Here is a 136,571-nt window from a genome sequence, read left to right as displayed (position 1 = left end):
GAGAAAGATGGAAAGATGATGATGAGAAGAATACTGCAGCAGTTGTGTTTCATGAGGATGTTTTGATGCTCTCTCTTGAAGAGCAAAAATGTAAGCATGTTGCTAAGAATGATGTTGAGTGGGTTGTTGATTCAGCAGCTTCCCACCATGTTATCCCTACAAAAAGGTTGTTCACCACATACAAAGCAGGCGACTTTGGTGTTGTGAAGATGGGTAACTCCAGTTATTCAAAAATTGTGGGAATTGGTGATGTATGCATCAAGACAAATGTTGGTTGCATGTTGATATTGAAGGATGTGCAGCATGTTCCAAATTTAAGGATGAATGTGTTGTCTACTTTGGCTTTGGATCGAGCGGGTTATAGTAACCATCTTGGCAATGGAAGATGGAAACTTTCTAAAGGATTATTGGTTATTGCAAGAGGACGTGCTTGTTGCGGTATATACAGGACTCATGTGAGGACTTGTAAGAAAAAGTCCAATGCAGCCAAAGTTTTTGAGAAAACTCAACAGTTGAGAGTTGATAGTAATGGTGTTGCAACCAAGAGCGTAAAATTCTCTCTACCTGAAAGTGATTTAAATGAGAAAGTGATATTTGATAAAAAAAAATATCATGATGCTAGGAAGAATGATGAAGTGAAAGATTGTGAAGGTCTTAAGCAGGGGGAGCCAAGAAATTGGATTAAGGATATCCAAGATGAAATAAATTATTTGATAATGAAAGGTATAAATTTTGATGAAATTTTCTCAGTGTTAATGAAGATAATGAAGAAGGTTGAGTCTAGTATTGACTTGGCCAGCATGGATTCTAACTGAAGAGTTGGATCGAAAATCTCCTCAATAAGTGGGCTGGAGGGGGAGATTGTTGGGTGCACTGCACCATGAGTCCAACCCACATGTTTTTTTGTCAAGAGCTCATTTAATGAGCATGTCTTTAATGTTTCTTATCTTTTCTTCATCATGTACAAAAGTCAGCATTAGTAATTGGGTTGGTTGGCTTAGGCGTGTCCAACATGCTGAAGGAAGAAAGAAAAGAAAGAAGCAAAAGCAAGAGTTATTCTACTATAGCAGAGCTGAAAGGAAAAAGGAAAGAAACAAGCAAGGCCATTCGGCCAATGAGAGCTAAAGAAAGAGATTTTGGTTGAAGCAAAGTCAAAGTAAGTGGCTTGCACTTATTGTGTCTTGATGTGAAGAGTGTGAAAGGAAGAAAAGAAGGAAAAGATGAAGAAATAAATAGAGAGGCCATTCGGCCAGTGCAGAGTGTGAAGAAAAGAAGTGAAGTCCCAAAGTGTGAGGACTAGTGTAGTCTTGAAGAGCTGCATGAGTGAGAGCAAGCAAAAGAGAAAAGAAAAATAGAGAGAGTAAGAGAAAATACACAGTGAGGAAGAGAGCAATGAGTGAAAAGAAAAAGAGATTTTTTTTTTTTTCTCAAGTTGTATCTCTACATGTTGTAATCTCTATTTAATATAGTGAAATTATTCGGAGTTTGTCCCGTGGTTTTTCCCTTCAAGGAGAAAGGGTTTCCATGTAAATCTTTGTGTTTTTTGTGTGGTTGTGCTTCCGCTGTGCTTGCTAAAATTTATTCACAGTAATATAAAATTTTTCCCAACATTAGTAATGACTCTCTTATCTTTTCTTTGGTTTCTTTCTTTCTTTCTTTCTTTCTTATCCTTATTGGGTCTCTTATATTACATTTCTTTGGTTAGTGATTTGAGATTTGAGATTAGCTAGGAAATGAAGAGATTAAGAGGAGATGGTAGATCTTCGTAGTCTGGTTCTTTGAGTGGAGACTCGTAAGTTTCTTTCTTTGTATGCTTTTCTCTCTTGTTGTTTTTAACATTTTTTTTTTTTTTTTTTGGGTAGAAATAGAATTGTTTGATTCCTTAAGTTTTGTTTGGTTCACTCAATAAAAAGTTCTGTATTTGGTTTGCTAAAAAATGTTTCTTAAACCTCTCTAATGCTTTTTGCTCGGTGATTTTTTGAACGATGGAATTTGCTGAATTTATACGGGTTATATTTCTGTACTATTGTTTGAATTTGAATCATGCACTTGGCTGGTTTTTTATTGGGTTCTGCTTGTTGTTGTTGGATTTTATTTTGAAGAAAGTTTACATGTCAGAATTTTTTGAAGTGAATTGTGACAAATGAAAGCTTGCCATTTTTTTTTTTTTCTTTTGTGGGATTTTTTTTTTTTTTTTTTTTATACAACGATGGGGGGAGGAATTCAAATCTTAGTTATCCAAGTAAAGGAGAGCAGACACTGCCACTGACGAGAAATTTGAACCCTGGGTATGAATATGTTGTGTTTATGGAATACTTGTGCTATGATGTGAATTGACTGGATCAATTGTTGTTATGCTAATCATATGTATATATATTGTTGATGTGAAGAGATAGGCAATCCCAAGTCTCAGCAAGTGGTCTTTGTGATACCTCTCGGGAACTAACAATAGATGATGGCAAAACCTTTCTCAAGGAAGTGGAAGAAACGTTTCAAGACCAAAGAGAGAAATATTACAAGTTTATTGAGGTCTTGATTGATTTCAAGCATAGAAGGTACAGCAATCGCATGTCTGAAGTTTTTGTCTTGGATTAAAGGACCATTGCATCTAAAACCTAACGGATTAGACCATTTTTTGTTCTCGCAGAATTAACACCACTGACGTCATTGCTAGAGTAAAGGAATTATTCGAAGGGCATAATAACTTGATTTCTGGGTTTAACATCTTCTTGCCAAAGGGGAAAGAAATACACATGAAAAATCAGAAGGAGAATTAGCTTCAAATGGACTCAAGATCATGTAATGTTTCATCATTTTATTCTTTAAATGGCTTCTTTCAGCAACCTATGGTTACTTCCCATGTTAAACCTTGGTCCATTTTGTATCGCACATCTAAATTTACTTGATTTTTTTTTTCAGAAGTAACAAGTTAAATGCCACATCTTATTTCATCAATGTCGGAATCATCTTAACCAAACTCACCTTGGTCCTATCCCACGTATATTGTTTATGGGGAATAAGGCACCCATGATCAGAAACGACCTTGTTGCCATCAATAATCCCAAAAGACCAAATACCACGCTAACAAGCAAAGAAACAGACTAAGAGAGGGCACCCCTGTTAAAAATCAATACTGCCTCTCTCTAGAAACTTCTAGAACTTCTCACACAATCTCTCTCTCTATAGAAATTTCTCTCTTGCTCTCTTTCCGAAATTCTCTCCAAGATAGTTCTCTAGAAGCTTCCTTACACTTGTGAATTTCAGCCACAAATTTATAAGGTATCTAGAAGGTTGGAGAAAGGCATTAATTTAATGCTAATAAAAAGGAAGAAGTTAGAAGCTTCAAGTTGGTTTCCTAACCAACATACATCTAGCATAAATAGATGTAGTGTGTGTGAAGTGAAGTGTGTCATAAAGCACCAAGTGAGAGATGTGTGAAGTTGTATGACAAGGTGAAGTGTGTGCCATAGGTAGCAAGTGTGTAGAGTGAAATAGAGTCAAGAGCTAGTGTGTGTAGGTGTCTAGAAGTGAGGTGTGTGCAAGTGTACTTAGTAAGGCAGTGTTGTGTGCAGTGAAAGAAAGGTGCTGCATATGCACTAGTGTTAGTGAGTCAAAGCATCAGAGCTTGTAAAGTATTGTAATTCAAAGAGTCAAGTTTTAAATAAAAACTCTTTGTTCAGTCTTTTGTTTAACAATTTAGTGTTAGAACTTCCATTAACTCAACAACCCCAAACGCATAACTACATAACCTTAAGAACTTGCACCTAATTTTTCCTTTAAAATAAAGGAAATTTTTCTCTTTAAATTCTATAGTTTAAGGGTAGTCCAAATTAAACGACATAGTCTTAATATAAAATGAAACTCTAAATTTTTGAAAGATAACAAATTAAACCCTGTCAATATTGTTGCAAAACCGGTTTAATTATCTGATAGTTAGGGGTAGAGGATTTAAATTTTAGATTACAAACACTCAAAAAGTATCAACTAGTTAAATTACCAACTCTTAGCTTGAGGCAATACTACTTAAGGGGCAAGGATATCCGTTGAGATGCGTAAACACGTGACAAGTGTTCCACACTTTTCCTCGTCCCATCCGGTCTAGTTCTGAACTGAGTACCCTTTTTTTTATATATATAGAATAAACGGCAGACCCGAGTCCTATTTAAATAGACGTTAAGTCGTTAACATCAAATTGAGAGGGAAAAAATAACAGAAAAAAGAACACTTCTGTAATCGCGAGAGACAGAGAGAGATACCCTTCACTGCTGACGCCTGTCGCCTCATTCCACTGCATCGGTGGCCGCCCCACCTGTACGTTTACTAATATGCAAGAAAAGCTGGTGTTCTTCAAATTGCAATAGCTGGTTTTCTTTTTGAATATTTTCTTTGGTTTCTTTCTTTCTTTTTTATCCTTCTTGGGCACACAAATTTGCTTTCACTGCTTACTATTGAAGACTCATGTCGAAAAACTGTTGCAATATCGTTCTTGGGGTGTCTCTGGTCTGATAAACTCTTTTTCTTTCATGGGAGATTTTTTTTTTTTTTTAGTTTTTATTATAAATTCTCAAATTCTTATTGGTCTCTTTTTTTTTTTTTTTTTTTTTTTTGGGGGTGGGGGGGGGGGGGGGGGGGTTAGTGATTTGAGATTTTCGGGGTGGATTAGTTCAGAAATGAAGAGATTAGGAGACGGTGGTAGCTCTTTGCAACTTAAGCGATCATGTGGTTCTTCGCTTGGAGACTTGTAAGCTAGAAAGCACGGACACGGCTGGGAGGGTGCCGCACCCGCGTTTGACGCTGCCCGATGCGGGACACGGCGTCTGACACGGTTGCCCACGCGTTGGTGCCGCGTCTAAGTTTTTTTTTTTTTTTTTTTCTTAGCTTCGGGCCGACTCGGCTTAATTCGCGCCGACGCAGCTCGATTCGCGCCAAATCGGCTTCGATTCACTCCGAATCGGGATGATTCGGCCAGAATCAGGCCGTATCGGCCATATCGAGTCGTATCGACCGGCGACCGATAAGGCCGATACGGTCGAAATATGCCGAAAAAGGCCGAAATCTGCCTTGAATCTGGCTGGAAAATCTGAAATTCTCAACTCAGAGGCATATTAATGTGTTTCTTGCCTTCTTCTTTCTTTGTTTTGTGAATCAAAGCATAGTAATGTGTTTTTTAAAAATATTTTAATAGTAAAAATATATAGAAAATATAAATAAATATATTTTTAATAATTTTTTAATCGCCGAGTTCCGCCGCACCCGTACCCTACTTTTTCAAAAATTGCCGAGTCCCGCACCCGCACCCAAGTCCCGAAACGCACCCGTGCTACATAGCTTGTAAGTTTCTTTCTCTGTACGCTTTTCTCTTTTGTTTTTTTTAAGGTAGGATTTTTTATTCCTTAAGCATTTTTTTGCATGATGGAATTTCCTGAATTTTTTTATTCATGCTCTTGGTTGGTTTTGTAACGGGTTCTGCTTTTTAATCATGCTTTCATGTGAGAATATTTTAAGTGACTTGTGACATATGAAAGCTTGGAATTTTTTCCTTCAATTTAATTTTAGTTGATAAATTGAAGATTACTTGGCTATTTGAATCTTAGTTCTCCGAGTAAAGGAGATCAGGCAATGCCACTGATGAGAAATTTGAATCCTGGGAATCAGTTTGCTTGTTAAAATTGACTGGGTATCAGCAAGTTATAAATTTTTGTACTCTCATAGAGATCACATAGATAATATGAATATGTTGTGTTTATGTTATACTAATTTTATATATATATATATTTGATGTGAAGTGATGGGCAATCCCAAGTCGCAGCGAGTGGTCTTGGTCGTACATGGCAGGGACAAACAGAAAATAATGCCTTAACCTATCTCAAGGAAGTGGAGAAAACGTTTCAAGACCAAAAAGATAAATATTACAAGTTTCTTAGGATCATGAATGATTTTAAGGCTAAAAGGTACAGTAATTGCATGTATGATTTTTTTGTCTTGGATTAATGGACATCGAATCTAAAACCTAACGGGTATGCCATTGTTTGTTCTTGCAGAACTAATGTTCCTGGCGTCATTCCCATTGTGAAGGAATTATTTAAAGGGCACAATAACTTGATTTCTGGGATTACAATCTTCTTGCCAAAGGGGTTGACAATGATGAGGCTCATCCACAGGAATTATTTAATGAAGCTTGGAGCTTTGTGACCAAGATAAAGGTGAAATTATTGTTTTGCTCTGTTGAATTTCAACTGCAAATGTTAGTTCCTATCATTTTAATGATGACCTTTGTTCCTACAGGAACGCTTTCAAAATGATATAAGTGTTTATCTAGCATTCTTAGACATTTTAAATGAGTTCCGGAAGGGGCGCAAGGACATAAATACAGTCCACAATCAGGTAAATAATATATGCTATGGTTCTGTTTATTTCACTGCTCTTGTTTTGGAAGGTTTTCTTGTGAATGTAAATTTCAGTATTCTTAGAGCCAGAGGTTTTTGTTTTACAATTTTCAGATTTCCAATCTTCTTGATGGTCATGCCAATTTAATTGATGAGTTCACTAGATTTCTTCCTCTGAAAGCTGAAACTGTTTCAGCAAAGAAATGGTAAGCCAATAAATCTATTTCTTTCAGCATTCTATCATTACTTCCCATGTTAATAATGTTGACTAGCCAGAGCTGGACAATGACAAAGCAATGAAAAATTCTCTGCTATATAATTTTGATATAATTGTTTTATGTTTGAACTTTGGTAATTTATTGAATACAGGTTTGGGTTAAACAAAAACTTTGTAGTTGCAAATCTTGTTCTCAAAAAGAGATTCAAAAAATCTATTAAGAATATTTGGGTTGTAGTTTTCTCTCTGGGTTTCTCACAGAACCATAGAGGTGAAAAAAGGGTTGCCTCCTGGCAAAACGTTCTCTCCGTTTTGACGGTGGAAAACAGTTCTCAAGCATCTCACTCTCTGTGAACGTCATGGATGAGATTGCAACGAAGTGTGCGGGCTTACAGTTGTCGGAAAAAGAAGAAAGCGAGGTGGACCTGATGCCACCGGTGACGGAAACAGGACACGTTTTGGTGGGCCGGTTTTGTATGAAACGCCGAGTTAGCCTTGAATCGGTGGCGCGAGTGGTACGGTCATTTTGGCGGACTGCGAAGAACTTCGAGGTCTGCGATTTGGGAGAAAACAAAGTCTTATTCCAGTTTGAGGATGAGAACGACCTTGACAGAGTGCTTTTGCTAAGTCCCTGGGCTTTTGACAAGTACCTGGTGCTCCTCCATAAACTCAATGCGGGTGAAGCGGTAAACAAAGTCCAGTTCAACCAGACGTCATTTTGGGTTCAGATTCACGGGCTTCCCACCATGAGCCAAACAAGGGAAGCCGGAATACGTATAGGGAGCATACTGGGTAAGGTTGAAAAAGTCGACGTGGATGAGAAAGGATTTTGTTTGGCAGGGTACGTACGCATCCGAGTAACAATAGATATCTCTCAACCATTATGTCGGGGAAGGATGGTTCGCATAGGAGGAGCATCACCGAAGTGGGTAGATTTTAGATATGAGCGGCTACCCATCTTCTGCTACTGGTGTGGGAAGGTTAATCACGACGAACGCGACTACACTCAATGGCTACGGAGCAAAGAATCTTTAAGGGCGGAAGATAAACAGTTCGGGGCTTGGTTGCGTGCATCACAGGATCGGCTTTAAAGACCACAGCTAGTTATTGCAGCAAAGCGGAGTGGTGAAGGTAAAGAGGGTCCAATCGGTGAAGATGGCTCCAGCGAGGGTGTTGCACGAACCGCCTATGTGACAGACCTGGGAGTGGCCGACTGTCAGACGCACGTGCAGGACGACGTGGACCCCACTAGGACTGAAACAGCAAGTCCAACTGTCAGTGCCTACGGGGGGAGGAGAGAATCCCAAGAAATCCGGTGTTCTTAAATTTCGAAGAAAAGCTAAAAGAAATTGACGTCGCAATCTCTGCACCTAATACAAAGCTGGCAGATTTACCATTATCAGATCATACACTGGATTGTGAGGAAAATAAGGAGATATTTTTGTAGTTTAAAAAATTAAATGTCAAGGAGGATGAGATGAAGAAGTCAGTGGACTATTGGGTTGGGCCCACGTCTAAAGTGGACAAGGCTTTTATGGATTTGGACCCAGCCTTACCCACCCCTAATAATACACCAATGGGCCAAGCTTTAAGTCAAGCCCAAGTCCTATTTAATATAGGACCTCATATTCCAAGCCCACCATGTGAAACAAAAAGAAAGAAGTTAAGGAGCCTGGCTCAGAAAAAGAATAAAAAAAAGAGCAATGTGACGGGGAAGGAGAATGCATGGAAGGGGGCTCGGGTTATGAACAAACGAGATGAGGAGCTCACTAATAAGGTGATGAGTTCTGAAGACAATGAAGTAGGACTGAAGCGAAAGATACGTGCTCCTCTAGAAGAGATCCCGATGGGAGAGGAAGCGGGGAAAAAACAGAAAATAGAAGGAGAGGTGCTAGCGCTTAGTAAAATAATGGCAACACAACTTGGATCGGCGGCGGTTGCTGGACAGCCCTGCCGGGAGCAATGAGTGCCATCTGTTGGAACTGCCAGGGGCTTGGGAACCCCTGTATAGTTAAAGCTCTCCAGAAGGTGGTTTTGGAGGAAGATCCCACTTTGGTCTTCATCATTGAGACCAAGTTAGTAGTGTCAGAAATGAAAGGTATCAAGAGCAAACTAGATCGGCAACAGGGTTTGGTAGTCCCTAGTATAAAGCGAGGTGGAGGTTTGGCACTCTTATGGAGAAGTTCTACGAAAGTGGACGTCCAAACTTTCTCGCCTCGTCATATAGATGCTATAGTTACTAAAGAACATGGTAACAGGACGTGGAGATTTACCGGTTTCTACGGCCACACAGAAACTAGCAAAAGAGAGGAGTCTTGGAGACTGTTGGAAGAGTTGGGTAAGAGAAGTGATCTTCCATGGATTTGCATGGGGGACTTCAATGAAATATTACATCTAAGAAAGAAGGTGGGAGGTAACTTAAGGCCTGATGGGCAGATGAGGAGCTTTAGGGAGACGGTAAATCAATGCAATCTCCGAGATATGGGGTATATAGGTTCTGACTTTACTTGGAGTAGGAGGCTGGGCGGACGAGGCTGGGTTAGAGAACGTTTGGATAGGGCCCTAGTATCATCATCCTGGGTGGCAATGTTCCCGGGTGTGAGATTACATCATGTGGCAGCATCAACGTCAGACCATTGCATGTTGGTACTCAAAGCTCCACAGACAAGGCGAGGATTGCGTCGGAGATCTAAAATGTTTAGGTTTGAATCAATGTGGTTTAAGGATGAACAATGTGAGGAAGTGGTGTCTGAAGCCTAGGAGAGAGGTAAAAGCATGGGTACTTAACACCTATTTACGCAATGCATGGAAGAATGTAGAAGGTCACTATCCTCTTGGAATAAAAATACTTTCGGTCACGTAGGTCGGAAGATATCAACACTCCAGAAAAAGCTTCAGTGGTTGGAAGGGAGACGAGATGGTCTGGTGAATATGGGGGAGGTTGAAGAAACAAGGGTGGAGCTGAATAGGATGCTGGCGGTGGAAGAAGATATGTGGCATCAACGATCTAGGCACTGTTGGCTGCAGTCTAGTGACCATAATACCTCTTTCTTTCATGCAAAAGCATCCAATCGACACCAAGGAAACACTATTCTGTGTATCAGGGATTCAGAAGATAATTGGCAAGAGGACGAGGAGATGATTGGCAGAACTTTTGTGGAATATTTCGAGAACCTGTTCACAACTTCTCAACCAGAGGTCAGTGTAGAATTGTTAGATGCCATCTAGACCAAAGTGACTGATAGAATGAATGCCAGATTGTTACAGGAATTTCAAGCCTCAGAGGTAGAGAAAGCTTTAAAACAGATGCATCCCATGAAGGCGCCCGAACCCGATGGTATGCCTCCTTTATTCTATCAACACTTTTGGCCTACTGTAAATTCTATTGTTACACATACTGTGTTGGATTTTCTTAACCATGGTGCAGCTCCTCCTAACTTTCATGAAACACATATTGTCCTTATCCCAAAGACTAAGAATCCAGAAAGAGTGACTGACTATAGGCCAATTAGTCTGTGCAATGTGGTATACAAGTTAGCATCCAAAGCGATGGCGAACAGGTTGAAGCTGGTGCTGCAGGATGTTATATGTGAAAACCAAAGTGCCTTCATTTCTGAAAGGCTCATCACTGATAATGTTCTAGTGGCGCATGAGATAATGAATCACATTAACAGGAAGAAGAAAGTAAAGTGTGGAGAGATGGCATTGAAGCTGGACATGAGCAAAGCCTACGATCGCGTGGAATGGGGCTGTTTGAAACAAATCATGGCCAAACTGGGATTTCATAAGAACTAGATCTGCCTGGTTATGAGATGTGTCTCCTCAGTCACTTATGCAGTACGGGTCAATGGAAATGCATGATGCATGTGGGAAGATTGTTCCTACGCGAGGGCTGTGCCAAGGAGATCCTTTGTCGCCGTATCTATTCTTGATTTGTGCTGAAGGACTGTCAACGCTGCTGCACAAGGTTGTTCGACATAAGGAGCTAAAAGGTGTTGCGGAATCGGCAAAGGGGCCTAGAATTTCACATTTATTTTTTGCTGATGATAGTTTGATTTTTGGGAGGGCAACTGTGAAGGAGTGCTCTGAAATCCAGTGGGTATTACAGGTCTATGAAGAGTCCTCCGGTCAATAATTGAATAGGAATAAGACCTCACTATTCTTTAGCCACAATACTGCCAATGAAGTGAAGGAGACAATAAAAGCTATGTTTGGAGCACAGGTCATAAAACCACATGAGTCTTATCTTGGGTTACCATCCTTGGTGGGCAAGTCGAAAAGAAACACTTTCGCTCAGCTGAAACAACGAGTGTCAAACAAGCTAGCAGGCTGGAAGGAAAAGTTGCTTTCAAGTGTAGGGAAGGAAGTACTGATAAAAGCGGTTACTCAAGCAGTCCCGTCGTATATGATGAGCTGTTTCAAGCTTCCTAATACTTTATGTGATGAGCTAACAGGGATGATAAGACAATTTTGGTGGGGACAGGTGAAGGATGAGAAGAAGCTAGCATGGATGAGTTGGGAGAAGATGTGTTTGCCAAAAGAAAAAGGCGGAATGGGTTTTAGAGACCTGAAGCTGTTCAATCTTGTCCTCTTGGTGAAGCAGGGGTGGAGATTGCAAACGAACTCATCCTCACTTTTCTACAGGGTATATAAAGCCAAGTACTTCCCAAGATGTGATTTTATTGAGGCTAGTTTGGGGAGCCAACCATCTTTTGCATGGAGAAGTATCTGGGCAGCCCAAGACGTTAAAAGGGGCATAAGATGGCAGGTGGGTGATGGAGAAAAGATTCAGGTGTGGAAGGATAAATGGCTCCAACAGCCAAGCATGTATAGGGTAGTAACACCTGCGAGCTCAAGTCAGCAAGTTGAGAGGGTTTGTGACCTGATTGATGGTGACCGAAAGGAATGGAAGGAAGACCTAATACGCCAATGTTTTCTTCCCCAAGATATTGAAGCCATCCTAAGTATTCCTCTTAGTGCTCATGGTGCGAGGGATAGGATGATATGGGCTGAAAATAAAAATGGAAAGTTTACAGTGAAAAGTGCATACAAACTGGCCCAAGACATACACTCTGAAGGAAACACGTCTGAGAGCTCTGATCTTGCTGCTTTAAAACAAATGTGGAGGCGCCTCTGGGATATGAATGTGCCCAACAAAATCAAACATTTCGCTTGGAAATCCTGTAAGTACATCTTAGCCACCAAAGAGAACTTAAAGAAGAGAAATATCATCAAGGACTGTACGTGTGACTCCTGTAGTAAAGCGGTTGAGTCCATCTGCGACTTATTTTGGCTTTGTGATAAGGCCAAAGAGACCTGGTCCTCAAGTAAGCTGGTCATCCCGTTTGAGATCAGCCCAACGTGGACGTTCATGGATGTGATGTGGCAGTTACAAAGGAGGTCGGAATCACACCCGGGTTTCGTGGAGCATGCTATTGCAATATGTTGGGGAATATGGAAGGATAGGAATACTGTCAGACATGGTGGTAAGCACAGAGAGGGAAAAGCTATTGTTAGGAGCTCGTTGAGGGTGTTGGATGAATTCCAACTGGCGAACGTGAGACAACTGGCTCCCACAAGACAACCTTCAAATGAGATAAAATGGAGACCTCCTCAACCGGGCCACTATAAAGTGAATGTTGATGGAGCCGTATTTTCCAAAAGGAAGCAAGTGGGTTTTGGAGTGATTATACGTGACTCGGGAGGTTTGGTGATTGCTGCGCTCAGCCGGAAGCTCGCTTGTCCGTTAGGAGCATTGGAGACAGAAGCAAAGGCAATGGAGGTCGGGGTTCAGTTCGCATTAGATGTTGGGATAAGGGATGTAACGCTTGAGGGCGACTCAATATGCATCTGTAATGCGCTTCAAGGACTGGGTGAGGCGTCGTCGTCTGTACAAAACATTGTTGCTGGAACGCTTCATCTCGCAAAAGGATTTAGAACTGTTTATTTTTCACATACTAAAAGGCTAGGAAATGTGCCGGCCCACTTGTTGGCCCAACATGCAGCTAATGTTGAAAATTACGTTGCATGGATTGAGGAATGTCCTAGCCACGTAGAGTTTGCATGTAATAATGATGTTTCCTCTTTCTTCAATTAATGAATAAAAGTCAAAGTCTTCTCATCAAAAAAAAAAAAAAAAAACTTTGTAGTTGCGTTTTGGGTCAATAATTTAATTGGTACCTCTCTTGCTGTTTCCAAAGAAAATGTTCATTGCTCAAATCCCCACCCCCATTTATTGAGTTATCAAAAGGAAAATGAAAGCGGTTTAACTTTAGAGAGAGAGGGGAGGGCGGAGGGGGAGTTGTGAGAAAGATCAAGGAAATTCATGGGAGATATATTTTTCTTATAATTTTTATTATAAATTCTCAAATTCTTATAGGTCTCTCTTTTTCTTTTTTCTTTTTTTGGGTTAGTGATTTGAGATTTTCAGAAATCAAGAGATTAAGAGATGATGGCTCTTCGCCGACCGGTTCTTTAAGTGGAGATTTGTAAGTTTCTTTCTCTGTACGCTTTTCTCTTTTGGTGTGTTTTTTTTTAGGTAGAATTTTTTATTCCGTAAGTTCTGCTTGGTTAGCTAGAAAATGTTTCGTAAGGTTAGTTTTTTGTGCATAGTTTTCTGTGCTTTTTCATTTAACATTTCTAATGCTTTTGCTTGATATTTTTTTGTATGGTGGAATTTGCTGAATTTTTTGAATTATGCTCTTGGCTGGGTTTTGTAGTGGGTTCTGCTTTTTGTAATTGAAATTTAATTTTTGGCAAGTTTTCATTTGAGGATTTTTTTTTTTATGTGACTTTGACATATGAAATGAAAGCTTGGAATTTTTTCCTTTGGTGGGATTTTTATTTTTTGGTTGATAATTTGAAGATTAAAACAATGGAGGGAGGGAGGGATTCGAATCACATTTCTCCAAAGTAAATGAGAGTAGACAATGCCACTGATTAGAAATGTGAACCCTGGGAATCAATTGCTGTTAAAATTGACTGAGTATAAGAAAGTTACAAACTTTTGTACTCTCATAGAGATCACATTGATAGTACGAATAGGTTTTGCTTATGGAAAAACTGTACTATAGATGTTAATAGTTTCGAAAGAATTTCAATTATGCTAATTATATATATATATATATATATCTACATATATATATATATATATATATATATTTGTGGATTTGAATTCTGAAGCTATGGGCAATCCCAAATCCCAGTAGATGGTGGTGGTGGTACTCCAAGGAATTATACACGGAATGGTGCCTGGACCTATCTCATGGAAGTGAAGGAAGCGTTTCAAGACCAAAGAGAGAAATATGACATGTTCCTCAAGGATCAAAGATTTTAAGGATCAAAGGTACACTCATTGCATTTATGCAGTTTTTGTCTTGGAATAATGGAACATTGCATCTAAAGCCTAATGGATTGTGCCATTGTTTCTACTTGCAGAATTGGCACTGTTGATGTCACAATCAGAGTGAAGAAATTATTTGAAGGGCATAATAAATGGATTTCTGGGTTTAACATCTTCTTGCCAAAGTGGTATGAAATAGCCCTTGAGGATGATGAGGCCGGTCCACAAACTAAGAAGGTTTAATTTGAAGAAGCTACCATTTGTGACCAAGATAAAGATCAAAATATTGTTTTGCTCTGTTAAATCTCAACTGCAAATGTTGGTTCCTTGTGGTTTAATGATGACCTTTGTTCCTACAGAGACGCTTTCAAAGTAACGAACATGTTTATATAAATGAGTTCCGAAAGGGGCTCAAGGACATAAATAAGGTTCGCAATGAGGTAAATATATGCTATGGTTCTATTTGTTTTACTGCTCTTGTTTTGGAATGTTTTCTTGTTAATGTTATTTTCAGTATTCTTGAAGGTTTTTGTTTTAAACAATTTCAGATTTCCTCTCTTTTTAATGGTCTTTCGGATTTGCTTGCTGAGTTCAAAGATTTCTTCTAGAAGCTGCATATCTTTAAACTAAATTGTTAGTTCCTGGTAGTAAACCTCGAATCCACGAGGGGTTCCTTGAATCCACAAGGTGATAGGTCTGGAATCCACCAGAGAACACAATAGACACAAGTCTAAATTTTTATTGATAATAAACTATGAAAAACGTTTACAGACTTAAGGGCCTATTTAAGAGCTCCTTAAAACTTGACAGACAAGAAAATTAATCTAAAATAACTCCTAATTGATACCTAACCATAATAGGAGCCAAATTTGACCTAAAAAGCATTAAATGCACCTAAAAACAAGGAAATAAATCACCTAAACCTAAAATAACGTTTTTTTACATAAAAATACCAAAAATAATAAATTACAATAATTAAATAGTAAATTGTGTCCTACATCAAACCCCTCCACTTGAAACAAACTCGTCCTCGAGTTCATCTTTGAAATTTGAAATCTCCCATGCCAAGAGAACAAATACTTTGAATACTTCATCTTCTTTGTCTTCTTGTCAAACTTGAAACTCATTAATTGGGCAACTTGAACTTCTTCTCCCTTGATCTTCATGTAATTGACAATATTCACCAAATAAGAGTCAATGATCAAATCGAATCTTTCCACCCCAATAAAATCAATAAACTTTGTTTCGGTGTCTCCCAATAAAATAATAGGAGTTTGAATGTTGCAATCATCTAACTTGATTTCATCGAGATCATTGACAACTTCCTCTATAATTTCTTCTTTAATGGTCTCTACTATCTCAACCTCAAGATCTTTCTCTATAAGAGGGTCTTCATTAATCTCCTCCACAATCTTGATTTCAGGTTCTTCTTCTATAACAAGGCCTTCATTAATTTCCTCAGAAATCTCTATATTTTCTTCAAGAACGATATTTTCCTTAACATGTAATTCTTCCCTTAACAATGGAATATTTGGCTCTTCAAAATAATTCAAGTATGAACTTCTTGGCCAATAATAATCTTGTATTGTATACGACAAGATTTCTTCACAATCCAAAGGATAAAATTTGATAGCAAGCATCTTTTTCATCCTTGGCCATGATCGAATTTTGTCTTTACCTTGTTAGATTCTATCAGATTGTACTTGTTCCCACCAACATAAGGCATACTTACTAAGTTTATACAAAGCAAGTCCAACTTTTCTCTCATAACAAATATTCTCATAGTCAAATAAATCCTCTAGATCAAGTAACCAATCAAGAAAATCTTCTTTTAAAAAATAACCATTAAAACTTGCAATTCTCTTATAAGGTCTATATGAAATTTGCTTACCAATAGGTTGCCCGTGAGTTATGTCTCCGTTGTAGTTATCCCTATTGTTTCCATTCTTCAACGGCGCCATCCTAGCATAGATATTTGTGAGTGTTTGTTGTACGCCACGTAATACTCGCTAAGTTATTCGTCATTGTTGTGGTGGTGGTTACCGTCTCACCAGTTAGCAATCAAACCAAGGTAAGTCAAGGCTCTGATACCAACTAATGTCGTGGAAGCCTAAAGAAAGCACACACGATACTCTCTTGATGGAACAGAAACTAAACTGTTAGTTTCTGGTAGTAAACCTCGAATCCACGAGGGTTTCCTTGAATCCACAAGTTGATAGGTCTGGAATCCATCAGAGAACACAATAGACACAAGTCTAAATTTTTATTGATAATAAACTATGAAAAACGTTTACAGACTTAGGGGCCTATTTAAGAGCTCCTTAAAACTTGACAGACAAGAAAATTAATCTAAAATAACTCCTAATTGATACCTACCATAATAGGAGCCAAATTTGACCTAAAAAGCATTAAATGCACCTAAAAACAAGGAAATAAATCACCTAAACCTAAAATAACGTTTTTTTACATAAAAATACCAAAAATAATAAATTACAATAATTAAATAGTAAATTGTGTCCTACATCAGAAATGTGAACAAGATAAAAAGGAAAACATATTTTTTCAGGATGAACTTCACATATATCAATAGAAAAAAAAAAAAAAAAATTTATGTGCTCAAGTGAATCATTTAAAAGTTTAAGAGAATCATGGTTATATCAATCTCTTAATTTCTATATGACTTAGAAATTGGTCTTCAAATTCAAATTATATCATATATCAAACACTTAAATTGTGTAATTCACTCAAAAAATAAACTACTAATATCAATTAAGGGAGAAAAAAAGAACATAAAGAAAGATAAAACCACAAATCATTAACTTAAATAATTATATATATATATATATATATTGTCATCTATATTATTTAATAAATTCAGATTTAGAATAGGTACTCTCAACCAAAACCTTTCTTTTTCCATTTAGGCTAATATAGTTGCTTTCTCTTAAATAAAAGTAGTCTTTTTCTTCAACAAAAAAAAAAAAGTAACCGCATTGAGATGGACCAAACTTGACCGAACAGACCAAATTGAAAGGAAATGGACTGAAGTGCACCAAAGTAGACCCAATGGACCGAATTGGACTGTACAGACCGAAATGGACCTAATTGGGTAAAATGGACCATTATGGACCAAAATTTACGGAGTGGACCGAATCATCGACCACATCACCATTCTTTTATTAATTTTTTTCTTCTAATTTTTTTATAATATTAAATATATTTACGTGTGAATGTGTAAAGTTAATAAGTTAATATATTTAATATTATCAAAAAAAAATAGAGGAACAAAATAATATATAAAAAAATGGTGAGGTACAATGATGTGACTCAACAGAAGCATGACAATACTAAATACTATGCTTAGACTTTTAGATATTATATTGATATAGATTTGATTTTTTTTTTTTCAGATTAAAGAAAAAAAAAATGAGCTCACATGTGTAATTATCGCCCACGCCCTATGATACATTGCCACTTGGACTTTTTGATAAGCCCATGGATGCCATCAATGAACAGTAGAGCTTGCCACAAATCGACCCCATTAACACAATTTCTACATATTAGGAATTATGGGTTAGTATTAGTACTCAAACCCACAACCTCTTGGCACTTAGTTCGAAGTGATGGGTCTTTCCAAGCACTTCCTATAAAGTTTGTTGTAGCATTTTAATATTTTAATTAAAAGTTAGAAAATTAATTGTAAAGATATGAAAGTTAATATAGAAGATAGTAAGTTGGCCAAATGTGAAATACCACATTGATAAGGAGAGAAACTCTATCGTAGTAGAAATTGAGCCAGATAAGGAAAGATAAAAGGAGTAGGCTCATTTTCCTATATTTGCAACAACTAAGCTCTTATACACTATATCTACCCGATGGTGCAAGTTTTTTGCTAACTCTTCATGATGGGCATTTTTTTAATATTTAATTTAAATATCTATTAAATATTATTAACTTTCTATATAATTCACGTAATGTTTCTAATGAGTAATGATAATTTTTATCATAAGAAAAAGAAAGAAGAAGAAGAAGAACCTCGTTAGAACAAACTCCAAAAGGTTGTGGGGACTAGAAATTGTACTTTTACTTCTTCCATTTAACAGATCCAACGCAGACACACCCACTCACGAGTAATCCTACTCTTTGCTTACTTAGCACATAAAAATGGGATTGTGAGTTGTGACCAGTTTAAGCCCAATGGACTTAATTTACCGAAAAAATAAAAATAAATTAATGATATAATTTGGCTACAAACTTGCTAGCATGGTTTTAAAAACCAAACCAGATCGACTGGTCTTGAACTGGGAACTGACTACTAGTCCGGTCTGAAAAAACACTAAAACCGAATAAAACCAAGAACCGGAGGCAAATTCGGTTTTACCTTGGTTCGGTTTTTAAAACCATGCTTGTTAGTAATTAATAGCTACAACCATGGTTTTTACTTTTTAGAACCAAACCAGTCAATGAACTGTTTTTGCACCTAGTTCCCTGTTTTTTCTGATTTTTGACCAGTTCTGGGTGGTTTTACTAGGCTAGATTAATACCTGGTTCCCAATTGAATTGGTTTCATCAGCTGGTCTGGTCTGATTTTTAAAGCTATGGCTACAACTCTCTTTAAAAATATATTAACATAACTATATAATTTTAAATTTTAAATTTTAAATGTTAGTTTACATATTTTTTATGTTCTTAACACACATGCAAGATTTCATACCAATTGTTATATACTATTTAATCCGTAAACTTATTTTTTTATGCCTAAATTTAGACACCAAAAAAAAAAGAAAAAAAATTTGAACTTTAAACATTTGATTGATGGCATAGATATTAATCTTTTCCTTCTTGAATATGTGTATCAGCCGGTTTAGACCCAAGTATATAAGCAGATGTTAACATCAAAATGGGAGGAAAAAAAAAAAAAAAAAAGCCGTGTGGACAGACAGCAAGAAAGAGAGATAGAGAAAGAGACACACTCCACCGCTGACGCCTCATTCCGCCGCATCCGGGTTTGCTTGATGAGTTCAGAAGATTTCTTCTGGAAGCTGCATATCTTTCAGCAGAGCATGTTGGTTTGTGAATTGTGAACAAGATAAAGGTGAATATACTGTTTTGCTCTGTTGAATTTCAACAGAAAATGCTGGTTTCTTGCAATTTAATGATGAATTTTGTTCCTACAGAAACACTATCATCAAAACGCTAGACATTATAAAGCATTCGTAGCCATTTTTAAAAATGTACAGGAAGGAGCACAAGGACAAAACCAAGGTCTACAATGAGGTAATAACCGTGCTAGATATATATTATGGCTCTGTTTGTTCAATGCTCTTGTTTTATTGGAAAGTTTGTTATTCAAGTAATTTTTTCAGTATTTTTAGTGGCCTTGATTTTTAGTTTTCTTAGTGGTTTTTGTTTACAATTTTTAGGTTGCCACTATTCTTTTCAGATCATCCGGATTTGCTTGATGAGTTCACTTTTCTACCAAAAGCAGCATCACTTTTAGCACATAATGCCCCATATCTACGAAACTGCTTTGAATATTTTAATGAGCGGAGCTCTAGCATGCCCACATACATGTCAAAATGGTTAGTATTAGGATCTTCTTCGTTTGAAATTGATCCATTTCCCAGTTTGACACTCAATCCGTTGTCAATTCAAGGGGAAAAAAGAAGCAAAATATAACCTGAAATGGACTTGGAGCCTATAACATTCCACATTTTATTCTTTTGAATGGATTTTTAGCCTTTGTTTAGGAGTTCATAAAGGAATGAAATGGAATGGTAAGCCAATAAATCTATTTCTTTTAGCATTCTATCATTAATTCCCTTGTTAATAGTGTTGCATTTTGGGTCAATAATTTAATTGAAAGAGACAATATACTTTACCGATAACTTTTTTTTTTTTTTTTTTTTGGGAATAGTTTATGCATTTAATTTGTTACTTTTGAAATAAATAAAAAATCAAATAAATTTAGATTTGAATTGGGGATGGGGAATTTAACGTATAAGACTCTTGAAAATTACTTTCGTTATAAAATATCGAATATCCATTACATCACAAGTTGCAAATGAGGCAGTAAAAACGTTGGGCTATGTCTAATGTATCCATTATATTTTATCTATAATTTAAAATAAATAAATAAAATCAGCTTTACATAGGTTTACTATTAACAATATTTTTGTTATGCATTAATCACAATAATCATTCAAAAAAATTCTAAAACAATATGTGCGTATATTAGACTCATCATACGGGCTCTGCACGTGCAAGAAGACTTTTATTTTTATTTTTTATTTTGAGTTTAGTGAAATAGAGATAGTGTCCTAAGTTTTAGAATTTTGATAAAAGTTTGAAAACCTAAAACTTAGGAACTCTTTTAAAAATAGTAAATTACTCTTTTAACCAGTATGTGTGTGTGTGTTTTTTTTTAATACAAAAGAAATATTCAACTAAAAGATATGTGTTTTTAAATTTAAAAATATTCAACTAAAAGATAGGGGTATTTTAGAGAGTTTAAGAATTTATGTGAAAATATTTTAGTATGCAAAATGATGAAACTCAAACACGAAATCCTATTATTAATAGTATAGATATTGTATTTCCAAAATCAAATAAATTTCTAAAACAAGGTACTCATAATACAACCTTGCCTCATCGTCATTCATAATCCCAAAAGACCAAACAGCGCATTACAATATACAAAGAAACTGACTATGAGAGGGTACCCCCAAAGGTTTCACATTTAAAGACTTATTTTCAATCCATTTGCCTAATTCAAATGAGATTTGTTTATTTCTCCGTTCATTCACTTGAAGGAAAGTTGAAAAAGGCTTATTATTTTTTTATTGTTATAATATATATACCTTTTAAATATTACATCCAAAAATATGAGTCCCTCCCCTACCCAAAATTTTTAAAAATAAATAAATAAATAATAAAATTGGTTGCCTACCCCAGTGGTTCCAAAATATGACCCCCGGCCTCTAAAAAATAAATTTTTTACCAAAACAAGCTTTTCCTTTTTTTAAAAGAAAAGAAAAAAAAAAAAAAAAAAAAAAAAAAGAATGATAGAGTGATGATAGAACAGAGTTTCTTATTTTTAGCTATTTCCTATTTTGTCTTGTGAGTTTTGCTTGTTACGTCTAAGTAGAGGGGTTTTAACTAAATAATTTCCTTTTGCTCATTTTTGTTTCAAATTATTCTTATTTCTTAACCTAAGGATTTTTTTTTTTTTTTTCCAGAATGTCTTAACCTAATGACTTGATTGAGTCCATCAGACTTTTCTTCTATTTTCTTTGACTTCTGAATCATAAATAAGAATTATAGGGGAATAATTTATGAAATTTCTCTGATTGAAGACATGCTCATTTGTTCATATCATTCCAAAGACCACCAATAATAGTCAGGATAGCTCATAAGTCATAACGTTAAATTTATTTTTTTGCTTAAAGAAATAGCTAAATATGAGAGATTTAAAGTTACAAATGATAGTACTCTAAAAAAAATATTAGATTAGATTTGTTAATTAATTTAATTTGGATTGTGAAAATATGTCTAAAATTAAAACTTAGCTCAATTGTATAAATTGGAGGAGGAACCGGGGAACATAAAGTGAAACACAAATAATGGGAGAAGAGATTTGGATTTGTTTTAAAAGTACAAAATTAAAAAATGAACTTTTTAAAGGTAGCAAATTAAATCCCATCAAAAACCGTTTTAATAATTTGATAGTTACAGCCTCTTGGCTTAGGGCAAGGATATCCGTTGAGATATGAACACATGTCAAATGGGTTTAGAGCATTTAAACTCAAGTGGGTCCAGGACTAGCCCTAGGTCTAGGCTTAGGCCATTGCCTATGGCCCCCTACTAGAGAAAGGCGCCAAATTTTGGGGCAAAATTTTATATATATATATATATATATTGGAGATATAGGAAAAAAAACTAGTTTTACATTTTTCCTTTACTTTTAAGAAGTTCTAAAGAATTGAGTAATACTAGAAATAATACAACTTTAAATACATGGATTTACAAATATGTGTACTAACTGCAAAAATTAATTCAGATAGCAAAATGCTAGAAATATTATTAATTTTACTTGAAAACCTTTACAAATTGATGTGACATTAATTAATATGATATGTGAATATCAACAACCTATTAAATGCCTTTTTGAATTATTTTTTGTTATTGTTGATACATCTTTGTTAGCCTCATGTTGTACTATTTATAATATCTCGAACATCATTAATTCAAATATTTGTTCATTATCTTCTTGATGTGTCACTAATCACATTCATGGCTACATCATTTGTAAGTATTTTTTTAGTATTTTTCCAAAAAAAAAAGGCATATTACAAAATAAGAAGAATGATTTTTGTTATAAAAAAATTATGATATTAAACAATATCATAATATACTATATAATAAAAGTAACAGTAACGTAGTACACTTAAAAAGGTCTTTTATAAAATTCTATTCAATTAACATTAGACTTTTTATTTATATCAATTTCTTCAATGTAAAGTGTATATATATCTCAAATAATTCACAATGAATACCCACAATATTGTTCTTTTTCTCTATTCTTCTCTTCTTCTACCTACAACCTTACAAGTATGTATTTGTTTACTTTAAATTTTTTTATCAATCATTGAATTTTCTATTAGAGAATTGTTACAGATTGCACGCTTTTATTTTTGTTTTTTTTGCATGTATTTAATTTTTTATTATTAAAATGTTAGTTTAATTGTAGAGAAAATATATAAGAAATTGACTAAAATTATGATTTGTCACAATAATTGGCTAAGATTATGGACCCTTTTGAAAGTTCTTCATGTTTAAAAACTTATAAATCATAATATAACATGCCCGATGATTTTAACGTATTTATTAAATTATATATACGTTAAATCAACTTAAAATGTCTATAATGTTTATAAATTTATAATCTTTTTCTATATATTATTATTATTATTATATATCTAAAAACTGAAGCATAGCATTTATTATTGCTACGCTCCAGTTGAGCCACATCAACTTCCACGTCATTATTTTTTTTCTTTCCAATTTTCCTATAATTGTTTTTAACATTTATTTTTTTTTTAATATTTACACTTTTTCAACCTTTCTCCCTCCTTTACTTTTTATCTCCCCACTACTTCTTCAACATTTTTCCCTCCCTTACATTTTTATCTTCTCACTACCCTCTAAATTAATATCATTCTTCCTCTTTCCCTTCATTTTCCTTTATTTTTGTCTTTTCTTATTCACACCCTCTTACTATAAATTTGTCACTATCTCTTCCATTCTATGTATAGTTTCCCTCACAAAAAAAAAAAAAAAAAAAAAAAGAGGTTCTCTCTCTCTCTCTCAATTTTTTGGTGGATTTTTTAATTTTTCTTGCATCTCTGCTTTAGGTTAATTATTTTTTATATTCTTTAAAACTCTACTTTGGGTTAATGCGATTTAGTTTTTTTTTTTTTTAATTGTTGTTGTTTTTATTTTTTTATTTTTTGTTGGTTCTCTTTGATTGTTAAATGTTATCCTATTGCATTCTAAAGATTTAAATATAGCATATAAAAATATAATATTATTCTATTACATAGCATGATTTCGATAATTTGGTATTTATTGTAATTTGGTATTTATTCTATTACATAGTATGATTTTTTATAGTGCTCAATTTAGATATTAAACTGTGAGACTTTACTAATTTTTGTTTATTTTTTAATCCTTTGTGTTGGATAAAGTACTCTTATTAGTTATATTAGAAATACTCTATAATGTCATTTATTTAGAGAAAAACAAAGGTTAGCCAAAAAAACGAAAATAATCAGATAGGTGACAAATTTTAGCTTTTGCAATTTTATTATTATTATTATTATAGCAATGCATGTATAGAAATTTAATTCTTAAATTTTGCTAATAATTTTTTATTTGATAATATGTTTAGGGTGGACAAAATTACAATTTCTGCAAAGAAAATAACCTTAGTAGATTATCAACAACAAATTTTTATCCTAATTGGTCCAATTAATAATTGTTAAGTTTTATTAATTTTTTTAGTTACATTTTTTGGTCTTTTGGATTGTAGACAAAAAAAAAATAAGGTTTGAGAAAGTTTGTTTAAAACTAAAAGTATAATTTCTAAATTTTATGTTCTTTTTAATGATTTACAAAATGTTATAAATAAATTTTATTAAAAAATGAATATTTTCGTCAACTTGCCTTTTGAATTTCTGAGAAAAATTGTATTATTTTCATTTTGGTACGACAAAAATTTATATTTTATGATTATTTCTATATTACATTTATGATTGTTCTTATAATAAATAAAAATATGATTACAAAATACATTACTCATTATTAAATTAGTAATATTAACAAAACCACCTTAAAAAAAATTATCACGTGCAACGCGCAAGTTTGCGGCTAGTAGAGCTAATTATTATAACATGCCCGATGATTTTGAATTATTTATAATTAAATTATAACTTATAATATCTATCTTTAGTTCATGTCTAATATTTTCTTTTCAAAAATTTCTCAAAGCTGAAAATTTTTAGATTTTTTAAAAAATAGATATTTTTTTATTTAATTTTGAAAGTTTTATCAAATTGCAGAAATTTTGTTAGATTTTTTTTTTTTTTTTTGTCTTTATCTTCTTCTCCTATAATTTCTAAATTGATAAAAATTTTAACTTGATTGCAATCTAAATTCTTTATCTAATCTTCTTATTATTAATTTGAGATTAAATTTTATAAGGACGTGGTGTAAAACCCATGTTTTACCCCTTCAATCCCAACATACCACATCATCTTATCACATATTTAAGAATAAACATAATCACACTCAATCAATTCTAATACTCATATATAAATCCAACTAAATTGAGAATCTATCGAGATGTTATTAAGTGTGGTAGAACGTATTGAATTTTAAGTAAAATACTGATGTGACAATCACTTATTAAATGATGTAAAACATGAGTTTTACACCCCATTCTTATAGAATTTAATCTCAATTAATTTATCTATTATTTCTAAAAAATTTAGAATACACATAAAGGTTTTTTTTTTTTTTTTTTTTGGTGAGAAACACTATAAGATAGTTAAAGTGAAAGAATAGTTAAATAAGGACTCTAGAGTTTAGAATGAGATAAATTTTAAAATAATAACACACGTATGCAATCTCGAGATAGTATTTGGAGGGGTTTGATTTATGTTTTTAAACAACAGTTTTCAATTTTTAAATAACATTATATATATTTTCACAACTTTTTTTAGTCACTTTTATATTTTCACAACAATAATATTTAGTTTTTAAACGCGGATGCGAAACCGGACTATATATGTTTGTATTTTTTAGGTTTCTTGGTTTCTATGTATTTTGGGTTAGCGATTTGAAAATTGAGAATAGAGAATTTCGTGGTGGATTGGTTCGGAGATGAAGAGATTAGGAGACGATGGAAGCTCTTCGCAATCTAATTTGCCGTCTGGTTCTTCGAGTGGAGACTCGTAAGTTTCTTTTTCTTCTCCGTACGCTTTTCTCTTTTGTTGTTTTTACAGCTTTGTTTGATCCTTTAAGTTCTGTACGAAAGTTGTTTTCTTTTTGCTTGGTAATTTTTTGTATAATGGAGTTTGCTGAATTTTTGTGAGGGAAGAGAGATATGGGTTATGTTTGAATTTGAATCATGATCTTGGCTGGTTTTGTTAATGGGTTCCGCTTATTGTAGTTTGATTTAAGTTTTAAGAAACTTATTGTGTGATAAGTTTTTAATTGAAAGCTTGGAATTTTTCCCTTTAGTGGGATTTTGTTTTTGTGGGGGAATTGGATTTTTTTTTTTTTTTTTTTTTTTTTTGAATCCTAGTTTTCCAAGTAAATGAGAGCAGGTAATGCCGCTGAGGAGAAATTTGAACTCTCGGAATCAGTGTGCTGTTAAATTAGAGATCACAGTGATAGTATGAGAATGTTGTGTTTATGGAATAGCTGTGCTATAGATGTTTATAGTTCGGGATGAATTGTGGTTATGCTAATTTTATATATATAATGTGAAGATGTGGGCAATCCCAAGTCCCAGCAAGTGGAGGTGGAGGAGGTAGTGATCTTGGTTGTACCACAGGGAAACCAACAACAGATGAATGCTTAAGCTATATGAAGGACGTGAAGGAAACGTTTCAAGACCAAAGAGAGAAATATGACATGTTCCTTGAGGTCTTAAAAGATTTTAAGGCTCAAAGGTACTGTAATTGCATTATGAAGTTTTTGTCTTGGATCAATGGAACATTGCATTTAAAACATAACGGTTTATGCATCGTTTGTTCTTGTAGAACTGATATTGTTGGTGCCAGTGCCAGAGTGAAGGAATTATTTGAAGGCCATAATAACTTGATTTCTAGGTTTAACATCTTCTTGCCAAAGGGGTGTGAAATAACCCTTGAGGTTGATGAGGCTGCTTTACAAAAGAAGGTTGAATTCAAAGGAGCTATCAAATTTGTGAACAAGATAAAGGTGAAAATACTGTTTTGCTCTGTTGAATTTTAACTGCAAATGTTGGTTCTTTGTGGTTTAATGGTGACCTTTGTTACTACAGAGACGCTTTCAAAATAATGAACATGTTTATAAAGCATTCTTAGACTGTTTGAATACGTACCGGAAGGAGCACAAAGACATAAATAAGGTCTACAATGAGGTAAATATTTGTTATGATTCTGTTTGTTTCACTGCTCTTGTTTTGGAAAGTTTTTTTTCGTTAATGTAATTGTCAGTATTCTTAGAGGTTTTTGTTTTACAATTTCAGGTTTCCATTCTTTTTGATGGTCATCCAGATTTGCTTGATGAGTTCACAACATTTATTCCGGAAGCAGCATCTGTTTCAGCAAAGAATCTTGGTTTGTGAATTGTGAACAAGATAAAGGTGAATATATTGTTTTTGCTTTGTGAATTGTGAACAAGATAGAGGTGAATATACTCTTTTGCTCTGTTGAATTTTAACAGAAAATGTTGGTTTCTTTGGTTTAATGATGAATTTTATTCCTACAGAAACACTTTCAAAAATGAGGTACTAACCGTGGTAAATATATGTTTGTTCACTCTTGTTTTACTGGATAAGTTTTCTTATTCATGTAATTTTCAGTATTTTTGTAGCCTTGATTTTTTGTTTTCCTAGTGTTATTGTTTAATATTTTTAGGTTGCCATTCTTTTCTATGGTTAACCTGATTTGCTTGATGAGCTCACAATAGTTCTACCAAAAGCAGCATCACTTTTAACGCAGAATGCCCCATATCTAAGAAACTAATTTTTAACATACATGTGGGAACAATTAGTCTTCGGATACTCTCCAATTATTAGTATCATTTTATTATCTATCATTAACAACTTGTTACTTCCATAGTTGTGAAAATTGTTTTGACTTAATAGTGTTTATTTTTTTAAATAGGTATGCTTTTTAATTTTGAAAAATTATAGGGACAAAACTTCTTTTTTATTAGAATGATATAGGGACACAACTTTGATGTGGTCCAAAGTGAGTGATGAAAAATAAGGGTCCATGTGTTAGTAATTGTCCACCACTCACAATCAACCACTTTAGTAAGTTGTGGTAAAAGTTATGATAGATGGTATAGTCATTGAAACACTTATTTATTTTTGGGTCAAATTACACTTAAACCTTCTGAACTATCAAAACACATGATTTACCTCATGAATTTATAATTATGTTTTAATGTCACCCTTATGCAAAGTGTAATAAGGACTGTATTTTAGGGTAGTAAAGTGTAACTTATCTTTTGTCTTTAAAGCATTGAGAAGATGGGCAATTAGGTTTTTTCTCGTGGTGTCATATTTTTCCATCCAAGTTAACAATAAACTTAACATCGGGGTGCAAAGTGTAAGAAGGGTCATAGTTTAGGGTACAAAAAGTGTATTTGAAAAGTTTAGGGTGCAAAGTGTAACATGAGGTATAATTTAGGGTAGTAAAGTGTAATTTTTCCTTTTTTTTTTTTTTTTTTCAATCACTTTTTTTAATGGATGGGACTAGATTTGAATTAACCTCTATGCTTTTGGTAACAAACATGTATTTCACATGCTGCCATGCATTGTGATATTGAAAGCTTTTAAATGGAATATATGTCTAAGCCAAACACATTGGAAATGGTACCAAATATTTCATGGGATGCCCACTGAGTCTCTCTTTGGTTAAGAAACTAATTAAGTATATATAAGACCACTTTATTGATTGGATTCATGCCTTTCATTTTAAAAAAAATCATGGAATCTTTAAATTGCCAATATTTTGGTATAGTTACTTAAATCATTTCCCCAATTAAATTTAATCATATAGTTAAATTATTCTATATAGTACAAAAAATGTATTATCCTCTCATAGAGACGTAGCTACTTGTGGACTGAGGAAGGCCACGGCCCCTGGCCCACAAGTAATTCCTCTATATGTATAGTTAAAAAGAAAGAAGAATATATAGAATTTAATGTGTATGCCCAGGAGCTTTTAGAAGTTACAAAGAAAGAGAATTTGGTCTTGAATTCTGCAGAAACTACAGCTTGTACATGGATGGTTCTCCTAGGAGCTGCATTAAACTAAATTTGGCTTTGAAATCTATTAAAGACACAAATCTAGTAGGTAGCTATGTAATTTGAAACTGTGGAGGTCATATATATATTAGTAGCCGCTAATAGTGCTCCTATAGTCCTATTCCTAAAGCAAGTGATTTACTACCGATTCTAGCCCAAATTGTGATCAATGACCTTCAGCTATGTTGTGATTTGGGTCTTCGCTCCCTACTGGTGGAATGTTCTAATTCCCAGTTGTTATCCTTGCATTGTTGTGATTTGGGTCTTGAAATTAAAGTTGTTAAAGATCATTCGGAATGTGGTTTCTTCTTTTGACACAATTTCTTTTCATGCAATTCCTAAACAATGTAAGAAGGTTACTAGTAGGGGTGGCAATTTTTATTAACATCCATGAACTCACCCATTACCTACTTAATTTGGATAAGTCTTAATCTAACCCATTTGAATATTTGGGTTAAATAAGTAAAGACTCGTTAGATTATTTAATTATATGGGTCTTAATGGATAAAACCATTAAAATCTATCTAAAATTTAAATAAATAATAAAAAAATCTAAATTTCTAGAAAATGACTGAAATATCCCCAAAACTTAGAAAACAACCAAAATACTCCATAAAACCTAAAAAATGACCAAAATACCCCGAAATCTTAAAATTACCAAAATAATAAATGTTGTGCAATTCCTAAACAAAATAAGAAGGTTACAATTTATTAAAGTTGTGCTGTGATTCCCCTATATTTTGCCCCCCGTCCCCCAAATAAAAGATCCCACTTACGTCCATGCACTCACAAGAATAATTATATATAGTTCACTGACCAATTAATCACACTCACACAATTAATTTAATTGAAGAACCTAAGAATTTTTTTAGTTGTGTAGAGATGCATTGATAGTGGAGACAATTTTAGCTAATTGTATGCGTCAATTGTATAGTCGTATAGATTATATCTTTCTATCAATTTTATGAGCAAACAAAAGAAAGCTCGTAGTATATTGAAATAAAGATAATTTAATGGTTTTATGAATTTTATTATAAAATAAAATAAATAAAAAATAAAAACTTACAAACTGCTACAATAGCTTATGATATTGTCTTCTTATTAATTAACAACATATTTTATTTAAAAAAATTATATTTTTCTTGGAAGAAATTTTACGTTTTTTGGAGATATATTAGAAACTAACAACAAACCATTCTATTATAAAACAACAAACCAGCAAAGAAGCCATCACATGATGGTGGATTATCAAAACCTACAAAGCCCTATAGTTTGCAAACATCCTCTCTTAGCTAAGGCATTAGCACACTGATTGGTTTCCTGGTAGATATGATCCATAGTTAGATTAGGGATTGTCTCAACTGGTTCCATCATGAGATTGTTGTGAGAGGAATTTTTGAGCATACAAAAAATGATTTCAGCATATAGTTCTACTATGAGGAACGTAATCCCTAAATGTTGGGCTAAGAATGTAGCAAATCCCAAGACCCAATTCGGCAATTCCCTTTCCACCTTCTTCTGCCTTAAGAAATAAGAATACATCCGTATTTAATTTACCTACCCAACCTGACATGGACTTACCCATCCTAGCTAGGAAGCTTTGCTACGGAATATGCAATAATGGCAAATAATTAAAATTCGTGCCTTTTGCAACAGACATTATCATTTCAGGCTGTGTGAACCCTTAGGGTCCGTTTAGTTAGAATGATGGAAAAGTGGGAGAATAAAAAATGATAAGAGGATGGAAAAATTGGAGGATAGAAAATGGTAAGAGGATGGAAAAGTAGGAGGACAAAAAATATTTTAATTTCTTTCATTTTTGTTTGATTGGGAGTGGAAAAGTGGAGGAATGGAAAAAATTAATTTGTATAAATTTATTTATACACCCTTGTTAAAAAATGATAGCCAATTAAAACAAAAAAGTGACAAAAAAAAAAAAGCAATCACCCAATTTATTAAAAAACAAAAATCATGTCCCAAAAAAAAATCATGTCTAGTTAAAAAAAAAAAAACAAAACAACTATCACACCCACAGCCCAAGAAAAAAAAAAAAGCAACGTCCAAGAAAAAAAAAAGGAACTGGATAGGGGCATTTTTGTCTATTAAGCAACCTCATTTTCTCCCTTCAATTTTCTCCCCATTTTGGGAAGAAAACTTTTTAGTAGGCTAGAGAAGAAAACACCCGGGCTCCACCATTTATTTTCCTTCCTCTTTACCCAACCAAACACACTCAAAAAAGTTTTTCTTCCATGTTCTCTCTAAAGTTTTCCATCCAGCCTATTTCACTTCCAAAGAAACACACCCTTAATGCAAAACATTTGTATGAGAAAAAAATTGTCACGCACAATGTAATTACCATTAAATCCAGATTCAACCATAAAATAACTTCAACTAACTAGTGAAGAATTATCAAGTAGGACGCATTACTGATCATCAACAGATGAGAAAAAATTAAGGCCAATCCATGAAAAAGCCTAATAAGTGTAAATGCAACTTTATGCTTGTTAACACGAAGTAAGATAATAAGGTTAACATCTTTAATTTCAATAGAATTAAATCTTTAAACATCCAAAAAATCTTGCATACATATAAGGTAAACCTTCTACTGGCCGGTTAATGGATTCTCAACCAAAAAAAGGATGGACAACAATAATTTAATGAGTCATTATTAAGAACCAATTAATTTCAATTTCATCAGAAAAAAATAATACTTTCTTTTCTAGATCTACTCTACATCATAAATTTAAGACGTGATATTTTTCCTCCTTTTCATAAATATAGATAATGATGCACAACTTATGCAAAAGGGAAAATTATTGTGTACTCCCAGAGTACCATAAATGTGTACTCCCTCCTCTCACATAAATGATGGGTTCCACTAATTAAATTCATGGTGAGACCCACCATTCATGTGAGAGAAAGAAGTACACATTTATGGTACTCCGGAAGTACCTAATAATTTTTCATGCAAAAGAATGAAAGTTTCTTGCAAACAGACACGAATTAATGGGAGGTGGAATTTGGGAGTATGTACAAAAGGCTCATTGTAGGGGTGGCAAAATTAAACACAACTCGCAAACTTGACACGACATGAAATTAGCAGGTTATGGGTTAAGTCTTAATGGGTTCATGTCATATTTAGGTTGACACGACTAACTCATTTAATAAATGGGTTGGGTTAGTGTTTAACATATGGAACCTGTTTAACCCATTTTACCAATATATCTTTCAAACCCTAGATATATAAACTTATTAGTTGTTGTGGTTTATGTTCTTTGACATATAGTAATTGATTATTTGTGATATTGAGATATACTTTAGTTTTGAATGATTATTTGTGATGCAATTACTCATTAGTTCTGAATTTTATATTAAAAATATTTTTTTGTTTTTTTTTCATAAATATTTTTTCTTTTCATTTTGAAAATGTTTAATAAACAGGTCGACATGACTGACCCATTTAATAAATGGGTCATGTTAGGGTTAAGGAATCTTGACCGTTAATAAACAGGTTGAGTTAGTGTTAACCTATATAATCGGATACTCATGAGTTGACACGACACAAACCTGACATGCGAACATGAATTGCCACCCCTAGCTCACTGTTATAAGGTCTACATGGTAGACAAGTGACATGGTCTATCATTCCACTAAAAGACTCATACCTGTTTAAAATTGCTGAGTTAGAAATTTTTTTTAAAAAAGAAACTGATTACTAACTCGACAATTTTAAACAAGTGAGAGTCTTTTAGTGTAATGGTGGACAGATGACATGGTCTATCAGAGGACTGTATAATTTCTCCACTGTTACATATTACTAATTGCCCCTCATTGTTATCAACATGATTTTTTATCAGGACAGAAATTTTTGTTGTAGAAAAATAAACTTGAACTAATTAAACAACAATATTGATTGTAGAAATAGTGAAAAATATTGGACACTGAAATAAATACCTCCCAATTGTCTATAAAAGGCCTACGTGAGACCTCATATTTGTTTCATTGTATTCCTGGTTCTCAACCCAAAAAAAAAAAAAAAAAATTGTTCATTGTATTCCCACTTGTGAAAATGAAATTTCTTTGTTTTCTTGTCACTTTTGGTCTTGGGGGATACCGCCTATCACTATGGCCGCACCACTGCATTATGATTACTTTTATCTAGTGCAGCAATGTCCGGAATCCTTCTACAATACTGGCAAGGTAACTTGTCTACCTAATAAGATCAAGCCCTACTTCACAATCCATGGATTGTGGTCATAGACAAACAACGGAGCAGCCATTATTTGCACCTCAAGTCACCATACTAAAATAAGTCTATTACACCAAATGTTAATATAGCTACATTAGTACAGTGATATTTTTCACAATATTGCATCTACAAATTAAAAATCGTTAAAACAGTAACTTAAAAGTGGTAAATTATCGTATTTACAATAATTAGTTGCAAGAACTTATAATTATCGGTACTATATTAGGAAAATTTGTTGCAATAACTTAAAATAAAGATACCGTTGCAATAACTTGATATCGATTATTTTTGCAATCTATTACAACAAAATTTTCAAAGTGATATTTATTGCAATAAATACATCATTGTAATAAATTGATACAAAACTATTTTACAATAAGAATACCTTCTGTCCGGAGCTGGCAGAAAATGGCTTGTTTACGCCACCAATTAGGAGATGCCACGTCAGATATTTAATGAGGAAGCAATACACTCTATAACATAAGATTATAACCCAAACCCATCTAAAATTATCAAACACGTATTCATAAGCAGACCTAGAGAATACCTTACCAACACCTAACCAAGCCGTCTCCTCTGACCACCGAAGCTCTACACCACCGCTGGAGCCACCGCAGCGTCGTTCTGAGTCAGCACCAACGCACCCAACCTCAAGGTTTGAGCTGATTTCTGTTTATTGTTTGAATAGTTTTTTCCGCAAAATTTAGGTTTCGAAATTTTGATGGGTTTGGGTTATTTTTTGGATATCAATCTGTTCATATTGGTGTGGGTTTTGTTGGTTTATATGGATTTTGCTTTTTCCTTTTTGGTATTTTCATGGGTTTTTATTTCCCCAAAGTTTTCTACAGAAACTTGGATGTGTCCCTAGATTTGTTGTGTGAGTTTGGGTTTGGAGTTACTTTAACAAGAGAGACATTAGTAATGTTACTCTCAATTAATTGAATAGTGGAAAGGTCCCTGAGCCCTGGCTAAGATGGTAAAGGTGAGCAATGGGGTCAGGGAAGATCTTAAAAAGCCACATTGCAAGTGAAATTTGTACTGGTGTCATCTCATCTCTATTCAATTCCAAACCTGCGTTTTACATGGTTTTGAGAAGAATGTTTTAGATGGGTTTGGGTTATAATCCTGTGTTATAGAGTGTACTGCTTCCTCATTAAATTTATGACGTGCCAGCTCTGGACAGAAGGTATTCTCTTTTACAATTTATTGCAATAACAAACATGAAACATATATATCATTGCAATAACTTGATATCAATTATTTTATAATTTATTGCAATAACAAATATAAAATAGTTATTTATTTATGACAAATATATTGTTGCGATAAATTTTTCATTGCAACAACATATATATCATTGCAATGATTTTGATGATTTTTTTTTTCTTGTAGTGAGTACTTCATGTGTCTTCAATGACAAAAAGGTATTCCATGTTTATCTCTCAAAAATCATATATATGTACATTATTGTTTTTATCAATATTTCTTTTATATGTTTTCCTTGTGTTTCTTTTGTAGATACTTCATTTGGACAACATGAAAAAATGCTAGTGCCGGCTGAACCTAGAGGCCATTTAGGCCACCGCCTAAGGCCCCCACTTGTAAAAGGGCCCCCAATAGTACTAATATATTATATAATGTTGCTTTCTCATCTGGAAAAAAAACAAAAAAAAAAAAAAAAAAAACAAAAAACAAAAAACAAAAAAAAAAAACAAAAACAAAAAAAAAACAAAAAAAAAAACAAAAAAACAAAAAAACAAAACAAAAACAAAAAAAAAACAAAAACAAAAAAAAAAAAAACAAAAAAAAAACGAAAAAAGCCCACCCAAATTATTTAAGCCCTTAATTGAAAATTGAGAACAACAAATTATTTCTAACAATTTCTCACAAAGCAAAAAAGGCTGAAATGACTTGAAATCCAATCAAATCACCAAATCTTTAGCTTTCTCAACCAAAAAAAAAAAAAAAAAAAAATCACCACATCCAAGTATCCCCTGGATCAAACTTTTGTACCACATTTCATTAAGAAAACCCATGTTTATTACTTGAAATGTAGAAAGGGAGAGAAAGAGAGACACTGATTTTCTCAATATACAAGTAACAAAATGCAGAAGAAAAGATAACAAAAGGCAGAAAAAATAAAGAAGAAAAAAAACACTCACTCTCTCCATCTTGATTCTAAAAAAAACACTTTTTTTAGTTGGCTTACTCATCAATTGGTGTTGACAATAGACTTGGTGAGTTCACAGATCTTCATTTTAGGTTCGTTTTTTTGTTTTCTCTTCTTTTGTTTCTTTCATCTTCTTCATGGCTTGCTACTGGGTTTTTATTCTCCTTTTTGGCTTAACTTTTGTTGTACTCTTTATTCTCTTTTGTTTGTACTCTTAAATTTGATTTCTTTAGTATTCTCTAGAAGGCTATGGAATGGACCCACTTAAAGTATTGATCCTAGTCCTACACTTTTTTTTTTTTAAGAAATTAGATTTAGTGGTATGGAGGGATGGTGGGCTGGTCTTAGTGGATTAAGTTTAGTATTTTCTAGAAGACCATGGAATGGAACCCACTTAAAGCATGGATCCTAGTCCTACACGGTTTGGGTTTTTTTTTTTTTTTTTTTTTTTTTTTTTTTTTTTTTTTTTTTTTAAAGTCAGATTAAGTGGTATGGATGGATAGTGGGCTGGTCTTAGTGGATCTAATCAAGTTTAGTCCTGCACATTTTGCTAAAAAAAAAAAGGTATACTGTGAGGGATTTCACAATTTGCTCCAATACCAATGGGCTTGGTCTGCGATCGAATGCTATAAAAGATATGTGTCCCCTCATCCTTCACCAATTGGTGGTTGGATGGATTGGTAAGGCACACGGTCCGACAAGTGGTATCAGAGCCAAGGTCATAGGTTCGAGTCGTTGGAGCCGCATTGTGAGGGAGGGATTGTGAGGGATTTCACAATTTGCTCCAATACCAATGGGCTTGGTCTGCGATCGAATGCTATAAAAGATATGTGTCCCCTCATCCTTCACCAATTGGTGGTTGGATGGATTGGTACACACGGTCCGACATATACTTCTACAATCCTACACAAAAAAGGAGTATTGATAACAAAATTATAAATTTAGAATAATTTATTTTGTATTAATATTAATTTTAATTTATTTGTGCAGGTTTAAAGTGTAAAGTGATCATATTAAGTAAAGATGCAATTGTGCTTTCGATAAACCAGGTTCTATTGTTTTATATATTAAATTTAAATTATTCTAGTTAAGTTGTAAATTTTTTATTATAGATTGTGTTTCATTTATTCATAAATATTTTTTAATTAAAAATGTCTACTAGAAAATATCCATTTGAATATGAAAAACTAAAAAAAAAAAAAAAAAAAAAAAGACAAAGAGAAGAACTAATTGAATCTCAAAAAGGAGCTTTGGACAAATTTATTATTAGTAAAAAAAAAAAATCTTGCAAAAAATGAACAAGAAATTCATCAAAAAGAGTTAGAAGATGATGAAAATATACAACAAAATGATAATAACGAAGGTGGTCATGATAATGTTCAAACATATAATGTCACCATTCTTGATAATGAAGCTCAAAATAATTTATAGGAGAGTGAAAATATTAATGATCAACCTAATTATATTCCTACAAATATTTTTGATCCAGGTCAATGGAAAACTATTGATATAAAATTAAGAGATTTGTTAGTAGTAGAAAATGGTCCAATAAGAGTTGATAGTCTAAACTTTCCTATAGATAAGAACTCTAGACATTTTTCTACTATGCATTATATTCAAAAATTACCAAATGGGGAGAAGCATGATAGAAAATGGTTAGTGTATTTGAAGGACCTAGATAAAGTATTTTGTTTTTATTGCAAGTTGTTTAATTCAAAATCTAATACAAATCAACTAACTAATAGAGGAACTAAGGATTGGAAAAATATTAGTTCTATTCTTAAAAATCATGAAACAACGAATGAGCATATTACTAATGTGAATACTTGGATTGATTTAGAACTAAGATTATTGAAGAATAAAACAATTGATAAAAATGTCCAAGAACAAATTAAGAAAGAGAAAGATCATTGGAAACAAGTTTTATTAAGAATAATAGCGGTGGTAAAAAATCTTGGTAAAAATAATTTGGCATTTTGAGGAAAAAATGAAAAGATCTATCAAGAAAATAATGGAAATTTTTTAAGTATAATTGAAATGATTGCAAAATTTGATCCAGTAATGCAAGAACATGTTCGATGTATTCAACATGGTGCAATCCATAATAATTATCTTGTACAAAATATACAAAATGAAGTGATACAATTATTAGCAAATGAAATTAAAAGTAAAATTTTAAAAAAGATTAAAGAAGCAAAATACTTTCCAATTATACTTTATTGTACCCCTGATGTAAGTCATCAAGAACAAACGACTCTCATACTAAGATGTGTGGATATTTCAATAAGTTTGATAAAAATAGATGAACATTTTGTGGAATTTTTAAAGGTAAATAATACTTCTGGAAAAAGTCTTTTCAATGAAATTATAAATGCAATAAAAAATCTTGAACTTGATATTAATGATGTACATGGACAAGGATATGATCATGGGTCTAATATGAAAGGGAAAAAACAAGGGGTACAAAAAAGAATTCTTGATATAAATCATAAAACATTTTACACACCATGTGGTTGTCATAATCTCAACCTTGTCCTATGTGATATGGCTAATTCTTGTCCTAAAGCTATATCTTTCTTTGGAGTAGTACAACGTATATACACACTATTTTCTTCTTCCACAAAGTGATGAAAAATTTTACAAGATAATGTGACAGGTTTAACTCTTAAGCCATTGTCACAAACATGTTGGGAAAGTCGAATTGAAAGTGTGAAAGTAATAAAATTTCAAGATCTAGAAATAAGAGATGCTTTGTTACAATTGGCAAAAACAAGTGAAGATCCCAAAACAAAAAGTGAAGCTAATTGTTTAGCAACATATGAGATTGAAAGTTTTGAGTTTTTGCTAGGTATGACTATTTGGTATGACATATTATTTGCTGTTAACTCTGTTGGTAAAAATTTACAATCGAAAGACATGCATATTGATGTTGCTATAGATCAATTAAAAGGTCTCATGTATTTTTTAAAAATATATATATAAAGAAGATGGGTTTACATCTGCTATGAATTCATCTAAAGAAATTGCAACAAAAATGGAAATAGAACTTTTATTTCGTGAAAAACGTATAATTCGTAGGAAGAAACAGTTTAATGAGAATGTCAATGATGAGACAACACAATCCGCTGCAAAATATTTTAGAATTAATTATTTTTTATATATAGTAGATCAAGTTACTTCTTCAATTGAAAGTAGGTTTGAACAATTTCAAATATATGAAAATATTTTTGGTTTTTTATTTAATTTTGAAAAACTAAAATCACTAGATGATGATAGTTTGAAGAAAAAAAATTGTCTTAATCTTGAATGTTTTCTTACACATAAAACTTATTCCGATATTGATGCCTTAGATTTATATCCAGAACCAAAAGTTTTAAAAGAAGTTTTGCAAATAAATGAAAACTCTCCAATTAATGTACTAAAATTATATAAAGAGGCTAGAATTTTTTCCAAATGTATGTATTGCTTTCAGAATATTACTAATTATACCTGTTACAGTTGCATTCGTAGAAAGAAGTTTTTCAAAATTAAAATTAATAAAATCCTATTTAAGATCAAGTATGTCACAAGAAAGATTAAGTGGATTAGTCATATTATCAATTGAAAAGAAAATGTTAGCGGAACTTGAATACAAAAATTTAATTAGTAATTTTGTCTCTCAAAAAGCAAGAAAAATAAATTTTAATTGAAAAAAATATATGAATTTATAATTAAATATAATAAAAAACCCCGTGAAAGCTCTAGGGCCCCAAATTCGTTGAGTCAGCCCTGAAAAATGCTGGCCGAGTCTAGTGAAACAAGATGGCAAAACTTTTTGGGAGCATGAGTATTTGAAGCATGGATGTTGCACTGCCATCACACAAAGCGATTACTTTAGTCTGCCTCTCCAAAAGGCCATGACAGATGGCAATGTCACGGAAATACATGAGGCAGCAGGTTCATATCCAAATTTTTGTAACTCTAATTAAGTCATATTATCTATGATGTTAATATATATATATATATACACACACTAACTTAGACTATATTTTCCCCTCATTTTTTGGTTCAAAGAGGGTATGGGCTCGTGTTCAATGCAATCAAGCCACAGATGGAACGCTTCAGCTCTTTTAAATCTACCTCTGTACGGATAAGATCATAGTAGACCTGAAGAATTGCAGCTTTAGCTCTTCAAGCTATGAGAACGGGAAGGGCTCCATGATGGTCAACCTTCCAAAACCCGTCTCCGCTAATCCCTCCAGTCCCAGTCCCAATTTGCCTACCAAAACAAATTTTCCTGTTGTAGTTCCTTAATCTCCTACCGGAATATATTTTAAAGTTACAATATTAAATAAAGCATGTTTTATGTATTACATGAATAATTTAAATAGTAAACTGAGTAGTTGAGTGAAGTTGAAGGAAACCAAGACTGTTTTACACTTGCCAATTGATTAGTGGTTTCTACCATTGAATCAATGTAAGTTCATATTGTTGTTGATGAATTTAACTATGAGCACCGTTGTGTGACTTGTGTCTATTTCCTATTCTTGACTTTGGCGATATTTTTTGTGCACTTTTTAATCACTTGCATTTACAACTTTGCAATTGTTAATCATGCAAATGCGATTAGAGGCACTCCTAAATTATATTATGATTATTGATTGAGTAATTTAATTTAATTATCTAAATTGTATTATAATTTTGGGATATCTGGAAGTCTCAAATGAAAAAACAAAACTCGAATTTTAGAATCAAGACAAAAAATTTAAATGGGAAAACGACTGGTTTAAGCCAAAAAAATTGTTATTTGGAAAAAGTTAATGATTAGTCAACGGAAAGTCAACAATAGTCAAAATACGATCTGGAGAGACAGAGAGAGAGATAGGTGTTACTATAAGGGGAGTTCTTTGTTGAAAAAAAAAAAAAGTGTACCGAATTAAATGGAGCATTACGCTCTATTTGTTTCAGCATTAACATTTTCTAGAAAATAGGTCATTTTTTAAAAGGTATTTTCTGAAAAACTATCTCATTAATTTTTCAATGTTTGGTAATAACCTTGAAAATAAGCTTGAGATTGTTTTTTGTTGTTTGGTATTTGGTATGCACAAATTTTTTATAACATTTCTTGTATAATATAAAACATATATATCATGTGTATTGTGCAAACCCAATTAATGTAATCAATATAAATAAAAAGCTGATTCTCAACAAAATCATATATATATATAAACACACGCACAAAAAAGAGAGAGATGTTACTTGGGTGGTCATAGAGCAAAGCCAACTTCACCATCTGCAGCCTATTCTGTTCAATGGCTCAAAAATACCTCATCATCTCGTCCTGTTACCAGAGGTGGTTATTGGCGTTCATCTAAAGCTGAAAAATTCCCTTCAGATTTAATCCCTACAACCTACTTCACTTATAAAATTTCATGCCAAACCTCTGGTTGCTCTTTAAGGAGTGGTGTGACAGTCTTATAAAGGAATCTTCTAATTCTAGAAGACTGGAACCAAAATATTTCGAAGTGCAATTGTTTATTTTGCACCCAAAATTTTCCCACCTAGTGATGATAAAGGTTACCCATTCAAAGCCAGCTATGATTACTATGGAAGCGAGGACGTTATAGCCATTGTTGAACAAGCTTTGCTCTATGACCAACCTAGTGTGAAATTAATTTTTGTTTCCTATGCACAAAAGAATAGAATTATTTATAGGATTGATGAAGTGCATGAGAGAGAGATTGTTTTCCGAAATTTTTTTCTGGAAAACAACCTATAGAAAATAAGCCTTATTTTTGTTAAGGTTTTCCATTGACTAAAGATAGTTTTCCATTGACCAATTATTTTTATGCTACCAAACACCAGAAAATGTGGAAAACTATCTTTACAGAAGGTTTTCCATCGAAACAGAGTATTTCTTGTGAGGTTTACCTAAGGCTAAAATAAAATAAAATAATATAATGTACATAGATATATGTAAAATTTACAAGGTTTATGCTTTTTTTTTTGGGTAAACTGGATAAATATATTAAAACTAAGTGGTAGCCACCATAGAATTACAAATACGATCTTGGGTCACGCCCAGCTTGTCCGAAAACAAAAGACTAGCAATTACAGAAGGAGGAGAAGCAAAAACAACAAAATCATCCTCCATATTAGATCCAAACTTGGCAAGAGCGTCTGCGCAACGGTTAGCTTCTCTAAAGCAATGTTTCAACCGGACCTGGGGGATGTTCCTCATGAGGTTCCTGCAATCATCAATGAGAGAGGAAAAATCACCATTAGTACGATTGGCTTGGGATAGCAGAGATACTGCTACCAAAGCATCACACTCCACTTCCACTGCCTCAAGCGCAAGCATGCAGCACAGTTGTAACCCATCTCGAATAGCCCAAAGCTCAGCAACTAAGCTTGAAGCAATGCCAATTGCCAACAAAACCCGAGATCCAGTTACCATGGCAGTCCCGAATGAGACCACCACCCCCTGCCAATCCCGGATTCCCCTGAGCCGAGCTATCCGTATTCAATTTTGACCAGTTCACTAATGGTTTAACCCAACTAGCGGCAACAGAGACACCTTTCCTAGGTTTTGCGTGATCAAGTACACAGTACCAATATTCATATACCTGTGACTCCACAATATTGCACAAATCCGGAGATATGTGGGTGGGTTGAAACAATCTCTTATTCCTACGGATCCAAAGGTAACAAATGCCAAAGAGGAAATATTGTGCCTAAGGATAGTTCTTACCCTTTGCAAGCACTATGCAACAAGCATTTACTTTAATCCACTCCGTAACTTCCATACCCAAGGAGTGTTGCATATTATCTAGCCAGTTTGATTTTGCCCAAAAATCCTATGCTACCTTACATTCCCGAAGCATGTGGCTAATTGTTTCAGGTTGATCACAGCAGATATCACAAGCTGGTGGTATTTGGATACCCCTATGTGCAAGTACAGTTTTAACAGGAATACTATTATGGTAACATTTCCACAAAAACATGTGAATTTTTGGCAAGATCTAACGCTTCCATATCCAAGCACCCCAAAAGCACTCTTCATTAGTGTTAGCTCCACAAGCAATAAGATAGGCACTTTTGGAGTCAAAATCCCCTGTAGTGCTAGAGATCTAAGACAAGTGATCCTCACTAGATGAAGCGATTCGAATCGGTGTAGCCTTAATGGATCGGCTAATGAAAGGAGTAAAAAAGAAGGACAGCTTATGCAACTCCCACATACCATTAGCATAGATGTCACATACCCGGATGTCATCCTCACCCCTTTGAAGTGGGCCTTCCATTCATTCTCTAAGCATACCCATATTAAGCCATTTATCATGCCAGAAAGACAGCTTACTATTGTTGCCGATGGACCATTTTGACCCCAGTTCACACACCGCTGCACCATGGAGCACTGCCTTCGAGGGTCTAGACTTCAACGCCGTGCTTGATATGGCCCTCCTTTTATATTTTTGTTTAAGGATTGTGGACCAGAGCTTACCACTTTCTTCCTTCATTCTCCAGCAAAGTTTTACTGCAAGTGTGGTATTTCTTTCCTTGGCTGCATGCAAACCCAGCCCCCCTCTGTTTTTTGGCTTTATAACTTTAGTCCAGCCAACCATATGGAGCTTTTTCTTTTCTTCCGTGGAACCCCATAAGAACTTTCTACTAATCTTGTCCAGATTGTTATGAATTCTACTGGGTAGAATGCATCCTTGCATCATGTAGGACGGGATGGCTGATAGCACTGCCTTAGTCAAGGTAAGTCTACATGCCATGGAGAGCATAGAAGCTTTCCAGCCTTGAAGCTTATTCTGAACTCGATCTAGAATGAAATCAAAGTCCCGAGAAGAGGAGTTTTTATGTTGAATAGGAAACTCGAGATACTTCCCCAGATTAGGAGTTGACTTAAAACCAAGGATGCTGCATAAGGAATCGCGGGTCTTCTCACCAATGTTTGGCGAGAAGAAAACCATTGACTTAGTCATATTCACTTTTTGACCTGAGAGCTCACAAAAGGTATCTAAAGTGTCTCGAATGCTATGACAGTTCTTTGCATCCGCTTTAGCAAAAAGAACCAGGTCATCCGCGAAAAAAAGATGTGAAAAGGAAGGCCCACTTTAGGATGATCTGAGCGGGTCCCAAAGTTTAGAGGAGCACTGATCTTCAATTAAAAACCCCAGTATCTCCATACACAGGATGAACAAATAGGGAGAGAGCGGGTCTCCTTGCCTGATCCCTCTTGAGGGAAAGAAAGAGTCCAACTTACCTCCATTAAAGGGGACTGAAATAGATGAACCCGATATACAACTCATGATAAGCTTAATAAGGCCTTGGGGAAGGTTGTAGAGCGTGAGAACATCTCGAATAAAATGCCACTCAAGTCTGTCATACGCATTTTCAAGATCAATTTTTATTGCCATGTAGCCTTGGTTACCCTTTTTGGAGCTCATCGTGTGTATCATCTCTTGCACAATAATTATATTATCAATCCCTTTTAGTCCCGGAACAAAAGCTGCCTGTAAAGGAGAAACCAACTTGTCCAAATGTGGTCTAAGTCTCTAAACTATAATTTTTGTCACGATCTTGTAAAGCGTGTTACACAGGCTGATTGTTTTGTATAAACCAAGGCTGTCTGCCCCTGTGCACTTCGGTATGAGGGTGATAAGTGTCTGATTGAGATGACGAGGCATGACCCCAGTGTTGAAAATAGAACATACTTCCCTCACAACCACATCTCCCACAACATTCTAGTTCCTCTGATAGAAACCCACATGCATTCCATCAGGGCCAGGGGCCTTGAAGGGCTTCATACTTCAGAGCCCATCTTTAACCTCCTGCTTTGTGACCTGACCGATTAACAACTCACCTTCTTCTCTAGACAAACTGTTTAACCAGCTCTTAAAATTCCAGATTGAGTTGGGGGCACTAACTTTGCTTGTTGTGAACAAGGAGATATAATCCTCTTGAAGCAATAATCTCCTCATTATGGGTCAGGTTCCCCATACTATCCATGAAGCAAGAGATCCTATTCCTTTTCCTTCTGACTAGAGCTGAAGTATGGAAAAACATTGTATTTTTATCTCCCTAAATCAGCCAGTTGTATCTAGATTTAACGGACCAAAACTCCTCCTCTTGCTAGTTTATTTCCCAATACTCTTCTCTCAACTGGCTCTCCAAAGCTAAAAGATGGGCATTTGGATCATTTGCTAGAGCTTTCTGAATACTAGCAAGCCGAGCCTCCACCCTTTTCTTCCTATGGAAAATATTCCCAAACACCTCCTTATTCCAAACTATAATTGCCTCAGTGAACTTGGAAAGGTTTGTGCTGTGGCTAAGGTCACTATCCCAGTTTTCTGTAAGCACATTTGTAAAAAAAGGGTGGGACATCCAGATTGGTTGAAACCTAAAAGGTCTGGTCAGCCTAAGAGATGGTGGCTTGTTAAGACAAAGCAAGATGGGACAGTGATCAGAATGCACCCTGGTGAGGTGAGTCACTAAAGCCTCCGGATACAAATTAAACCAGTCCTAGTTTGCAAAAGCCCGTCTAACCGTTCCTGAATGAAATGACCAATCTCCTGTTTGTTTATCCAGGTATATTTCGAACCCTGGAACCTAAGATCAATCAGACTGTGCTCATCCAAGCAGTCCTTAAAAATTTGTGCTTTTCTCATGTTAATAGGATTTCCCCCACATTTATTAGCACTAGATAAAATTTCATTAAAGTCACCTGGCACAGTCCAAGCTAAATTGTGCAGACCTAAGACTTTGCCTAAATTATCCCACAGTAACCTGCGTTCAGCAAATCTAGGACTAGCACATATACAAGAAAGTATCCAAGAGAGGTTCGAGGAAAGTACCTTCACGATGACATGAATTTCCTGTTTAGTCTTCGCCAATTGGGTGACTTCCATAACATCAGACTTCCAGAGTAACTAGAGCCCTCCCGCATACCCAATAGTGTTAGTGTGAATGGCTCCATCAAATGGGAGCCTATCTGTAATATCTTTTGCCCGCATTCCACCAATACGGGTCTCAATTATAAAGACAATGGAAGGATTATACTTGCTCACTAGGCTATCTAAGGTGGGTCAGAAGCAGGGATTTAGAGCCCCTCTACAATTCCAACATATGATATTCATAGATACTGGGAGGAGTATGGGCAGGTCCCTACTAATCTGAAACCAATTTCTTGCTAGATTTAGCAAGTTCCAACTCAGCTCCCTCAACCTGAACTTGGGAACCTCCTTGTTCGCCCAGATGCATATCGCATGCTCCATCATCCCCAACGGCTGCTCCCTCAAGTTGATCAGAAGACTTATTTGTGGATATCTCCCACATACCTGAATCATATTGATGACTTCTAAAGACCCCACTAAACTTGTTGCCGTTAGTCCTTCCGCCAAAATTTTCCTTGTTTGAACCTCCTCCAATAGGCTTGATTCCAGCAAAAGATGATCCAACGAAGCTAGCGAAAGTGCCCTCCAATTCAAAATCCTCCCTTCTGTTGCTGACGAAATGTCCATTGGAAATCTCCACCAGGGGTTGTCCCACTCTAGCCATGCCGGGTCTGTCAGCGGCAGGAAACCCCATATCTGGCTCTTTGGAGTTAATGGAAAAATGTGGCTCCATGCTTGAAGTTGCTCCTGATCGAACCACCCCCAGATCATGGTGGGAGATGCTCGAATCCGTTGGATGAACGATGTGGACAAAGTCATTATTTTTCCTTGAAGGCTTATTGCCCACAGTCTTTTGGGGCTACTCTCCATGACTTGCCTTTGCAAAACTAAGTTTCGGTTTCGTTTTGTTTTTCACCTTCGGAGAGGGTGTGGGTGAGTCAGACCTGGATGAGTTTGAATTAGGGGTAAAGTGGGCATTTGTGGGGTCATGTCTTCTCAAACCCGAGGGACAGTGGGTAGCCTTGGGCAGTTCACTATTGGGAGCAACATGAGCCATTGTCATATGGTTGATGGACCAGTTTGCACTTGTCAGGTTTGTGTAGTCAAATCCCCCTAATTTGCGATTTCCATCTGGTGAATTTGAAGGTGGGCACGTTGGTGGGGTAACTTCAGGAGACAGCCTTCTAAGCTGGCCCAAATCCTTGGCATTTAATGTGGAGATATGATCCGGGTTTGACATAAAGGATTTGGTGCGGGAAACCCGTGATTTTGAATCAAATTTCCTACGCCCCACGAGCATCTAAGGGCCATAATCGTCCCTTTCATCTCTCGCTTCAACTCCTTCAGGATTGGTGCTTTTTGCCACCTCATCATCCTTTCTCCCTACCTCACTCACACTGGCCTTGTCTTTCTCAACCGCCGGCTTATGGACCGTGTAAGGACAACTATTTTTCCAGTGCCCTAGTTTGCCACAAGAAAAACAGAGCGATCCAATGCCCTCGTAGAGAATATCTTGCTTAAATCTTCCTATGAGAATGCTTCTCGGAAGAGGTGCATCAAGGTCGACCTGGACACAAAGCCGAGCGTATCGACCTCTTGTGCCAGCAACAATGTTAGCATCAATCCGAAGTACAAGTCCAATAGCCTGCCCGATCTCTTTTAAAACTTCCGGCTCATACAGTTTGATGGGAAGCCCCGGAAGGCGAGCCCAAATAGCGACCTTGGAACAGGCAGCTACAGTGGGTTTGAAAAAAGGCTCCCATGCACGTATGGTGAGAAAATGTTCCCCAACAAACCATGGTCCCCCCTTCAAGACTTTCTCATAATCCTCAACCAAACCAAACTTAATAAGATAGAACTCATTTTCCAGGTTAATGCAATCTAATCTACCTGCAGGCTTCCAGAGATGCGTGATCCTAGAGTGAAGGAAGTGAAACCCGGCCAATAGATCTCCCAAAAACTTTCACAGTGAGGGAATGCGTCCACTTGGCCCTAATGTTTATCTTTGTCCGTTTGGACAGCTTGATGGCCACAAATCCTTCAGGGGGGTCATCGACCTCTTCATCGAAAAATGGCTCCTCTTCTTCTTCCGCCTGAAACTTGAAAGCCTGTGCATATGCACCGGGAAAGTCTCCAACAAGTGAGGCCTTGTATGATAACGTTGCATGAGCACCTGCCCCCTCCTCTCGGCCAACCTACTGAGAGCCACGGGCTTGATCCTCCTTCACCTTTTATGTACTGCGTTGCAACTCCGCATCTTCTTCCCCAGACCTCTCGCGTGATGCAAACTCACACTCCATCTTAAATTAAGGATACAATGTTTATGCTTGCATTCATTCAAATGGTATATGTTAATGTATCGACAACTAGCATATCCCTTAGCCTTGCGATACAGCATTTATTGCCAACGGTACTTAGTTTAAAATTTCTGCTTTAAAAAAAAAAAAAAAAAAAACCAAATTTGATGTTGACACGTGAGATCAAGTTTGGGGAAAAATTCTAAAATCCCTACAACTCTTTTTTTCATCAGATTTCATCTCCTTCTTTTCTGACTTAAGTAGGAATGTAGGATGGTTTTGCAGTGAGATTGGCAAAGCTGAAAGCTGAAAGCTAACAAAGTCTTCGAGACTCCTTGTGACACTTCAGTTTTGTATCCAACAACAGGGGAACATCCATGCTTTCACTGCCATAACACCAAATGCAGTGCAGCCGAAGCCGATGGAGCAGTCCGGGAGTCTTTGGCAGTTGTTTTGCCAGTTTGGGTCGCAGCGCCAGCAGTCTTCGATGGGGTTGCCGGAGAGGCATGCCGGTTGGTTGTCCTTTGCTTGGAGAGATAGCATTTGTCTTTGTGACAGAGAGAGAGAGAGAGAGCAATTGACACTACTACCAAAAAAAAAAAAAAAAAGAGCTAAGAAAAGGGAAAGGTGAGACAGAGAGGGAAAGGAATTAATACTCTGTTTTGTTTGTGAAAAATGTAGAAATGAGAGGAAAATGAGGGTTGTCCAGATGGGGTTTTTGTTGTTTTGGACTAAAATGTTTGAAATTTTGTGAAAACTCAACTTTGTAATGAGAACCTATTATTTTATAGTTTGGGATTAGTAATATTGGGGAAAAACCAGGTGGGGATGATTCATGTTTGAGACAAAAATCTTTGAAAATGAGGCAAACCCAGAATGTAATCGATGAAACAAGCAAAGGAGCAAAACCCATGTGGGGATTTAGTATTTGTGCCCGGTTATACTGTTTCATGTAGTTATAATAGGACTTACACAAAGGGATGTTTTCTTGGTGGGCAGTTTGTGGTGATCTCGAAAGCATTTTATCATTTGATATGAGCAATGAGGTATTCCTAACAACACTACTACCAGATGATAACAGTATGACAATATCTGATGATAATTGGACATGTTTTTTTGGGTTTAATGAATTGGTTTCTGTGGTTAATTTTATCAAAGGCAGAAAAAAGTTGGAGACTTGTTTTCATATCTGGTCATTGCTTGAATTTGCTGTTAGAGAGTCTTGGACTAAGCTATTTAGTATTGGACCTCTTATGGGAATCGACAAACCGCTAGGATTTTGGAAGAATGACAGCATGTTCTTGAGAAATGATGAGGGCCAGTTGGTCTTGTATGACCCGTCTACCCAAGAGATGACTAATCTTCAAATTGATGAGTACCGGAATCTCTGCAGATGATTACTTACATGGAGAGTTTAATTTCTGTCAAAAGAGAAAATAATCTTGGAGAAGAGGAAAATTCATAGAAACGGTTCAAGTCTCCTCTATATTTGTTGCAAGTGTGTCGACGACATACATGGATTTATTTTTCCATATTTTCTAATAAAATTTTAATAAGTGATGTATTTTATTTATTTAGTTATTATTTTAGGAAGTAATGTGGTCCTTGTATGTATTGGTGCAACAAATAACCATGAGCAAGGGTGGAGATAATTTTATGTTTAAGGAAGCATGCATGAAAAGGAGGGTTCTCGTGATAATCTTTTCTTAGACACTTTGACTTATGAATCGTAAATTAGAATTATAGGGGGTATAATTTATGGAATTTCTCTGATTGAAGGCATACTCATTTGTTCATGTATCATTCCAAGGACCACCGATAATGGTCAGGATAGCTCATAAGTCATAATGTTAAATTTATTTTTTTGCTTAAAGAAATAGCTAACTATGAGAGATTTAAAGTTACAAATGATATTGCAATAAAAAACTTTAGATTTGTCATTTAATTTATTTTGGATTGTGAAACTATGACTAAAATTGAAACTTAGCTCAATTGTGTAAATTGGAGGATGAATCGAGAAACATAAAGTGAAACACAAATAATGAGAGAAGAGATTTGTATTTGTTTTAAAAGTACAAGATTAAAACATGAACTTTTAAAAGGTGAAAAATTAAATCCCATCAAAATTGGGACAACACGTTTTAATAATTTGATAGTCCTCTTGGCTTAGGGGAAAGGCATTTTTTAAGATATGAATGAGTGTCATCATCCAAACAGGTTTATAAAGCATTTAAATCCAAGTGGGTCCCATATAAGTAGGGTTTTTTTTTTTTTTTTTTGAGAGAGAGAGAGTGTGTTTCAACATATGACGTCTACTCTTGATGATAGCTCTTTATCATCAAATCAAGACACCAATTGATTTTTGGTGTACACAAAGATTGACAAAAGTTGATTTTCAAATTGTTTTGTTCATTTATAAATTGTTTTGTTTTGGTGTTGGAGTGTGAGTGTATTCTATTATCTCATTTCCCTTCCCTTATACGTGTGTTTCTCAAATAAATAAATAAAATTAGACTCTCAAAAAAAATTATATATATAAAATAAAAACACATTTTTTTTATATATATTTTTTATTTTTTTACAAAATAGGACCGCTAAAAAATAAAAATAAAAACTCATCACATGCTACGATGAGGCTAGTAGATAATAACACACGTCTCTAGTATGTATATATATAAAAATATATATATATATATATATATATATTTTTTAGGTTTCTTGGTTTCTAATGTGTTTTTGGTTAGCGATTTGAAAACTGAGAATTAAGAATTTCGTGGTGGATTGGTTCGGAGATGAAGAGATTAGGAGACGATGGTAGCTCATCGCAATCTAAGTTGCCGTCTGGTTCTTCGAATGGAGACTCGTAAGTTTCTTTCTCTTCTCTGTAGGCTTTTCTCTTTTGTTGTTTTTACAGTTTTTTTATTTTTTTTTGCCTCTTGATTCTTTGAGTTCTATTTGATTTGCTAGGGAATGTTTAGTGTGAGGAAAGTCGTTTTCTTTTTGCTTGGTGATTTTTTGTATAATAGAGTTCGCTGAATCTTTGTGAGGGAAGAGAGATTTGGGTTATGTTTGAATTTGAATCATGATCTTGGCTGGTTTTGTTAATAGATTCTGCTTATTGTAATTGGATTTAATTTTTAAGCAACTTTTTGTGTGATAATTTTTTAATTGAAAGCTTGGAATTTTCCCTTTTGTGGGATATTGTTTTTGTTTTGGGGGGGGGGCAACAATGGGGGAATTGGATTATTTTTTTCTTTTCCCCTTTTGAATCCTAGTTTTCCAAGAAAATGAGAGCAGGCAATGCCACTGACGAGAAATTTGAACTCTGGGAATCAGTTTGCTGTTAAAATTGATTGGGTATCTGCAAGTTATAAAATTTTGTACTCTCATAGAGATCACATTGATAGTATGAATATGTTGTGTTTATGGAATAGCTGTGCTATAGATGTTTATAGTTCGGGATGAATTGTGGTTGTGCTAATTTTATATACATAATGCGAAGATATGGGCAATCCCAAGTTCCAGCAAGTGGAGGTGGAGGAGGTAGTGATCTTGGTTGTACTGCAGGGAAACTAACAATATACGAATGCTTAAGCTATATCAAGGATGTGAAGGAAACGTTTCAAGACCAAAGAGATAAATATGACATGTTCCTTGAGGTCTTAAAAGATTTTAAGGCACAAAGGTACAGTAATCGCATTTACGAAGTTTTTGTCTTGGATTAATGGGACATTGCATTTAAAACCTAACGGATTATGCCATCTTTTGGTCATGTAGAACTGATACTATTGGTGCCAGTGCCAGAGTGAAGGAATTATTTGAAGGCCATAATCACTTGATTTTTGGGTTTAACATCTTCTTGCCAAAGGGGTGTGAAATAACCCTTGAGGATGATGAGGCTGCTTTACAAAAGAAGGCTGAATTTGAAGGAGCTATCAACTTTGTGATCAAGATAAAGGTGAAAATACTGTTTTGCTCTGTTGAATTTTAACTGCAAATGTTGGTTCTTTGTGGTTTAATGGTTACCTTTGTTCCTACAGAGACGCTTTCAAAATGATGAACATGTTTATAAAGCATTCTTAGACTGTTTGAATACATACCGGAAGGAGCACAAAGACATAAATAAGGTCTACAATGAGGTAAATATATGCTATGGTTTCTGTTTGTTTCACTGCTCTTGTTTTGGGAAGTTTGTTTCGTTAATGTAACTGTCAGTATTCTTAGAGGTTTTTGTTTTACAATTTCAGATTTCCATTCTTTTTGATGGTCATCCAGATTTGCTTGATGAGTTCACAACATTTATTCCAGAAGCAGCATCTGTTTCCGCAAAGAATCTTGGTTTGTGAATTGTGAACAAGATAAAGGTGAATATAATGTTTTGCTTTGTGAATTGTGAACAAGATAGAGGTGAATATACTGTTTTGCTCTGTTGAATTTTAACAGAAAATGTTGGTTTCTTTGGTTTAATGATGAATTTTATTCCTACAGAAACACTTTCAAAATGAGGTACTGACTGGTAAATATATGTTTGTTCACTTCTCTTGTTTTACTGGATAAGTTTTCTTATTCATGTAATTTTCAGTATTTTTGTAGCCTTGATTTTTTGTTTTCCTAGTGTTGTTTTTTAATATTTTTAGGTTGCCATTCTTTTCTATGGTTACCCTGATTTGCTTGATGAGTTCACAACAGTTCTACCAAAAGCGGCATTGCTTTTAGCGCAGAATGCTCCATATCTAAGAAACTAATTTTTAACATACATGTGGAAACAATTAGGGCTTGTTTAGTTAAAAAAAATGGTCACTCATCACTCATCACTCAGTTTTCATCATCCATCACTCATCACTCAAACTCTATTTTTTCACTCACTCAAAATAAAACTTGTTTGGTTTCATTTCTTGTTCTATGTAACTCAAAATTTTGCAATAATGGTGGGAACCATTTACTGTACTGGGTCAAACGGATAGTTGCTACCCGCGTAAGTTCTCTCTCCTCTTTTTTTTCTTTTTTCCTCTCTTCACTTCTTTGCCTTTACTCTCCCCTAAGACCTAAAAATTTCGCCCCTCTTCTCCGCCCCTCTCCTCTCTTTCACTCACTGAATCCACCACTTCTCTCTCCCACATTCCTCAAATCAGAAGGAACAAAGAAACGAGAAAGAAGCTTGATTTTTCCTTAAGTTCTCCTCACCACAGCAATCAAACCCATAGGCTACAAATAGCAAACAAACCCGCAACAACCCACAAGAACTGAAGATCTGTTTTCAATCTTTCTCTCTCCCTAGACCGGCGACCTCGCGCTCTCTCGTTTAAGGGTTTGGTAAATTTCTTACTTCTGGGTTTTGTTTGTGTTGGGGGAAATTTTTTGTAGACTTATGCATCTGTGTTTGTGTTTAATTTGTGGGTTTATGTTTATGGGTCTGTGTTTGATCAGTACCGATGTGTTTTTGGGTAGATTTATGATGAACATGGTTGTGGGTTTGTGTTTAATTTGTGGGTTTATGTTTATGGGTCTGCGCTTTTGTGTTTGATTGGTACCGATGTGTTTCTGGGTAGATTTATGATGAACATGGTTATGGGTTTGTGATCTGTGTTTGATCAGTACCCATGTGTTTATGGGTTTGTGTTTTTGGGTTTGAGATGTCGGTACCCATGTAAATTTTGTATACTGTATGTGCAATTGGCTTTAGATTTGAGTTAAGTGTGTGTTATGTTTAGGTTCCCGAAAAAAGAAAGAAGCACTAGTTCAGAGAAAGAGATGTGAAGAAAGAAAGAAGAAGAAAGAAGAAGAAGAGAGAGAGAGAGAGAGAGAGAGAAAAAAAAAAAAAAAAAAAAAAAAAGAAGTTGGTGGAGTGGGTCTGACTTGATAGAAACAACTCAAGAGAATAGGTCCCACCAGATTGGTTTTTTTTTTTTTATAACTTTGCCCCTGTAACTCATATTCCATATTTTGAAAACACAACAAACCTGTTTTCAGTTTTCATCACACAAAATTTGAGTTTTGAGTGATGAAAACAAGATTAGAAAATCAAGCCAAACACTCACTCAGTTGTGGATCCCACGAAATTTGGATGATGGATGATGGAAACTGAGTGATATCACTCAGTTTCCATTTAATCCAAACAAGCTCTTAGTCTTCGGATACTCTCCATTTGGAATCCATCCATTTCATGGATGGATAACATGATTTAAATGACACTCGATACATTGTCAAATTCAAGGAGGAAAAAAAAGTAACCTGAAATGCACACAAGATCATGTTCCATTTCTTCATTTTATTCATAACTAGTCGTTGACTCATGCGTTCCGCATGATAATTTTTAGGTAAAATAATATTTTAGTCCTTAGACTTTGTAAAGATTTAAATATATATATATATATATATTTTTATCATATTTTTTATAATCTTGTTTATATCGTTTCTTACCATTATCATATATTTATTGGTTGATAATTTGCATAACATAAACATTAAATAAGAGGTAAAATTTTTCATTAGATTTTTTTAAGTCATGGTATATATAGAGAAGGTTTAATGAAATGTCAAAAAATGAGATTATAAAATTTTTCAACTTTATTTCAATATAATTTCTAAATTACCGAAAAACATCTCATTTTTAGTTATAATGAGAAATATAATTTCCCTAGTTAGAGTTTGATTAGTTTAAAGCTTAAATTTTGTATTATTATATTTAATTGTTGATTATTGATTTAATTAAGTGAATGTAGTGCTTGATTTTATTGCACTATAAAGTTTTCAATGTCCTCTGTATAGTCATTTCTTACTCCTCTTGGCCACTTTTTTATTTTCCAAATAATGGTTACTATTGACGTTTGATTTCATTTCATTTTTTCTTCCATCATTTATTTTTTATTACTTTTTATGTTCCCTTGCTAGTTGTAGTTTTTATGGTTATCAATAAGAAATTGATATCATGGATGACTTAATTAGTTATAAATATAGTTACGTTAATGGTATATCAAAGTTTTTTTTTTCTCCTTTCTGAATTTTCAAGGAAATATGAATGGCATTTCTCTAGTTTGGTCTCAATCAATTAAGACATCTATAATATTTTAACGAAAGTAATAATGAGCATTAATTTTTTTTTTTTTTTTAATGTATGATGCGGTTAAGTTAGTGGTATGTCAAAGTTAAAAAAAAAAAATAAATAAAATAAAAAAATTCCAAGGAAATGTAAATGGCCTTTTTTTGAAAAAAGAAATGGGAACTTTTTGAATTGTAGAAATATGATTGTTTTAATTACCTTGTTTATAGACTTCATTATTAAATTATAATCATCTAAATTATAGTAGACCACACAAGATAAACATGTATAGATGATTTTTTTTTTTTTTTTTTTTTGATTATTCATGAATCATTATTTCATTGTTACTTATAAATATCTAAATTAAAGTTTTTTTTTTAAAAATCTAAATTGAAATAGATGAATATGTAGAGGTAAAATTATATGAAAAATTAAAATTATTTAAGATGAACGTTTAACCACTGGTAGATATGTGTTTGTTGAAGACTAAAAGTTTGCTTGATTGCTTTACCTGGAATTATATAATTGTGCAAATATTGTAACAAATGGTTTCATCATTTGCAAATTATCAAGTTTGGTGGCCTTACATGAACTCATGTTTTGTGACAATCTTTCTTTTCTTTTCTTTTTTGCTAAACAACTTAAGAATATTAAAACTTAAGTTATCACATGTGATAACTGTAAAACACGTCAGTCATATGAAAAATAGAAAGGTTTAAATTTTTAAAAAGCATTTTTAGTAGACTGTAATATAAAACATTTTTTCTCAATATTTTATGTAACTTTTCCCATAAGATCAATATTGTTGCCATCCTTTAAAGATGATACATAATATTTTTGAGAAGAAGAAGAAGAAGCAAACATGATGCTAACACATGATATAAAAATTATTAAGTTTGTGTGATTTAAATTTGTGGCAAAAAAAATTAATATATCTATGATAAAGGTTTTTATCTAAATGATATATAGTAGTCCATATTTTTTTAGTCTTGATTCATAAAGTTCATTCTCAATAGCCTTATAAGACTACAAATTGCTCAATCTATAGACCTAGACACATTCAAAGAGTGCTATCTAAATTATAAATTATATGACCCTTTATCACACAAATATTTTGATTCTCCTAATGTATGGTAAATGAAGACAAGCATGTGTTTAGCCATTTTCTTAATTTGTGCTACATAAGTATGGAAGATGTGACTGAATTTAAATGTTGAATAAAATAAGATAAGAAGAAAAAAGAGTAAAAATAAAATATATAACAATAAATATCAAATTATCCAAGTCATTCTATATAATATAATAACATTATATTATTATATACCATATGTATAGTGCAGTAGGATATACATCACTGTAAGTTTCTTTAAGACCTTATCTCCTCTTCCCGTGTGTATGTATTAAAAAAAATGCAATAGGATAATATTTAATAATCAAAGAGAATATAAAAGATAACTTTAAACACAAAAATCGCATCAACCTAAAGTAAAACTCTAATTAACACATGTACGGCACCAACGTACCCAGATCCATTTGGGCCTTGAGTTCTGGCCCAGCAACGTGGCTCATAGCCATAATCTCTTTCTATCCAAAACCCCAGCCTGAACCGACACAAACTGCAGGCCCAAATTTTGCCACCTGACCCTTGCTCGGCAAATCATTCTCGAACACTAGAGAAAGAATAATGTCCAAACCCACCATTCATAGCATGCCCGGCAGTGCCCAGGAAATGTCATTGCTGGGCATGCCTGCTGGAGTTGGAACCAAGTTCCAAGGCCACTTTCATCACATTCCACTCCCACCTAACCATCAACTTACAACTGATGATATTGGACCTACAATTGCACTAACTATGGCAGTAATCATGATCTCTCCACTAATCCAAAGTTATAAATATGAGAAGTTGGGGAAAGGAAAAGGTTGTTGAAAGGTTCTCAAGAAAACAGAAAGTAGAGAAAAGAGTGATTCAGGAAGAGAGAGAGGAGCAACTTCGTTGAGTCTCTGTGCCGAGAACAACCCAAAGTAGGAAATCTTAAACCCACATTACAAATAAGTTGTGAGCCCAAGTGAGGCTAAGTCCAACAGTCTCATTTCTGGCGCGCACAATTGGCGCCCACCGTGGGGCTATCCTACGAAATTGTGGTTCGACTGAGACTCACGCATGGGAAAATGTCTGAAGGACGTTCGGGAGGTCACGTTGAGAACAAATCTGTAGGGTCTTCTCGGGAATCCACATGACGGGAGAGAAGACAAAAAAGACGCGAGGATAGGGAGAACGAGCGAAGAGAGGAAGAGTCTGGCCTTGGGAAGGGGTCAGACCAAACTCACCGAACAATGTCAAGCACTTCAGGGAACGAGCAATTTGACGAGAGGGACCAGGAGTTGGAGCGGTTGCGCGGACTGGTGAGGGATTTGGAGTTAGAGGCAAGAGGTTGGCGCCAGAGAAGGGACCGAGATAACCGAGAAACGAGGGATGGTGGCATGGGAAATCGAGGTGAGGAGGAATCCAGCCGGTTCGGTTCCTGTCAACGCCGGGATCGTTCCCTTTCTCGAGAATCGCACCTACGCAGGAACCGCTTACATTCTTGAGAGTCGCGTCAACGCCATGCCCGTTCACGTTCGCACGGATATGCTGATCGAGATTCGGATTCCCCGAAGGAGTGACAGCCCTACAACGCCGCTATGGATGCTATGAGCCGAGCCTTACGAAGAGCTGCTCGGTCGCCGTTCTTAAACGAAATTGAACGGGCCCCTATGCTGAGCAGATTTACACGGTCACCATTTAACTCCTACAATGGGAAAACAGACTCGGTAGAGCACGTCAGTCATTATATTCACATGATGTCTTTGCACACACAATGACGCGCTGACATGTAAGGTGTTTCCCTCAAGTCTCGGCCCCACGGCGTTGAGATAGTTTAATAGGTTGCAAAAAGGTTCCATTCATAGTTTTGCCGAGCTGATCTAGGAATTCGGTGCTCGGTTTATGACATGCAGTCAATGCCACAACTGGTGGACGCATTACTGTCTATAAAGATGAGGGTCAGCGAAACCCTTCGGAGTTATGCCGGTCGGTATTGGGAGCTATACAACGAAATTGGTGGGGGTAACGAGAAGATTGCAGCAAACACTTTCAAGATGGAGCTGCCCGAGGACTCTGAACTAAGGGAGTCGTTGACAAAAAGACCTCTAAAAAATATGAGACAACTTATGAGGCGTATTGAGGAGTATAAATGCCTCGAGGACGATCGGCTGCAGAATAAGGGCAAGGCCCCGTTGCTGAATCGTTCCCGACAGAGCATTTTTCCCCTAAGATCGAGGAAGGATTTCAGGATGCAAGAACTGGAAGCACGAATAGAGGGGGCTGTGAACGTGGCGTTCAAGGAGCCGGTACACAAGATCATAGACCGAATCAAGAACAAACTGTTCTTCAGGTGATCGAACAAGATGGGGGGCGACCTAACTCGGAGGAATCAAAATTTGTATGGCACATACCACAGGAATAAGGGGCACACCACCGAGCAGTACCAGTATTAAAAGATCACCTTGGGCAACTGGTGAAGGCAGGATATTTGAAAGAGTTCATAGTAGACTTCGGAAACCGGGATACTAGTCATGGTGCTCAGCAAAAAGGGAACCCTCTCCCGTTGCCATTAGGGGTGATTGAGGTCATCCATGCAGCCCCGAGGGGTGCGACTCTAACCAAAAGAGGGGTGTTAACAGTGGCACCCAAAGAAAATTGCTCGGAAGAACAATCCCCCGAAAAGAGGATAAAAGTTGGTCGGGTGCCTATCTCCTTCGACGAGAAAGATCTGGAGGGAACGATTCAACCGCACGATGACGCGTTGGTAGTAACGGCATGGATAAGCGGCTTCTTAGTGAAAAGGGTGATGATAGACCAAGGAAGCGAGGTCGACGTAATGTACCTAGACCTATTCGAAGGGCTTGGATTAAAAAACTAGGACCTAACGAAATATGATACGCCGTTGGTCTCGTTTGATGAAAGGGAGGTGATTCTCGAGGGGCAAATTTCCCTTCTTGTAAATATGGAAGGTAAGAAAGTGATGGTGACCTTCATAGTAATCAGATCATTCTCCCCATACGCGGTGATCCTGGGAAGGCCGTGGATTCATACAATAGGGGCTGTTCCGTCCACCTTGCAAGTGAAAGTTAAATTTCCTACCGAATAGGGTGTTGCTGTAGTACGAGGAAACCAGCAAGTGGCTAGGCAATGCCTAGTTGTCGCAGTCAGTTGGAAGGGCAAGCAGGCCGAACAGAAGGAAACCACCGAGGAGGCGTCTTTATAGTAATTACAAAATCCCTGAGAAGAAGTGGGGGCTAGTTGTACCGAGAAGCTGATGAAGATTAAAATCTTACCAGATACTGATAAGTATTTTCAAATAGGGATGAGCATGAAGAACCAGGATAAGGTAGAAATGTTGTTATTCCTTATGCGAAACATGGATGTTTTTGCATGGAGTCCGTACAAAGTAATTGGGGTGGACCTTGAATTCATTGTCCATAAGCTTAACGTGGACCCATCATTCCCCCCCCCCCCCCCCCCCCCAAGAAGCAGAAGCCAAGGAGAGCAGCCAAGGAATATGTTGACACGGTAAAGTTGGAAGTCCAAAGGTTGAAGGAAGCTGGGGTGATAAGGGAGATCTTCTTCCCGAAATGGCTAGCAAATACCGTGGTAGTGAAGAAGAAGAATGGCAAGTGGAGGGTTTGTGTGGATTTCACGGATTTAAATCGGGCATGCCCGAAAGATCCATTCCCTATGCCGAAGATTGACCAATTGGTAGATTCGACATACGGACACCCAAGGATGAGCTTCTTGGACGCCTTTCAGGGGTATCATCAGATTGCCCTGGCGCCTAAGGACCGAGAAAAGACAGCATTCATCTCCTCGAATGCCAACTATCATTATAATATGATGCCATTTGGGTTGAAGAACGCCGGAGTCACGTACCAACGGATGATGACGAGGATGTTTCGAGAAAAAATAGGGCATACGGTAGAAGTATGCATCGACGATATGGTAGTAAAGAGTAAACAGGAAGCACGATATGTAGAAGATCTTCGGGGAGTGTTTGAGGTACTTCGGCAACATAAATTGCGCCTAAATGCTGAGAAGTGCACTTTTGGTGTGGGGGCCGGTAAGTTCCTAGGATATCTAATCACTAATCAGGGAATAGAGGCCAACCCCGATCAGATCGAAGCCGTGAATCGCCTCAGGCTGCCGAGCAATCCAAAAGAAGTGTAAGTAATGACCGAGATGTTAGCCGCACTTAACCGGTTCATTTCCAAATTTGCTAATCGATGTAGACCATTCTATCAGCTTTTGAAGAAGTGGAAGGGATTTCAGTGGAATGAGGAGTGTGACAGAGCCTTTCGAGATTTGAAAGATTATCTAATGCAAGCACCCATGTTAACGGCCCCGGATTCTAGGGAGGATTTGTTCATGTACCTCTCAGTGTCCGATCATGTCGTGAGTGTCGTGTTGTTAAGAGACCGAGGAGTACAGCAACTAGTGTATTACATCAGCAAAACCCTGGTTGATGCCGAGACAAGATACCTACCCTTGGAAAAGCTGGTGTTAGCCTTAGTGCACGCTATGAGGAAGCTGCTGCATTATTTTCAGGCTCATACTGTATTCGTCCTGACCGAGTATCCTTTACAGTCATTGTTGAAGAGGTCAGACTTCACGGGTTGAATAGCTAAATGGGGGACCCGGTTAGGTTCCTTTGACATACGGTACAGGCCGCGAAGCTCAATAAAAGGCCAGGTCCTTGCGGATTTCGTTGCGGAGTTTTCTCTAAAAAACGAAGGGAAGATGATCTGTCACGTAGAGAATTGCCCATGGAGAGTGTTTGTGGACGGTGCTTCGAGTGCCATGGGGGCTGGTGCCAGAATCGTCATAATTACTCCGGAGGGAATACGGTTGGAGCATTCCTTTAGATTGGGATTTAAAGCCTCTAATAACAAGGCCGAGTATGAGGCTTTTCTTGCCAGATTGAGGTCCGTGTTATACATGGGTGCCCGGGACGTAGAAATCTACTCTGACTCTCGGCTGGTTGTTTACCAAGTCCAAGGTAGCTTTGAAGCTCAAGATTCTCGAATGAAAGCCTATATGCAGGCAGTAAAGCAAATCATTAACAAGTTCTGTATGGTGAAGGTGGCCCAAGTTGGCTGGGCGTAGAACAGACACGCTGACTCCCTATCCACATTAGCCTCGTCAATGACCGAGAAGGTGCCTTGGATTATCAAAGTAGAGCTTATAAAGGAACCAAGTATTAGTATGGCAGATGATGCCATTACGACCGGGGTCGACGTCGCCATGATTTCAGCAACCAAACCGTGTTGGATGGACCCGATCATTGACTTCTTGGCCAAAGATAGAGTTCGGATGATAAAAAAGAGGCCAAAAGGATCCGTTGAGTGGCTCCTCGATATTGGCTGTCAGCAGATCGCAAGTTATACTAGAGATCTTTTGGAGGACCATACCTTTCATGCTTACACCCCGAGAAAGTAAATGAGCTTCTATACGAATTGCATGACAAGGTGTGTGGCAATCATGTAAGGGGTGCTCATTAGCACACTGAGTGATGACCTAAGGATTTTGGTGGCCGCAGATGCAGAAAGATGCAGCCGAATATGTGCGTAAATGTGAGCAATGCCAAAAACACGCTCCCCTGATTCACCAGCCATCAGGTCATTTGAATCCCATCAGTAGTCTATGGCCGTTCGCGTAATGGGGGCTAGATATTCTCGATCCATTTCCCCGGGCAACAGGCAATCGCAGGTTCATGTTGGTGGCAGTTGATTACTTCACGAAATGGGCAGAAGCCGAGGCTTTAGCTAATATTCGGGATGTAGTCGTCAAGAACTTTGTGTGGAAAAACATAGTCACGAGATTTGGGGTGCCGGACTTGCTGATATCAGACAACGGGCTATAGTTTGACAGCAAAGCTTTTCGCGCCTTTTGTGGCAATCTCGGCATTAAGAACAGGTATTCCACTCCAGTGTATCTGCAAAGCAACGGCCAAGCTGAAATGACCAACAAGGCAATCGTGAACGGGTTGAAGAGAAGATTAGATGGGGCAAAGGGAAGGTGGGCTAAAGAGCTACCTAACATTTTGTGGGCTTCCCGTACAACCCCTAGAAGGTCCACAGGGGATACTCCGTTCTCCTTAACGTATGGAGCAGAAGTCGTGATACTGGCCGAGGTGAACTTATGCAGTGCACGAGTTGCAGGATTTGACCCCGTCCAAAACAATGAGTTAATGGTAGAATGCCTGGATTGGTTGGATGAGTGCAGAGAAGCAACAACTATATGACTGACAGAGTATCAGTAGAAACTTGCCCAACGATACAACCGAGATGTAAAGGCTAGGGAATTCAATGCAGGAGACTTGGTGCTGAGGAAAGCCGTGGGAAATATGCGAGATACAAATGCCAGGAAGTTAGCCCAAGCTTGGGAGTGACCATACAGAGTTACTGCCATTGTGAGCGCGAGAGCGTACTATTTAGAAGACCTTAACGAGAGGCCACTTCCCCAGCTATGGAATGTCCACAATTTTAAGAAGTTTTTTCACTGACTATCCGTGCATGGAAATGTAAGTTCGAATATGTACATCACGTTAGCTTATGTGATGATGAGGTTTCTCGTTGCAGTTGTATTCAATATTAGCATTACTTATTTAGTATTGCCAGATAATGTGTATAGGGGAAACTAAAAAAAAATCCTAAGGACAGAAGCCTGATTCCCGGTTTGATTACTATCACCGAGCAGGTGGAATTCTTTTATTAAAAAAAAATCCTAAGGACAGAAGTCTGATTCCCGGTTTAATTACTATCACCGAGCAGGTGAAATCCTTTTATTAAAAAAAAATTATAAGGACAAAAGCCTGATTCCAAACTCGATCACTATCACTGTACAGGTGGAATCCTTTTATTAAATAAAAAAAAAATTCTAAGGGCAGAAGTCTGATTTCTGGCTTTATCACTATCATCGAACAGGTGGAATCCTTTTATTAATATATATATATATATATAAAATAAAAAAATAAAATAAAAATCCTAAGGACAGAAGCCTAATTCCTGGTTCGATTACTATCATCAAGTAGGTGGAATCCTTTTATTAAAAAAAAAAAAAATCTAAGGACAGAAGCCTGATTCTTGGCTCGATCACTATCACTGAACAGGTGAAATCCTTTTATTAAAAAAAAATCCTAAAGACAGAAGCCTGATTCTCAGTTCGATTACTATCACCGAGCAGGTGGAAATCTTATATTAGAAAAATATCCTAAGGATAGAAACCTGATTCCCGGTTCGATTACTATCATCGAACAGGTGGAATCCTTTTATTAAAAAATCCTAAGGACAGAAGCCTGATTCCCAGTTCGAATACTATCACCGAGCAGGTGAAAACCTTACACTAAAAAATATCCTAATGATAGAAACTTGATTCTCGATTCAATCACTATCATCGAACATGTGAAATCCTTTTATTAAAAAATCATAAGGACAGAAGTCTGATTCTCGGTTCAAATACTATCACCGAGCAGGTGAAAACCTTACACTAAAAAATATCCTAAGGACAGAAACTTACTTCCCGGGAAGGTGGAAGCCTACCATACATCTTCCTAAGAAGGCAAACATGTGTTGAATAAGATTTCCAATATTTGAGAGCTTGATTTATTCCACCTTACAAACCATCCCCGACCATACATGCAAAAAGAAAAAGGGTAATAACAAAAAAAAAAAAAAAAAAAAAAAAAGAACAAAGCGGTAGCTAAGCATTCATGAGTATGATCGAAGCAAATATTCGGCAGATAAATCATTATTCCAACAAAGTCAACAAAAAAATAAAACCAATGTTTCATCACCAAACCCGATGACTCCATATAAGTTATATCCGGAAAACAAAGTAATTGTTTAGTCACCACAACCTGGTGACATAGGTAAATTAACTAAGAATGATAGAATATCAAAAGATAAGAAAAATAAATATAAGCAGTAAGGATTCGGTTCGGCAGTCAAGTCCTTGGGTCGGCAAGTTTTGTCGGGCAGCTGTCTCGGTCTGCTGCTGGTTGGTTACGAGAGAAAGCAGGTCCCCTCCGGGCTGATCACCAGCACAGGGGATATTGATGGCTTCCATGTCATCCAACTCCACATGAGCGTCAATTTGTTCCACCAATTCCTTCATGCTCGCCGTTTCTTCCTCGTCAATAAGCACCAGGGGGTTCTACACGGCTAGAGTTGAGCTTGGGAATGGTATTTGGCCGGGATCCCTTAGAGGAGAATCTTCAAGGACCCCCAAGGCTTGCAAAGCAGCAAACCAACTGGCCTAAAAACTCAACCTCCTAGCCTGATTCACAACCGGCTCCGTGGAATTCTCGGCATCTATGAATCCTTCGTTGTACCATATTTCCTTACAAGCCTCCAAAGCTGCTCTCAGGTCAGCAAGTTCCTTGGCTTGAGCAGTATTCAGACTTACTGTCTCAACTAACTTAAGATCCGTCTCATTTTGCTTCGCCAAGAGTTCCGCGGACCTTTTCTCCGCTAGCGCCCTAGCCTTCTCTGCGGCAGCAGCATTCTCCTTGGCAGTATCAGTAGCCTTTATTTTCTCCTCAGCTGTTTTAACAACCGTTTCCCTAGCAGCCTTCTCCCGGTCAGCATCCTCGGCAAGTTCCTTTACACGCCCATTAAAGATGTGGGCCAGTTGAGCAGCCTAATGAAACAACAAGAATTAGTACGACAATGAAGGGAAAAATAAATGAAAAATAACAAATACGTGTAAGGGTTAGTAAAGAATCAGTAAATGAAGGATTACCACAATAGTGTGCCACTGCAGCCTTCTCCCCATAGATTCCTCTGTCCCTTTTTCAAAAGCGTGCATGTCCTCAGGCAAAAGGAGGCCGTGCGCCAGACTTTGGGCAACACGACCCCCTTCACCTTTATCCCAAACCCATACACAAGCGCTCGCGGGGAGTGGCTTGTCGTCTAATTGAAACTTGAGCTGCCACGCCTGCGCTGCTTGTGAAAAGGACGCCATGCTCACCCCGACCTGGATTTGCAGCTCTTGAATGACAATACAGCCGGATGGCCGGGGGGGAGTCCGGGTCACTGTATCTCCCAAACCAGTAGAAGTATGCTCGGCAACGCGTAGGGCCGGCTGAACCTATAGGCGACTTAGGCGGCCGCCTAAGGCCCCCACTTGTAATAGGGCCCCCAAGTAGTAATAATATAGTATATAATATTGTGTTCTCATCTGAAAAAAAAAAAAAAAAAATATATATATATATATATATATAGTATATAATATTGTGTTCTCATCTGATGAAAAAAAAAAAAAAAAAAAAAAACATAGCATATAATATTGTGTTCTCATCTGAAGAAGAAAAAAAAAAAACCGTTTCTCACATTTAAGTCACCATATCTTTAGGTTGCAGAAGAAAAGAGGCCCGTTTCTCATTTGAGGAGGAAAAAAGAAAAAGGGGGTCGTTTCTCACTGAAGTGACAATGCAATCACCATATCTTTAGTTTGCAGAAGAAAAGATCACAAAACACCCGTTTCTTATCTTGAAAAAAAAAAAAAAATTGCCCGTTACTTACATTGAAGTGACATGAAATCCCATCATCAAATCTTTAACTTGCAGAAGAAAAGATTACAAAAAGCAATAATCTTTAGCTTGTAGAAGAAAATATTACAAAAGGCAGAAAGAAGAAAAAAATCGCCCACTCTCTGACTCTCTCTAGTCTCCATCTTGATTCAAAAAAACAAAAAACTCTTTTTTTTTTGTTGACTTACTCATCAATTGGTGTTGGCAATAGACTTGATGTGTTCACAGATCTTCATTTCAGGTTCATTTTTTGTTTTCTCCTCCTTTGCCTCTTTCATCTTCTTCATAGTTTGCTGGGTTTTTTTTTTTTTTTTGGTTGAAGAGGAGTTTGCTCAGCTCTGCTATTGCTCATTGTTGCTGAGTAAAGAGCACAAGCAGTTGCGGCAAGAGAACAAACACAGAGACTAAAGGATTTGCCTTTACAAAAAGTGAAAAAGAGAAATAGATTTCTCTATGATCCAGACCCTTAAGATATCTCTAGAAGCATCATCCGGACCCTTGATTTCACTTTACAAAAAGTGAAAAAGAGCTTTAGTGGCTGTGGCTTCTAGAGAAAGCCTTACACGTTTTGCCTTTTGCTTTTTGATTTTTGATTTTTTTTTTTTTTTTAAGAAATCAGATTTTTTTAGTGTGATGCCGTGATGAACTTTTAGTATTAGTGAATGAGTGAATCAAGTTGAGTTCTACATATTTTGTTAGTGAAGAGTATTGATAACAAAATTAAAAATTTAGAATAATTTATTTTGTATTAATATTAATTTTAATTTTTTTGTGCAGGTTTAAAGTGTAAAGTGATCATATTAAGTAAAGCTACAATTGTGCTTTTTATAAACCAGGTTCTATTGTTTTATACGTTAAATTTATATTATTCTAGTTAAATTGTAATTTTTTTTTATTATAGATTGTATTTCATTTATTCGTAAATATTTTTTAATTACAAATGTCTACTAGAAAATATCCATCCGGATATGAAAAACTAAAAAAGAAAAGACAAAGAGAAGAACTAATTGAATCTCAAAAAGGAGCTATGGACAAATTTATTACTAGTAAAAAACAAAATCTTGCAAAAAATTTGAGTGAAAGTTTCATAAATGAAGAAGAAATTCATCAAAAAGAGTTAGAAGATAATGAAAATATACAACAAAATGATAATAATGAAGGTGGTCATGATAATGTTCAAACATGTAATGTCACCATTCTTGATAATGAAGCTCAAAATAATTTAGAGGAGAGTGAAAATATTAATGATCAACCTAATTATATTCCTACAAATATTTTTGATCCAAGTCAATGGAAAACTATTGATATAAAATTAAGAGATTTGTTAGTAGAAAATGGTCCAATAAAAGTTGATGATCTAAACTTTCCTATAGATAAGAACTCTAGACATTTTTCTACTACGCATTATATTCGAAAATTACCAAATGGAGAGAAACATGATAGAAAATGGTTAGTGCATTCGAAAGACCTAGATAAAGTATTTTGTTTTTGTTGCAAGTTGTTTAATTCAAAATCTAATACAAATCAACTAGCTAATGGAGGAACTAAGGATTGGAAAAATATTAGTTCTATTCTTAAAAATCACGAAACAACTAATGAGCATATTACTAATATGAATACTTGGATTGATTTAGAACTAAGATTATTGAAGAATAAAACAATTGATAAAAATGTCCAAGAACAAATTAAGAAAGAGAAAGATCATTGGAAAAAAAGTGTTATTAAGAATAATAGCGGTGGTAAAAAATCTTGGTAAAAATAATTTGACATTCCGAGGAAAAAACGAAAAGATCTATCAAGAAAATAACGGAAATTTTTTAAGTATAATTGAAATGATTGCAGAATTTGATCCAATAATGCAAGAACATGTTCAACGTATTCAAAATGGTGCAATCCATAATCATTATCTTGGACATAATATACAAAATGAAGTGATACAATTATTAGCAAATGAAATTAAAAGTAAAATTATAAAAAAGATTAAAGAAGCAAAATACTTTTCAAGTATACTTGATTGTACCCCCGATGTAAGTCATCAAGAACAAATGACTCTCATACTAAGATGTGTGGATATTTCAATAAGTTCGATAAAAATAGAAGAACATTTTGTGGAATTTTTAAAGGTAGATGATACTTCTGGAAAAGGTCTTTTTAATGAAATTATAAATGCAATAAAAAATCTTGAACTTGATATTAATGATGTACGTGGACAAGGATATGATCATGGGTCTAATATGAAAGGGAAAAAACAAGGGGTACAAAAAAGAATTCTTGATATAAATCCTAAAGCATTTTACACACCATGTGGTTGTCATAATCTCAACCTTGTCCTATGTGATATGGCTAATTCTTGTCCTAAAGCTATTTCTTTTTTTGGAGTAGTACAACGAATATACACACTATTTTCTTCTTCCACAAAACAATGGAAAATTTTACAAGATAATGTGACAGGTTTAACTCTTAAGCCATTGTCACAAACACGTTGGGAAAGTCGAATTGAAAGTGTGAAAGCAATAAAATTTCAAGTTCTAGAAATAAGAGATGCTTTGTTACAATTGGCAAAAACAAGTGAAAATCCCAAAACAAAAAGTGAAGCTGATTGTTTAGCAACATATGAGATTGAAAGTTTTGAGTTTTTGCTATCTGTGACTATTTGGTATGATATATTATTTGCTGTTAATTCTGTTAGTAAAAATTTACAATCGAAAGACATGCATATTGATATTGCTATAGATCAATTAAAAGGTCTCATGTCTTTTTTTAAAAAATATAGAGAAGATGGATTTACATCTGCTATGAATTCATCTAAAGAAATTGCAAGCAAAATGGAAATAGAGCCTATATTTCGTGAAAAACATATAATTCGTAGGAAGAAACAATTTGATGAGAATGTCAATGATGAGACAACACAATCCGCCGAAGAATATTTTAGAATTAATTATTTTTTATATATAGTAGATCAAGCTATTTTTTCAATTGAAAGTAGGTTTGAACAATTTCAAATATATGAAAATATTTTTGGTTTTTTATTTAATTTTGAAAAACTAAAATCACTAGATAATGATAGTTTGAAAAAAAATTGTCCTAATCTTGAATGTTTTCTCACACATGAAACTTATTCTGATATTGATGGCTTAGATTTATATTCAGAACTAAAAGTTTTAAAAGAATTTTTGCAAATAAATGATAACTCTCCAATTAATGTACTAAATTATATAAAGAGGCTAGAATCTTTTCCAAATACATGTATTGCTTTCAGAATATTACTAACTATACCTATTACAGTTGCTTCCGCAGAAAGAAGTTTTTCAAAATTAAAATTAATAAAATCATATTTAAGATCAACTATGTCAGAGGAAAGATTAAGTGGATTAGCTATATTATCAATTGAAAATGAAATGTTAGCGGAACTTGAATGCAAAAATTTAATTAGTAATTTTGCCTCTCAAAAAGCAAGAAAAATAAATTTTAATTGAAAAAATATATATTAATTTATAATAAAAGGCCCCGTTTAAAACTTTCGCCTAGGGCCCCCAAATTCGTTGAGCCGACCCTGGCAATGCGTTGCCTCTTTCAAGTTCATCCGGTTTGGGGAGGAGGTAAGGGGGGAGGCATTTGACCTTGGCCTTGAGGCAGTTGCTGTTGTGGCCTGCCTCACGCCGGGCATGAAACGGTCTATGGTCATGGTTTTTCGGGTCACCATATCTTCACTACGATAAGGTTCGGTATCAGAAAGGTCAATAATATCAACGGCAAGTTGCTCGGTTTCCTTCGCGAGAGCCTCAGGTTCAGTGGGTTCTTCGGGTTGTGCGGGTTCCTCTTGGACGGGAGCTTCTTCTTGAACAAGTGCGTGAGCAAGTTCTTAGAGACGTCGGGACATGCGCTCAACCGACTCGTCCCGCAATGGTGCGAGTTCGTCCGAATAAGTATATCACCTACCCAGCTCCTGAGCTTCTCCCACTGTAAATTTCCGCGGAAGAAAATTTGCGTGCCGAACGTCAATGTATGATAAGAGGGGGCTGTCAACCAAAAGCGCTTGCTTGAAGGATTGCCAGGTAGAGTAGACAGGTTCAACTTCGAGAATTAGATGGGATGCTCGGAGCTACCCATCCCAATGAACATATATCTCGGATTGGAGTACAAAGTTCAGGTCCTCGACATGGACTACCCTGATGTCCGGGTTAAACACTTTACCGTCTACAAAAGAAATAAATCAATATATGTATAATAAGAAGAAGTACGGCGTCAGTATCCAGTTAAATAAAACAACCATAAATGAAAAAATGGTTAAGTTAGAAATCAATACAAACCCACTTCACGCTATGAGAAGGGGTAGGAGATTTCTCCGGCAAACCCATTGTCACGCACTCGGACGAACTCCTCAGTTGAATTCCTATTAGAATCATGTAGGCATGATATCAGCCGTACCCGTGTATCTTTAACCTTTAAGTAATAGTTTGTACTTTTATTCCCACGTAGACTGTACATGTGGTTTTTATCATGGTGGTTTAATTGCAAACCGAATGTATGGTTCAACCTACTGACACAACTAACTACCCGGTAAAAATTGGGGGGAAGTTGGTCGGGGCAAAGCCCGTAATACCTAAGTGTATCGAGTAAGAGAGGATCCACGGGAAACCTAACTCCACCCTCTAGAATTGCCATCAAGGGAAAGAAAGCAATATGTCCCCCTCTATGGAGAGCAATCTTGCTCTCGTGGCAATATGCCACTTCCACGTCATGAGGAATGTCAAACTTCTGCCTAAATGTGGCTAAAGATGCTGCAGTGTTTAAAAGTTGAAGTAAAAGGGAGAGGTAGAAAACTTACTTTGGGCTCTAAGGAAGAAGGAGGCTCTAGACTGATGAATAAGTGCACAGATGAATGCTCGGCAGAGAGAAAATTCAAAGAGTGGAGAGTGAAAAAGTGAAAAATGATTTGTGATGGGCTATTTATAGAGGCCGAAGGGGAACGAGCAAAGTCCAATCAACCATAATGGCGCACAATTAGCGAAGAAACTTTGCGGATGCCTATGCCAATTGACACACGCACTGCCTCGGTTCACGAATCGTCAGGCAATGATGACGGCCGAACCAAATGACCCGGAACAGCATGCCTTTTGAGAGTGCGTTAATGGATTTCTAAGACCGCCTATACTTCCACCTGCTAACCTACTCAAACATAAGTGCCTTTTGGATTCCTTGATTCTTCCCGGTAGCCGGGCATGAATTAAGGGGGGGGCTAATGTACGGCACCAAGGTACCCAGATCCATTTGGGCCTTGAGTTTTGGCCCAATAATGTGGCCCATAGCCATAATCTCTTTCTAACTAAAACTCTAGCATGAACCGACACAAACTGCAAGCCCAAATTTTGCCACTTGACCCTTGCTCGGCAAATCATTCCCGAACACTAGAGAAAGAATAATGTCCAAACCCACCATTCCTAGCATACCCGGCAGTGCCCAGGAAACGCCATTGTCGGGCATGCCTGTTGGATTTGGAACCAAGTTCTAAGACCACTTTCATCACATTCCACTCCCACCTAACCATCCACTTACAACTGATGATATTGGACTTACAATTGCACTAACTATGGCGTAATCATGATCTTTCTACTAATCTAGAGCTATAAATATGAGAAGTTGGGGAAAGGAAAAGGTTGTTGAAAGATTCTCAAGAAAACAGAGAGTAGAGAAAAGAGTGATTTAGGAGAGAGAGAGGAGCAGCTTTGTTGAGTCTTTGTGCCGAGAACAACCCAAAGTAGGAAATCCTAAACCCACATTACAAATAAGTTGTGAGGCTAAGCCCAACAGTTTCATTTCTAGCGCGCACAACACAAAAATTCATCAACTTATGTATGGATGCAATAAAAAAAATGAAAAACAAATTGAGAGAGAGAGAGAGAGAGAGAGAGAGAGAAGTAGCCTTTTTGTGTGAGAAAACTATGCATAAAATTAAGAAGAAAATGTCAAATTTATAGTAATATATTAAGAATAAGAAGAGTCAAAATAAAGGAAGATAAAAGGGTAGAGAATGAATGATATTAAGGTAAAAAGTAGTGGGGAGATGAAGAGGTAAAAGGGAGGGAGAGTTTTGGAAAATTAATAATAAAAATAATGATTAAAAGATATTTTAATTTTTAAATAATGGATTTTTTAAGTTACCTTATTAAATGAGAAAATGTTTTAAAAAATATATAGGAAAAATAAAAAAGGATAATAATGTGGCTGCCGAGGTAACTTAATCAGAGTGTAACAACAATAAATGCTATGCTTCAACTTTTAGATATATATAGAAGGTAAGTCAAAAAATCATTTTCTTTTAGCATCGTTACTTTCTGTTTTAATTGTGATCTTATTGTTGACCATCTTGAGCTGGATGATGACAAAGCAATGAAAAATTACCTGCAATCAAATTTCAATATAATTTTTCTATGTTTGAATTCTGGTACTTTATTGAATTTTTTTTCCTTAACTACTATGTTCCAATGCTCACCGGGGGCATGTTTGGGATAAACACAAACTTTTTGTTAGCATTTTGGGTCAATAACTTAATTGTTTGTGTTTTTGACTTTGGAAATACAATAAATCTAATGACATACATATTGTTTCATAAATAACTCTAAAAAGAACAATTTTTACAATATCTTTCACAAATGAGTTTCAACTTCTTACTGGTTTTTATCTTAGCCAATTATTAGTATCTTTTTATTATCTATCATTAACAACTTGTCACATCTATAGTTGTGAAAATTGTTGTTACTTAAAGAAGGTTTTTTCTTTTCTTTTTTATAAAATAGCTATGCTTTTAATTTTGAAAAGTTATAGGGACATAACTTTGACGTGGTCCAAAGTGAGTAGTGAAAAATAAGGGTCCATGTGTTAGTAATTGTCCACCACTCACAATCAACCACTTTAGCAAGTTGCGGTAAAAGTTATGACAAATGGTATAGCCATTGAAACACTTATTTATTTTTGGGGCAAATTACTCTTTCACTCTAATTTTTCACCCTAATTACACTTAACCTTCTGAACTATCAAAACACATGATTTACCCCATAAAATTATAATTATGTTTTAATGTCACCCTTATGCCTTTTTTTATATTATATATGAAGGAATTTAGCATTAAAATGCCAATTCACCCCTCTCAAAAATTAGTCTTCAATGCTAAATTCTATTAGACTTAACAAAAAAAAATAGTAAACTTAATGAATTTTATAAAGTGGTGTCTATTAAACACACTCTAGTATACTCATAGCATGCACAAGTTACAATTTACAAGGCAATCATGACTTGTGTATACTATGTGTACACTAATGTGTGTGCACTAGTAATTATCTTTTTTAACATGTGTGCTCCAATAATTATCCTTTTTAATATTGGAAAAATTAAAGGGTGTTCTAAAAGCATTTATTTAAGAAATTTTTTTAAAACTTTTTTATGGGAAAAGGAAAAAAAAAAACAATTGATATTTTTTACGGCTTTTTATGTTTCTTATGAAAGTGGTATTAAAATTTTTCTAAAATAGTCCATTAACAAATGTCCAGCCTTCTCAAAAAAAAAAACAAAACAAAACCCTAAAGGCGTCCATTGCAATGACATATGGGTCCCTTGCCAAAGAAACTACCGCACTTGTAGAGATCTGTTCAAATTTTTTTGATTCATTCATACTAAAGAACAGAGGCATCATGGTAGTAAATAGCTTATAAAGTAGTATAAACAAGTAGTACAGTTCTACAGAAGGAGGAACATTAAAACTACAAAAATACTCGGATTGTAGCTAACGCATTGACTCTTTTCGCAATCACCAAGTCAGACAGCATTCTATCAACAAAATTAATCATATAATTCATTGTAATAAGTTTATGGATCGAATAGTATAAACAAGTAGTACAGTTCTACAGAAGGAGGAACATTAAAACTACAAAAATACTCGGATTGTAGCTAACGCATTGACTCTTTTCGCAATCACCAAGTCAGACAGCATTCTATCAACAAAATTAATCATATAATTCATTGTAATAAGTTTATGGATCGAATAGTAATTAACATCTAATTAGCACGGAATTTGATATAGTTGTTAGTAACATAAAAAACATATTATCCAATAGTTAAATTTTCAAAATATGTAATCATATTAATTGTTAATAAACTATTTTAAAATGTTTTAACACCACTTTTATAGAAAATTTAAAAAAAAAAAAAAAAAACTATCATAAAAATTAATTGTTTTTTTTCCATAAAAAATTTCTAAAAATATTTTCTAAACCAATGTTCTTAAAGCATTCGTTAACTTTTCCCTATAATAGAAGAGAAACCCCCAAATTTAAATATCTTTTTTTTCTAACTAACCAATCTTTCTTTCTTTCTTTTTGAGAAAGTTCTAACTAACCAATCTAATCACTTAATAATGATTTCTTTTTTAAAACACTATATTGAATTAAACCTGTGGAGACTATTTTTGCCTCAGCTCGGCCAATAACTTGTTTGTAACCGATTTTGGCTTAGAATCCCACATCGAAATAAAACCCCTTCACTTGCTGCCTTATAAGCTGTGAAATTAAGAGAGTAGTGTACCATCAGTCTTGATCACAAGAAAGTTATTGGCCGAGCTGAGGCAAAAATAGTCTCCACAAAACCATTTATAGTTTCTAAAAAAAATCAACAAAACCATTTATAGTTTCTAAAAAAAATCAACAATTTATATCATTTGGCTTAATCTATGCTATATATAAGAGGATTTCCCTCTTTCTTAATCAACGATTTCTCTATTTCAATTAAACTTTTATATAGTTCAAAAATATCCTCATTAATGAAGGATAACTTCATTTAGAAATATGGTCATAAATGTTAAAAAACAAATTTCTTTTTGAATTCAAAAAGAGAACTCCTAAAATTTAGGATTTTTTTCCCTTCACGTTCAAAAAAGAAATTACAGTTACTGTTTATCTCTAAATTTTATCTTTTTTATTTGTTTGAAAAATAAAAATATATATTTTTAAATTATAATAAATGCAAATTATTAACCTTTACCTAAAAAAATAAAAGAAAATTTGAGTTCATGCATGAGTGCGTGCTCAAAGACTAATAATTGTCCTAAGTAAATAATATATATTATACGTGGCAAGTGTTGTCAGCGATAAGCATCCTAACGGGTCTAGACCCCAAGTGGGTTCATATAAGTAGACGTTAACATCAAAATGGGAGGAAAAAAAAAAAAACCGTGTGGAGAAGAGAGCAAGAAAGAGAGACAAAGAGAGAAGTGTTGGTGCAAACAAGAAGTAAAGCCTGTAAGTTTTGCTTCTTTTTCTGTTTGTTTCTCTAAATTTCCAACAGCAAGATTTCACTCCCAAAATCAATTTCCAGTGCTTACACTATAGTTTCTTGCATCACTTTTCTTTTCTTTCCTGATGTTCTGCAATTTGCAAGAGCTGGTTTTATTTGGTTTCTTCCTTTCTTTCTTTCTTTCTTATCCTTCTTGGGCAAACAAGTTTGCTTTAACTGCTTCTTACTGAAGAGACATGTCATTCAACTCTGCTACATCCCCTGAAACTCTTTTTTCTTTCATGGAAGATACATGCTTCTTGTAGTTCTTATTATGAATTCCCAAATTCTTATCGGGTCTCTTAATTTACGTTTCTCCGTTTCTTTTTTTCTTGGTTAGTGACTTGAGATTTGAGAATTTCGTGGAGGATTAGCTTGGAAATGAAGAGATTAAGAGACGATGGTAGCTCTTCGCAGTCTGGTTTTTCACGTGGAGACTCGTAAGTTTCTTTCTTTGTATGCTTTTCTCTTTTTTGTTTTTTTTTTTACATTTATTTTTTTAGGTAGAATTTTTTATTCCTTAAGTTCTGTTTGTAAGTTTAGTTTTTTGCCTTTTCGTTTAACCTTTGTAATGCTTTTGCTTGGTTTTGTAATGGGTTCTGTTTTCTGTAATTGGAATTTAAATTTTTGTAATGATATGAAAGCTTGGAAGTTTTTCCTTTTGTGGGTTTTTTTTTTTTTTTTTTTTGATAAATTAAAGATTACAACAATGGAGGGAGGGATTCGAATCTTATATCTCCAAGTAAAGGAGAGCAAGCAATGCCACTAATGAGAAATTTGAATCCGGGGAATCAGTTTGCTGTTAATATTGACTGGGCATCAGCAAGTTATAAACTTTTGTACTCTCATAGAGATCACATGTTTAGTATGAATATGTTATGTTTATGGAATATTTGTACTACAGATGTAGTGGAGGCAGAGGAGGCAGTGATCAAACAGAAAATGATGGCTTAACCTATCTCAAGGTAGTGAAGGAAACGCTTCAAGACCAAAGAGAGAAATATGAGATGTTCCTTATGGTCATGAAATTTTTTTTTGCTCGAAGGTACAGTAATTGCAAGTATGAAGATTTTGTCTTGGATTAATGGACATTGCATCTAAAACCTAACGGATTATGCCATTGTTTGTTCTTCCAGAACTGATGCTTCTAGAGTCATTGCCAAAGTGAAGAAATTATTTGAAGGGCATAATAACTTGATTTCTGGGTTTAACATCTTCTTGCCAAAGGCCCTTGACATTAGTGAATTTTGGAGAGCTATAATTATGATAAAGGTGAAATTATTGTTTTGCTCTGTTGAATTTCAACTGCAAATGTTTATTCCTAGCGTTTTAATGATGACTTTTGATCCTACAGGAACGCTTTCAAAATGATTTAACTGTTTGTATGATAATCTTAGACATTCTAAATGAGTTTCGGGAGGGGCACAAGGACATAAATACCGTCCACAATCAGGTAAATATATGCTATGATTCTGTTTGTTTCACTGCTCTTGTTTTGGAAGGTTTTCTTGTTTATGTAATTTTCAGTAATCTTAAGAGGTTTTCAATTTACAATTTTCAGATTTCCATTCTTCTTAATGGTCATGCTGATTTAATTGATGAGTTCACTAGATTTCTTCCTAAAACTGAACCTGTTTCAGCAGAGAAATGGTATGCCAATAAATCTATTTCTTTCAGCATTCTATCATTACTTCCAATGTTAATAGTGCTTACCAGCCAGAGCTGGACAATGACAAAGCAATAAAAAAATTCCAATGATCCGGGGGGAGGATTGGGTTAAACGCGAACTTTGTAATTATGTTTTGGGTCAATAATTTAATTGGCACCTCTTGATGTTAAAATGTTCATTGCTCAAATCCACACCCCTATTTATTGAGTTATCAAAAGGAAAATGAAAGCAGTTTAACTTTAGAGGGGGGGGGGGGGGGGGGGGGGGGAGAGAGAGTTGTGAGAAACTTTAGGGGTGTAATAAATAAAACCATGTTGTTTAAAGAGTAACAAATTAAATTCTAAAATTTTAAAAAGTAATAAATAAAATTAATCTCTGAGATCGTAACTAAGAAGTAACGAATTAAGCATCGGTCCTCTCTACATCACACATCTAAATTTATTTGATTTTTTATTTCAGAAGTAACTAATTAAATGCCACATCACTTAGTCACCCTTCTCATTTATTTTTCAATTTTACCTGAGTCTATTCCACACAAATTTTTCTTGTCCCAAAGAGGAGACGGGATAGGGATAAGGCACTTGTGTTCAAACGCTGCATCGTTGTCATCCCTAATCCCAAAAGACCAAATGCCACGTTAGAACAAACAAGGAAACAGAATATGAGAAGACACCCCCAAGGATTTCACATTTAAAGAATTATTTTGCAATGGCCAGTGTATTACTCTTTCTTCTCAGTAGGTCACACGCAAATCACTTCCCCAGTCCAACTAAATTAAATCAAACACAACTACATAACCTTAAGAAACTGTACCTAATTTTTCTGTTAAAATAAAGGGAGAAGTTCTCTTTAAATTCTATAGTTTAATGGTGGTCTAAATTAAACGATAGTCGTAAAAGTATATATAAAATGAAAACTTAAAACTTTTGGAAGATAACAAATTAAATCCTGTAAAAATTGTTGCAAAACCGTTTTGATAATTTGATAGTTAGGATGAGAGGGAAAACAATAATAGAAAACGGAACACTTCTGTATTGAGAGAGAGAGAGAGAGAATTTTTACTTACATGTTTATTTTTTGTTTCTAAATTTCGGGTTTTGATTTGGTTAGAAAAATGTTAACCAAAAACGAAAATGAATTTCCAAATGCAACATTTCACACTCAATTTTTTTTTTTTTTTTCCAGTGCTTACATCTCTTATCTAAATATATAATTAGTAGTGACTAATCTTCTCTCCTAATACTCCTATCCAAAAGAAAACAAGAAAAGCTGGTGTTCTCCAATTTTCAAGGGCCGGTTTTCTTTTTCAATATTTTCTTTGGTTTCTTTTTTTCTTATCCTTCTTTGCACACAAATTTGCTTTCACTGCTTATTATTCAAGAATCAAGACTCATGTTGATAAACTATTGCAATATCGTTCTTGTGGTATCTTTAGTCTGATAAAACTCTTCTTTTTTGTAAATTCTCAAATTCTTACTGGTCTTTTTTTTGGGGGGGATGGAGGGTGAGGGGGGTGTTTAGTGATTTGAGACTTTTGAGGTGGATTAGTTTGGAAATGAAGAGATTAGGAGACAGTGGTAGCTCTTCGCAATCTAAGCAGCTGTCTGCTTCTTCGCGTTGTGATTTGTAAGTTTCTTTCTCTGTACGCTTTTCTCTTTACATTTATTTGTTTTTTAAATAGAATTTTCAATTCCTTAAGTTCTGTTTGGTTTCCTAGAAAATCTTTCTGAGTAAGGTTTGTTTTTTGCTTTCTCAATTAACCTCTCTAATGCTTTTGCTTGATATTTTTCTGTATGATGGAATTTGCTGAATTTTTGGAATCATGCTCTTGACTGGCTTCATAATGGGTTCTGCTTTTTTTAATTGAAATTTAATTTTAGGCAAGTTTTAACGTGAGGATTTTTCAAGTGACTTTGACATATGAATGCTTGGAATTTTTTCCTTTTGTGGGATTTTTATTTTTTGGTTGATAATTTGAAGATTACAACAATTAATGGAGAGAGGGATTCGAATCTTAGTTCTCCAAGTAAAGGAGAGCAGGCAATGCCACTGATGAGAAATTTGAACACTGGGACTCAGTATGCTGTTAAAATTGACTGGGTATCAGCAAGTTATAAGCTGTACTCTCATAGAGATCACATTGATTGTATGAATATTCTGTGTTTATGGAAAAACTGTACTATAAATGTAATAGTTTGGGATGATGTGTAATTATATGTATATTTGTGGATTTGAAGCTATGCGCAATCCCAAGCCCCAGTAGATGGTGGTGGTACTCTGGGGAAAGTAACAGCAAATGACGGCTTGAACTATCTCAAGGAAGTGATGGAAACGTTTCGAGACCAAAGAGAGAAATATGACATGTTCTGTAAGGTCGTGAAAGATTTTAAGAATCAAAGGTACACTCATTGCATTTATGCAGCTTTTGTCCCGGAATTATGGAACATTACGTGAGCGTTTGGGCAGGGCTGAAAGTTGCGTTTCAGCCCTGCGTTTTCATGCCTTTTTTTTTTTTTTTTGCTCTGCAGTGAACAGTAAAATCACTGTGTAGGGGACAAAAAATACTGTTCACATACTGTTCATACACTGTTCATGGGTCCCACGACACTATTCACACATTTAAAAATTATTTTGCTACAGTGTTTTCAGTTTTCAGTTTTCAATTTCAACAACAATAAGCTCAATCCAAACGAACCCTACATCTAAAACCTAATGGATTGTGCCATTGTTTCTACTTGCAGAATTGGCATTGTTGATGTCACGATCAGAGTGATGGAATTATTTGAAGGGCATAATAACTTGATTTCTGGATTTAACATCTTCTTACCAAAGGGGTATGAAATAGCCCTTGAGGTTGATGAGGCTATCAACATTTTGACCAATATAGAGGTGAAAATATTGTTTTGCTCTGTTGAATTTCAACTGCAAATGTTGGTTCCTTGCGGTTTAATGATGACCTTTATTCCTACAGAAACGCTTTCAAAATGATGAACAAGTTTATGTAGCATTCTCAGACATTTTAAATGAGTTCTGGAAGGGGCGCAAGGACGTATATAAGGCCTACTATGAGGTAAATATATGCTATGGTTCTGTTTGTTTCACTGCTCTTGTTTTGGAAGTTTTTCTTGTTAAATGTAATTTTCAGTATTCTTAGAGGTTTTTTGTTTTACAATTTTCAGATTTCCATTCTTCTTAAGGGTCATGCGGATTTAATGGATGAGATCAATAGATTTCTTTTTTCCAAAAGCTGAACGAGTTTCAGCAAAGAATGTTGGTTTGTGAATTGTGAATATACTTTTTGGCTCTGTTGAATTTCAACAGCAAATGCTGGTTTCTTGCAATATAATGATGAATTTTGTTCCTACAGCAACACTATCATCAAAACGATAGACATTATAAAGCATTCGTAGACATTTAAAAGATGTACAGGAAGGAGCACAAGGACAAAACCAAGGTCTACAATGAGGTAATAACCGTAGTAGATATATGTTATGGCTCTGTTTGTTCAATGCTCTTGTTTTATTGGAAAGTTTCTTATTCAAGTAATTTTTTCACTATTTTTAGTGGCCTTGTTTTTTAGATTTCTTAGTGGTTTTTGTTGACAATTTTTCAGGTTGCCACTATTCTTTTTTATGATCATCCGGATTTTCTTGCTGAGTTCACCTTTCTACCACTAAGTAGCATCACTTGTAGCACATAATGCCCCATATCTACGAAACTGGTTTTAGTATTATGAAAAGAGCTCTGGCATGCCCACATACATGCGGAAATAGTTAGCGTTAGGATCCTTCCCATTTGAAATGGATCCATTTTACGGATTGACACTCAATGCACTTTCAAATTCAGAAAGTAAAAAGTAACCTGAAACGTACTCAGAGCCTGTAACATTCTTCATTTTATTCTTTTGAATGGAGTCATAATAGTAAGCCTATAAATCTATTTCTTTCAGCATTCTAACATTACTTCCCATGTCAATTAAATTATGTTTGAACTCTGGTAATTTATTGAATACTTTCCCTTAACTACTTGGCACCAATGCTCGCAGGGGGCAGGTTTACAGTGGTTTAGCATTTAATTTGTTACTTTTGAAATAAAAAATCAAATAAATTTATTTTTGAATTGGGGATGGGAGAACTGGAACTATGAATATTTACTTCAATATCAAGAGACGTCAATTGAACAATAAGGCTCTTCACAACTACTTTCATCACAAGTTGCTAATGAAGCGGAAAAACGTTGGGCTTTTGCCAAACCAACATTCTTTATCTGCTCTGTCTAACATCTACTATAGTTTAGCCACAACTTAAAACAGTATCATTTTTACTTAGGATTACTGTTAACAATATTTTTGTTATGTATTGATCACAACAATCATTTTAAAAATTCCAAAATAATATGTGCATCGTTAGATTTTAGGTGTTTCCAAAATCAAAAAAATTTCTAAAACAAGGTCCTCATAATCCAACCCCACCTCATTGTTATTCCTAATCCCAAAAGACCAAACACCACATTACAATATACAAAGAAACAAACTATGAGAGCGCACTCCCAAGGATTTCACGTTTAAAGATTTATTTAGCAGTCCACTTGCCTAATTCACATGAAAATTGTTTGTTGAGTCCGTTCATTCACTCGAAGGAAAGTTGAAAAAGGCTTGTCATTTTTTTTTATTGTGATAATGTATGTACCTTTTAAATATTACATCCAAAAATATGAGCTCCCCCCACAAAAAATCCAAAAAATTAATAAACGGTTATCTATCTAAGTAGTTCCAATATATGACCTCTAAAAAAAATATAAAAAATTTACCAAAACAAGATTTTCCTTTTTTTTTTTTTTAAGAAAAAAAGAGAGAGATAGAGCAATGGAAGAATAGTGTTTCTTATTTTTTAGCTCTTTCTTATTTTGTCTTGTGAGTTTTGCTTGTTGAGTCTAAGTAGAAGGGTTTTAATTAAAGTTGTGGGTACCTAAGGCATGCTTAGGCATGCTTGGCACCGTCCTAGGCATTCAAGCAACGTCCTTGGCCGTCCTCGGCATGCTTTGCAACATCCTCGACATGCTTGCAACGTCCTTGGTTGACCTCGGCATGCTTTGCAACCTAGGCGTCCCACATCGAAGGAAACCCCCCCACCCCCACTTTCTGCCTTATAAGCTGTGAAGCAAAGGGAGTAGTGTACCACCAAGCATCTTTGTGATCACAAGAGGCTTGGTGGTACACTACTCCCTTTACTTCACAACTTATAAGGTAGAAAGTGGGGGGGTTTTCCTTCGATGTGGGACGCCTAGGTTGCAAAGCATGCCGAGGTCAACCAAGGACGTTGCAAGCATGCCGAGGACGTTGCAAAGCATGCCGAGGACGGCCAAGGACGTTGCTTAAATGCCTAGGATGTTGCCAAGCATGCCTTAGGTACCCACAAAAGTAATTTCCTTTTGCTCTTTTTTTTTTTTTTTTCAAATCATTCTTATTTCTTAACCTAAGAACTTTTATTGTTTGTTGTGAATCTCTTAACCTAAGGACTTGATTCAGTCCATTAGAATTTTCTTATATTTTCTTTGACTTATGAATAATATATTAGTTTTATAGAGTACAATTTATTAAATTTTTGAATTTTTTTTTTTATTTGCAACAAGGTTTTGGTGTTTTTATTGTTAAGTTTTCATTTATTTGTAAATGCTTCATTTAGTCTCAAAATATTAAATTTATTTATTATAAGAAATAGCTAAATATGAGATATTAATGTTACAAATGATAGTACTTGAAATAATATATATTAGATTTATTTATTTATTTATTTTGGATTGTGAAAAAACTTATAAATTTATTGCTTTGATATATTTTGATATTTGAAACCTAGCTTTAATAAAATTAAAATATTAGGGTCAATTGTGTAACTTGCAATATTTTATTGAAAAATGAGATTAAATAATTGAATTAATTTTTATTAAGATTAGTGGAGGAGCATAAAATGGAATACAAATTATGGAACAAGAAATTTGTATTCATTTTAAAAGTATAAGATTAAAACATGAACTTTTGAAAAGTAACAAATTAAATCCTATTAAAATTGAGACAACACCATTCTAATAATTTCATAGTTAAGACCTTACAAGCAATAAATTTGAATCCTAGATGTAGATATCAAAACAGTATTAATCAGTTAAGTTACAAAACTCTTGACTTAAGGCAAAGGTATCCGTTGAGACGAGAACACATGTTTACATTTAAACGAGTTTAGAGCTTTTAGACCCTAGTGGTGCCATTACCATGTATAAGAAATTGTTAGCATCAAAATTGTTAAATGGGAGGGAAAAAAACTATAAAAAAAAATAATATTAAATAGATCTATAGGAATTCGTAAATTCTTTTTGTTTTTTAAGTTTCTTGGTTTCTTTTTTTTCTTGGTTAGTGATTTGAGATTTGAGAATTGAGAATTTGGTTAGGAAATGAAGGGAAAAAGAGACAATGATATAGCTATTGATTTTTAATTTTCTAAAAATTTTGCAAACATGAAGAATATAATAATAAAATGTAATCCTCTAATAGATTTGTCAAAATTCATATCTAATAAAGAGATATTGAGTAGAGTGATAGCCTAATACTACAACCAAGTTTGTTGCCAAACTTTGTCCATTTATTAATTACTAAATATTATATACACGTGGCAAGTGTTATCTGCAATTATATAAGTAGACGTTAACATGAAAATGGGAGGGAAAAAAGGAAAAAAGAAGCCGTGTGGATTGGCAAAAAGAGACCCTTCACATCTGTAAGTTTTACTTCTTTTTTCTGTTTGTTTCTCTAGATTTCAGATATTGATTTGGTTAGCTAGAAAAATGTAACCAAAACCCAAAATGAATTCTCAACTTCTGATTCCTATTTACAACAGCAAGATTTCACTCCCAAAATCACTTTCCAGTGTTCACACTTTACACTATATAGTTTGTTGCATCTCTTATCTAAATAATTCGTAATGGCTCTCTTATCTTTTCTTTCCTGATGTTCTGCAATTTGCAAGAACTGGTTTTCTTTTATTTTGTTTTCTTTGGTTTCTTGGGCAAACAAGTTTGCATTAACAGCTTCTTATTGAAGAGACATGTCATTCAACTCTGCTACATCCCCTGAAACTCTTTTTCTTTCATGGGAGATATATGCTTTTTGTAGTTCTTATTATGAGTTCTCAAATTCTTATAGGGTCTCTTCTTTTACATTTCTCTGTCTCTTTTTTTCTTGGTTAGTGATTTGAGAATTCCGTTCTTGGTTAGTGATTTGAGAATTTCGTGGAGGATTAGTTCGGAAATGAAGAGATTAAGAGACGATGGTAGCTCTTCAGTCTGTTTTTTTGAGTGGAGACTTGTAAGTTTCTTTCTTTGTACGCCTTTTTTTTTTTTTTTTTTTACAATTATTTTTTTTAGGTAGAATTTTTTTTTTTCCCTTAAGTTCTGTTTGGTTCGCTAGAAAATGCTTTGTGTAACAGTGTAAGTTTAGTTTTTTGCCTTTTCATTTAACCTTTGTAATGCTTTTTCTTGATAATTCTTGTATGATGGAATTTGCTGAATTCTTTGAACCATGCTCTTGGCTGGCTTTGTAATGAGTTCTGCTTTTTTGTAATTAGAATTTAATTTTGGGTGACTTGTGACATATAAAAGCTTGGATTTTTTTTTTTCCTTTTGTGGGATTTTTTTTTCTTTTTGTTGATAAATTGAAGATTACAACAATGGGATTCGAATCTTAGTTCTCCAAGTAAAGGAGAACAAGCAATGCCACTAATGAGAAATTTGAATCCGGGGAATCAGTTTGCTGTTAAAATTGACAGGGTATCAGCAAGTTATAAACTTTTGTACTCTCATAGAAATCACATTGATAGTATGAATATTTTGTGTTTATGGAATATTTGTAATATAGATGTAGTGGAGGCGGAGGAGATAGTGATCTTGGTCGTACAGAAACAAACAGAAAATGATGCCTAAACCTATCTCAAGGAAGGGAAGGAAACGCTTCAAGACCAAAGAGAGAAATATGACATGTTCCTTAAGATCATGAAAGATTTTAGGGCTCAAAGGTACCGTAATTGCATGTTTGAAGTTTATCTTTGTCTTTATTTATCAAAATAAAAATAAAACTTGCATCATGTATGAAGTTTTTGTCTTGGATTAATTGACATTGCATCTAAAACCTAACGGATTGTGCCATTGTTTGTTCTTGCAGAAGTGATGTGTCTGGAGCCATTGCCAAAGTGAAGGAATTATTCGAAGGGCATAATAAATTGATTTCTGGGTTTAACATCTTCTTGCCAAAGGGGTCTGAATTAGCCCTTGAGCATGATGAGGCTGCTCCACAAACTAAGAAGATTGATTTTGAAGAAGCTATCAACGTTGTGACCAAAATAAAGGTGAAATTATTGTTTTGCGCTGTTGAATTTCAACTGCAAATGTTGGTTCCTAGCGGTTTAATCATGACTTTTGTTCCTACAGAAACACTATCATCAAAACGATAGACATTATAAAGCATTCGTAGACATTTTAAAAATGTACAGGAAGGAGCACAAGGACAAAACCAAGGTCTACAATGAGGTAATAACTATGGTAGATATGTTATGGCTCTGTTTGTTCAATGCTCTTGTTTTATTGGAAAGTTTGTTATTCAAGTAATTCTTTCAGTATTTTTAGTGGCCTTGATTTTCAGTTTTCTTAGTAGTTTTTGTTTACAATTTTTAGGTTGCCACTCTTCTTTTCAGATCATCCGGATTTGCTTGATGAGTTCACTTTTCTACCAAAAGCAGCATCACTTTTAGCACATAATGCCCCATATCTAATCTATGAAACTGCTTTCAGTATTTTAATGAGGAGAGCTCTGGCATGCCCACATATATGTGGAAATGCTTAGGGCATTTGAAATGGATCCATTTCACGGATTTACATTCAATGCGCTGTCAAATTCAGGAAAATAAAATAAAATAAAAGTAAAAAGTAACCTGAAATGTACTCGGAGCATGTAACTTTCATTCTATTCTTTTGAATGGATTCATAACAGTAAGCCAATAAATCTATTTCTTTTAGCATTCTATCATTACTTCCCATGTCAATTAAAATATGTTAGAACTTTAGTAATTTATTGAATATTTTCCCTTAACTGATTGGCACCAATGCTCGCAGGCCAGGGGCAGTTTTCGGTTAAACACAAACTTTATAGTTGCATTTTGGGTCAATAATATAATTGAAAGAGACAACATTTTTCTTTTTCTTTTTCTTTTTTGTATGGAGTGTAACAGAGTCAAGTCTAGTTTAGCATTTAATTTTGAACTAAGTTTAGCTACAAAATTGGTTATAGCTTAAGGCTACAACCTTACTCAATATCTTTTTATTGGAGGTAAATTTTGACAAATCCACCATTGGATTACATATTTTTCTTATATTCTCTATGCTTGCAAAATTTCTAGAAAATTAAAGATTAATAACTATGTCATCAATAAATTATTTAAATTGTATGTTTTTGTAGTTTAAAATTATGCATAAAATATAAGTTTATAGATTATATAGTAAATAATATACGATTGAGATAAAATTTGACATGTGTATTAAGAGCATAAAGAACATGCAATTCAATAGTTAAAATTTTAAAATATATAGTGATATTTATTTTATTGAGTAAGGTTATAACCTTAGGCTACAACTAATTTTGTAGCTAAACTTTTTCCCTTGATTTTTTTACTTTTGAAATAAAAATCAAATAAATTTATATGTGAATTGGGGATGGAAGAATTTTAACCATGAATATTTACTTCAATACTAAGATATGTCAATTGAACTATAAGACTCTTGGCAACTAGTACTTTCATCACAAGTTGCAAATGAGGCCATAAAAATGACGGGCTTTTGCCAAACCAACATTATATTTTATCTACAAGTTAAAACAATATCACTTTTACATATGTTTACCATTAAAAATATTTTTGTTATGTATTAATCACAAATTTGGTGTTTTTGTTGTTAATTTTTCATTTATTTGTAAATGCTTGTTTAAGACTTAGCTTTAATAAAATTAAATATCAAGGTCAATTGTGTAAATTGCAATACTTTTTTTTTTTTTGAAAAATGAGCTTAATAATTTAATTAAGCTTTATTAGGATCACAAATTATGGAATAAGGAATTTGTATTCATTATAAAAATACAAAATTAAAACATTAACTTTTGAAAGGTAACAAATTAAATTCTATCAAAATTGAGACAACACCATTTTAATAATTTCATAGTTACGACCTTACACGTCAGGAATTGGAATCTCAAATATCTTTATTAAAAAAAGTGTTAATCAATTAGGTTACAAAACTTTTGACTATCCGCGTTGAGACATGTACACGTGCTTGCATTCGAGCCTTTAGACCCAAGTGGGTATATATTACCATATATATATATATATATATATATATAAAAAAGCAGTCGTTAACATCAAAATTGTTAAATGGGAGGGAAAAAGCCCAAAGAAAAAAAAGTAACCTTTAAGAAGTTTCTTGGTTTCTGTTTTTGTTAGTTGGTGATTGGAGAATTGAGAATTTGGTTCGGAAATGAAGAGAAAAGGAGACGATGGTAGCCCTACGCAGTCTAAGCGACCGTCTGGGTATTTTTTTTGGGGGGGGGGGAGGGAATTGGATGATTACAACAATGGGGGGAGGGATTTGAATCCTAGTTTTCCACTGAGGAGAAATTTGAATGCTGGATCGGTTTGCTGTTAAAATTGACTGGGTATCAGCAAGTTATAAACTTTTGTACTCACATAGCAATCACATTGATAGTATGAATATGTTGTGTTTAGTTCTGGATGAATTGTGGTTATGCTAATTTTATAAATATAATGTGAAGAAATGGGAAATCCCAAGTCCCAGCAAGTGGAGGCAGAGGAGGTAGTGATCTTGGTTGTACCGCCGGGAAATTAACAACAAATGATTCCTCAAGCTATCTCAAGGAAGTGAAGGAAACATTTCAAGATCAAAGAGAGAAATATGACATGTTCCTTGAGGTCTTAAAAGATTTGAAGGCTCAAAGGTACAGTATGAAGTTTTTATCTTGGATTAATGGAACATTGCGTTGAAAACCTAACGGATTATGCCATTGTTTGTTCTTGCAGAACTGATACTGTTGGTGCTAGTGCCAGAGTGAAGGAATTATTTGAAGGCCATAATAACTTGATTTCTGGGTTCAACGTCTTCCTGCAAAAGGGCTATGAAATAACCCTTGAGGATGATGAGGCTGCTCCACAAAGGGAGAAGGTTGAATTTGGAAGAGCTATCGACTTTGTGAACAAGATAATGGTGAAAATTTGTTTTGCTCTTTTGAATTTCAACTGAAATTGTTGGTTCCTTGCTGTTTAATGATGACCTTTTTTTCCTATAGATCCCCTTTCAAAATGATCTACGTGTTTATGAAGCATTCTTAGACATTATGAATACGTACAGGAAGGAGCACAATGACATAAATAAGGTCTACAATGAGGTAAATATATGCCATGGTTCTGTTTTTTTCACTGCTCCTTTTGGAAAGTTTTTCTTCTTTAATGTAATTTTCAGTATTTTTTAGAGGTTTTTGTTTTACAATTTCAGATTTCCACTCTTTTTGATGGTCATCCAGATTTGGTTGAGGAGTTCACAACATTTCTTCCAGAAGAAGCATCTGTTTCAGCAAAGAATCCTGGTTTGTGAATTGTGAACGAGATAAAGGCGAATATATTGTTTTGCTTTGTGAATTGTGAACAAGATAAAAAGTTAACATACTGTTTTGCTCCGTTGAATTTCAACAGAAAATGTTGGTTTCTTCGGTATAATGATGAATTTTATTTCTACAGAAACACTTTCAAAATGAGGTACTAACCATGGTAAATGTATGTTATGGCTCTGTTTTTTTTACTTGATAAGTTTTCTTATTCATGTAATTTTCAGTATTTTCGCCATTCTTTTCTATGGTTATCCTTATTTGCTTGATGAGTTCGCAATAGTTCTACCAAAAGCAGCATTGCTTTTGGTGCAGAATGCCCCATATCTAAGAAATTCATTTGAGCATTCCAATGGGCGGAACTCTGGCATTCCCACATACATGTGAAAACAATAGGAATTAGGATGCTCTCCATTTGAAATGGATCCATTTCATGGATGGCGAGATAATGAGATATAAATGACACTCAAAACACTGTCAAATCCAAGGGGGAAAAAAGTAACCTGAAATGGACTCAGGATCATGATGTTACGTTTCATCATTTTATTCTTTTAAATGGATTCATAATGGTAAGCCAATAAATCTTTTTCTTTTAGCATCGTATTAATTGTGATCTCAGTGTTGACCATCCAAAGCTGGACGATGAAAAAGCAATTTCTGCAATCAAATTTCAATGTAACTTTTTCTTGTTTGAATTTTGGTAATCTATCCAATGCTTGCTGGGGGAATGTTTGGGATAAACGCAAACTTTGTAGTTCCATTTTGGGTCCATAATTTAATTGAAAGAGACAACATAATTTACAGACTATACAATTTTTTTTTTTTTTTTTTGGGGGTATGGAAGTACAATAAATCTAATGACACATACTGTTTCAGAATTTTTCACAAGTGAGTTTACAAATTTTTATTGGTTTTTATGTTAGCCAATATTTTATTTTTTTTAATAGATAGTATCAACATATGGTGTACACTCCTGGATCTCTTATTTGAAAGACAAGAGACTTTACTAGTTGAGTAAGATCTTATCAATATCTTACCCAATTATTGATATTATTTTATTATCTACCATTAGCAACTTATCACCTCCATAGTTGTGAAAGTTGTGACTAAAAGAGGTTTTTATTTTTTAAATAGCTTTATAGTCAGTGGTGAAGAAAAATTAGGTTCCATGCGTTAGTGATTGTGGTAAAAATGATGACAAATGGTATAGTCATTGAAATACTCATTTAATTTTTTGGGCAAATTACACTTTTCCACTCTAATTACAATTAACTTTTTGAACTATCAAAACACATGATTGTTATTTTTTATGTTAGATATGAAGGAATTTAGTATTAAAAGACCAATTTATCCCTGATCTCTCAAGAATTGATCTTCAATACTAAATTTTGTTAGACTTAACAAAAAAAGAAATAATAAACATAACTAATTTTTATTAGAGTGGTGTCTATTAAACACTCTCTAGTGTAAACATAGTACACACGCCACTATTTACAACGCAATCATACTTGTGTATACTATGAGTACACTAGAGTGTGTGCACTAGTAATTATCATTTTTAATGTTCTATTCAATTGTGCATTTCGATCGCTCAAGGATTAAATGTAACTAGTTTGTAACCTCATGCATATGCATAGATATATTTAAAATATATATATTAAAATGCATAGTATAATTCTTACATATATAATTTAAATATTATTGATAGTCATTCGTAGTATTTTTTTTAACTCTTTAAAAAGTCTTGTGAGAATATTATTAGGTAGAAAATATAAATTGTCCCTTTTTAAATTTTTTTTTTCTATTCATTAATTCTAGGCTCTATTGAGGTCTAAAAGGATCACAGTGAGAGAAGCTCAAAGAAGTGAGCCAAGCCCAAAAGAAAAAGAGCCAAGTCCAAAGAAGCAGGTGCAAGGGGACCACGAAAGAAAAAAAAAGAAATGGCAAGCCCAAGAGACTTGAAGCCCAAAAGAAGAAACATCAAGAAGGAAAAGAAACCCACAGCAAGAGATTAAAGAAAATAGCCAAGATCCTCAACAACCACCAAGAGGCGCAGATCCTTCCAGGCGCACAGTCAAAGGAAGATTAAGACAGCTCAAAAGAAAAGGACAAGAAAAGAAAATAAGAAACAGAGTAGAAGTCACAAGCGCCAAAAGACCCAACAAAAAAAGAAAAAATAACCAGCGACCTTTCATGGCACAAGTGGGAAGCGTCTCGGGGAACCAGAACAGAGAAATACGAAAAGGGGAATGGCAACAGGCGACTTTCAAGTCGACAGAATGGGATTCCGCCCATATGGGAAAAGGAGCAAAAGGGGAACTGCCAAACGGTGAGATCGAGAAGGGCATACCTCAGCACATCCCGAAGTAGGTAACCAGCCATGGACTTTCAAAGGATTCAAAGCTGAAAGAGGGAAAGAATGAGAAAAATAGGAAATAGAACCTGCCGAGTGATGGGCACGGAACAGGCTCTGTTAACCATAAGACGAAATAGGGGAACCAATGGTTCTCTTGGGATGCTAGAATTTCACTATAAAATGAGGGGTAGGTTACGAAGAAAAGGCAGAGATTTTTGGAGAGAAAAAACTATCAGTAGAGTTTTGTAAAATAAGGGAAAACTGAGGGAAAGTTAATAATATTGCTTCCCGGTATCCTGTAAAAAGCCACTATTGCACGTACTCGGATTCAAAGAGAATCAAACTTTGCAAGTTTTGAAGGCTGAAATAGCCACTCAAGACTGTAATTTTTGAACTTGATTGAACCTTGTATCACGTCTTAGTGAGCATTCTGTAACCATAACAAAGAACATATTAATGAAATATGTCTCAGTGATTCAAAGATTCTTATAACATTATTTTGTGCTCCTTTGTTGATCCTGTTCTTTGAATTTACCTTGTTGTTTTGATATGTCTTTCAATACGAATATCCTTGCTTGTCATTTTACGTGTATTGTAGGAAGCATCCCCTGTACATCACTTGATTCTTAAACAGCCTGTTAGCTGCGGTGAGTCAAAGCCCGGTCCACCAAACCACTTATTAGGCCCGGGATCCTTGGGCCTAAGTGTCACAAAAAAAAGGAACCCTCACAGACTCTTTCCTTCTAAAAAATAAATAAATAAAAATTCTAGACTCTTTGATTTTTGTATGTAATAACTCACTTGAATGAATATTTATGATGTGGTCCCACATTTAACTTCAAAATTAAGAAATAAAACTCTCTCTAAAAATAAATAATTTAGGACACGTGGTGCAAAATTAGACTTCAATTGTAGAATCTAATTGAATTTTCTCTAAAAGCTTTGCATATATATATATATATGGGCTAATTACAACTTACCCATATGTGGTTTAGTCGAAATTTAAGTTGTCTACCTGTGGTTTGAAATTACCAATTTGTCCATCTAAAGTTAGCTCAGTTAGGGTTCCATAATTCATTTCTGTTAAAAATGAGCCTAAGTATGTATTTTTACTCTCTTTTATGTCTCTCTCCTCTCAAAACATAAAAGATTAAAAGAAAACAAGATCAAAAAGTTAGGGTTTTGTAAAAATTAAGAACAAACATTGCCAACACCATAGAAGACCTTTCCAATATTTTCTTCAACGTTTGGTTTAACGATGTCAACCACATAAATGATATCTTTAATTTATGACTAAACGTATAAGTTAGAACTCATTAATACATAATTCTTTTGGTCGATAATCTTGTTGTGGTGGTTGGATCTGGATGTTAAAATTTTCAATATAATTCGTAGTATTTTTTTTAACTCTTTAAAAAGTCTTGTGAGAATATTATTAGGTAGAAAATATAAATTATCCCTTTTTTAAAATTTTTTTTCTATTCATTAATTATAGACTCTTTCCTTCTCAAAAAAAAAAAAAAAAAAATTCTAGACTCTTTGATTTTTGTATGTAATAACTCACTTGAATGGATATTTATGACGTGGTCCCACATTTAACTTCAAAATTAAGAAATAAAACTCTCTCTAAAAATAAATAATTTAGAACACGTGGTGCAAAATTAGACTTCAATTGTATAATCTAATTGAATTTTCTCTAAAAGCCTTGCATATATATATATATATATATATATATACTAGTATTATGCCCGTGAGATGCACGGTTTAATAAAAAAAATCACATGTGAATTAAATGTCTTAGATAAAAAATCATATATATATTTTGATGTTAAATATAGATTATAAAAAATGAAAACTTATTTTAATTAGAATTGAATGTAAAAAAATGGGGTTTATTTATGAAATACTCTACTAATTAAGTAGTGAGAAACTTGAAACTCTAAATTAATTATCCTAATACATAATAAATATAGTGTGTTTGAATAAATTATATTGTACATCATTAGGTATCCACCACAACATGTGTGTATCTCTCTCTCTCTCTCTCTCTCTCTCTCTATATATATATATATATGAGAATTATTTATCAAAAGAGAATAACTCATGATTTAGAAAGTAAGCCAACATATGAATCTACATTTCTTAAAAGAGTTTAAAAATTTGTCCTTCCAAATTCATAAAATGCAAATTCTAGGTCTCTAGCTCATAATAAGAGTAAGACAACACAAAGTATAGAAAACAAAAGGTCCTATAAACAATATAAGACGCAATATATATGTATACACATACCAAAGACATACACCCATAGAAAATAACATTTATAGATTTACCAAAATGCTCTATTTATTATTATCATTGAATTTATTGCTCCTTACTCATGAATTAGAATGCAGCTTTTTGAAAAAAAAAATGGAAAAGAAAAGAAAAGAAATACATACTTTTGTAGCTAGAGGAAGAGGCGTTTCCTTGGGGATTCGGGATTCACAATTTGGCATGATTTTTATTTCACAAAGAAGAAGATATATTACAAAAGGAGAAGATAAGAATAAAGAAAAACCTAAAAAATTTCATATCTACAATTAAGCTTTTGTATTTATCTAAAAAATTAATAAAACAATAGAGAAAAAGTTGATAAGAATAACTATATAATTTTTTTTGAGAAAGTTGATAAAAATAATTAGGTTGTGTTGTTTCTATCTAAAAATATATATTTTTTTGATAATATAATCAAATATAATAAAAGAAATAGTAAAAATATTTTAAAAAGTTAAGTTGCATGGAAAATGTATATTATGTAACTTTTTTTTTTTTTTTTTTGCAAAAAAGATATTATGAAATATTTTTAAAAATTATGATAAGTTTTAAATTTCTAAAAGCTTTTGGGTAGTAAAATTCTAATTATATATATATATATATAGCACTTGAAAATATTTCCATTATACTTGCTAACATGTATGCATAGTAGCAGAAGTGCTAATCATATATAAATTTCTTGTATAAATGACCAAAAACAAATTCCATAAATTACAAAAATGTAAGTATTTAGATTGCAATGTAAATGTTTACCTATAAATTACCAGTTATAGCCATTTTAATGTGGCCATAAGTGAGGAAATAATCTGCCTAGTCAATTAAGAACACCAAACCAAAAAATTATATCAATAATCAAGTTGAATTGCATTATCTAAAATTTAAAAAAAAAATCATATAATTTAAGAAATTATTAAATAGATACTCAAAAAAAAAAAATGAAGATATATCTTCTCACATAAATCTCCTAATTTCATATGGTAAATGAGTTCCATCCCAAATAGATTCAATGAAAAAATTTTGAGCAAAATAAAAATTCCATAAATTAAAAGATATTCATCATTATTGATGCCAAGAGAGAGCATACTAGATGCTGCTTTCTGTGGAAGTACTGCAAATCTAAAAGAATCTAATATACATTACCATAAGACGATGACATACTCTCTAATGACAGCCAAAAATCAAGCTTCAACTCATTTACAAAAACACCTCCAGTACTATAGATGCGTGTGACTAAAGATTCCAAAAGTAAATACATCATCCATTGGGGCTTCCATTTAACAAATACAAATAATACTAATAATTAATTCTTAAATAGTAGAGTAGAGTAGACTTAGTAGAGTTTTAGTTTAACTCAATTTCTCTTGGATTCAAACTTAATTTGTGGAGGTATAAAAATAATCATGTTAACTCAATTAAATATCACGTTGCTGTTTTAGTTATTTATTTATTTATATATACGTGTAGCAATAGATGTAGTAATTTAAAAGAAAAAAAAAAAGGATTAGATGAAGATGAAGATTTTGGATTGTAATCAAATTAAAAGAAATAGAGATAAAGAAAAGAATTTGGATTGTAGTTAAATTAAGATTTTTATCAACTTAGAAATAATAGGAGAAAAAGATAAGGAAAAAAATCATATCCATTTAGTGGACTTAGAGTTTTAGCTTATCTCAATTTCTCTTGGATTCAACTTTTCAATATCACGTTTTTGTTTTTGTTTTTTTTTTTTTTTTTACGTGTAGCAAATAGGTGTAGTAATTTAAATGAAAAAAAAAAAAAAAAAAAAAAAAAAAAAAGGATTAGATGAAGATAAAGATTTTGGATTGTAATCAAATTGAGAAGCTTTTCAATATCACTTTTTTTTTTTTTTTTTTTACGTATAGCAATAGGTGTAGTAATTAAAAAAAAAAAAAAAAAAAAAGGATTAGATGAAGATGAAGATTTTGGATTGTAATCAAATTAAGAAGAAATAGATGAAGAAAAGAATTTGGTTTGTAATTAAATTAAGATTTTTATCAACTTAGAAATTTTAGAATAAGAAGATAAGAAAAAAAAATTATATCCATTTTTTCTTTTTAAAATCTAAAAATCTAACAAAATTTCTTCAGTTTGGTGCTGTCACTTGGTACAACCACGGCGTCTAAGTCCAACTTTTATTATATATGATATGATGTATATATATGGGCTAATTACAACTTACCCATATGTGGTTTAGTCGAAATTTAAGTTGTCTACCTGTGATTTGAAATTGTCAATTTGCCCATCTAAAGTTAGCTCAGTTAGGGTTCCATAATTCATTTCTGTTAAAAATGAGCCTAATTATGTATTTTTACTCTCTTTTATGTCTCTCTCCTCTCAAAACATAAAAGATTAAAAGAAAACAAAATCAAAAAGTTAGGGATTTGTAAAAATTAAGAACAAACATTACCAACACCATAGAAGACCTTTCCAATATTTTCTTCAGCGTTTGGTTTAACAATGTCAACCACATAAATGATATCTTTAATTTATGACTGAACGTATAAGTTAGAACTCATTAATACATAATTTTTTTGGCCGATAATCTTGTTGTGGTGGTTGGATCTGGATGTTAAAATTTTCAATATAATCCTGTTTATTTGAATTTATTTACCCAATTCATTGTGAAGTCTATAATCCTCCAGAAGAACGTAATATATAATAATAATTCAAAGGTAAACCAAAAAATCCAAAAAAAAATACCCATCAATAAGTTCAGACTTCAAATTTGTTGCACCTCCATAGCTCATATGAGAAGAAACAAAACGAAGCTGTGCGGTGAGCACAAAGCGAACTATTCTTTCGCCTTTTACTAAAGAGAAGAAACAGAAGATGGCTGGGTTTGTAATTGGCTTTTGGGGTTCGTTAAAGGTGGGTCTGGGTGAGAAGTTTTGACTGAAGGAAGACTTAGGCAGTTTGGCGCAGTTGGATTTGTACTTATATATAGTCATGGAACTTGGCAAAAACACAATACTGATCAACTTTAGATTTTTGCCGTAAGGCCCGTAATCATGGGATGATGCCCAAGTCTGTTGACATTAGCATTGTAGAGCCTAAGATTGCAAGAAAAATAGTTCTTGACAACAATAATTAGACTAATTGAGTTCCAGTATTTTCAATATAGATACTAAAATTTAAAAGAACAAAGGTAAGAAAAATTAAAATTAAACAATAGTGGTAGATGATTGATCTTGACAGAAGCTTCTATGGTGTTGGTAATGTTTATTCTTAATTTTTACAAAATCCTAACTTTTTGATCTTGTTTTCTCTTAATTATTTTATTATTATTATTATTATTATTATTAATGTTTTGAGACAAGAAAGGCATAAAAGAGAGTAAAAATACATATTTAGTCTTATTTTTAACAGAGGTGGATTATGAAACCCTAATTGAGTTAAAAGAGAGCAAAAATACATATTTAGCCTCATTTTTAACAGAAGTGGATTATGAAACCTTAACTGAGCTAACTTTAGGTGAGCAAAGTGCCAAAATTCAAACTACGAATAAGCAACTTAAATTTCGACTAAATCACGAGTGGGTAAATTTTAATTAGATATATATCTCCCCTTTTTTAAATTTTTTACATAATAATCTTGCAATGACCTCAGTCCCTTGCCAAAGAACCCGCCGCAACTGTAGAGATCTATTCAAATTTTTTTAATCCATTCATGCTAGATAAATAATACTAGTAGCAAATAGCCTATAAACAAGGATTACAATTCTACAGAAGGAGGAGCATTCCAAACTACAAAAGTCCTCGGATTGTAGCATTCTATCAACAAAACTAATCATATAATTCATCGTAAACGGTAATCCAAAGTCCTCTTAACTCATCCAAATTTAAAACTATTTTATCTCAATCAACACAACATATATTCATATCATTAATGTTTATCAAAAACTAATTAAAATAAATTAGGCTCGAAACAGTGTCTCATTATAGGTCTTTTTCGTTCTTTTTGTCGGTGAGTTGTGATTTTCGTGGTGGATCAGTTCAGAGATGAAGAGATTAGGAGACAGCGTTTATGATAGCTCTTCGCAATTCAAGAGACGCTTTGGTTCTTCTCCTGAAGACTCGTAAGTTTCTTTCTCTGTAACCTTTTTTTTTTTTTTTTTCAAAATTTTTGGTTTAACCTCTCTTATGTGTTTTGCTTGGTGAGTTTTTGTATGATGGTATTTGCTGAATTTATATGGGGTTTTGTGAGGGAAAGAGATATGGGTTATGTAATATTTCTGCACTATTGTTTGAGTTTGAATTGTGCCCTTGGTATATGTGTTTGTGGATTTGAAGCCATGGGCAATCCCAAGTCCCAGATGGTGGAGAAGGAGGTAGTGTTACCTGGCGGAAACCGAAAATGACTGACGCCATAACCTATGTCAAGGCGGTGAAGGACACGTTTCAAGACCAAAAGGAAAAATATGACATGTTCATTGAGGTCCTGAAAGATTTTAAGGCTCAAAGGTACACTCGTTGCATCAATGAAGTTTTTGTCTTGGATTAATGGAACATTGCATCTAAATGTTAACAGATTTTTCCATTGTTTGTTCTTGCAGAACTGACAACGTTGGCGTCATTGACAGAGTGAAGGAATTATTTAAAGGGCATAATTACTTGATTTTTGGGTTTAACGCCTTCTTGCCAGAGGGGTATGAAATAACCCTTGATGATGATAAGGCTGCTCCACAAAAGAAGGCGACTGAATATCTAGAAGCTATAAGCTTTGTGAACAAAATAAAGGTGAAATTATTTTTTTTGTCATGTTGAATTTCAGTTGCAAATGTTGGTCCTTGACACTCCTTGTGGTTTAATGATGACCTTTGTTCCTACAGAAACGCTTTCAAAATGATGAACATGTTTATAAATCATTCTTAGACATTTTGAGTATGTACCGGAAGGAGCACAAGAAAATAAATGAGGTCTACAGTGAGGTAAATATATGTTGTGGCTCTGTTTGTTTCTCTGCTCTTGTTTAATTGGAAAGTTTTCTTGTTAATGTAATTTTCAGTATTCTTAGTGGTTTATGTTTTTCAATTTCAGGTTTCCACTCTTTTTGATGGTCATCTAGATTTGCTTGATGAGTTCACAAAATTTGTTCCGGGAGCAGAATCTGTTTTAGCACAGAACTCATTTCAGTCTGCCACTCCTGCATTGCGGAAAAAGCATGTGGAAAAGGTTATTTTTTTAATACCTTCTTTGTACATTTCATCTTTTTATTCTTTTCAGTAGATTCTTAATAGTGAGCAAATAAATCTATTTCTTTCAGAATCCTATCCGGCGGGATAGGAGCATTACAAATGCTGATCGTGATCTTAGTGTTGAACACCTTGAGTTAAACGAAGGCAAAAGAAAATCTGCCAGGAAAGTCGAAGGTTTTGGAGTGAATGCAAATTTGGCTTCTTATGATGACAAAGATACCTTAAAGAGTCAGTCAACAGTTGAATTTCTAGGTCCTCCACAAAATAAGGTTGAATTTCAAGAAGCTATCAGCTTTGTGAACAAGATAAAGGTGAAGATATTGTTTTGCTTTGTTGAATTTCAACTGCAAATGCTGGTTCCTTGCAGTTTAATGTTGAATTTTTTTTTTTGTACAGAAACGCTTTCAAAATGATGAACGTGTTTATAAAGCATTCCAACACATTATGAATGTGTACCAGAAGGAGCACAAAGGCATAACAACTAAGGCCTACAATGAGGTAAACATGTGTTATGGCTCGTTTTTTTTTTTTTTTTTTTTTTTAAATTCTAAAGTTTTCTTATTCATGTAACTTTCAGTAGACTTAGTGGACTGGATTTTAATATTCTCAGTGGTTTTTGTTTTACAATTTTCAGGTTGCAACTCTTTTTGATGATCATCCAGATTTGCTTGATGATTTTTCAAGATTTGTACCAGATGCAGTCTTTAAATCCAATGCTGATTGTGATCCTAGTCTTGACCAGCTCAGGCTGGACAAAGACAAAGCAATGGAAAATTCCCTGCAATCAAATTTCGATATAATTGTTTTCTGTTTGAATTTTGGTAATTCATTGAGTATAAACCCCTTTACTAGTTGAGCTTGGTAGTGTACTACCATAGTACCATGTCCAATAGGCTAGCAGGTGGCAGGTTTGGGTTAAACGCATACTTTGTAGTTTGCATTTTGGGTCAATAACTTCATTGAGAATTAAACATAGTTACAGCTGTTTGTTTTTTCCTTTTTTTTTTTCTTTTTTTTTTCTTTTTTTATTTTTATTTTTTATACAAATACAATAAATTTATTTATTTTATCCATAAGTTACACACCCACCAAGTAGATATAGGTTTTGAATTTTCAACTTAACCTCCCACCTAACACTTACAAGGAAGCAGTGTCAACTGAGTTAGAGCACACAAAAATACCATAATTTTAATAACAAAAATTGTTTTATAAATATTTTAATAGTTGTTGATATAGATTGATACCGATACGAGGGTAAAATGGTAACTTTCATTAACATTTGTCATGATTGGCACACGTGACCAGCTCAGTTTGCTCAATACATTGTTCACAATGGCTGATCTACTTAAGTCTTTAAAAAGCTAATCAAGGGGTCAAATCAATCAGTATCACATTTATTACACTCAATAACCTACATAGCATTTAATACGATGTGAATTGTCGTCTGACAAAATTTCCAACCACTCCCAATGAACTTTTAAGACCTACAAGATGGGTAGCAACTTGTCACATCAACTAAAAACAACATAGGAGAGGAATGATGTATTCCATAGGCCAAGCATGTGCCTGTCAGGGGTATAAATACCCCATTGCCACCATCTCATGATGCAATCTCAGAGCCAAAAACTCACTTTTTTTGTAAAGTCTTCTTCCTGGATGTTAACTTGAGCTTCGGAGTGCTCATTGCCACCCTTACCAAGGTTACGATGCTCATTTTGTGCGGGTGCAGTATTGGCTAGAATTTTCTTTTGTAAAAGCTTCTCTCAAACCCCTCAATATATTCTATTCACTTACAAATACATAATATTTTTAGTGTTAATCGTAGACCTGTGTAACAGTTATATTGTTTTAATAAAAATTTACGACTTTTAGAAAGAAGTGGAGATAAAAAAAAGTCTGGCATTGCTCATAATAATATACAAACGAAAAATTACAATTCAACTTAGGAAAATAAAATTACAACTCAAGCAGGTTTAAACACAAAAACATGAACAGGAGTTTTTGCACTACGTTTTTCAGTTTTTGATGTGGAGCAAGAGTTTGTACTTTTGCTTCCCACTGTCCGATGAGTGATAAGTTGGTACTCATGGTGCTCGGTGTTCATAGTACTATCTTTTAAGCTGCCTACTGGGCTATAGGCCCAAAGCAAATCAAATAATGCAGTTCTGAATTGTGAAAAATTTAAGCCCAATTGGTCTCGTTACCTTAGCGCTATGTTAACAATACAAGGGGACTTCTATTATAGCGTTGGCCCAACTTACTCGGGGGGGGGGGGGGGGGGTGTTTGTTTACACTTTAACAACTTAAATTTACTTGGATTGCAGCTGAAAGCTGAAAATTGAAAAATACTATATCAAAATAATTTTTAAATATGTGAATAGATCATAGGACCTATTTTTAATAAAAAAAATTGCTAAAAAGTGAAGTTTGTGGGTTCTGTAACAGAAAAGTTGCTGAAAAGTTGATTAAAAGGTGCTAAAAAAGTTGCAAAAGTGTGCACTGTTCACATATTTCCAATCAACAATCACCGCACAGAAAAAAAAAAAAAAAAAAAAAGAAAAGGGTGAAACACGTTTTGTGTCCAGACGTGGACGCAAAACGCAGTGCCCATACGGAGGCTTAACTCATTAAATAAAGGTTTTTTTAAGGGTAAAAAGAGAATCCTATATTTTCCTTTCCTTTCCTTACGAAAATTATTTATATTAAAAGAAAGATGAAGATACAGTAATCTCAAAAAACCAACCTACATTTTTAATTGGTTAATTCATTTGCAACTTGTTTATTTATCTATTCACCCACTTGAAGGAAAGTTTTTTTTTTTTTTTTTTTTTTTTTTTTTAAAAGGCATGCCATTTTGACTTGATCCCATATGTTTTCTACAACTTGAGCTATTTCTGAACCTGGGTTATTCTTTGAGTGGCTCACATCTTCAAACACAGTTAGGGCATCTCTTTCTTTCTATATACCATTTTTAAAATCTTTCATCAATAGTTTGCTCCCACAGCCCATTTAACTTCCACAACTTGAACCACCTTGAGTAGATACAGTTGATAATACAATTTTTTAAAGAGAATACTATTTATGTTTTAACTTTTATTTTTTGAGAAACATGTTAAAAGATTTAAATACTAACACTCCACAGTTACTGTAAAGTAATACTATGGACCATGGAGTCCAAAATTGAACAAGTTTTTTTAGCCTTGAAAAATAATTACAACTCTGTGGGACAAGATGAAAATGTTTTAATAGTGTCATCTAAATATATTATCACTATCTTATCTTTATCCTATACATATATATATATATATATATTTTTTTTTTTTTCCAGGCATATTCAAAGGTTTGTATTGTTAGCATATAATAGTGATGGGTGATCCCATCGTAATATGGTGTACCTTTACTTATGCAATAACCCCCACTTGGTGGATGATGTTGCTTCACCAATCTACAGTAAGAAATAAATTTAATGTTAAGTTGGTTATATTAGATTATTTTTTTCTCTATTATTGTGTTGGTGATTCCCATTTTAACGGTATTACCATCTGCACCGTTGGAACTAATATGTATGTGTAAACTATGAAATCATTTTATTTATACATTAAAAAAAATGTTTTTATTGACATATTTTCATACCAAAATGATATTTAGCTCATTCTCAAAAAAAAAAAAAAAAAAAAAAAAAAAAAAAAAAAAAAAAAAAGAAAAAGATATTTAGCTATTCAATGAAGACAACTAGAAAAATAATTATATCCAATGTTACCATAAAATTTGACATGCAAAATATGACATCATATTTAATGTAAATTTTTTTTTTCCAAAACACTTTTGTTTATAACATTATATTAGGCTCATATAAATAGTATTCTCTTATTCCCCTTAAATTCCAAGATGCACTTTCTTAGTGACTTTAGTAACTAAAATTAATTGACATTAAAAGATAAATAGAAGAAAATACATGAACCAATTCTGATTTAAACATGTATAAAAACTAGTATATTATTAATTAATATAACTAGAATGCAAACCTTTCAAATTATTAGTAATTTTCTAGATAAAGTATTTAATGATTCTTGTATATCTCATTTTCAGTTGATAATATGACTAATTCAACTATTAGTTTTCTTTTTACCAAAGGCCTTATGCCTTTAGTTGCCTATGTTCCATACTTTCGGCATATTACTCCTTAAATAATACTAATTCCAATTTTGACATGTTTACAATTATTTTCTAACCTAACGACATGCTATAGTTTCGAGCAACAAGATATTATTCCATACATTTTATCTTGATTCTAATTTTAACATACATAAACTCTATTTATTAACACAACTAAAAATGTATAAAACATCAATACAAAAAGAAATTATTCAATACACCCAATATCACACAATAATATAATCATGTAAAAAAAAAAAAAAAAAAACCATGGGTCCAAATCCGTCTTGACTCAACTTGTCTCACGAACCCAATAACCAAAACCATAAGCTTTTTTCATTCCAAGTTTCTAACACATAGATTTCCTCACCTTCTCTCTTTATTTATTTATTTATATATATATATATCTCTCTCTCTCTCTCTCTCTCTCTCTCCTGTACAATTCGCCAACATGAGAAGGAAAATTTTATTTTCTCATGTTTGTTCTTTGTAGGCAATCAAGCTCTTGTAGAGATATGTTTACTCTAATCTCTAATTTTAACATTTATAAAAACTATTTATTAACATAACCGAAATATAATACATCAATATAAAAGGGAAATTATTCCATACCAAAGCTAGCTTAATACAATTTTAGGTCTAAGGTCGTAATTTTAAATAGAGCATTTTTATATTTAATTAATAATTTTTCATCTCAATCTAGTATTTAATGATTTTTGTATATCTTATTTTCCACTGATAATATGGCTAACTCAATTATTGAGATTGAGCTTTTAAAAAAAATTGGGAATTTTAAAAAGCCAATCAAAGGGTTAAATAAGTCAATATCACATTTATTACACTCAATAACCCTTTTAGCATTTAATGCAATGTGGATTGTCCCCTGATAGGAGTCCCAACCACTCTAGAAGCATCGAGGCCAACAAGATGGGCAAGAACTTCTCACATCAACCGAAAACAACATAGGAAGGCAATGATGTATTCCACAGGCCAATCACATACCCGTTAGGGGTATAAATACCCGACTACCACCTTCTTATAGGGATGCAAGTTCAGAGCCAAAAACTCACACCTTTTTGTAAAGCCTTTTTCTTGGATACTAACTTGAGCTTTAGAGTGCTCATTGCCACCCCTATCAGGGATGCCATGCTTATTTTGTGCAAGTGTAGGACTAGCTAGATTTTTCTTTTGTGATAGCTAGGTTCCCTCAAATACCCCACAAAATATTTTAACCACTTACAAATACATAATATATGTAGTGTTAATGGTAGAACTATGTAACAGTTATATTGTTTAATCAAATTTACAACTTTCAGAAGAAGAGGAGAAAAAAAGTCTAGCATTGCTCATAATAATATACAAACGGCAAATTACAATTCAACTTAGCAAAATAAAATTACAACTCAAGCATGCAGGTATAAACACAGTCACATGACATGAACAGGTGTTTTTGTACTTTGTTTTTCAGTTTTTTTTATGGGGAACAAGAGTTTGTACTTTTGCTTCATACGATCCGATGAGTAAATGAGTTGGTACTTCTAGTTGAGCAATCTCCACACAGCTGCTTTATTGGGATTCATAGTACTATCTTTTAAGCTGGCTACTGGGCTATAGGCCCAAAGAAAATCTAATAATGCAGTTCTGAATTGTGACAAGTTTAAGCCCAATTGGGATTATAAAAAAAAAAGACCAAAATCCCAATTGGTCTCATTAGACTTGCTCTTAGCGCAATATTCACAATCCAAGACATCTACTAATATAGCGTTAGCCCAACTCACTTGGTGGTGGTGGTTAACAACTTAAATTTACTTAACTGATTAAACAAAGGACTTGTTTCTTTTCCTTCAAGAAAATGATTTCTATTAAAAGAAAGATGAAGATACAGCAATCTCAAAAAACCACACACCACATTCATTTGGTTAATTTATGTGCAACTTGGTTTATTTATCTATTCACCCACTTAAAGGAAAGTTAAAAAAAAAAAAAAAAAGGCATGCCATTTTGACTTGATCCTATATGTCAACTTGGGTATTCTTTGAATGGCTCACATCTTGAAACACAGTTAGAGCATCTCTTTCTATGTTCAATTGTAATATTTGTCATCAATAGTTTGCTCCCATAGCCCATTTAACTTCCTAAACTTCAACGACCTTGAGTAGATACAGTCGAGAATAAAATTTTATAAAGAGAATACTATTAATGTTAAAAGATTTAAGGACTTTCACTCCACAAGTAATACTATGGAATATATATATATATATATATATATTTTAAAGAAATAATACTATGGACTATGGAGTCCAAAATTGAACAAGTTTTTTTAGCTTTGAAAAATAATTACAACTTTTTGGGATAGGATGAAAGTGTTTTAATAGTGTCATCTAAATATATATATATAAACAAATATCACTACCTTATCCTTATCCCATACTTTTTTTTTCCAATTTTTCAGGCATTTTCAAAGCTTTGTATTGTTAATGTATAATAGTGATGGGTGATCCCACCATAATATGGTACATTCTCACTCACGCAATAATCCCCACTTGGTGGATGATGTTGCTTCACCAATTTGTAGTAAGAAATAAAATTTACGTTAAATTGGTTATGTTAGATTTTTTTTTTCTCTAATATTGTGTTGATGATTCCCACTCTAACGGTATTACCATCGATTCTATTGGAACTAACATGTATGTATAAGCTAACTATGAAATCATATTATTTATACATAAAAAAATGCTTCTATTGACACATTTTCATACCAAAATGATATATAGCTATTCAATGAAGACAACTAGACAAGAAATCACATCCAATGTTACCATAAAATTTGATATGCAAAATATGGCATCATATTTAATGTAAACTTTTTCTTTCCAAAATACATTTTTTTTATAACATTATATTAGGTAGTATCCTCTTATTCACCTTAAATTCCAAGATGCATTTTCTTAGTGTCTTTAGTAATTGAAATTAATTGACATTAAAAGATAAATGGAAGAAAATCATATGAACCCTAATTATTATTTTGACATGTATAAAAAAACTAGTATATTATTAATTAATACAACAAGAATGCAAAACTTTCAAATTATTAGTAAGTTTCCATCTCAATGAGGTATTTAATGATTCTTGTATATCTCATTTTCAATTGATAATATGTCTAACTCAATTATTAGTTTTCTTTTCATTGGAGGCCTTCTGTCTTGAGTCGTCCATGTTCTATACTTTTGACATGTTACTCCTTAAATGAACACTAATTCTAATTTTGACACGTATACCAACTATTTTTTAACTTAACGACATACCATACTTTTGAGTAACGAGAGTACAAGACATTATTCCATACACCCAATTCTAATTCTGACCTTTACAACACAATTAAAAATGTATAAAGCATCAGTACAAAAAGAAATTATTCAGTATATAACACAACAATTTAACCATGTAAAAAAAAAAAAAAAAAAACCAAAAAAGAAAAAGAAAAAAAACATGGATCCGAATCTCTTTGAACTAAAACCCACTTCAGGCAGTATGTACAAAAACCATGGGTCCGATTCCATCTTGACTCAAATTGTCTCACGAACCCAATAACCAAAACCATAAACTTTTTTCTTTCTAACACATAAATTTCCTCACCTTCCCTTTATACTTCTCTCTCTCTCTCTCTCTCTCTCTCTGAAAAATATATACACAAACTCACGCATATATAAATATATAAATCTTTCCTGTACAATTCGCCAACGTGAAAAGGAAAAAAACTATTTTCTCATCTTCGTTCTTTGGAGGCGATCAAGCTCTTGTAGAGATCTGTTTACTCTAATCTCTGAGCCTCAGAGCTGTGAGTTTTTATTATTAATTTTTTTTTTTTTTGGTTTTTTGCTTTTGCTTTCAAAATTGCTTTGTGTGTTTGGTTTAGTTTCTTTGTAATTTTTTTTCTGGGTTCTTTGTGTTTTTTCGTGGTAGATTAGTTCGAAGATGAAGAGGTTACGAGATGACGTGTATGGTAGCTCTTCGCAATTCAAGCGGCCGTTTGGTTCTTCGCGTGGAGACTCGTGAGTTTCTTTCTCTATACGCTTTTGGGTAGAATTCGTTTGATTCGTTTTAAGTTCTGTTTGGTTTGCTAAAAAAATGTTTCGTGTGTGTGAGGGTAGGTATGTGTTTGTATTTTGGTGGTTGTGTTGTTAGTTTGAATGATGGGATTTTGCTGAAATTATCTATCTGGGGTTTCTGTGAGGGAAGAGAGATATGGGTTTTCTTTCTGTACTGTGGTTTGGATTTTGAATCATGCTCTTATGGGTTGGTATTGTAATGGGTTCTGCTTGTTTCTTGTAATTGGATGTTATTTTTTGGGGAAGTTCTGTGAGAGAATCTTTGAAGTTCATTGAGAGAAACAAAAGCTTGGAATTTGTTCTGTTGGGGATTAATTGTTAAGAATTATTATTTTTGATGTTGGAATTGGTTGAGTATCAGCAGAAAGTTATAAACTTTTTAGATAGTTTGAATATGTTTTGTGGTTATATTAATATAGATGTTAATGAATCGTGGTTATACTAATATTTTTTGAATATATATATTTTTGGGTGTGAAGCTTTGGGCAATCCCAAGTTCCACCAGGTGGAGGAGGAGGAGGTGGTGGTGGTGGTGGTGGTGGTGGAGGTGGAGGTGGAGGTGGAGGTGGAGGAGTAGGAGTAGGAGGAGGAGGAGGAGGTAGTGGTCTTGGTGTTCCCTCGCAAAAACTAACAACAAATGATGCCTTATCCTATCTCAAGGATGTGAAGGAGATGTTTCAAGACCAAAAAGAAAAATATGACATGTTCCTTGAGGTCATGAAAGATTTTAAGGCTCAAAGGTACACATTGCATCTAAGAGGTTTTTGTCTTGGATTTATTAATGCAACATTGCATCTAAATGTTAACAGATTTTTACATTGTTTGTTCTTGCAGAACTGACACCGTTGGTGTCATTGCCAGAGTGAAGGAATTATTTAAAGGGCATAATAACTTGATTTTTGGGTTTAACACCTTCTTGCCAAAGGGGTATGAAATAACCCTTGATGATGATGAGGCTGCTCCACAAAAGAAGGCGATTGAATTTCAAGAAGCTATAAGCTTTGTGAACAAAATAAAGGTGAAAATATTTTTTTTGTCATGTTGAATTTCAGTTGCAAATGTTGGTCCTTGTGGTTTAATGATGACCTTTGTTCCTACAGAAACGCTTTCAAAATGATGAACGTGTTTATAAATCATTCTTAGACATTTTGAATATGTACCGTAAGGAGCACAGGGACATAAATGAGGTCTACAGTGAGGTAAATATATGTTGTGGCTCTGTTTGTTTCTCTGCTCTTGTTTAATTGGAAAGTTTTCTTGTTAATGTAATTTTCAGTATTCTTAGTGGTTTATGTTTTTCAATTTCAGGTTTCCCTTCTTTTTGAAGATCATTCAGATTTGCTTGATGAGTTCACAAAATTTCTTCCAGAAGCAGCATCTGTTTCAGCACAGCATGCTTTTCCGCGGAACTCGTTTCAGCGTATCAATGAGCGGAGCTCTGCCACACCAGCATTACGGCACGTGGAAAAGGTTAATTTTTAATGCCTTGTACATTTCATCTTTGTATTCTTTTCAATCGATTCTTAATGGTGAGCAAATAAATCTGTTTCTTTCAGAATCGTATCCGGCGGGATAGGATTGTCACAAGTGCTGATCGTGATCTTAATCTTGATCACCCTGAGCTGGACGATGACAAAGGAATGGTGAAAATGCACAAGGAGCAGAGGAAACGTGTTGAAAAGGACAGCAGGGATAGGAGAAGCCGTGATCAGGATGATAGAGAACCTGATCACGACAACAATAGGGACTTCAACTTGCAGCGTTTACCTGACAAAAGAAAATCTGCAAGGAAAGTTGAAGGTTTTGGAGTGAATGCAAATTTGGCTTCATACGATGACAAAGATACCTTAAAGAGTGAGTCAACAGTGCTGTTTGATTGAGCCATCACAAATAAAAATGCCCATCTATATATGCTTTATATTTGGATTGTATGGTTTCTTTTTCTGGCTTTTTACTTGAAGAGGAAGTTATCATTTTGTTACATATCACATGATATTGTTTTAACCCCCCCCCCCCCCCCCCCCCCAAAAAAAAAAAAATGATGTGATATGCTTGTGATATATATTGTTTTACTAGATTGTTGTTGGTAACATAGGGTTTGTTTGTCAATGTTAATTATCTTTTAGACACTTATTAAAAAAAAAATTGTGTAGTAAGAAACATCCCCTGCCATGCCTTCTGCTAAAAAAAGATTATCATTTTGCAGAAGCAGACCAGTTGTTCCTTCAAAATTGGTTTTTAGTTGTGTGCATATATAATGTATGTATGTCAGTTTAATGATTTTCTGGTTTCTTTCTTTTTATGCCAGGCATGTGCAATGAAGGATTCGTTTTCTTTGAAAAAGTTAAGGAGAAGTTGGGTAGCTCAGATGACTACCAGACATTCTTGAAGTGCCTTGATATTTACAGCAGTGGAATTATTGGAAGGAATGATTTACAAACTCTGGTATGTCTTATACCATTTTTGCAATTATTCCATACTTGAGGTCATGTAGAGCCCATCTTTATGCACATATTGATCATATGCAAACTCTATACTTCCATTGCCTGTTTGTTTAATTATATTATATGTTACAATTTAGTGTTTGATTTTAGTTCTATAAAATTGAAAATTTTTTAAGTGATGAAGCATAAGGATGTTTGTCAGTTTTTACTTATATAAAAGGGATGTTTATCGATTCTGTAAAATTGCTTGGAAGTGTCTTAGTGGCTTAATCAACACATTTAAAGCACAATCTCACTCAACATGTCATAGTTTCTTAATTTTATATGAGTTTCTTACTGCCTGAATAATTTTTTTTTTTTGTTTTGTTAGTGGAGGGATTTTTTTTTTAATAACGTAGTAAGTGTTTCTGGCAAAAATTCTTAGGAGTTTTATTTTGAAATAGGATGTTTTGCTGGGCAGGCAGTCAGTCAGTTATATCTTGTACTTCTAGGGAGTTCTGATTAAAACAATGGAATTCATCTATCTAATCCTTGAGTTACTGGGAGAATATATTTTGCTGAAATATTTTAAATGTCTTTATCACTATAGCGGGCATAAAAAATGCATAAACTATGAGAATGTTCTACCGTCTCAATAACATGTACATCTTTTGTAGACAATCACATAATATTTAATAGCGTGGTATATCAAACTCGTAAAGCATCATATTTAAGACTTATTTCTCCGTCTTTTGCTCTTTGTATTTCTCAGTTTATAAACCACTACCTTTTAATGAAAATATAGTGGTTCATCAGAGTTATAAAAAAGATTTTGCGTCAGTGGTTATATTAAAGTTCAGATTTTCTTTTGCTCAAAGGCCTCAAGAAACTACAGTTGGTATATACTGGAATTAATTGTACTTGAGAAACAGAGTAGAAGATCAATCTTATATATATGGAATTCTCTAGTTGTGTTTCAGAACTAAAGTTATCACTTGTTTTTCCAGTGTATATATGTAGACACTAGCTTTCTTTGGGCCAAACTGTTGGTAAATGTTCTGTATTGGTGTTAAAGCTTGATTGTTGAAAAACCTGCTGTCCACAATCCTCCTAGTTAGTAATATGATAAATTGACCTTTGCGGCTACTAGTTAATGACAAATGCTATTGCCACTCATTTAAAGTCGTGTTGTTTCAAATTATGCTCATTTCAGGTGACTGATATACTTGGAAAATATCCGGATCTTATGCATGGGTTTAATGATTTCGTTGAGCGCTGTGAGAATATAGGTAATTGTTGATTATTGCTATCTGTTAAGTTCTTTTCCCTTGGTTCTTTATCCATTAGGTTGTTTCTGATGAGTATTTCTGTTACAGATGGGTTTCTTGCTGGCGTTATTAGTAAAAGTACGTAAAATGACACATTGTTTCATTTTTTCTTTCACATAGAATTGTAGATATCATCAATCTCTTGACACATTTTTAATATATATTTATATTTATCTTTTACAGGACTTAATTTAACCTGCTGGATGATTTTTCCAGATGTTTTTAAGTTTTCTTTTGTATTCTGTTAAATCTTATGTAATTAAACTGTTGATTGCAGAATCAGTGTGTAGTGATGGACATTCTTCTAGATCGCTGAAGGTAGAGGACAAAGATAAAGAGCAGAAGCGTGAAACTGATGGAGCTAAAGAAAAGGAAAGATACAGGGAAAAGTATATGTTTAAATCCATTCAAGAGCTTGACCTCTCTAATTGTGAACGTTGTACTCCCAGCTATAGGCTTCTGCCAGACGATGTGAGATTTTTTTTTTTTTTTTTTTTTCTAGATGTTATCAATTAATTCTTTGATGATGTTTTATTATTTGGTGTTTGTCACTTGCAGTATCCAATACCTTCAGCAAGCCAGAGGTCAGAGCTTGGTGCTCAAGTATTGAATGATCACTGGGTATCAGTGACTTCTGGAAGTGAGGACTATTCTTTTAAACATATGCGTAGAAATCAGTATGAAGAAAGTCTATTCAGATGTGAAGATGATAGGTAAAAGACTTGATAAGAGTCTTCATCAGTTGTAAATTTTCTTGCTATTTGTTAATATATAATTTAATGAGGTTTTTTTTGTGTTTCTGTATATCTTCATTCGACTCTTAGGGCACTTACATGTTAATCTAGTTGAGCAGGTGTTTAAAGATAAGGTTTTGAGATCTGATGTAGTTCTTTACTGAATATTCCATTTTCTTTTTAATGTATTATCAGCTATTGGCAATTGTGAGATTGTTTTTGACCTTCTCTAGAGTGGAGCTTGATAAATATATATATATATATATATATATTTTTTTTTTCCAACTTTGGCATGTAATGATGGGATTTATTTATCTATTTGGCGTTAAATTTAGATTTGAGCTGGATATGCTGTTAGAGTCTGTCAGCTCAGCTACCAAGCGTGCAGAGGAATTGTTGAACAGCATCAATGAAAATAATGTCAATCTGGAGACTCCTTTCCATATTGAAGACAACTTCACTGGTTGGTATTTACTAGCTTAGTGTTGACCAATAAAATTTCGAGATTTACTAATCTTTACTTCCAATTTTTTGAGTTTTATGGTTTTGTTTCTTTCTGACTATATTGGCTTCCCACCCACCCCCCCCCCCCCCCCCCCCCCCCCCCAACTTGCTTATCATTGCAGCTTTAAATTTAAGGTGTATTGAACGTTTATATGGTGATCATGGACTTGATGTGTTGGATATTTTACGAAAAAATCCAACTGTTGCACTACCTGTCATATTAACTCGCCTAAAGCAGAAACAAGAGGAGTGGACAAGGTGCCGCTCTGATTTCAACAAGGTTTGGGCTGAAATCTATGCTAAAAACCACTACAAGTCACTTGATCACCGCAGCTTCTATTTCAAGCAACAGGATTCAAAGAACTTGAGCACAAAATGTAAGTGGGTTTTAATTTTAAGATGTCATCCATTGCAAATGTTACAAATGTTACATTATTATAGTGAAACTTATGTTTGTTACATATTCTTACTATTGTTTATCAACTCCTATTCTAATGGTTCCTCCTTTTTAATACACAGCTTTGGTGGCTGAGATCAAGGATTTGAAAGAGACAAAGCAAAAAGAGGATGATATTCTTCTGGCTATTGCTGCTGGGAATCGGCAACCTGTAATTCCACATCTGGAATTTGATTACTCCAATATCAGCATTCATGAAGACTTGTATAAACTTGTCCAATATTCATGTGAAGAGGTTTGCTCAACCAAAGAACAGGTGAATAAAGTTATGAGACTTTGGACGACCTTCTTAGAGCCAATGTTAGGTGTTCCTTCTCAGTCTCATAATACAGAAAGTGCTGAAGATGTTGGAAAATCTAAGTGTCGTGCTATGAATTGTTCCGTATCAATCGTAAGAGAAAGTGATGGAAGTCCTAGTGGTGGTGCTATTGTAATGAATTCTCAGCAACCAAAAGCTGCTAGTAATGAGGATGAGAATACCTCACCCGAACTAGCAAATTCTTGTAGGACTATGGAAAATGGGGACACTGTATCTAAAGAAAGTAAATTTCTTAACGGAGATCATGCATGTAGAGATGATACAATTTGTAGCATACAGGCTGCCTCTGGTGAACGAGTTGCCCATTCCAATGCATCGTTTGCTACTGGGGCAGAGATCAGTCATGGCAAAACCAGCTTGGAAGCGAATTCAGGTCTGTATTAGGGCTTACTTCCACAATTTGTATCCTTCTCCCAGCTTAGCTATTTGATTGAGTTGGCCTAGTTATCTTTATGATCTTCTCTTTTGGTGGAATTTAATCATGCTGCTACTGAGTTTTTATTTTTTTGATGAATTTCAAGGCTGGGTTGCAGCTCCACCCAGACCTAGTCCAGAGATCAATCATGGCAAAACTAGCTTGGAAGCTACATCAGGTTTGTATTAGGGCTTACTTCCACAATTTGTATCCTTCTCTCAACTTAGCTATTTGATTGAATTGGCCTAGTTATCTTTATGATCTTCTCTTTTGGTGGATTTTAAATCATGCTGATACTGAGTTTTTATTTTTTTTATGATGAATTTCAAGGCTGGGCTGTAGCTCCACCCAGACTTAGTCCAGAGATCAGTCATGGCAAAACCAGCTTGGAAGCAACTACAGGTCTGTATTAGGGCTTACTTCTACAATTTGTATCCTTCTCTCAACTTTGCTATTTGATTGAGTTGGCCTAGTTTTACGATCTTCTCTTTTGGTGGATTTTATTATGCTGATACTGAGTTTTTATTTTTTTATTTTTTTTAATGAATTTCAAGGCTGGGTTGCAGCTCCACCCAGACCTAGTCACACTGCTAGTCAAGAAGACCTTGTATCGAAGGCTAATGCTGGTTCTATACCTTCATCTGAGGTATGATTTTACAGTTTTGGCAATATAATCAGGTGAAATGTGACTCCTCATTGTCTTATGATGGTAATTTGGAAGGAAGCTGAATATCAATTTGCTTGGTTGACACCCCAATTTGAAAAAATTGTACCCATTTGCCGGGGCCTTCTAAATTGGGAATTAAATGATGTGAAAATTAGGTGTGATTATGAAATTGTTTACATTGGTTGCACAATGGAAAACCTCAATTTCCCTCTTAATTCAACTCTCAATTTTGATTGTAGGGGGTATATTGATACAATTCTCTCAAACTGTGTTAATTGAGCAAATTGATAGTTTGGGAGGACATTGTAAATGGGGTGAAAGTTTAGGGTGGAAAAGTTAATTTACCCCCTTTGTTTTTGGTGTGGGCAGTTCTTGTAACTTCACAGTTGATTTCATGGATCCTTTAAACTTATGTGTGATTCTTTAGGAAGCTCTCCCATTTGAGCTTTCCTTTGGCAATTTTGAATTTCTGTTTATCACAGCTAGAGTAGATAACACATTGATTCATATTTTTTCCTCCCTTGGGGTTTTAAGGGGATATTATTGATAATAATATATTAATATGCATCTCTTTGGTGCTTCAGGGAGGTGATGCTGCCAAACCAGTTTTATTGGCAAATGGCATGATTACAGAAGGTAGTAATGTTAATGGATGTCACGAAGCATTTGCAAGACCCTCGAAAATTGAAAAAGAAGAGGGTGAGTTATCACCTAATGGTGATTTTGAGGAGGATAACTTTGTTGTCTATGGAGGCTCTGGTGAGCTGTCTATGCCTAAGGCAAAGCAAAGCAGGCAATATCAAGCTGGGAAAGGAGAGCAGATGAATTGTCAGGATGCTGGAGGAGAAAATGATGCGGATGCTGATGATGAAGATAGTGAAAATGTTTCTGAGGCTGGTGAAGATGTCTCAGGCAGTGAGTCTGGTGGTGATGAGTGCTCCAGAGATGAGCATGAAGAAGAGGAAGATGCAGAGCATGATGAAGCTGATGGTAAGGCTGAGAGTGAAGGTGAGGCTGAGGGCATGGTTGATGGACATGTTGGTGGAGGGGATGGCTTGTTGCCATTGTCAGAACGGTTCCTTTTGTCTGTGAAGCCTCTTGCAAAGCATGTGCCGGCAGCATTTCTTGAAAAGGAAAGAAAAGATTCTCGAGTTTTTTATGGAAATGATGATTTTTATGTTCTTTTTAGGCTTCAACAAGTAAGAAAACATTATCGCTTAAGGTTGGTAATTAAGTATGGTTATATTTTCAGTGTAATTAAGACAACCTACCTTTGAATTTGTCAGATTTTATATGAAAGAATTTTATCAGCAAAAATGAATTCAACGGGTGCTGAATTGAAATGGAAAACTTCGAAGGATACTGGTTCTCCAGATCTCTATGCTAGGTACTCTAATGCTGCATCTTTAGTTTTATTCAAATCATAAATGCTTATGCATAACAATTTTGGTATATGTATGTTGCAGATTTATGAGTGCACTGTACAGTTTGCTTGACGGATCTGCAGATAATGCAAAGTTTGAGGATGAATGTCGAGCTATCATTGGAAACCAGTCATATGTTTTATTCACATTGGACAAGTTAATCTATAAATTAGTCAAACAGGTTTCGTCACATCTCTATTCACTTGCTCATTCCTTGCTTTTCAGCAAAAGTTCTGAATTGTGGTTCTCCATGCAGCTTCAAACTGTTGCAGCTGATGAGATAGACAATAAGCTTCTTCAATTATATGACTATGAAAAATCCCGGAAACCTGGGAAGTTGATTGATTCTGTATATTATGAAAATGCACGTGTCATCCTTCATGAGGAAAACATATATCGATTGGAATGTGTAAGTCCTTTGTCCTATATTTTCTTTCTTTGATAGATCATATTTTGCCCATATGTGATTTATTTTTTTTATCCCTTATGCAGTCCCCTGCCACCTCCCGATTGTCCATTCAGCTGATGGACAGTGTGAGTCAAAAGCCTGAAGTGTTTGCAGTTTCCATGGATCCTAATTTTGCAGCTTATCTGCAGAATGATTATTTGTCCGTCTTTCCTGGGAAAAAGGAGCTACGTGGGGAGCCACGTGGCATTCTACTGCAAAGGTACTAATCTTGCAATTCCTATTTACGCACTTCAGTAATGTATGTTTTCTATGTTCCAAATGAGATTACTTGGCGCATGGCATATTTATACATCGTCTAGGATCCACCACTATAATGCTTTTTTTTTCTTTTTTTCTTTTTTCTTCTTTTTGGTAAATAGTCTTCTGAACCAGTGGTTTTAATCCCCCCTCCAAAAAAAAGGGACAAAAAGGAAAATACTTGGCATATGATTGGTACTTGATATCCTCTTTGGTCTGAGTATACACAATAGGTTCAGGGTGTGTTGAGAATAATTCCTGTTCATGCTTGTATTACATGGGATCTCTTTTTTATTCTTTTACTTCAACTTGATTTCAAGATGGTTTTGGAAATCTTGTTTATTAGATATGGTGTAGCTTTTTTTTTTTTTTTTTTGGAGGCCATGATAGGGTGGAACTTGTAAGGCTTATTTGCAGGAAGAAGCTTACATATGCTTCAATTCCAAGATGGTTGTTTCTGAAAACTTGGGTTGATCAAGTAGGTGTAACTTGTTGCTTATTGTTGATAATTGCAGGAACAAGCAAGCATATGCAGGCCCAGATGAATCTTCTGCTTTATGTGAAGCCATGGAAGGCGTCAATGCAGTCAATGGTTTGGAATGTAAGATAGCTTGCAATTCATCGAAGGTATCTACATTGAAATTGTATAGATGATAAAGTCTGTTTCTTATATATTCTACATGTTTGCTCTTGCTCTTTTTCTAAATTTGCATTGCTTTGTTATGCTTGCTTTGAAATGATCACTAGGCGTAAGTGAAATGCAGGTGCTTATGTGCCACAAACTTTATGCATGTATGTTTAGTTTGTTTTTGTCTTCATCAAAATATCTTGTGGCAGATCTCCTATGTTCTTGACACAGAGGATTTCTTCTTCCGACCTAGAAGGAATAGAAGAAATTCATCTAGCAGCATTTTGTGCCGTGATGTGGAAAGAGTACAACGGTTCCACAGTTTCTTATCAGCTTAAATTGATAGTAATGCAACTTGGACAATCAAGGTACGCATGTGATTGCATTTGTTTAAATCTTGAACAGTTAACTTTTAGTTCTTCCATAGCCTAGCACATAGTAACTGGAAATTCGTCCTGCTTTTGTATGTTTGTAGGCCTTTGGCATGATGAAACCCAGATAATTTTTTTTTTTTTGAGGTGACATCATTCTTGTACTCTCGTGTTGTACGTCTATTTGCCAAATGACAACTGAAGTTGATAGCTCGAGAATGGCTCGGCAATGTATTATGTGAGGTCAAATGAATGGCATTTAAGCCATATGTAAATAAATAGGGTTGATGCATAATATATTGTACAAATAAATCTATTCTATTGTTGTTGCTCTTTTTGTAGATAGGAGCATATTTCTTTGTATTCCAACACCCCCCCCCCCCCCCCCCCTCTCTCTCTCTCTCTCTCTCTCTCTCTCTGTGAATCCACATTTGACAATGGATCCTAAATCCTAATGATGGATCCAGGTTAGCAGAAATGGGGAAATCTTTTCACTTAGGCGCCCAATTAGCTCCACATGGTGTGAGAACAAGTTTATTACTCAGATAGAGTTGCTCTGGAAATAACAATTATAGCCCATGTTTCAAGTTAAAGTTCAGTAATATCATTTGTCTCAGCTCCAGAGGGGCCATAACAAGGACCACTGATTTGCATTGTAGTGAAAGGTCTGTGTTCTAACAAAACAAAGTTAACCTCAGTGGATAACATGGATAAAAAGTTGCAATTGATACCTGTTCAACCTCTTGAATCTCTTGCATCTTCATCTGGAAACTTTGCGCTGTACAAACAGAAAATGAAGTCATGGGCTACAACTTAACTAAGAAGAGAAGTTATATAACTATTTTAAAAAAATTTCCTTGATAAAAAAAGTAATTTTATATTATTTCTTGATAATAATAAAAAGTTGTAATTTTATATCATTAACATCTTGATGAAGTAATAAGTTATGATTATAATCATAATATTTAACCTCAATAGTTATGAATAAAATTGGGACTGTGGTGTAACTTAGGTGAGTGAGATGGTCATTCTGAACATTCTATTTGTTTTAGCAATGATATTTTCTATTAAAAAAAAAAAGTCATATTTCAAAAAGTATTTTCTATAAAATTATCTCATTTTTTCATGTTTGGTAGCAATTTTAAATGAGTTCAAAAAACAATCTTCTAACTTTTCTTATTTATCTTGTTGTTGTAAGATAAAATTGTTTTTAAAAAATATTTAATAGAAAACAATCTTTAAAAATAAACTATACTTTCTATGTTAACTTAAGATAAATTTCTGTTGACTTATTTTTATTTTTTATTTTTCCTGATCCTACAAAATATTAAAAAATATGAAAAATTACCTTTACACAAGATTTTCCAAATAAAAATAGAGTGATATAGATAAAATAATGAATGTAGAATATATAGCCCAATGTTTTTACTTACTCATTTGCAATTTGTGATGTAATGGATATTTGATATAAAGAAATAATCATTTTGTATTAAAACTAAAAAAAAATTAAATTGAATATGTGGCGTAAAACTAAACAACAATTAAAAAATAAATTTGAATTTAATTGGGCTTTAAATTTAATATATTACTTATACTCTATGATGTATGATTTTTTGGGGTTTATAATTTAAAAAAAAAATTGGGATCAGATTATTTCTTGTTCTTTATTTCTTCATATACTGTACTGTACTACAAACCATGTGGAGGGTGAATTAGGGCCAGAACTACCTAGCATTTGGGGTCCACCAAGGGGGTGAGTGTGGCCCAAGTCTTATTATGGTGCGTAGATCTGTGATATCTGGCCGTACACCTGTCATCCTTAGTACAACATCCTACTCTACTCTACGAGGCTTCCACGTTCGGCATGCTTGCTTTTATTACGCCTTAAAAATGTAAATTAATCCCCAAACTAACTAACTATAGAAATCTACGTAATTACTAAAATACCCCCCCGGTACAATGAAAATGCTATTTCTAATTTTATTAGGAATTAAGAAATTTTCACTTGTTTGTTTTGATGAAAAATATTGTGTAAATATAGTTTTTTATGCTTTTCAGTGTTTGATAGTATATGAAAAATTGAATTAAAAGAAAACTATCTTTAGGTTCTGTTTGGGATTAACTTATTTTGTTAAAACTGAATACTTTTTGCTGAAAATACTGTAAATAAAGGTAAAAATTAATTGAAATAGTACAATGAGATCAGTGAATAGTACTAAAAAGTGTAGTGGGACCCATGGATAGTAGCAAAAATAAGTTGAATAGTAAAATAAGTTGGCAAAAATAATTTTTGTCAAACGGACACTTTCTGTTTGGATATCGCTTATTTTGCTAAAACTAAAAAGTTATTGTTGAAAATACTGTAGATAAAGGTAAAATTTAGTTGAAATAGTATAGTGGGGCTCATGGATAGTAGTAAAAATAAGATGAATAGTGAAATAATTTTCATTTATAATCTGTATCCAAACAGAGGCTTAAGTATAGCTTATTTTTAGAAATTATTTTCCACTAATTTCTTTTTGAAAAATAACTCTATCTCACAATAAGCTAAATATTGGAAGTTAAGGTCATGTTTGGTTTAATAATTTTTATCACTCAATTTTCGTTACTAATCACTCAAAATACCCTGCCCGTTTGGCACCATCAGTCACTTGTCATCATTCAATATTTTTCACATTGTTTGTGGGCCTCATACCTATCACACAGTGCAAGTTTTTTTTTTTTTTTTTTTTTTTTTTTTTTTTTTTTTTTTTTTTTTTTTTTTTTTCAGTATCATCGAACCTAGTGAAAAAAAAAATCGATCAGATCACCGAACCCAGTGAAAGAAGAAGAAGAAGAAGAAGAAAAACCCAGATCAGATCATTGAACCCAGTGAAAAAAAAAAGAAAAAAAAAAACCCAGATCAGAAGGAAGAAGAAGAAGCCAACTAAAGTCTGAAACGCAACCCAGTGAAGAAAGAAAAAAAAAAAGGTCAAAAGTTGTGGCTAAAGTCTGACAGTGGGTCCCTCCATGTAGTGTTATTTACGGAAATGCCATTGAGTTATGGAAATTAAAAACAGCTAAAATATGTTTTCAGTTTCCATAACTTATAACTCAAAAATTAGAGTATTGAGTGATGAAAACAGAGTTATGGAAACAGAGTTATGGTGGTGCCAAACAGACTTCTAGTTATGGATCCCACCATTTTTGAGTTATGAGTTATGGAAACAAAGATATGAGTTATGGAAATTGATAAACCAAACACCCCCTAAGTGATTTTTTTTTTTTTTTTTTAACTCATTTAAAGTTGCTACCAAACATAAGAAAATTATACAATTTTATAGAAAATACTTTTTGGAAAATGACTTATTTTCTATAAAACATTATTATCAAAACAAATAGAGCATATGAGAAAGATTGTCTATCACAAAATTGCTCCTATAATACAATTATTGTTTCTACTTTATATTATCATCTTTTTAAAAAATTAAAAAAAAAATTGTACATGAGAAAAGAATGCTGACAATTTTTTTCCCCTTAAATATGGCAATCGAGTCCCTCTAAGTAAGCCATTTAAACATCAAGTCATCAACAAAAAGTTTAGAAGAAACTTGGGTGAAAAGAAACTATAAAGTTAATGTTGAGTGTTATCACAAAGAGGAAAAAAATAATAATAAATAAAGATATGGATTACGTGTAATTTACATCTTGTACAACACACTATCAAAATTATACCTCTAAAAATATTTTTTATTTGATAAGCATTTTCACAATATACCATCCCATTCTATTTTCTCATACAAATACTCTTCTATTCTTGCAAGATATCAACGCTAGTGAAAATTACGAAATATGTCATCACTTAACTATCCATGACTCCATATATCATATTTTTAATAGTTTTGAAATAAAAAAAATAAAAAAATCCTATTGATTGGATAGTAAATGACATTTTCTTAATAACTAAAAAAACCCGGAAATGTATAATCCAATAAGTTACACCATATTCATTTAAACTTGACTTGGAAATTGGGTAAATAGCAATCCAATCTAAAATAAGATTTAAGATATACTTCTAAAGATAATAAGGTTCTTTACGTAATGCTAAGTTACTAACTAAAAAGGTTTCTTTGAAAAAAGAAAGTTACTAACTATTTTTTTGTTGTTGTTGCGTTGCTGTTGTGGTGAACACTAACTAAACTATCTCGTCCCTTGAGGGACAATGGGACATCCAATAAATTTAGACTAAAATATCTTAATTTTACGAGTAAAATATTGATAATTACATGTTGGTGAGATGGTAAAACTTTTTACTAGACCCTACTCTCTCTCTCTGAGCTTGCTTTCATGTCCATGGGTAGGGTATGGATCGGGTATACTCATACCCTACCTAAAAAGTTTGTCTATGGTTACCTGATTATCAATACCCATTAGTATCCATATCCGAATTTTACCCGAATATATTATCCATGGATATCCATACCCTACCCGAAACCCATTTAATTTTTTTTTTTAATCCAAAACATTTTAATGTAAAAACTAACCAATCTTAAAAAAGAAAAAACTAATCAATAAAAACTTGTTAAAAAAATTTTATTGATTAGTTTGTATCTGCTTTTTTTTTGTATTTTGTTTTTTGTTTTTTGAGATAGAGATAGAAATTTTATTAGATAAAAAATTTAAAAAAAATATTCAACCCCAAAAAGAATTATCTGGAATGGCTAGTTTATGACTTTGGATACTAATTTACCTCCCCAGCTCTTATGATCAATCAAATTGTCTCAAAGAAGACTAACCCAAAAATGGGTGTCTGAGATTTATTAAAGGAACCATTTGAATACATTTTCCAACAATAGCATATAAAGCTTCTCAATTAATCCACATGTTAACATATAATTAAAAAATTACTGGCAAATGTTACATGTAAATGTTCAACAGAGTTGCTACCAGCAAAGAGAAGGCAACTTGAAGGAGAAGTTGGTGGGCAAGTGAGTGGTCCTTCTTATATAATCTGCTTTCTCGGAAGTTCTCACAGCTTTCTTATTCAGTTTAGCCTCTGCATTTGCACGCTTTTCTTCAGTTATTCTTCTAGTAGCAACTTGAGAGGGAGGTGGAGACTGGAGAGCCCTTGAGAGAGAGAGAGAGAGAGAGAGAGAGAGAGAGAGAGAGAGAGAGAGAGAGAGAGAGAGAGAGAGAGAGAGAGAGAGAGAGAGAGAGAGAGAGAGAGAGGTTTAGGGTTTTTTTTTTTTTTTTTTTTAATACGAGTCGGGTTTGGATAATATTCATACCCTACCCGAACAATTCAGGTAATATTCATACCCTACCCGGTTAAACTCTACCCATGAAGAATCGGGTATTACCCGAAACGTTTGGATCGGGTAGGGTTGGATATCCATTACCTAATGGATATGGCCATCCCTACATGTCACAATGAGAAAAGCCTCAATTCTATTTGTTTCACAAATAATCAATTGTTTGGTTGATACAAAACTAGAAAAAATCCCCAATTAATTCTTTAAAGCAGTAAGTACATAATGATTACGTTTAAATGTAAAATGTAATTTTCTTTTGATTTTATTCATGAAATTATAAGGAGTTTTCTTTTCAAATTCAAAATACTATTTAAAATAGGAGTTTGGCTTCCTTTCAATGTTTTTGTGTATTAGAAACAACTCAAGATTAGCATATATTCTAAAATGGTCATGTGTCAGTGTCAGTGTCATATTTTTTCTTTGCACAAAGATAAAAACCTTACCCTTAAAAGTGTCCATATGCTAATAATACAAGAAAGTGTGATGAAATTTTTGAATGATTTTGAAATTCAAATAATATTCTAAAGCTTCTAACTAGGAATTACTTGTTGGTGTAATAATGATGTCATTTTTGGAAATTTTGTTGATGTCATTTAGGTGTAATAATAAAATTGTGTTCATGTCATTTATCTTTGGAAAAATATACAAAATCACAACTTTCTAAAATTGGTGAAAAATAATACTAATAATTTCAATTGTAGATCTTCTCAAAATTAAAATAACCAGCCACTTAAAGATATGTTGTAAAAGTATTGTGAAAACATTTTTAAATTATAGGATTTAAAATGTAATTTTATTTATAAATAAAAAAATGAAAAGGGCAATTTGATAACTTAACATATAAATAAAAAAAGGACAAGAGTTTTAAAAATATGGGCGTGGAAGAAAAGAGTACACACACACACACAAACAGAGAGAAAGAAGAGAGGAGTGTTGAGAATTTGAGAGGTTCTTTTGTTTGTTGTTTCGTAATATCCACTCCCTTCCTATCCTCATTTCATTTCTCTCTATATATCTCTTCTTCTCTTATTACTTTCTTACTTTTCAATTCTCTCTCTCTCTCTCTCAGAGATATTTTTCAAATTAGGGTTTTTGCCGAAATTCCAATTTCAATTTCAATTTCGTTGTTTCTCACAAATTTTCCCAATGGCCGATTCAATCGCCACCTCTCCTGCCCCTGCTTCTCTCCCCAGAGACCTCACCAAGAAAAAGAGGGTAAATTTCGCAATTCTTCTTCACTCTGTTTGTTTCCCTAGAAAATTTTTAAATATTTTTGTGGCATTTTGTTGTTTCAGTTCGTTCTGATTGTGAAATTTTTGTTTTTTTTTTTTTTATAGACGAACAAGAAATTGAAGCAGAGCAAGCTCGACGTTCGGCGTGAACAATGGCTTTCTCAAGGTACGCTTGGCCTTTTTTTTCTCTTTGTTTTCTGAATTTCATGATGTTTTTGGTCAAAATTGAATGTAAAATTATAATTTTTATTAAAAATATTGAGCAAGAAATATCTGTGTTATTGTGTGTGTGTGTGTGTGTGTTTTTTTTTTTTTTTTTTTTTTTTTTTTTTTTTATAAATTTTTTTTACATATAAATAAAAACTGAATAAAACTGTCTCTTAGCAATTTAGATTCTTTTAATATATATATATTTTCATTTTGTGGGTGCTTTTATTTTATGTTTGCTTATTTTAATTTGTCTAAAGAAAATCAGTATTTGACGGATAGTGCATATAGGTTGAATAATAAAGAGATAGTGCATATAGGTTGAATAATAAAGGTAATGTGTGTTGCTGTACCATGAAATTGAAATATCAGTCATGAACTATTGGAAACAGCAATAGTGTAGAGAAAGAGTGTAAATCTATTATCACCTATAAAAAAAAGAATGTAAATCTATTATTATTATTATTATTAATATTTTTTTGTTGCCCAATGAAATGAAGTGAAACACCAAGAACAGTTTTTTAAATTGGTAACTGGTTCGTCTTCAACCAAGAACATGACTCTGCACTAGCCAAAATCTGTCCATGGTTGTGGAAGAACCATATAGAATGAAATATGAATAACATTTTAGCTTTTTGAATTTTTGTATAAAGAAATTGGTCTTATATGCTTGTTCTTCTTCCGAATGTTTGAGTTGGTCTTTTTAGCTTGAATTCAAACCAATATTTGACGGGTTTATCTCAATAGATGTCTAAAACACCAAATGCTAATGGCGCAAAATTGCATGATGCTAAAATTTTATGTGTACTTTCTTCCGTTTCCTCTGTCAAGTAGAGGGTAAAAACTTATTTTGTACAACTCTTGCTACAGCCTTGACTACAAGAGATAGAAGATTGGTCTAAGTTCTAGTGTTCTAGATTTGATTGTCCTAGAGTGTCTCATGATGCTGATCATATTCTCTACTTCAAATGGTCACAAGCTTAATGCTAGATGTGAAATGAACTTGTGAGTATATGGCCTTTTATGTTTATAGGAGACAATGATGTTTGATAAAGACTCATTTTTTGGATTGGCTGGCAAAACTTATATTTGCTAATTCCATCTGTTCATAATGGACTGTTGTAATGCAGTCAAGAACAAGGGATGCAAGGTGGATTCAAATGGGAAGGATGAGTCTCACTCATCATCCATGCGAATAGCCAATGTGCAGAATGGATCACTGGATAATTTGGAAATAAGATCGAGAGGAGAGGAAAATGAGGGCTCAAGCATCCATGATAGTGATTTGGAGTCCCTGATGAATAGCCCAATTGGAATCACTTTGGATCACAATGATTCAAGTAAGGGTCTTACTGGGAGCAGCAGCAGTATCACAAGCAGTGGTTGTTGCTCTGGAAACGTCAGCGAGGAAGAAGAGGATGATGGGTGCGTGGATGACTGGGAGGCTGTTGCAGATGCTTTGTATGCAGATGACAATCAGCACAAACCAATTGCAGAGTCTCCTGCCGAACCTGAAACTAGGGTTGAATCTGATAATCTTGAAGTACCTAACCATAATCCTGGAGTGGACTTGTCCAAAACAGAGAGTGGGAAAGTGGTACCTGAATCACGTGTGAATTGTCGAGCGTGGAGACCTGATGATGCTTGCCGTCCACAGAGTCTGCCCACTCTCTCCAAGCAGCACAGTTTTCCAATGAAATCAGAATGGCATTGTGGCCGTGGAGCTATCACGTGGACGTGGCAAAGGCTCTCATCCCAACCTTCTTCATGTCCTATCTGCTATGAGGATTTAGATGTCACAGACTCTAGCTTTCTGCCATGTTCATGTGGATTTCATCTTTGCCTTTTCTGCCACAAAAGGATTCTTGAGGCAGATGGGCGATGCCCAGGCTGCAGGAAGCAGTATGATCAGATAAATGTCAATATGTGCTTCAATGAAAGGGTCGCTCCTTTCCAATTATCTCGTTCTTGTAGTATGAGTACTAGGTTTTAGAAAGACAGTTTCCATTCTTTGAATATTACTTTCACACTCTCTCTCTCTTATGTTGCAGTCTTTTTTTTCCCCTTTTAAATTCTAGGACTTCAATTTTCCTTAAAGACGATATGAGTATAGTGATAGAGGGGTTTGAAACATTCAAAGAACTGAACTGGACTTTTATTGAGTCTGATCCTTAGCCGTATGCTGTTTTGTGCATGTTGATTTAGGAAACTGATGGATTTCTGTGAATACCCCCTATAGATACTTTGAAAATAACAAAAATAAAGTACAATAGTTTTACTTTCCAATTTCTTCACTCTGGGATATGTCCTCTTGATTTTTGAGTTGAAGTTTATTTTTGTGTAATATTTGCTGCTGGTGTTTTGTGTGATGGTTGAAAGACTCCATTGAATCTTCTGCTTTTTTATCTTCCAAATTGTGATGAAGGGGGCTGCATTTTCTAAGGAAGAAAAAATATTAGTGGCTGTGTTGTAATTGATTCTTGGTTGAATGTGAACTTAATTATACGTTCCCATTTTTATACTTTTTTTTTTCACCTTCATCTCCGGTCATTTATATTGTCTAACAGATTGTATATTTATGTTTTTTTTTTTACTTGTCAATTGCATAAACTATAGGTCTTTAGGCTGGAGGAAAAGAAATTAGAGCTGGGGGCAGGGTACCTTGTCTTTGCTTGTTTCACAGCTAATTGTAGAGGATGATGCCAGCTTGACGTGCTCGTTGTGTATCATGAAAAACTTCTCAAATGTATTTATGAATGAAAAACGTGTACTGCGGTTATCATCTGTAACTTTTTACTCATTCTGTAAAAAACTTATTAATTCTCATTACATTCGATGTCATAAGCCTTCAGAGTTGCAAATTCTAACTAAGCTGTGCATTTTATCAAGCTCTGGATTATATGGATTAAGATTCTCTCTATTCATGGAGAGAGTTCCTTCAGGGTTAAGATTTTTACTTCTCATACCAGTAAGAGTGTACATGAAGAGGATCTAGATACATCTTTAGATTTGTATATACAACTTAAATCATGAAATGATGGGGATTCTTTTCCTAACTATATGTGGTGATTGTGGTGAATCAAGTCGTTTAGACTTTAGATGCAATGGGGGATGGGGTGGTTTTGCTTTTGTAGAATTGCTACTTTCATAATTTCCTCGCATTTATCTCCCGTAGCACAGCCATGAGCCCATCCGTTTGCTAAAGGGAATGAAATGGAGAGGTCCCGGATACCTATGCGGATCCTTGTCAGCTTTTCACGGTTTCAAGTTCTGCTACTCATTTAAAATGGTTGTGTTATTCTAACATATAATCAGATCAAGAAAAATATTCATAAAAATATTTTTAAACTGCAGAGTGACTAATTCATGTTTTTGCTTAATTGCGCTTTCTATGTAGTTGCTATATCCAGTCCGGTATTGCATCCACAATTAGATCTAGTTGGTTCAGACATATTTCCTCTATAATGGATTACCTTTCCACCCCGTTCATAACTTTACCAGTCACTTTCAAGAGATTCCTGTCTATAATTACTTGTTGTATGTGTGAAAGATTATAGACACAGAGGTGCTTGAAGAGTTCCTTCTTATAATTACCTGTGTAAAAGATTATAAACACAAAAAAATAGTCAGGTGTTTGAAAGAGTTTTGCACTTGAATACTTCAGTAGCTCGAAAAGTTCTGCACATCTACATTAGGGGGAAAAAAAGAGAGGAAAACTTCTATCTTTTGGCTGTCAGTTGGGGTAAGTTACACTAAGACCTGGTTGCAATTTTGAAGTGAGAGAAAACGAAAGGATTGTTTCTGGCGTAAATTTTAAAAAGAAACTTCTTGATTAGGTGTGAAACAGAAAATTAGTGGAAAAAAAAATGGCGGTTAAAATATTGGGCGCAGAAAACATTGACTACCAGACCAAACAAACAACAACAGTGAAAACCGAGAAGACTGCATCACTGCATGGCTGTCATGTACAACTGTCCACGTTACCAAGTATGTAATCTTAAATTAAAACCAGTTTTATTTTGCTGGGTAATCTTGGTTTCTGTAGAAATCACCCAGCATTACATGGGATATTTGTATAGAATCTTGGAATGTCTTGATATTGATTGACCAGCAATTTAATACCACAATATTTTACATAATTTTTGCCATAATCCGTCATGTTACGAGGTGTGAGTGATGAAGAAAAAATTGTGAATTTATGTGAGTCTATATCTGCATTACTCATATAATATGTTATATAAAAAATTGTGTAAAAATTTGTGGTACTAGTATTGCTCTTGATTGATACCAGGTCCATGGCGAATTGCAAGTTGCAACACAGGACTTTTATTTATTTATTTTTTTGTTACCATAACTTTGGACTTAGACTTAAGTCACCTAACTTTCCCACTTACCAATACAAACAGTCACACACGGAGAGAGAGACCATAAGGCCCAATCCATAAGCATTGAAACTTGAAAGTATTAAGTAATAAATAAGAGGCAAACATAAATAAAATTTGTTCATAGCACGTGGTCACATGGGTGTAATAAATTAAAGGGCATATAAATAAGGAGGATGAATAAATGAAATCTGTGAAGTGCACGTGGTCACATGTCTGTCTTCAATGGAAATATGTAATGAAAATGAAACGCACAAGGTGGTCTCCAAGAAGCTCACCAAGTTGAAAATTAAAATAAAGAAATAAATTAGGAATGGAAATGAAGAGGAAAATTCCAATACACTAACCCAATATAACTCATTCAAACTCGGCCAACCTTTCTTATCAAAGCCGTGTTCTCCTGTGTTATTTATGTATCTAAACGTGTTTGCTTCTTCTCCACTTCTTGACCTTGTCTAGAGTTCCGTGTGTCTTCCTTTATATATAGAGTCTTCTCTTCTTTTCTCACTTTCATTTGCATTGCAACCATTGTTTCTGTTTTACAAGGTTTGCAACTTTCTTAGTTCAAAAGAAACATACCAAATTGACAAACCCAATTTATTTTATTTTGATGATGTTTCTTCCTAGAGCTGTTTCTGTTGTGACCATTCTAGTTTTCACTCTTCTATCCTATGGAAATGCAATTAGATCATTGCCTAACAAGTTGGCATGTGGTGGTGATGAAGCACGCATTGAATTTGGCATGTCTATGCGATTCTCAGAGGCACCAGAGTACCAAAATGGACCCAAATGTGCTGTCTTGGCCAGAAATGGATTGCTATTGGCATGTGACCCTTCAGTTGTTCAGATAGCTATGACTATTGATTTGGAGTACTTGAGAGGCACTGTTGCGGCTGTCCATTCAGTTCTCAAACACAGTTCTTGTCCTGAAAATGTTTTCTTTCACTTCATTGCTTCTGATTCCAGCTTGGTTGATTTAGCTGAGCTTACTCGGATTGTAAAATCCACATTCCCTTCTTTGAGTTTCAAAGTTTACGTCTTCAAGGAAAGTATAGTCAATAATCTAATCTCATCCTCAGTTCGCCAGGCTCTTGAGAACCCATTAAACTATGCAAGAAGCTACTTAGCTGATATGCTTGAGGCTTGTGTCAAACGTGTGATCTATCTAGACTCTGATGTCATTGTTGTGGATGATATTCAAAAGCTATGGAGCGTGTCTCTATCTGGGTCAAGAACAATTGGAGCTCCAGAGTATTGTCATGCAAACTTCACCAAGTACTTCTCAAATGAATTCTGGTCCGACCTTGAGTTTTCCGAGGTTTTTGCTGGGAAAAGACCGTGTTATTTCAACACGGGTGTGATGGTGATGGATTTGGTGAGGTGGAGAGAGGGAGACTACACAAGAAAGATTGAGAAATGGATGGAAATTCAAAAGGAGAGGAGGATTTATGAGTTGGGTTCTCTTCCACCGTTTATGTTGGTATTTGGTGGAGATGTTGAGGCCATTGATCATAGATGGAACCAACATGGGCTTGGTGGAGATAATGTGGTGAGTAATTGTAGATCTTTGCATCCAGGTCCTGTGAGTTTGCTGCATTGGAGTGGCAAGGGGAAGCCATGGGCAAGACTTGATGCGAGAAGGCCGTGCCCGGTTGATTATCTATGGGCTCCTTATGATCTCTACAAACCCCATGACCAACCACATCACCACCACCACCGTTACAGGAAACAAAAACAACAGCAGTTGATATATTCTTCTAGAGCATTATAATTTGTATGATTCTTTTTTATTCTTTCTACAGTTAGGAACATTCATTTATGTGTATAGAGAGAAATACCAAAGCACAAATTTTGCAATGAAATTGATGGAAATATAGCGACTTTACAATTAAATGGAGTAGGCAGCTTCTCTTTTTGGTCAAATTAGTTTTGTCTATGTTGTATACACTGTATAGGTCTGTATCGTCAGTCCAATTTTTTCCGTCGCCATCTTCTATTTGTCAAACGTCCTAATAATCCACTAATCCGGGGAAGCCATCATATAGAACACCAAATTTTCATTGTCAAGAACATCTAGAAGCTCAACGGTCAAAATTGTTTCTGTTCAGGTTGCAATTCACATAGCTGCTTATTATTTTGTCACGCTCAAAAATACTTGTGCACTAATGAGTAGGGTATACATTCTCATATGTCATCCTTAATCAGGGTTTACAGTTCTTGAATCATGAATGACTCTGGAGACTAATGTTCAATGAAAGACCAATGAAGCGGCCATTTTACAATTCTATTGCAAAGAATAAAATTTAGTTTTAGTTCCTTAGGTTGTATATCTTAGGTTCTCCAATTAAATTTAACCATGTGATTGCATTGAGCAATTAATTACATTGTTGAATATTTTCTCAAAAAAAATTACATTGTTGAATATATTTATTCTCGAAAAAGACAACATTGTTTTTGCACCGTTGATCAATACAACCACGTGATTAAATTCAATTGAAGAACCTAAAGTACTAGTACCTAACAAATTGAATCTAAATTTTAGCCACAAACTAAATCCCGATATTGGAATGATAATCAAGGTTGTAATTTGATATTATTTGTCATTAAGGAACCAAAACTTTGTTGCAGCAAGTTCAATTTTTCTGAGAAGTTTAAAGCATGACCATGCACACCCAGAGTATCCGGACAACCAAGACTTCCTGCTCGTTGTAAAAAAAAAGAAAAAAAAAAAGAAAAAAAAAAAAAAAAAAAAAAAAAAAAAAAAAACACTTCCTGCTCGTGAGGTGTGATTACTGCGATACTAGATGGAATTCTTTTTAGTCCAAATGCATTGCTATTTTGTCTAGCGCATCACAAAGTCAAAACAGATTACCACTTCAACCTTTGATAGAATGGCACGGGATAATTCAAGAGCAGATGGCATTGATATGACTCTACAATGAACAATAAATCTAGCATTCTTCATGTGACCTACATGATTGATTTGGACAGTAGTTTCAAAAACACCACTCAGAGTTTTGCCTTTCATGTGAGGTAAGTTGGAAAATTGACATGAAAGAGGTACAAGCAAGAATTAAATGTGGTATTATTACATGGTTTTCACTTGAACAATATTATTGACGTAGATAAACAGAAGAAAAAACAAAAAGAAGAAAAGAATTTACACTTCTTCTGCCTTTTCTTTTTCTGATGGTCATTCCTGAATTCCTTCCCTTTACAACAATCCAATAACACAAGTTAAATGCAACCTGTTTTCCAAGCCTCTCAAATGATGACCCAACAGCATACACCTGCCAGCAGAAAAGTGAACCTTAGTATGTGATCCCGGATGGGAATCAATTGAGTTAATAAGACAGAAAGAGGCCTTGACTGGCTACAACGTCTAAGGTGTATGTAAGCATGGACGTGTGTGTGTGCTCTCCCATGTGCATATGATGAGTGCACATAAGTGACTCGTTCAAAACTAACCCACAGAAAACCAGAGAAAAAGCAATTTATTAAGGGAGTGACAAATACTAACCAGAAAAGTAGCTTTGCTAGGTAATCCCGGGAAGTGCCTATGGTGTCACAAAGTTCATCATCACCATCCGGGCGGTTCTCAGTACCTGCCTTGACTGAATCTAACATAAAATCAGAGGTAGTCTCATCTTTAAAGAATCTATGCAATATGTTCTGAACAAGTTGGTGAATAATGTCTTCGACCTCTAAAGATGATGGACGAGAAAGTTCAGCCACCTGTTGAAATAAACAATGTATGACAAGAGGACATTTTAGTTATAATAAAGGCTTAAAACCAGGTGGGCAAGAGAAAAAGGTGATTGAACATTGGAGGCTAGAAGGATGGAGAAGAGTAACACTATCTAATCAAAGGAATTTAGGACATTACCATATCAGAATCCAAGGATCGCAAATACTCTAACAAATTGTTCCTATTTTCTCTGTCATATTCTATTTTCAAATTTTCCTGCTTCTGGGCATCAAGTTCCTGAAACAACATACACTAGTCAGCTTAAAGTGGGAGTATCTAAGCACCTTAACGTCTCAAGCAAATCACATTCATAAGCATGTTCGGTAAGTTTCACATCACCATTTATGCATGGCTGAAAGTAGGCCAGCATAATGTTGATTGCAACAGCAAAGTGCACAACAACAGCAAGTTACATTTAAAGCAGACAGAAAATGCATCTGGCAAGTCCAGCTGGGCTACTGTGAGTTAGATAGATAACTGGAAAGCTCTAGAGCCAATGCACAGATTTTTTCAAGATTCCCCTAGTGAAATCTAATGTGTAATACTTGAATACTTGATAACCTCTTTTTTTTTTTTTGGTGGGGGGGGGGGGGGGGGGTGGTGGGGGAGTATACTTAGTGACTGACATTTTAGAGGTACGAAAGCAACTCATGCAAGTTTGAAAACTTCATCATTCCTGTTCCACAGTCCCTTCAATTGACAAGCAATAGCTACAATCTTGAAGGCCGTATGATGAACTCTAGATCTTCATATAAGAGATACAAGCTTAACATGCAATGTAACAGAGAAGAGATTTGAGGAAGAAAATAACTTATATTCAGTCCCTTTACATTGAATATGTATTATTGACTCTTTTCAATCAGTCATTAGAGGGGACTACAAGTCAATGACTCCTGAGATAAATGGTATCATTCTATATAATGGTTTGTCCTAATCATACATGCGTAAAAAATACAAAAAAATTCAAGTCATGTAATAATTACAATACTTAATAGATGCAGGTAAGAAAGAAAAGCACATCAAGTCAAGTTCAACCAGAGTAGCGACATTTTAGTTCAATGTTGTGCAACCATAAGCAAATTGGAAAGGACAAATTCCATTAAGCAAATCAAGGAAACAACAATTCAAGGTCTTCCATTTGGAAGAGGCATAGGAAATGCTTTCAATCACTTAATTAAAAGACCATGCTTTGCAAACCTAGAAATAGAGTAAGCTCTAAGATCTTGTTTACCTAGAATTAAACCCATATAAATCTTACCTTTCAAATCAAGTACCCATAAAATACCAACTAAACACCACCTAATACCATTTTTGAAAATTCCTACTTCAAACGTTCCCAAATCATGCAAAATACAGACAAAAATTGCAGAAATAAATTCTCCAATACAAAAATCTCAGCAACAAAGTAACAGAATTACACAATACACAAGCAAAATAGCACAAAATATGTTCTCAAATCCAGTATTCAAAGCAAGAAAAGTGACAAATTATGCGAAATAGAGAGCAAGTTAAACAAGATACATTCTCAAATGCAATGCTGACAACAACAAGGTAACAATTTCTGCGAAATACAGAGAAATATTACCAAAAAAAGAAAACCCACACATTCTCAAATGCAGTATTCATAGCAACAATGTAACAAAATTACACAAAAAACAGAGCAAAATTACACAAAACACATTCTAAAATGCAGTATTACAGCAATCAAAGTAACAAAATTACCCAAAATACAGGGCAAACACTGACCTCTTTTACATTAGACAACTCCGATTGCAACTTTTGGATGTAATTTAATGCCTCTGGTGACAAATCCCCGAAAATTTGAGGTGCTCTTCTCTCCAAATCCTCAATACTTATATCACCACCACCCCCACTATCCCTCACCTTACTCTCTTCCTCCACCTTATTCTCCTCCACCTCGCGCCTCCGCTCAGAACAATTCAAATTCTCCAAACTATCCGGCGAAATCTCCAAGTTCCTCATCAACGATATCCTATACTCCGCGTTCCATAGCGTATACCTAACCATAACACCAATCAATCCAATCAAAACCAATCCAAATTTTCATATAAGTTTTCTTCTAATAATTAATAAATGTAAAGGCTACAACAATTGTGTAAAGTTAATTACAATTGACAGAAAATGGTCACATATTATTTTTAAAATGATTCTTTTTATATTAAAGTTATCAAATGCACACCACATGACCATGTTCAATCAATTATAATTAACAGAAATTACGATGTACTGATCAATTTGGACAACTCTTAAACCTCAGGGGTCAACAATACAAAATTGATAGCAAAAGGGGTCAATTATAATTTACCTTTTGGGATACCTTTCTTTGCTTAATAATTAACACATGGAATCACTTTTTTTAAAAAATATTTTTCCTAATAATCCAAAATTTTCGATTTTTTTTTTCTCCTAATAACATTAATAAACGTAAAAGCAATACAAGAATCACTAAAATTTTTTGAATTTTTAAATAAAAAATATTAAAAAAATTTAAAGAAATGGTTGTGGTGGTGGTGGTGGTACCCGGTGATGACGGAGGAGACAAGGAGGCGATGAAGTGGCCGTTTGGAAACGGAGACGGTGACGGAGAATTGATCGGACGGGAGCAATCCTAGCATAGTGGAAATGGTCTGCTTCATGGAATCCTTGGCCGAATCAGAAACCGCCTTGGATACGACCGAAGTATCCAGGGGCTCGATCTTCTTCAACATGTTGGCGATGACGGAGAATCCGCGGTCGAGCTTTGAGTTCCGCGTCGAGATGACGAAGTCGTCGGAGACGCCGCCTCCGTCGACGCCGGAGATCAGGCAGTTGACGGCGGACGACGCCGACGCGGCATAGCGGGGCCGTCTGAGGTGGCGAGAAGGTAGTTGAGGTAGTTGAGGGTGAGGGTGAGGGTGGAGGAGGGGTTGGTGGTTGTGGAGGGGTTTGAGTGACAGGTCGGTGACGCGAGAGAGAATGAAAGCTCGAGCAGCTGAGGCAGAGGCCATATGAAATGAAGAATTTTGGTGGGCGGAGACGAAACGAAGAGATTTTTCTCTTCTTTTTGCCTCTCTATCTTTGTTTGTTGATAATGATGCCTCTACGGGCTTCCTCGAATCTTTTTTTTTTTTTTTTTTTTAACTTAAAATATTACCCTTATATCTCGGCCTCAGTCTGATCTTTTTTTTTGTTTGTTTGCTTTCGTAAGTGGATGTTTGGTGAAAACATTAACATTTGTCCTTGGTTTTGTTTTTAATTGCAAGTTTCTCTTTTCTTTGGCTTAAAATTGCAAATCAATCCATACATCTAATTTGGACATGCTGTTTTTGATGGGATTTCATGACATGCTTAGTTGTAAATGGGTTTAGTAGACCAATCACAAATTTGGGTGTAGGTTTAAGTGTGTCACTAGGGTTTTTTATTGTAAATTCCACAATCGACAATGGTGGTCCACTTATAAGCGTGGAACTAGCAGGTAGAATGCTATTATTGTAACAAATAGGTAAAGAAGCCACTTTTATTGCCTCCTCCTATGTTTTTGTTATAAAAAAACAAAATTTGCATATTTCATATTGAAGAATAATCAATGAAGAGTTTTTTTTTTTTTTTGAAGAGCTTATATTCTCAATTTCCTTTTCTTTTTTCTTAAATACTATACTAATAGTCTATTTTTTAAACCATATGCTAAAGTTTAGTCTTTGAGTGATTTTAGTCTCTAATGTTTACTACAAATGAGCTTTTAGTGATTTTTAGAAATGGCAAAAATTCTCAATTGCACTTCACTCTGGGCTAATTTTTCCCACTTTGATGGAGTGAGGATGGGTTTTACTTGCCTTGTCTCAAATGTATATATACTACATAGTACATATCTAAATTATTTATACAAAAAAAACAAATCACTTATATACATGGCCTAGTAATTTATATATTTTTCTACATATTCTATTACAATATTCAAAACACTTGCCCATCATTTTCTCTTACTACTCTCATGGTCACATTTTCCTTTTTTTTTTTTTTTTTTTTGTGTTTTTGTTTCATCTTTATCTCATTAATTTCAAAGCCATTTTATTATTATTTTTTATGCAAGATAAAAATTCTACTTTAACCTAATTTAAGTGTACATGTGTGTGAAGCTCACTTCTAAAAATTTGAGCCCCGACCCTTTCCCCATACACCCTACAAGTACTTATTCTTGTGGAGTGACCATCGCGCCAAGGGTGTGCGGTAACGTCATAACCACTTTATTGAAATTGGTAAAGTACTTCTAATTTGCCCCAAATGACTTGTCCTGCTTTCATCCCACACAAGGTTTTTTGTGTTTTGTGTGTGTGTGTATTTTTTTTTTTTTGGTCTCGAAGAGATAATAGGGCATTAGGGCACCCATGACCCTACCTTGCCTTGTCCTCCCTCACCCATTTCTTTATTTTCCAATAAGTTTATATGCACAAAATATTTTTTTTATAAATAATTATAACATATTTTTCATGATTAATACGTGATAGACATGGGATTATTAAATTCATGGGAGATTAACAATATTCAATTTCAATTTTGACTAGAGTGGTTATGAATATTGTACAGTGTGCACTCGTTGGCCCATCTTACATAGGCCCGATTGTGCATGGTGTGCGGTTACTAGCCCATTGTGGGCCCAGATGGTGTAATGTGCACGGTAGATTTAGTCGAGAACTGTTTCGAGCCTTGCAGTTGCTATTATTTAGGTACACTCCTGAATACCTTGGTAGTGCCTTGGGGAATGTTGTTATTGAGCACTATCCGGCGTCTGGCTCAAGTTCCAATATCCAAGTTCCTGTTCCCAAAGTGAGGTCCAATCCAGTCAGGAATAATCAAAACAGGCCCCACCCACACGAGTTTCATCAGAAAGTAATCATTATTGACCCACTATGGAAAGACTATAAATAAGAGGAAAGGATGGGAAAAAGGGGTTAGACAAGAGAAGGAAAAAACTAAGGAGGAGAGAGAGCAAGTAAGGAAGCCTAGGAGTAAGAGTGTTCAGCAAGGGAAATAACCCATCTTTGTGAGCTTTTATCTGTCCTAAGAGACTACCCATTGTAGGAAACCCATAAAACCACAATAATAAGTAAATTGTGAGCCCAATCGCATGGTTGGCCCATTAGCCGAGACTTGGGCACGTACAAATATAATTGTATCTATAATGTTGTTGTTGTTGTTGTTGTTTTTTTTATTTTTTTTTATTTTATTTAAGAAACAAACATACACGTAAGGAAGAGGGAATAAGATTCTAACATAAAGAGTAGTTAAGACTTAAGACATTATCTTATTTGAAAAAGAAAAAAAGAAAAGAAAAAAGACTTAAGACAAGATCTTTAGTGGGTTTACTTTTAATTTAAAATTAGGGTAAATTGCAAATTACACCCCTAAAGTTTGGGAGTGATTGGATTTTACACCCTGAATTTTTAGAATTTAGATTTTACCTCCTGAAGTTTGGAGTGTTTGAATTTTACATCATGACATTTCAGAATTTGGATTTTACTTCCTAAAATTTAGGGGGTTTGGATTTTACATCCCAAAATTTTGAAACTTTAGGGTTTAAAATCCAAATACCCCCAAACTTTAGGGAGTTAAAGCCAAATACTCCTAAAATATAAGGGGTAAAATCGAAATCCTAAAATGTTAGAGTGTAAAATCCAAACATCCCCAAACTCTAAGGGTAAAATCCAAATTCTGAAACTTCAGGGTGTAAAATCTAATACCCTAAAATTTTAGGGGTGTAATCTGCAATTTACTCTTAAAATTATCATGTGTAGACTGTGTTGTCAGATGCTACATCCCCCCCCCCCCCCCCCCCCCCCCCCCAGTCATGTTTTTCACCTTTCTTACTTCATTCTTTCACTATGGAGAGAAGCAATTTGAACCTTAATATCTCCCTTAAAAATCTTAAAAGGTGCTAGTTGAACGATAAGACTCTTGATTACATCAATATTAAATATAGTCTACGCTAATTGAAGACTTGTTAAAATGTTAAGTTACAATAAAAATGTAACTTACCATTTTTTCATACTCATAACTTACTTGTTCTAGTCAAAAGTCTTAGATCTCAACTCACACATTTTGG

At 34.3% G+C, this 136,571-nt stretch overlaps 11 protein-coding genes across 17 annotated transcripts; 10 read left to right on the top strand and 1 right to left on the bottom strand.

Moving 5' to 3' along the window:
• Positions 1-6,962: 6,962 nt before the first annotated feature.
• Positions 6,963-7,694, top strand: LOC126703395 (uncharacterized). The gene has a single exon (XM_050402352.1). The coding sequence runs from the start codon at positions 6,963-6,965 to the stop codon at positions 7,692-7,694; it is 732 nt and encodes a 243-aa protein (XP_050258309.1).
• Positions 7,695-8,565: 871 nt separating this feature from the next.
• LOC126703383 (uncharacterized) lies at positions 8,566-9,363 on the top strand. Its single transcript, XM_050402344.1, has one exon. The coding sequence runs from the start codon at positions 8,566-8,568 to the stop codon at positions 9,361-9,363; it is 798 nt and encodes a 265-aa protein (XP_050258301.1).
• A 15,924-nt stretch (positions 9,364-25,287) lies between these two features.
• LOC126715029 (paired amphipathic helix protein Sin3-like 2) lies at positions 25,288-51,675 on the top strand. 2 transcript variants are annotated; one of them, XM_050415459.1, is made up of 6 exons: positions 25,288-25,458; positions 25,999-26,181; positions 26,272-26,452; positions 26,535-26,633; positions 26,742-26,858; positions 51,491-51,675. In XM_050415459.1, exons 1-5 carry the CDS (start codon positions 25,388-25,390, stop codon positions 26,838-26,840), a joined length of 633 nt encoding a protein of 210 aa, XP_050271416.1. In that variant the 5' UTR covers positions 25,288-25,387; the 3' UTR covers positions 26,841-26,858; positions 51,491-51,675. The 2 variants fall into 2 exon arrangements, with proteins under 2 accessions (XP_050271416.1, XP_050271415.1); XM_050415458.1 differs by lacking the exon at positions 51,491-51,675 and having other exon boundaries at positions 26,742-26,986.
• Positions 49,838-51,631, top strand: LOC126715028 (paired amphipathic helix protein Sin3-like 2). The gene is made up of 5 exons (XM_050415457.1): positions 49,838-49,989; positions 50,629-50,811; positions 50,904-51,084; positions 51,167-51,265; positions 51,374-51,631. Exons 1-5 carry the CDS (start codon positions 49,919-49,921, stop codon positions 51,470-51,472), a joined length of 633 nt encoding a protein of 210 aa, XP_050271414.1. The 5' UTR covers positions 49,838-49,918; the 3' UTR covers positions 51,473-51,631.
• LOC126715027 (paired amphipathic helix protein Sin3-like 2) lies at positions 51,476-79,766 on the top strand. Of its 3 annotated transcripts, XM_050415454.1 has the most exons (14): positions 51,476-51,490; positions 65,568-65,626; positions 74,455-74,554; positions 75,019-75,159; positions 75,251-75,386; positions 75,469-75,567; positions 75,676-75,764; positions 77,287-77,409; positions 78,021-78,182; positions 78,525-78,672; positions 78,755-78,853; positions 78,963-79,057; positions 79,151-79,249; positions 79,397-79,766. In XM_050415454.1, exons 3-12 carry the CDS (start codon positions 74,496-74,498, stop codon positions 79,032-79,034), a joined length of 1,128 nt encoding a protein of 375 aa, XP_050271411.1. In that variant the 5' UTR covers positions 51,476-51,490; positions 65,568-65,626; positions 74,455-74,495; the 3' UTR covers positions 79,035-79,057; positions 79,151-79,249; positions 79,397-79,766. The 3 variants fall into 3 exon arrangements, with proteins under 3 accessions (XP_050271411.1, XP_050271413.1, XP_050271410.1); XM_050415456.1 differs by lacking the exons at positions 51,476-51,490; positions 65,568-65,626 and adding an exon at positions 73,607-74,080 and having other exon boundaries at positions 78,963-79,053; XM_050415453.1 differs by lacking the exons at positions 51,476-51,490; positions 65,568-65,626 and adding an exon at positions 73,607-74,080.
• Positions 79,767-83,099: 3,333 nt separating this feature from the next.
• Positions 83,100-87,716, top strand: LOC126703366 (paired amphipathic helix protein Sin3-like 4). The gene is made up of 7 exons (XM_050402327.1): positions 83,100-83,137; positions 83,990-84,173; positions 84,256-84,428; positions 86,642-86,824; positions 86,907-87,090; positions 87,173-87,271; positions 87,379-87,716. Exons 1-7 carry the CDS (start codon positions 83,100-83,102, stop codon positions 87,475-87,477), a joined length of 960 nt encoding a protein of 319 aa, XP_050258284.1. The 3' UTR covers positions 87,478-87,716.
• Positions 87,717-96,005: 8,289 nt separating this feature from the next.
• Positions 96,006-98,347, top strand: LOC126715026 (paired amphipathic helix protein Sin3-like 2). The gene is made up of 8 exons (XM_050415452.1): positions 96,006-96,252; positions 96,467-96,637; positions 96,730-96,913; positions 97,006-97,104; positions 97,214-97,348; positions 97,440-97,682; positions 97,768-97,869; positions 98,006-98,347. Exons 1-8 carry the CDS (start codon positions 96,176-96,178, stop codon positions 98,225-98,227), a joined length of 1,233 nt encoding a protein of 410 aa, XP_050271409.1. The 5' UTR covers positions 96,006-96,175; the 3' UTR covers positions 98,228-98,347.
• Positions 98,348-105,128: 6,781 nt separating this feature from the next.
• Positions 105,129-115,952, top strand: LOC126715024 (paired amphipathic helix protein Sin3-like 2). Of its 3 annotated transcripts, none has more exons than XM_050415449.1 (26): positions 105,129-105,364; positions 105,495-105,578; positions 106,115-106,375; positions 106,470-106,653; positions 106,736-106,834; positions 106,944-107,105; positions 107,192-107,489; positions 107,944-108,080; positions 109,272-109,347; positions 109,435-109,464; positions 109,664-109,857; positions 109,945-110,099; positions 110,456-110,583; positions 110,747-111,001; positions 111,144-111,773; positions 111,922-111,993; positions 112,146-112,217; positions 112,370-112,461; positions 113,067-113,681; positions 113,769-113,869; positions 113,949-114,087; positions 114,163-114,315; positions 114,399-114,574; positions 115,128-115,239; positions 115,450-115,608; positions 115,716-115,952. In XM_050415449.1, the coding sequence occupies exons 2-25, from the start codon at positions 105,502-105,504 to the stop codon at positions 115,576-115,578; spliced, it is 4,347 nt and encodes a 1,448-aa protein (XP_050271406.1). In that variant the 5' UTR covers positions 105,129-105,364; positions 105,495-105,501; the 3' UTR covers positions 115,579-115,608; positions 115,716-115,952. The 3 variants fall into 3 exon arrangements, with proteins under 3 accessions (XP_050271406.1, XP_050271407.1, XP_050271408.1); XM_050415450.1 differs by having other exon boundaries at positions 105,490-105,578; XM_050415451.1 differs by lacking the exons at positions 111,922-111,993; positions 112,146-112,217.
• Positions 115,953-121,788: 5,836 nt separating this feature from the next.
• LOC126715023 (uncharacterized) lies at positions 121,789-124,627 on the top strand. 2 transcript variants are annotated; one of them, XM_050415448.1, is made up of 4 exons: positions 121,789-122,117; positions 122,240-122,300; positions 123,212-123,346; positions 123,472-124,627. In XM_050415448.1, exon 4 carries the CDS (start codon positions 123,531-123,533, stop codon positions 124,332-124,334), a length of 804 nt encoding a protein of 267 aa, XP_050271405.1. In that variant the 5' UTR covers positions 121,789-122,117; positions 122,240-122,300; positions 123,212-123,346; positions 123,472-123,530; the 3' UTR covers positions 124,335-124,627. The 2 variants fall into 2 exon arrangements, with proteins under 2 accessions (XP_050271405.1, XP_050271404.1); XM_050415447.1 differs by lacking the exon at positions 123,212-123,346.
• Positions 124,628-127,162: 2,535 nt separating this feature from the next.
• On the top strand, positions 127,163-128,646 carry LOC126715021 (probable galacturonosyltransferase-like 10). Its single transcript, XM_050415445.1, has one exon. It carries the CDS (start codon positions 127,334-127,336, stop codon positions 128,492-128,494), a length of 1,161 nt encoding a protein of 386 aa, XP_050271402.1. The 5' UTR covers positions 127,163-127,333; the 3' UTR covers positions 128,495-128,646.
• A 979-nt stretch (positions 128,647-129,625) lies between these two features.
• On the bottom strand, positions 129,626-133,595 carry LOC126715022 (uncharacterized). The gene is made up of 5 exons (XM_050415446.1): positions 133,013-133,595; positions 132,218-132,491; positions 130,610-130,708; positions 130,244-130,458; positions 129,626-130,013 (listed from the first exon to the last, which is right to left on the bottom strand). Exons 1-5 carry the CDS (start codon positions 133,477-133,479, stop codon positions 129,938-129,940), a joined length of 1,131 nt encoding a protein of 376 aa, XP_050271403.1. The 5' UTR covers positions 133,480-133,595; the 3' UTR covers positions 129,626-129,937.
• Positions 133,596-136,571: the final 2,976 nt, after the last annotated feature.

The sequence above is a fragment of the Quercus robur genome, chromosome 2 (assembly GCF_932294415.1).
Source record: "Quercus robur chromosome 2, dhQueRobu3.1, whole genome shotgun sequence".
Lineage (NCBI taxonomy): Eukaryota > Viridiplantae > Streptophyta > Magnoliopsida > Fagales > Fagaceae > Quercus > Quercus robur.
The sequence above is the reverse complement of the archived record's forward strand: the minus strand, read 5'-3'. Positions and strand labels throughout refer to the sequence as shown.

Excerpts from the sequence above, each read along its gene's own strand:
- LOC126703395 (XM_050402352.1), top strand. The coding sequence starts at position 6,963 with ATGGATGAGATTGCAACGAAGTGTGCGGGCTTACAGTTGTCGGAAAAA.
- LOC126703383 (XM_050402344.1), top strand. The coding sequence starts at position 8,566 with ATGAGTGCCATCTGTTGGAACTGCCAGGGGCTTGGGAACCCCTGTATA.
- LOC126715029 (XM_050415459.1), top strand. The coding sequence starts at position 25,388 with ATGAAGAGATTAGGAGACGATGGAAGCTCTTCGCAATCTAATTTGCCG. Across the intron at positions 25,459-25,998 it reads GGTTCTTCGAGTGGAGACTC|ATGTGGGCAATCCCAAGTCC; the intron begins GTAAGTTTCTTT and ends TATAATGTGAAG. Across the intron at positions 26,453-26,534 it reads AATTTGTGAACAAGATAAAG|AGACGCTTTCAAAATAATGA; the intron begins GTGAAAATACTG and ends TTGTTACTACAG.
- LOC126715028 (XM_050415457.1), top strand. The coding sequence starts at position 49,919 with ATGAAGAGATTAGGAGACGATGGTAGCTCATCGCAATCTAAGTTGCCG. Across the intron at positions 49,990-50,628 it reads GGTTCTTCGAATGGAGACTC|ATATGGGCAATCCCAAGTTC; the intron begins GTAAGTTTCTTT and ends CATAATGCGAAG. Across the intron at positions 51,085-51,166 it reads ACTTTGTGATCAAGATAAAG|AGACGCTTTCAAAATGATGA; the intron begins GTGAAAATACTG and ends TTGTTCCTACAG.
- LOC126715027 (XM_050415454.1), top strand. The coding sequence starts at position 74,496 with ATGAAGAGATTAAGAGACGATGGTAGCTCTTCGCAGTCTGGTTTTTCA. Across the intron at positions 75,387-75,468 it reads GAGCTATAATTATGATAAAG|GAACGCTTTCAAAATGATTT; the intron begins GTGAAATTATTG and ends TTGATCCTACAG. Across the intron at positions 78,854-78,962 it reads TATATAAGGCCTACTATGAG|ATTTCCATTCTTCTTAAGGG; the intron begins GTAAATATATGC and ends TACAATTTTCAG.
- LOC126703366 (XM_050402327.1), top strand. The coding sequence starts at position 83,100 with ATGGTAGCTCTTCAGTCTGTTTTTTTGAGTGGAGACTT. Across the intron at positions 84,174-84,255 it reads ACGTTGTGACCAAAATAAAG|AAACACTATCATCAAAACGA; the intron begins GTGAAATTATTG and ends TTGTTCCTACAG. Across the intron at positions 87,091-87,172 it reads ACTTTGTGAACAAGATAATG|ATCCCCTTTCAAAATGATCT; the intron begins GTGAAAATTTGT and ends TTTTTCCTATAG.
- LOC126715026 (XM_050415452.1), top strand. The coding sequence starts at position 96,176 with ATGAAGAGATTAGGAGACAGCGTTTATGATAGCTCTTCGCAATTCAAG. Across the intron at positions 96,638-96,729 it reads AAAGATTTTAAGGCTCAAAG|AACTGACAACGTTGGCGTCA; the intron begins GTACACTCGTTG and ends TTGTTCTTGCAG. Across the intron at positions 96,914-97,005 it reads GCTTTGTGAACAAAATAAAG|AAACGCTTTCAAAATGATGA; the intron begins GTGAAATTATTT and ends TTGTTCCTACAG.
- LOC126715024 (XM_050415449.1), top strand. The coding sequence starts at position 105,502 with ATGAAGAGGTTACGAGATGACGTGTATGGTAGCTCTTCGCAATTCAAG. Across the intron at positions 106,654-106,735 it reads GCTTTGTGAACAAAATAAAG|AAACGCTTTCAAAATGATGA; the intron begins GTGAAAATATTT and ends TTGTTCCTACAG. Across the intron at positions 111,774-111,921 it reads CAGCTTGGAAGCGAATTCAG|GCTGGGTTGCAGCTCCACCC; the intron begins GTCTGTATTAGG and ends ATGAATTTCAAG.
- LOC126715023 (XM_050415447.1), top strand. The coding sequence starts at position 122,049 with ATGGCCGATTCAATCGCCACCTCTCCTGCCCCTGCTTCTCTCCCCAGA. Across the intron at positions 122,118-122,239 it reads ACCTCACCAAGAAAAAGAGG|ACGAACAAGAAATTGAAGCA; the intron begins GTAAATTTCGCA and ends TTTTTTTTATAG. Across the intron at positions 122,301-123,471 it reads TGAACAATGGCTTTCTCAAG|TCAAGAACAAGGGATGCAAG; the intron begins GTACGCTTGGCC and ends GTTGTAATGCAG.
- LOC126715021 (XM_050415445.1), top strand. The coding sequence starts at position 127,334 with ATGATGTTTCTTCCTAGAGCTGTTTCTGTTGTGACCATTCTAGTTTTC.
- LOC126715022 (XM_050415446.1), bottom strand. The coding sequence starts at position 133,479 with ATGGCCTCTGCCTCAGCTGCTCGAGCTTTCATTCTCTCTCGCGTCACC. Across the intron at positions 130,709-132,217 it reads AGTTGTCTAATGTAAAAGAG|GAACTTGATGCCCAGAAGCA; the intron begins GTCAGTGTTTGC and ends ATGTTGTTTCAG. Across the intron at positions 130,014-130,243 it reads CTAGCAAAGCTACTTTTCTG|GTGTATGCTGTTGGGTCATC; the intron begins GTTAGTATTTGT and ends TTCTGCTGGCAG.